Source organism: Poecilia mexicana, unplaced genomic scaffold, assembly GCF_051168715.1.
Source record: "Poecilia mexicana isolate PSO_F unplaced genomic scaffold, ASM5116871v1 scaffold_4, whole genome shotgun sequence".
NCBI classification, from domain to species: Eukaryota; Metazoa; Chordata; class Actinopteri; order Cyprinodontiformes; family Poeciliidae; genus Poecilia; species Poecilia mexicana.
The window spans coordinates 2,986,503-3,126,769 of record NW_028263373.1 but is presented as its reverse complement, the minus strand read 5'-3'; the positions used below and the strand labels follow the sequence as shown (position 1 = coordinate 3,126,769).

General features: G+C 43.3%; 13 protein-coding genes and 1 long non-coding RNA gene across 19 annotated transcripts in view; 7 read left to right on the top strand and 7 right to left on the bottom strand.

Annotated features, from left to right (window-relative positions):
- Window positions 1–507, top strand: part of LOC106927776 (uncharacterized) — a 5,296-nt gene extending 4,789 nt beyond the window's left edge. Inside the window, exon 2 of the mRNA XM_015003558.2 lies at window positions 1–507. This exon is cut by the window's left edge and continues 2,405 nt beyond it. The gene's annotated coding sequence lies outside the window, so the exon portion shown is untranslated.
- Window positions 508–700: 193 nt separating this feature from the next.
- Window positions 701–8,329, top strand: LOC148159891 (uncharacterized). Its single transcript, XM_088004794.1, has 2 exons — window positions 701–991; window positions 6,721–8,329. The coding sequence occupies exons 1-2, from the start codon at window positions 820–822 to the stop codon at window positions 7,680–7,682; spliced, it is 1,134 nt and encodes a 377-aa protein (XP_087860920.1). The 5' UTR covers window positions 701–819; the 3' UTR covers window positions 7,683–8,329.
- Window positions 8,330–10,092: 1,763 nt separating this feature from the next.
- Window positions 10,093–12,093, top strand: LOC106927777 (uncharacterized). Of its 2 annotated transcripts, none has more exons than XM_015003560.2 (4): window positions 10,093–10,326; window positions 10,455–10,544; window positions 11,198–11,478; window positions 11,553–12,093. In XM_015003560.2, exons 1-4 carry the CDS (start codon window positions 10,317–10,319, stop codon window positions 11,883–11,885), a joined length of 714 nt encoding a protein of 237 aa, XP_014859046.1. In that variant the 5' UTR covers window positions 10,093–10,316; the 3' UTR covers window positions 11,886–12,093. The 2 variants fall into 2 exon arrangements, with proteins under 2 accessions (XP_014859046.1, XP_014859045.1); XM_015003559.2 differs by having other exon boundaries at window positions 10,101–10,326; window positions 11,195–11,478.
- A 2,226-nt stretch (window positions 12,094–14,319) lies between these two features.
- LOC106927789 (uncharacterized) lies at window positions 14,320–21,667 on the bottom strand. The gene is made up of 2 exons (XM_015003594.2): window positions 21,039–21,667; window positions 14,320–18,335 (listed from the first exon to the last, which is right to left on the bottom strand). Exons 1-2 carry the CDS (start codon window positions 21,208–21,210, stop codon window positions 16,951–16,953), a joined length of 1,557 nt encoding a protein of 518 aa, XP_014859080.2. The 5' UTR covers window positions 21,211–21,667; the 3' UTR covers window positions 14,320–16,950.
- A 4,018-nt stretch (window positions 21,668–25,685) lies between these two features.
- LOC106911474 (uncharacterized) lies at window positions 25,686–40,084 on the top strand. The gene is made up of 2 exons (XM_088004780.1): window positions 25,686–25,795; window positions 36,571–40,084. Exon 2 carries the CDS (start codon window positions 36,774–36,776, stop codon window positions 39,057–39,059), a length of 2,286 nt encoding a protein of 761 aa, XP_087860906.1. The 5' UTR covers window positions 25,686–25,795; window positions 36,571–36,773; the 3' UTR covers window positions 39,060–40,084.
- On the top strand, window positions 25,706–43,257 carry LOC106911475 (uncharacterized). The gene is made up of 2 exons (XM_014978284.2): window positions 25,706–25,795; window positions 40,680–43,257. The coding sequence occupies exon 2, from the start codon at window positions 40,692–40,694 to the stop codon at window positions 42,168–42,170; it is 1,479 nt and encodes a 492-aa protein (XP_014833770.2). The 5' UTR covers window positions 25,706–25,795; window positions 40,680–40,691; the 3' UTR covers window positions 42,171–43,257.
- Window positions 43,258–51,048: 7,791 nt separating this feature from the next.
- LOC106906492 (uncharacterized) lies at window positions 51,049–63,573 on the bottom strand. Its single transcript, XM_014971782.2, has 3 exons — window positions 63,305–63,573; window positions 61,446–61,532; window positions 51,049–61,082 (listed from the first exon to the last, which is right to left on the bottom strand). Exon 3 carries the CDS (start codon window positions 61,015–61,017, stop codon window positions 59,317–59,319), a length of 1,701 nt encoding a protein of 566 aa, XP_014827268.1. The 5' UTR covers window positions 61,018–61,082; window positions 61,446–61,532; window positions 63,305–63,573; the 3' UTR covers window positions 51,049–59,316.
- Window positions 63,574–64,334: 761 nt separating this feature from the next.
- On the bottom strand, window positions 64,335–64,943 carry LOC148159890 (uncharacterized). The gene is made up of 2 exons (XR_015762636.1): window positions 64,583–64,943; window positions 64,335–64,450 (listed from the first exon to the last, which is right to left on the bottom strand). It is a non-coding gene; the product is annotated as an uncharacterized LOC148159890 (long non-coding RNA).
- A 1,747-nt stretch (window positions 64,944–66,690) lies between these two features.
- LOC106906495 (tetraspanin-33) lies at window positions 66,691–74,060 on the top strand. 2 transcript variants are annotated; one of them, XM_088004801.1, is made up of 8 exons: window positions 66,694–66,977; window positions 67,479–67,536; window positions 67,855–67,979; window positions 70,002–70,076; window positions 70,143–70,238; window positions 70,305–70,433; window positions 73,226–73,387; window positions 73,457–74,060. In XM_088004801.1, the coding sequence occupies exons 1-8, from the start codon at window positions 66,903–66,905 to the stop codon at window positions 73,598–73,600; spliced, it is 864 nt and encodes a 287-aa protein (XP_087860927.1). In that variant the 5' UTR covers window positions 66,694–66,902; the 3' UTR covers window positions 73,601–74,060. The 2 variants fall into 2 exon arrangements, with proteins under 2 accessions (XP_087860928.1, XP_087860927.1); XM_088004802.1 differs by lacking the exon at window positions 70,002–70,076 and having other exon boundaries at window positions 66,691–66,977.
- Window positions 74,061–75,365: 1,305 nt separating this feature from the next.
- Window positions 75,366–87,942, bottom strand: LOC106906491 (excitatory amino acid transporter 5-like). The gene is made up of 11 exons (XM_014971779.2): window positions 87,323–87,942; window positions 82,110–82,189; window positions 80,719–80,934; window positions 79,187–79,229; window positions 78,908–79,115; window positions 77,172–77,271; window positions 76,623–76,856; window positions 76,355–76,549; window positions 76,079–76,213; window positions 75,886–75,988; window positions 75,366–75,574 (listed from the first exon to the last, which is right to left on the bottom strand). The coding sequence occupies exons 1-11, from the start codon at window positions 87,734–87,736 to the stop codon at window positions 75,422–75,424; spliced, it is 1,881 nt and encodes a 626-aa protein (XP_014827265.1). The 5' UTR covers window positions 87,737–87,942; the 3' UTR covers window positions 75,366–75,421.
- Window positions 87,943–89,121: 1,179 nt separating this feature from the next.
- LOC106906488 (zinc transporter ZIP3-like) lies at window positions 89,122–94,705 on the bottom strand. 4 transcript variants are annotated; one of them, XR_015762635.1, is made up of 4 exons: window positions 93,520–94,705; window positions 92,073–92,366; window positions 90,463–91,518; window positions 89,122–90,424 (listed from the first exon to the last, which is right to left on the bottom strand). XR_015762635.1 is itself a non-coding variant. In XM_088004797.1 (3 exons), exons 2-3 carry the CDS (start codon window positions 92,277–92,279, stop codon window positions 90,811–90,813), a joined length of 915 nt encoding a protein of 304 aa, XP_087860923.1. In that variant the 5' UTR covers window positions 92,280–92,366; window positions 93,520–94,705; the 3' UTR covers window positions 89,122–90,810. The 4 variants fall into 4 exon arrangements, 3 of the variants coding, with proteins under 3 accessions (XP_087860923.1, XP_087860924.1, XP_087860926.1); XM_088004797.1 differs by having other exon boundaries at window positions 89,122–91,518; XM_088004798.1 differs by having other exon boundaries at window positions 89,122–91,518; window positions 92,073–92,357.
- A 151-nt stretch (window positions 94,706–94,856) lies between these two features.
- sgta (small glutamine rich tetratricopeptide repeat co-chaperone alpha) lies at window positions 94,857–101,727 on the bottom strand. Its single transcript, XM_014971785.2, has 12 exons — window positions 101,593–101,727; window positions 99,278–99,402; window positions 99,091–99,194; window positions 98,934–99,024; window positions 98,751–98,850; window positions 98,576–98,680; window positions 97,594–97,729; window positions 97,457–97,519; window positions 96,039–96,076; window positions 95,741–95,968; window positions 95,543–95,666; window positions 94,857–95,236 (listed from the first exon to the last, which is right to left on the bottom strand). The coding sequence occupies exons 2-11, from the start codon at window positions 99,375–99,377 to the stop codon at window positions 95,555–95,557; spliced, it is 1,077 nt and encodes a 358-aa protein (XP_014827271.2). The 5' UTR covers window positions 99,378–99,402; window positions 101,593–101,727; the 3' UTR covers window positions 94,857–95,236; window positions 95,543–95,554.
- Window positions 101,728–102,792: 1,065 nt separating this feature from the next.
- Window positions 102,793–107,381, top strand: LOC148159889 (uncharacterized). The gene is made up of 3 exons (XM_088004803.1): window positions 102,793–102,829; window positions 103,785–103,845; window positions 104,762–107,381. The coding sequence occupies exon 3, from the start codon at window positions 104,897–104,899 to the stop codon at window positions 105,428–105,430; it is 534 nt and encodes a 177-aa protein (XP_087860929.1). The 5' UTR covers window positions 102,793–102,829; window positions 103,785–103,845; window positions 104,762–104,896; the 3' UTR covers window positions 105,431–107,381.
- A 1,831-nt stretch (window positions 107,382–109,212) lies between these two features.
- LOC106906493 (uncharacterized) lies at window positions 109,213–115,349 on the bottom strand. Its single transcript, XM_088004785.1, has 2 exons — window positions 115,115–115,349; window positions 109,213–112,486 (listed from the first exon to the last, which is right to left on the bottom strand). The coding sequence occupies exons 1-2, from the start codon at window positions 115,284–115,286 to the stop codon at window positions 111,072–111,074; spliced, it is 1,587 nt and encodes a 528-aa protein (XP_087860911.1). The 5' UTR covers window positions 115,287–115,349; the 3' UTR covers window positions 109,213–111,071.
- Between the last annotated feature and the right edge of the window lie 24,918 nt (window positions 115,350–140,267).

Here is a 140,267-nt window from a genome sequence, read left to right as displayed (position 1 = left end):
CTACAACTGGTAAAAAAAAAAAAGTCATTTTGTGTTAATTCCAAAGAATTGATCAAAAAATATTAGAATTTTACATATAAGTTTGTCAGTTAAATTGGCAGCAGACTTGGTCAACTAAAGTTTTACAAATAGTTGACTGAAATTAGACTAAGACTAAAACAATTCAGACTAATTAAAAACTCAAACAAAATGACATTTTTGTCAAAAGACTAAAACTAGAGAGAAATTTTCTGTCAATATTGACCTTGATCTAAAGATTGGATAACCTATAGAAAAAGCAACTTTTCAGACAGATGGATTCAGCTTTCACTTAGAATTTAGTCTAAATGCTTTTAGTATGATAGGAAAATGTTTTATTCACGAAGTCGTTTCCTAAAAATTTTAATTGCATTAAAACTGAATGTATACCAAAGCTTGTATTACCGAATTATGTGAATGGGTTTTTCATTTCTTATTATATATGTACATTTGTATCCATCTATAAATATTATTTGAAAAAGGTGGAAATGTGAGTTTGATTTTGTTGTTTCTGATCATTTTCTGCTTTGGAGTTTTCAATGAAGAAAAAAACAATTTAAAAACTAGCTTATTATAAAGATAAATGGTAATATTACCCCTTCTACTAACAATAACAATTTTTAATTTGCTATTAAAGTGTAATTTCTTTGTTTGTAGCATAAAGTGGAACTCTAATTCGGTGTTTCTCTCGGAACCTGAAACTGTAACATCCGGTGGAAGTAAACAAAGCAGCCAGCTCGGTTAGCATCCTGCTAGCAGCTGTCGCCGTGTCCAGGTGTGTTGTGAGTCTGCGCAGCAACAATGTGTTCCGTTGAGCCTCTGAGAGAGTTTATCAGAGAGAGACTAACTGCTGCTGCTGAAGAAATCTTCACCCAGCTGGAAAAAACCATCGTCCAGTACGAGGAGGAGATCGACCGGCAGCGGAGACTGCTGGACCTCACCTGGAGACCCCGAACCGAGCCGAACCCCGCAGGTAGGTCCGGCTGGCCTCCCAGGGTCTGAGGAACCGAGTCGGGATCACGGGGAGGATCTGGTGTCGGGTCTGGTTAATCCCGCGGAGGAACCAGGGCTGCTACGCCTTGATGCGCAATTTCGTACCACTGTTCCGTCCAAAACCTACTTCGGTTTCGTACCTGTTTTATCTAACATGGAGAATCTAACATGCAGAAACAAACCCCGGAAAGTTTCAGGGATTAAAGGTTTAATTTGTGGCTCTGGTGGATTTTTCGCGTTAAACGAGTGACGTACAGCCATGTCATCGTGTCGTATGTTGCTTTACAGTTCAATTTCCTAGAATGCAGATTACCACTAAGTGCTAGCATGCTAGCTGTTAGCGTGCTCACGGGGTTCGCTCCATTTGTGTCCCAGCGAGGAGTTCTGGCCACCGGAAGGAAGGCGGGGACGTTTGGACGCCATTTGCATCAGGCAGAGCACGCCAAGTACACCTCGCTGCAGCAAACAGGAAGGGGCGGGTCAGTCTCATACCTTATTTGGAAATGGGACCATTGCAATCCGGAAGTGAAGGGGGTGCTGTTTCCTGTATTATCTGCGGTCTCCCGTTTTTATTTTCTTTTTAAATCTGTGATATATCTTCAGCTTTAGGAAGGAGTTTCACTCTCAGCATGTTTTTGAACTTCAATCTTTTATTTACTTCAGCGCAGCTCACAGTTTTTAACAAATTCTGTAGTTTTCGGTGTACTTCTACATCTGCTCCTTAGTCGCATCTTTTCAGGCCTGCTACTGCCTCTAGTGGCGTGGAGGTGGTAACACAACCAATCTAATTACATTACTAAATCAGAATACCACAACGTCTTTATTACTTATTAATTCTGGCATTACTGGAACAGTAAAAGATAAATTCCCTCACAAATGAACATACCTTTCCATTTTCTTAAGGAAGTAGAGCTAATTAAACGACATAAACAAAACCTGAAAGTGATTCCAGTTTCTCTTGATGGCCAACCTGCTGAAACTGGCAAATTTTAAATTCCTTGTGTCATTCCTGGACAGTCAGCTCCACTTTGCTGAAAACACTGACTATGTATTTAAGAACTGTTCTCAGAGACTCTATCTTTTAAGAAGACCCAGTGATCTTGGGGTTACCCAACTTGAGGTTGTGTACAACCTCTAGTTGTACACGACTAGAAAAAGTTAAAACTCAAGTTTTAACTTTTCATCTTCTCGGCTGGTTTGGTCACATGAGCTGCAGACTAACAGACAAACTTTAAGAATACTTTGAATGGCAGGTATAACAGCAGGTAAATGGTGGTGACACCAAAAACATCTCTGTCTCAACTGTTTGCTGAAAGAACATGGAAGATGGCAGGAATATCTTAGCAGAGAGCATCCATCCTCTTTATTCATCAGTTTGACCCTCTGAGCTCATGTAGATGTTACTGTGTTCCTCTGGCAATAAGAACATTTATTGATGGTGCAATAATTATTCTTAACCAAACTAAATAACATTTACCTATAGCGTGCTAAGTGTTTTGCTCTATTCACACATTGTTGATCATGTGATTCTATGAATATAATGTATCGTTTTAGAGCCGAAGGAAAATTTCCACCTTGATAGATTAAATAGTTTTATCTTATTTTTTCCTATATATAAGAATCTACCAATAAAAAGTCTCTAAAAATAATAGACATGGCACCATAAAAACAAAAATGTGAATTTTTGCTTATATCTGTTTAACAACCCTGGTTGTAACAACCTGGGTTGTTATTCCTAATTTGTTTATTATTGACTTTTGCTGAATTAAATTTCTTATGTATATAATGCACATGGTAGTTTTATTATAGTTGATCATGTTGTTTTTCATGTCTCTTTATTTCTTTGCTTCCTCCTATAATTGATGGAGATATACAGATATTATTTATAATGTATAAAAGTATTGTTTGTCATTTAATTAACTCTATGTCCTTAAGAAAATAAAAAAATATGGTGTTTTATGAGATAATTTATCTTTTACGGTGCCAGTAATGCCGAAATTAATAGTAAATAAAGACGTTGTGGTATTCTGATTTAGTAATGTAATTAGATTAGTTGTGTTACCACCTCCACGCCACTAGAGGCAGCAATGGACCCCGAAAAGATGCGACTAAGGAGCAGATGTAGAAGTACACCGAAAACTACAGAATTTGTTAAAAACTGTGAGCTGCGCTGAAGTAAATAAAAGAGACAATGCATTTATATCAAAATGCATTGATATAAATTGACTTGCAATTGAACAGGTTCTACTTATTTCTAAAACCAAAGTAGAAAACAGCTCATAAAATAAGACACAACAGTTTTAAACTCAATACAGCAGTTTGACCAACAAAGATAAAATCTAAAAAAACAAGTTTTGTTCTTCTTGAACATCTCTCTACATCAGTGCAACAGTTTGATCTACAAAATAAACAAAAATTATACTTTTCACGTCTAACAGACACCTTAGCTCCTCACTGTTAACTCAGTCTCACTTTCCAGCCCTGCATTCAGTAACTTACCAAAGATCCATGAAAAACACTGAGGCAAAAAGACTAAATGTTTTTTTTCTCCTGTCATTTTCAGCCGCAAACATTTAACTAAAATATCTACAGATATGTGTTTCTGTCTCTGCCTCCCTTTGACTCTCTGCAGCCTGATGTTCCTGCCTGGATTCATGGATTTACAACAGACACTACAGTGATGTACAGCGTCAGAATGTGAACTAAATATATAAAAAATGTTTTTATCATACAGAATGAGAATTTAAACTTAATTTTCAGATGTATACATTATTATACATCTCAACTCTATTTACTGTGTAGCAAAAATTTTCACTATTTTTTTTTAAACCTCTCCTCAAGCACTTTTCTTATTGTCTTCTAACCATTAACCTTATGGTGTGGAAATAATGAAAACATATTGAAACGTTGAAAGAAATCAACCTGACATCAGTCTCCTCCTGTTCTCCTTTCTGGTTCTATCATAATTAATATAATTTTTATATCTTCACACCCTGAAACGCCAACTGGCTCTCCTATGTCTTCCCTGACCTGCTCCTCTCATAATAAAATAGTTTAGTTTATTTAAAAATTAAAAACAGTTAATACATATTTCAATAAACTAAATGAAGACCTCACCAGAGCTTCTTCACCTTTCTTCAACATCATTCTAGCACTGCTGTTCTCCTAAATATATAATATAATATAATATAATATAATATAATATAATCACATGTTAAGTGGTCGAGTATGATCAGGTGTTGCTCAGTTTGCTGCTGTTTCAGTCTAAATCATTGTGACTAACTAGACTAGCTAACTGTTAAAGTTAGTGGTAACATTTTGGACATGTGACTATTCCAGAATTTAAACAGCTAAACCAAAAAGATTTAGTTCTATATATGAAAGTAAACTGACAACAAGATGTTATAAACAAGCGATATTCATGGCAACATTCCTGACAGATCGTTTACCTCCTTCTAACGGAGTTTCTGACTCCGCCTGCTGCTGCCTTTACTCTGAGCCGTTCAGAGGGGGGAGGGGCAGGAAGCGCTCTGCTGAATGCGCTGTTATGCGCCTTCAAAATAAAAGCACGCGAGTGGAAGATTTTAAAATTCTTCGCAACTGCAGTGAAATTATTGTGGGGGACGAATGTGGCTCTCTCCAATATTGGGGGGGACATGTCCCCCACGTCCCCCCCCCCCGCTTCCTACGCCCATGGCTGTAGCTATATAAATATTTAGGGGCTGCACAGTGGAGCAGTTGGTAGCACTGTTGCCTTGCAGCGAGAAGGTCCTGGGTTCGATTCCCGGCCCGGGGAGTTTGCATGGTGGTTCTCTTGGGGACTCCAGCTTCCTCAATAACTGTTGAGTTATTTCTGGATCCTAAACCAACCAGTCCTACAGCCATCACAGCTGCTGCATCAAACACATCTTGTAAATATTTAGGTGTGTTCATAGACAGTGATCCCACTTGGCGAACACACGACAAAGGTTCAGCAGTGTCTCTTCTTTCTTAGGCGACTTCGACTCTAAAATGATGATGCTGATCTTCTGTATGGTTCTGAGAGATGGCATCACTGTTATACAAACCCAAGTTGAAAGTCTGAAGACGGTCACATCCCGTCAGAACACGTCCTCATGGGTTCAGGCTCAGGGTTCTGGTGCCAATAGGACCGTCTGAAACATTCGTTTGGACCCTCACCCAGTTCTACCTCACCACATATCCCCAACCCTGTCCATCAGCCTGAACGGGTCCAGACAGTACCAGGAGGTCCAGACGGTACCAGGAGCAGCATGTAGAGGATGTTACTGGAAACGGTGATGGGATGAACTGCAGATCTGACTTCTGAACTTTTATTGTTTGGCACTTTTGACCGTTTCCAGTAACATCGGAAACGGTGTATAAGATAATAAAATGTATCTTATAAATTAGCTAAAAAAATCTTATTTTATCTGATCCTCCAAAAACATGAATGTCAGGTTAGTGTGTGTGTGTGTGTGTGTGTGTGTGTGTGCGTGCGCGTTTGTTTGTAATACCTCGTGGGGACCGGAGCCTGGTCCCCATGAGGGGAAACCCTGTTTTTGGGTCAGGGGTCAGAGTTAGGGCTAAGGTATGAATTGAGTTTTGGTTGGTTAGGGTTAGGAAAAGGGTAAAGGTCAGGTTTAGGCTGTAGAAATGAATGGAAGTCAATGGAAAGTCCCCACAAAGATAGCAACACAAACATATGTGTGTGTGTGTGTGTGTGTGTGTGTGTGTGTGTGTGTCCTCTCTCCCAGTCGTTCTGAGCTGCAGGATATTTGGATCTTAGTTTTTTTCAATCCAATCAAATTTAGAAAGATAAATGAAACATATTATTGAAAGCTTTAAATCTATAAAGTCTAAATATTGGATATGAGTCGGAAATCAAATCAAACTAATTTTTCTTAAACCCTTGACAGTGTATGTTACGTTTGTGTCTAAACAGAATTGATCACAGAAAGTTATTCTGCCTGAACGGTGAATCAACTCATGAAAATCTTGAGTCGAATGAAAATTGTCAGTAAATCTGAACCCAGTCAGCTCGTCTCCATGGAAACGGCGCAGGTTCATTGGAAGTTCACTTTATCTCTGTCTTCAAAATAATTTTGATGAGTTGTGTAAAATTGCTTCTTTTTATCCTCTGATGAATTTAAAACATTTCTTGACGCCGTGTGATGATGTCATCATTATTTAATAAGTCACAGTCAGATGTGTTTATGTTCCACATCTAAAATCATGAAATGAGAGAAAATCAAATGAAGTCTGGGAGAGGAAACAGAGGACGAGAAAGTTGAGTTACTGAAGTCGGAACCGGTTCTGATCAAGAGAAGCTGGTAAAGACTTCAAAATAAGAGCATGAATACAAACGTCTAACTACTTCAAGAATTTTTCAGTCAACAACCAAAACTTCAACACAACGTTGAACTGATTCATCTGAAAGTTAGTAACACTTTGACGGGTTGTGAATAAAACTGTCATAACTGAAAGTTTACAAACCAAGTAAGTTAGCATTTTAGAATTTATCCAGAAAAATAAATTTACGGGAAGCTAACTGCACTAAACATTTGCAAAGTCAGCCAAAGTGCTAAAGCACTAAGCTAATATTAAGTTATGTTGTTAGAAATTTAGCACGTTACAATAAATTCATCCTGTTTGATGTTTTAACTGAAATATTTTCTGTTTGCTGATTTTCTTCCTGTTTGGTTCATCCAGGTTTCCCACCTGGTCGTTTCTGTGAGGAGGACGTCCGTAAAGACCAGCGGCTCCTTCACCAGGAGGAAGTCGGACCTCCCCAACAACAACTACAACTCCCCGAGATTAAAAGGAAGACGAAACCACTGCAGCTTCCAGAGGTCAAAGACGAACATGACGAACTGTGTGTCAGTCAGGAAGCTGAGCAGCTCATTCTGAAGCAGGAGACGGAAACACTGATGGTGACAGTCGAGTATGATGAACCCGAACCAAGCAACGACCCACTCCTCCCTCAGAGATCTCCCAAAGCCGAGACTCTGGAGTCGGGGACGAGCAGGTCTGAGGAGCTGGAAGTAAACTGTCTGTCTGAACCAAGCACAAGTAGAACACCTGTCAAATGTGACTTCTGTGAGAAAGAGTTCAGGTTTCAGTACGCCATGAGGCGGCATCGCAAAATCCACACCGGAGAGAAACCGTTCTCCTGCAAGACCTGTGGGAAGAGTTTCATCAGAAAGTTTGCTCTGCTGACCCACATGAGGGTCCACACTGGGGAGAAGCCATACTCCTGCTCTGTCTGTGGGAAATGTTTCCGCTGCAGCAGCGACCTGTCAAAGCACACCAGCATCCACTCCAGTGAGAAACCGTACTCCTGTGAAACCTGCCGGAAGAGCTTCACCACCAAGCGCAGTCTGATCCTCCACAGCCGGTGTCACTCAGAGGAGAAACCTTACTTCTGTCCCATTTGTCACAAAGGCTTCAGGAGGAGTGACAACCTTTCAGTTCACATGAGAACCCATATGGATGAGAAACTGTTCACATGTGAGTTCTGTGGTAAAAGTTTCAACCAGAACGTCCATCTGGTGATCCACAGGAGGACCCATACGGGGGAGAGCCCGTTCCCATGCAGCATGTGTGAGAAACGTTTTAAGAACCGCTCTGCTCTGAACAGTCATCTCCGGCTGCACGCTCCAGACCCGCTGTAGGAAACCAGAACAGAACCAGAACCAGGAGCTCTGCTGACACGCCCAGTTTTCAGATTGTTTTATTCCTTCTGGTTCCTTTGAGGCGTTTCCATGGTTTCCATTGTTTTCGGGTTTCCATTGTTTTCGGGTCAGAACCGGGTGTCTGGGTCCGGCTATCTTCAGAACTGCAGAACTTCTCCATGAGGACTTAAGGTCCAGAAACGTCTGGTGACCTTGTGACCTTTAGATCCCATCCAGGTTTATCTTGACTTTGTCCGTTTTCCATCTGAATGCATGAATTACATCTGTAGATTTTTTTTTCAACTTAAATGTTAAATAAATCTAAATAATCCGATTATGTAGATATTTTCAGATATGAGAAAATCAGCTTCAGTTCAGCAGAAACATTTTAATAACTTTGATATGTATTTAGTAACAGCTTGAGGATTTCTGCTCTGAAGTACATTTAGATTTTCATACCATGGACCATCAAATGGGATAAATTGGAGGAAATTATATTTTAAATCAGAAATGAAATTATTTTCTTTTTGTTTAGAAACAACCTTTAAAGTCACTAAATGTTTTTTTTTAATTATTTCTGAGCTGCAGATGTTCAATAATTTGATTATTAAAAACTGAATTAAAATGATGTAAATATTTTTAGGAAATGACCTCAGTGGTGTTTCAACCCTCGGAGGGTTAGGGTTAGGAAAAGAGGGTTAGGGTTAGGCTACGTCTGTTCACAAAGTCAGATTTATTTATATAAACTTTACAACAGGTATAAACTGAACCAAAGGGCTGTGCAAAAACAACACAAATAACAAAACAGAACACAAAACAATACGTCAATTAAATGCCAAAGAGCAAAAATGAGTTTTAAGAAGTGATTCACACACTGATGATGGGAATCAAACTGGCAACCCACGGACTGCAGGGCTCCACCTCAGACTTTGACTGGACCCGTTCAGAACCAGAATTGGGACAAAGTGGGACCCGTTCCTGAGGTTTCTGCTGGTTCTGGTTTCCTGGTTTTCAGTTTTAACTGTTTCAGAATCATAACTTTTATTCAAATTCAAACATTCTGACTGAATCACATCCTGATTCTCATCGTCACCACTTCCTGTTTCTGCGTTTCTTTCTCTTTCTGAGTCAAACTCCACCCAAAGCTTCCACTATTATGAAATTAATAAAAACCCAACATCTTGCTTTGAACATCACAGATTTACATCAGACCCATAAACAGAAGTTTGGACGGGTTCCTAACTGAACGGTACTGCTGGGTTCTGTTCAGTATTACGGCCCGTTTCTAAAGTTACACTGTAAAAAAAATTCAAAGCAATATTTGGGTTTATTCAGCCTGTGGTAGAAAAAAAAACTTCATTTTTTAGTCACAGTTTCACCGTGTTTATAAATGTCAGTTTCAAACTAAATATCAGACTTTAAACATTTAGCTGAGAACTAAATGTTTAGTTTGGAACATTTAGAAACGAATAACGGCAAAAATATGAATGTTAAAAATATTTTTTTTCTCTGACGGGCTAAATGAAGAAAAATAAGTAAAAGTTTATTTTGTTGTAAAAGTGGAAAATTATGAACCTGGGATGTTTAGTGAACAATTTCTACACATTTCATGCATGTTTACAGTTATTGTGTTGAAACCATTTTATTTGTGTAAAATCTGGGATCCTCCTGGAGTTCTGATCAATATCTGCATCAGCAGATGACCAGTCCAGCTTATCCACCCAGTCAGACGTCCCAGTTCCTCCCAGTTCCTCCCAGTTTTCACTCAGAGCTTTAAGTTTAATTTTCTAAGTTAATTAAAAATGTTTGTGTCTGAAGAAGCCCGCAGCATCACTCCTCCTGGACCAGCATGAAAGTTGGTTTTTTATTCTGTTAAACTCAACAGAACGTTACGACATGAAGCTGCTTCCTGCCAGGTCAAAGGTCAGATGGAGTGGTTCAATGAAAAATGTTAAGATGTTATCAGTAAAGGTCAAATAAAACCTCAGAGGTTAAAGAGTCTCCAGCACAAATATTATTATTCAGAACCGACAAGAAGGTTGCAGCAGGTTCTGGTTCTGGTCCAGGTTCTGGTCAAGGCCTGGTTTTACCTGATGGTTTCTGTTTCTGATTCATTCTGATATTTTTTTTCCTGAACTTCCTGTTTTGTCATCGCTTGTGTTTTCACAGGAAAATTCCTCAGAGCGTCTGACCTTTGACCTCTGCTGAGGCCATCTGAGGTTCTGCTTCTGGCCTTTACAGTGACAGCAAACTGAGCCGAGTTCTGCAGGTCCGCTTGGTTCCTCCGACCCGGTCCGTTTCACCAGAACCTCGGCCCTGAAGCGGGTCGGCTCTCAGTGGATCTGAAGAAATGATTCAAAATGAAACAAAAATATTTCAATAAAGCGGTCAGCCCGCAGCATGACTACTTTCTAAATTGCGTCTTTGTCTGATGGGAGAAGTGATGTCATATCCTGTTACTAATGTCAGGAAAGCTGCTGGACAGGAAGTTGGCCAATGTTTGGTCTCCTGGAGCGACCTTTGTTGACAGAAATGTTGCTGGCTCCGCCCCGACGCCGGCCCTTTAAAAGGAAGATGTCCGCTCTGCAGCAACACTGAAACGTCCCGCAGCAACTGAAGGCACCGCGCTGGAAGATGCATTCAGGTAACTTTGAAATATTCCACATTAGTAACAGAACTTTATTTATTCTGAGGTGAACTGGACTCTACCAGAACCCGGCCGCTTCCTTCTTTCAGTGTCGTTACCATGGTTACCATTTGTGTCGTTTCCAGGAAGGATGTTCTGGTTCAAAGCGGTCCTGCTGGTTCTGCCCGTCTGCTCCAGTTTCCCAACAGAACCAAAGGTTTCTGCTGCACTGAAAGGTTCCGACCCAAACCCGCAAAAATAATAATAATTACTTCTGGTTAAAATGTCAGATTCTGTCCAAATATTCCAGGTTCTGAAGAAAAACATTTTTATTCTTCAGAGGATCTGAAATAATCTGACTTTTTTTCCCCATTTGGAAGAAAGTTATAAAACTATGATTTATGGATGGGTTCTGCGGTGAAACCAGGTTCTGATCCAGGTTCTGGTTCTGGAAACAGATTTGAATTTAGAAGAAACGATTTCGGCTCCAAAGCTTCTGGTTTCATTTATTTGACTGAAAGTTTCTTTTCAGATATTTTTAGGTTTTTTGTGGGACAAAAATTTGAAGAAAATCTAAAGATCAGTTTGAGGTGAAAGTGAGGCGGATCCAGGTGAGGCGGATCCAGGTGAGGCGGATCCAGGTGACCAGGTTCAGTAACAGTCGACATGCAGGAAGTAGGCCAGCAGATTTAAATCAATAAACCAAAGAGGATTTTTCATGTTTTCTTCACAGAAACTTTAGTTTTAATCAGCAGGAAGTTCCGATTCAAACATTGGAGTTTCCAAATTAATGACTCAAAACTTTTTCTCTAAGTAAAACTTATGAAACTTTAATGTTTTCTCCATAACTGGCAGAGTGTAAAATGAGTTTCTGACCCGACTGCAGGAGGAGTCCGGGACGTTTATGAAGAGCTGTGGCAGAATAACACGGACGTGGCCCAGCAGACGCTGACGGTTCCCTTCCTGCAGCACATGCAGCGCGGCGACCTGCAGGCCGACGACTACGTGGCCTTCATGATGCAGGACGTCCTGTACCTGCTGACGGTGACGGACCTGCTGGGGAACATGAGCCGCAGGCCGCTGCCCAACGACCTGAAGACGTTCATGCAGGATCGCTACCAGAGCTACCAGAGCTTCTCCAACTACATTCTGGACCGGTTCAAGCTCAAAGTAAGGAGGTTTTCCTCAGGTTGGTGAAACACAGAGAGGTTTTGGTCCTGAACTTCTGCTTGCTGCTCTGCCAGGCGCCGCTGGACATCAGACCCATCCCGGCCTTGGAGCGGTACCTGCTGGACTACAGAACCATCATGGACAAGGAGAAGCCCATCTTCTTTGCCGTGAGTCTGCTGCCCTGCTCCAGGCTCTGGATCTGGATCGCCAACAGCCTGGAGGAAAGCTACTGCAACGCCTACTTCGTCTGGAAGAAGGGCAACATGCACGGCAACCCGGAGAAGCACTACAAGGTTCTGCTCAACAACAACCTGAAGACGCCCAACCAGATCAAACGGGCCAACCAGATCTTCAGGCAGCAGATGCAGAACGAGCAAAACTTCTTCGCCGCTTCGCTGGTGGAGTAGAGCGACGTCTGGTCCCCGAACCGGTTCCAGAAGCAGAGTGAACTCTCAACTCTGGTACCGGAACCGGTTTACCACAGTGGAGGTCCAGAAGATCCAGTCGGATCACGACAAACAGCAGCTTAACATAGAAAGAATATTAAGTAGTTCCAGCTGTTGTGAAATGATAATTATCAATCTGAATAAATAAAGTCTGATTTCATTTCTCCGATTCCTGAAGTTTCACATCAGCTTCAAGCATGAACACATCAGTCTCTACGGTGGCCTGCAGGGCTCAGAGAACCACCATAAATACAAATACCAGACATGTTTAGCATTACACCATGTTCCAAATTATTATGCAACTGATATTTTCTCAGATTTTCCTTCATGGTCGATGCAAATGATGGTCAGTATAATGTTCAAGTCATGAACTATTAAAGTATAAATCTAATTTTACTGAACAAACCTCCAAAGAGAACAGTATTTCTTTCACAAATAAAAAACTGAAACTGTTCCCAATTATTATGCACAGCAGATTTTCTAACCATTTTATGGATTATAAAGTGCAAACGGTCATTCTCTGAAAGTTCAGCATTAAGTGGTCACAGGTAGTGAAATCAAAGCCATTTCAAAGTAAAACACCCTAACAGACAGTTGCACGTTAACGTAGGACCTTCTTTACATCAGCTGATCGATTCCTGCTTCCACTGAACTTGTGAGTTTGTGGATCGTTTCTGCTTTAATTTCTCTGCAGGATGTCAGAAAACCTTCCAGAGCCGCTGATTGATCTGAACTGCATCTTGGTCTGAACCCTCAGATCTTCTGCTGGAGGAAACTCCAGAGGCTCTCAATAGGTCAGAGGTCAGAGGAGGATGGTGTCCGCACCATGAGTTTTATGCCCATAGCAGCCAATGGCACAGAGGTATTCCTTGCAGCTTTCTTTGTCATGCATGAAGATGATTTTGCTACTGAAGGTCCGGCTCTTCTTTTTGAACCATGAAAGAAAGTGATCAGTCAGAAAGTCCAGGTGCTTTGCTCAGGTCATTTTCACACCTTCAGGGGCCCTAAAGGGGCCGACCAGCTCTCTCCCCATGATTCCGGCCCACAGCATGACTCCACCACCTCCTTGCTGACGTCACAGCCGTGTTGGGACGTGGAGGCCGTCCACCACCATCCACTACTGCGTCCATCTGGACCATCCAGGGTTGCACAGCAGCCATCAGTGAACAAGTCTGTCTGAAAATGAATCTTCATGATCGGCTGGGCCCACTGCCACCGTTTCTGCCTGTGAGCCTGGTTAGAGGAGGCCGAACAGTGAGTTCATGCACCGCAAACCTCTGGAGGACCCGACGCCTTGAGGTTCCACCAGCAGCTTCAAATTACTGTTTGCTGCTTTGTAAGGACATTTTAACAGCTGCTCTGTTAATCCGATGAATTTGTCCAACAGAAACTTCCTCATGCCTTTATCTGCAGTGGACAAAGCATTTAATACGGTTTGATGCTTCGTGTAACCGGAAAAATAATACTAAAAGTAATAAAATAACATAAAACCAGCGTTAAGCGTGACTATGAGGCTAAAGCTCCTCACCGGGCTGAACCTGCATGATGAGGTTAGCGCTGGTTCGTTAGCCACTAGCGCTCCGACCAACCGGGACACAGACATGAACTTTACTGGGCAGACAGCGCCACACGCTGGGCAGCATGTTGAGGTGGAAACGCCGCATAATTGTTTGTTCACAAAGATAAATCATCCCCAACTCTCCTCTGAAGGCGACTACAAGTTATTCCTGTGGTTCACATAGAGCTGCTCAACCAGAGCCGACACGGTTCGTTTTAAACTCCCACCTTGATGTGGAGTTCTCCAAGGAATCGTAATTCCTCACAGGGGGTTGATGTAAACATCCATCAGGTCAGCCTGAGTCCAGTTTGAGTGAGAGGAGAAGCTCGACCAGCGCTGAGGGAAACTTCATCCAGCTGCCACAGAGCAGAGGCTCCAGCGCTGTGATTGGTCGGCGCGCTGCCAGCTTTAAATGCATAAACTATAAACCTATCTATTATAAACTTATCTTTTAGGAATAAATCTGCTCTGCTAGTGAAACACTCAGAGCAACAGAGCTCCGGATTATTTTTTAGCTTGCAATCCAGCTAAAAAAAAAAATAAAAAATTAAGCACTCTTTTTTTTTTTTTACTTTCCTAAAAACACAAACAAGCAACGCTTAGCCTGGCGGGGCGCTAGTACAGCATGGTGGGCTGCCAGGCTTACAATACACTGGGGGAAACCCTGCATCTGAATAGAAATAATCTATACAACAGATTATTTGTTGTATAGATTAACAGTGACAGACAGTAACCGTTACAGAAGTTGATTTTGTATTTGACTTACGATGATTATTGCATAGCACAACTATGGGGTGTCATTTATAAATTGCTTTCAAAATAATCACAATTATAAAGTCCAGAATTTGTAGATTTTTATTCAAAGCTACACATTTAGTGTTCTGATGTCAAAAACATTCAAATATTGTAAATGACAGTTACTGCTATGTAAATGTATCCTTTACAAAAAGCAGGTCATGTAACTGAAGCCTTTTGTGCTCATGTAAGACACAGAGGTGAACAATATGGAGTTTTATCACAGTAAATGATAAACAGCACACTAAATGCCCACTCCTATTCTCACAGTCAAATATTTACAGTAATTTGGGTTATTTAGTCTACATAAAAGAAAGAAATTGGTGTTAATTTTTCAAAGTAAAAACTTTACTATGTTAAGTCATTTTTAAATGTCACCTAAAACTAAACTTCTTAATGAACAAATGTGCCTGCAATATCAGCTCCTATACACACACACATATATATAAAATTCCCCTCTCACCCTCCGTGGGTGGTCTCTTTCATCCTCTGAGCTCGGGTCCTCTACCAGAGGCCTGGGAGCTTGAGGGTTCTGCGCAGTATCTTGGCTGTGCCTAGAACTGCACATTTCTGGACTGAGATGTCTGATGTTGTTCCTGGGATCTGTTTGAGCCACTGCTCCAGTTTGGGGGTGACTGCCCCGAGGGCCCCGATGACCACAGGCACCACTGTGGTCTTCACCTTCCAGGCCTTCTCCAGTTCCTCTCTGAGGCCCTGGTATTTCTCCAGTTTCTCCTTTTTCCTGATGGACTGTCTCAGAGGCCTCCTTGCACAACCTACACCTTGGGTCTTGTCTGGTGTGGTCCGGGGCTTGTTCAGGGGGGTTGCTGTGGTCCTCTCGTGGAGAACCACCCAACCAGCATCTCTTTAGTTTCGAGTGCTTCAGGTATGGGCATCTGGCTGTACTTCCTTTGGAGCTCTGACAGTTGGCTCACTTCCCTCCTTGTTATCTTGATCTTAGCCTGTAATCGTCTTTTCGATTGTTGGATATTGGGTCTCATGGTTGCTCTTATAGCCAAGCATCTCAAGGATCACTGATGCTGAGTTGCATCATTGGTTTCAGTTATGGTGTTGGTAGGGATTGTTCTCAATGCTGCATTCACATCTTCAATGAGACTTTCTGATGGTACTTCACTCAGCCGTTGTAATTGGCGTCGGGGTTGCCTGGTGTTCATTCGGGCCATGATTCTCTCTCTAAGGTCAGTTGCTGCCTCGTTCAGCTCAGATGGTTCATTCATTACTGGGGCTGCATACCCAGTCTTTGGGGTAGTTGTAGTTAACTACCCCCTGTCCTGACATCCAGGCTCCTCCCCCTTGCCGTAGCATTTGTGTTGTACCTCGTCAATCCCAAGTTGTGACAGCAGTTGCTGTTTGTGGATGTTGGAACACTGGATGTCGAACTAACCATTTTTCCCACAGTCTTTGCATGTAACCCCTCTGACTAGGGTTACTTGAGTAGTAGCATTCCAACAGATCCATGTTTTCGTCTCTCGCCCATTTCCATCTTGTTCCAGTAGCCCATTTTTCATCAAGGTGCTCTGGTTCCCCAGCACCTGACGCAGACCTTGTTTGGCCGGGCGACGTCTGAGCCGGCATGTCATGCTTATCAATGTCTCATGGTATGAGGTAGGCTATATAGCTCCACACTGCATAGCTCAATTTCACTGTTGTAACTGTTTGCCCCAGCCTGGATTCGAACCTGGCTCTCTCCCAGGTGGAAGACTGGTGACTTACCCACTGAGATATATATATATATATGCATTTAAATATGAAATGTATAGCCTAATATATATTTGTATTAATTTGTATATTTATATAAATATGCATTGGCATTACTACATAGATCATAAATATATTTATAAAATCTATTTGTGTCTTATGTGTTTTGTAAAATAACCATCATAGATTAAATCAGGATATTTTATTCCCATTTTATTCTCCCCAGTAAGGATATTTAAATATGCTGAACCACATATCAAATTCAAAAATACTTTAAAAAGTAATGTCCTTGTACATGTAGCTATAATAGTTTGAATAAGGTTTCAAACTGTTATAGTTTCAACAAAAGTGTGAAAATCTGTTTAGTATTTAGCAAGTTGTTAAGTGTGCTGATACTTCATAGCACCTGCCAAACATAACGCTGCTCCAAGATGGCCGCCCTGTTAGCAACAATAGGCAAGAGCGGTGCATGACGGTGCGTGTGTGGTTGTTTGTTCCCACAGGCACAAACGACCACACAGAAAAAAGTGGATTTTATCAAAAAATAAATAAAAAATAAAATAATTTAAATTTAAAATCTTAATTACACATCAAGACTGACTGTGTGAACGTAGCCTTAGACATTGGGAGAAGTCAAGCGGACAGACATTACTTTGTCCAGTTTTCAGCAGCCTGCAGTAGTAATTCACTTTGTTGATTCTGATTTCCTGCAGGTAACCAGGAAAACCCAAATTGGAGCTTTAGCTGCACGTCTCCTATGAATCAAGTGGAATTAATTTTCTTGCGAGATGTCTCAATCACAGTGATTATTGTAACACCGATGCATTCACCCATTCATACATTTACACACCGATGATTGTGAGCTACATCGTAGCCACATCTGCCCTGGAGCAGTCTGACAGAAGTGAGGCTGCCATGCACAGGCACCACATGTTGGGCCCTCTGACCTCTCTGTTAAACTGCCTCGCCTGTGTGAGTTTTCATGTGGGTAATTAAATAAAGGTTCTTGGTAAAACCCTTTCCACAGGTCTGACAGGAGAAGGGTTTCTCACCTGTGTGAGTTCTCATGTGACGAGTTAATTGACATTTTACTGCAAAGCTTTTTCCACATGTAAGACATGAATATGGTTTCTCCCCTGTATGAATCCTCATGTGGAACTTCAGATTGCCCTTTAAACTGCAACGTTTCCCACAGATCTGACAAGAGTAAGGCTTCTCCCCGGTGTGGGTTCTTATATGCTGAGTCAAACTGCTCTTCATGATGAAACGTAGTCCACAGGTCAAACAGGAAAAAGGCTTTTCACCGGTGTGAGTTCTTATGTGTGTGAGCAAGGCACTTTTCTGATTGAAACTCTTTCCACAGGTTTGACACATAAACGGTTTCTCTCCTGTGTGTTTTCGTGAGTGAACTTTGAGACCTGGTTTCTGAGTGAAACTCTGTCCACAGATCTGACACGAGAAAGGCTTCTCCCCTGTGTGACTTCTCATATGACTAATCAAAGTACCTCTGGTACTAAAACTTTTCCCACAGGTTTTACAAGCATAAGGCTTCTCTCCTGTGTGAGTTCTCACATGAGTAGTTAACTGACTCCTGCTAGCAAAGGTTTTGTTACAAATTTCACATGGAAAGGGCTTCTCGCCGGTGTGTGTTCTCATGTGAAGAGTTAAATTCATCCTTTGAATGAAACTTTTCCCACAGGTCTGACAGGAGAAAGGCTTCTCACCGCTATGAATCTTCATGTGGTTTTTTAGATGACTTTTGAGAATGAACTTTTTGGCACAGGTGGAACAGTTAAAAGGTTTCTCACCTGTGTGGGTTCTTATGTGTGCTATCAGATACTTCTGAGTGAAAGTTTTTCCACAAATTTTGCAAGATGACAGATTATAATTGGTGTCACTTTTTCGGTGCCTTTTTAGTTTTGTTTTGCGACTTTCCTTGTCTTGCTCAGACTCTTCAGTGCTGGATCCAAAGTCGTCTTCATTGCTTTCTTCCTGATTCTGGTACTCGGCCTCAGCAGAGTTCTGGTCCGTGTTTGGTTCTGGTTCTTTCAGGTCATCGTCATCAGAAACAGGACCCATAAAAGCCGCCGGTTTGAGGTCGCTGTTTGGTTCTGGCTCTCTGGGACGGTCCTGTTCAGGAACAGGACTCACCTTGAAGGTATCCATCTCTTCTTTCAGAACCAGTTCTGCATTCTGACTGACACAAAGCTCATCGTGTTCCTCTTTGATCTGCACAGATTCTACTTCCTCCTGATCCAAATGCACCTCCGCCGCTGGGCTGCAGGGCTGCTGGTCCGTCTGAACCTCCTCCTCCTTGCAGATGTAATGCTGCGGGACGTCTGCAAGCAAAACAAAGGAAACTGATCAATGGGGCTCAGAACAACGCCACACTTTATCCAAGCCACACCGGAATGTGACACCATGTTATCAGAAGCTATCTGCACTGGAGAGGACTCCTGTGTTGCGGGTCTAGAACTAACCAAGCCGACGCGACTCCAGCTGATAACCAAGCAGCTAGTCAAGCGGCTAACCATTCCCTGTGTGTTGCCACAAGTTTATTTTCTCAGATTTCACTCGAGTGTTTGAGGAGAAAAATAAACTTTCACAGCGCTCCGATGTAAAGATGCAAAACAAATATTTATTCCACAGTTTTGCGTAATTGTTTTACAAGAGCACCTGGTTCTTAGCTAACCTCCACAGAAAACAAACTACGGTTGAAAAACCGTGTGGCTCCGTCGATCTATTTGCAGCACCTTCCCTTGTCTGTTCTCTCCTTCGTCATCACTCCAGCGCGGTACACCTCATTTGCATAAATTGCACAGTGGCCAATTAAGCTATGAAACATGCAAACATCTAATAAAACACTTATTCACAATAAAACATTATGAAATTACCTGCATGTAATATAATAGTTCTACCTAAACCTCAACTACAAATGCACTTATTGAATTACTAACAACAGTAACTGAATATTTTCTACATTAACTTGGCCTCCACACCCTGGTTTCGCCCCCCCCCTGCTCCCCTCTGCCCACCTGAGCGCTCCCGCTCCAAAACAACAGTTCAAGCAGACGTGTAAATTAAAACAACTAAGGTATTGATTTTATTGTGTTTTTCACTGTTAGAATCCCAACATGTTCCAAGAAAATGCCCACAGCATGACACCACCTCCACCAGCAGCCAGGACAATTCGTAAGAGGAGGAATGGATCCAAACGCTGATGGTGTTGGTCATGTGACACTGATGCAGTGAAGGATTGTGGGTTTCTTAACTGAAACAGAGAAATAATGTTAGAGATTCAGGAAACCACCGACGTCTGTGATGGCGAACAAAGGCTACAAATATGAACAATGATTTTCACTGATGAGCAGCAGTAACACACAAATAAATTATTTAAAAGTCATACATTGTGATTTATGGATTTTTTTTAGATCATAGGTGGACACGCACCCAAGATGAACATTTCAGACCCTCCATGATTTCTAAGTGGGGTGTTCAAATACTTATTTTCCTCAGTGTATGTATTATAGATGATCATCAATTTTATTGGATATCAATATCGGTCCAAATGTTCTAATTAGTGCATCCCTACTCTACAAGATTTGACCTTAAATAAAGTTAATTTACATTCAGAAAAACAAACTGAGCCATGAAACACTTTGCAGGGGAAAGTAAAAAAAGAAAAGTGATTGCTGCTGCAAGGTCAAAGGTTAACAGCAACATTATCTATTTATTTTTTAAGCTTAAAAGATTCAAAACCAATCAATCTGAAAAAATAAAAACGTATGTAAATGTAGATGTATTTAAAAAAAACAACAAAGAACATTCATAAGAACGCCTGCAAAAAGTATTCACCCCCTTCGACTTCTTTACCCTTTTACTGAAACAAATCAGTCATGACCAACAAAAACTGTACCCACCCATTAATGTTGAAGCAAAAACAGATTTCTACAAAATAATTATAAATGAAACCTGTGACATGAAATTAAAGAGTTCATAAACATTCAGGCTCCTTTAAGAAGCTAAAATAGCTACATGGGTCTGGTTGGAAGACAAGACGAAGGTTCTGGAGAGGCCTAGTCAAAGTGCAGACCTGTTCATAGCTTATCCCCACCAACCTGATGGAGCTGGAAGAGGAAATCAGATGAGTTACCATGACAACCCAGGTGATACATTAGATGTCACCAGGTGACCCTGAACCATCCAATCACTGAACAGATGCTGAAAGCAGGTAGATGAGCCAAAACGCTCCCCGTCTGAACAGAAACTGAAGTTATTCAAGAGGAACGACGGAGCCACGCAGCTTCAGCTGGGGCACCACAGAACCGTCCTGACCCACTGCATCAGACTAACGATGACCTCAGACAGGCAGAAACAAAAAGCCAAGAGAAAATTCTGGGATTTTCAAGACTAAAATAAAAAAACAATTAAGGAAATTATGGCAGTTGAAAAACCTTCACCCTTCTTTAACAAAAACAACCTCATGCAGCTAATACTTCCAGTATGTTATTTATTTATTTACATTTATTTATTTATGTGTTAGAATAAAGTGCTTTCATTGAAAATATCTAGTGTTTGTTTTTTTGGTCTCCAAATCTCAGAAGACAGAAAATAATATTAGAACAAAGCTGGTGTAGAAACAAGAGGTCTCACTTTGACATAAACTCTCGGTCTGTGTATTATTGTTGCGATTTTGTTTTTCATCACTTCCGGTGGGTAGAGTATCCGGATATTTGACTGAAGTCCAAAGTATGGTGAAGGCAAAACTCCTAAATGTCCAGCTCTGGATGCATTTGCTGCCAGTTTGTCCTACAGTCTGAACTCTGCGCATTTTAACTGACCTGCAGCCGTTTATCGTGGCAGTAATCAGTATTTTAACTCTGACAGGTTTAGGTCTACTATTGTTTCAGATGAAGCCCCCTGTCTGTCTTACAGCCTCTGGCCAGCAGGGGGCTGCTGTACGTATCAAGCCTTGATAAATTCACCCCCAGGTCTCGTTTATCTGCCAGTAAAACCGACAGCAAACTCGCTCGGCTCCGAACCTGCTCGCTGTAAGCTGACCCGGGGTCTCCAGGTGAGGTCCAGCAGTCTCCGCTGCCGGTCGATCTCCTCCTCGTACTGGACGATGGTTTTTTCCAGCTGGGTGAAGATTTCTTCAGCAGCAGCAGTTAGTCTCTCTCTGATAAACTCTCTCAGAGGCTCAACGGAACACATTGTTGCTGCGCAGACTCACAACACACCTGGACACGGCGACAGCTGCTAGCAGGATGCTAACCGAGCTATAGGAAGCTAACGTTGCTAGCACCTTTGTTTTCGTCCACCGGAAGCTTTGCCACCAGTTTCCGGTGTGACGCCTGACTTTAGTCGGAGCTGTTTTACCAAACTGAGTGAAAAAAAGTCTCAGAAAAAGCAGTAAAATAAGTTTTTCAGTATTATTTGTGTTTAAAACCCGATTTACCGGATAGACTTTCTTACAACTAATCCGAAAGATACCGTGGCTCTTCTGTGAACACAGTATTTAAGTCAAATAAATTAATTACAGGCCATTTAATACCTTACATCCCTCCAGTATGGAGTGATACTCCTTTGCATTGGGTTTTATGTCCTCTCTGCCTTTGCAGAATCACAGAAACTCCATCCATTATTTTCTTTTTTTAGTTCTGCAGCTGACGAGCTTCGCTTTGTTCTCTTCTCAGTTCAGCAATAAACAACCATATATCAGATTTTTATTTCTCTAAGAAGCTGTGCATTATGCTGCTGATTGTCTCAGCAGCAGTCTAATAAAAAGACCCAATCAATCCCGGATTTATTTATTCTGTGAAATAAAAGCAGCAGAAAGCAGCTATGCAGTAGATCTTTGCCTTTTTTACTCCAAGCTACCAAAATACCAGTGTTGTGGTACTCGAGATCGGTCTTGGTCTCGAGTCCGGTCTTAAGACCGTTTTCTGATGGTCTCGGTCTCGTCTCGGACTCGACCGCATTTGGTCTCGGTCTTGTCTCGGTCTCGGGCTCTGAGGACTCGGCATTTTATTTCAAGACCAGTCGAGACCGCAACTGTGAAAATATCACTAAACGTGCAGCATACTGTCCAGTTTATTTGTTAACATCTTTGTTTTCAGTGGATGCAAAACTCACCGATTAAAATCCAAGCAACTACGCGTTTCTCCCCCTCCCGCTCCCCTCCCCACCTTTCACTCGCGCACGGCGCTGCTCCCTCCTCCCTCCTCCCCCTCCCTTCCCCACCTTTCACTCGCACGCGGCGCTCCAGGACATGCGCAGTGGTTTTGTCTCAGCGGCAGAAAATGTTTGTCTAATCGTCAGTAATATAATAGCGCTGCATAAATAGTAAGAAATCCGATGGCCAGAGCTAACTCAGCAGCGCTTCGTTTTCAGAGACGATGGGGACAACATCTAACTATTTTCGTCACTTAGAAAAGTAGCTCAAAGAAGGTAAGCTCCGTTAACGTGATGTTAGCAAAGCTAGCTGTACAGAGACACATAAGAATTTGTGATGAAAAAAAGTCACTCTGCCTGAATTATTGTGCGGAGATGTTGACTGACTTGTCGCATATATAGGACAACGCTATGTCCAAAAGTCTGCAATATAGTGATGTGACATTCAGAAACAGTCGATTCTTCTCCACGGCTCTTTATTTATTAGATAGGACTGGAGTGTCACTGAGAGCCGTTGTTCTATCAGATTACCATACGCTGTCAGAATAGCATACGTGCAGTGAGTACCATGCCTGTGCATGCGCATTAAGAAGTCCGACCGTCAGAGGAGTTGTCAGTTCACCATATGCAGCAAGTTATGACGAAAATAAGTCATTAAATTGTTTTCAATTATAACTATATAGATATACATGTGTTGTCATGGTTGCAAAGTGTATTTAAAGCAGGTCTGGCTGCAGCTGGAGTCAGCTACAACACACGCCCGTGTAAAACTCACTTAACCGCTAAGTCAGGATGCCATACAACTGTTAATAACAGATCTACGTCATGATTCTATGTTCCTAGCATACATGCAGTGAGTACCATGCCAGCGCATGCGCCTTAAGAAGTCCGACCGTCAGTGGAGTTGTCAGTTCAGCATATGCAACAAGTTATGACAAAAATAAGTCATTAAATTGTTTATAATATGACATAATATGATAACTAGATAGATATACATGCATTGTCGTGGTTTCAAAGTGTATTTAAAGTAGGTCTGGCTGCAGCTGGATGCCATACAACTGTTAATAACCAAGTGTATGATGATCTACGTCATCATTCTATGTTGCTGATTAAATAAAATCATATGGTAATGACAGCGTATGCATGTCTGAGCTAAGCGTACGACTATCTGACAACGTATGCTGATCTGACAGAACACCGTGAGTTCGTGTTAAGAGTATGACGATCTGACCTGACAGAACACCTGTTCTTTGTTCTAGTAATGCTCTGTGTACACTGCATCATTGTGTACCATGCCATGTACATACATTTAATTATGTATGTATGTAATTAAATGTACATACATTTAATTATGTACGTTGATATTTAAATGAACAAATAACTAAAACATAAGAACGAAAGAGCACGCAGAGCATGCACATTGCTCTTTGTTTTTGTTCAAAGTGGCAGCTGTAATGTCTGCCATGGTGTCAGACTACCTGGCTTCATGTACTGGGATAGAGAGTGAAAACAGTCCCGATGAGCGCCTTCTGTTTGGTTACTTCTTGTTTGTTGCTCCTTGGTCAGTGTTCATAGTTGAGTGTTATTTACCATCAGGGCATTGCCTCAATTGCTATGTTTAATGGTGCAACAGTGGTGGATTCTTATATGAGCAATATGGGCAAATTCCCAGGGTGCTATGTTTTTAGGGATGGCACGAGACCATCACACATTGTAACACAGAAATGGAATATTTAATATTGGTAAAATGTATTAAGTATTTAATATCTAGGTGTTTTTATGGGAATATGGATCTTTCAGATTATTCTGAGAAGCAATTTCGATCATATTTTACATTTTATTGTGTCATGTAGCACGGCCGCTGGTCTTGGTCTTGACTCGGTCTCGACTTTCCTCGGTCTTGGTCTTGACTTGGTCTCGGACCCTAAAAGTCTTGGTCTTGTCTCGGTCTTGATACACTCTGGTCTTGGTCTTGTCTTGGTCTCGGGTTAGGTGGTCTTGAACACAACACTGCAAAATACCTACTCTGCTGGTTGGGTGAGGTTGGTGCTACGTCATCTGAAACGCAGCAATATCTGACAAGACTTATTATATTCTGTGATTGTCTATATAATGTTATTTAGTTTGGTTAAGAATAATTATTGCACCATCAATAAATGTTCTTATTGCCAGAGGAACACAGTAACATCTTCATGAGCTCAGAGGGTCAAACTGATGAATAAAGAGGATGGATGCTCTCTGCTAAGATATTCCTGCCATCTTCCATGTTCTTTCAGCAAACAGTTGAGACAGAGATGTTTTTGGTGTCACCACCATTTACCTGCTGTTATACCTGCCATTCAAAGTATTCTTAAAGTTTGTCTGTTAGTCTGCAGCTCATGTGACCAAACCAGCCGAGAAGATGAAAAGTTAAAACTTGAGTTTTAACTTTTTCTAGTCGTGTACAACTAGAGGTTGTACACAACCTCAAGTTGGGTAACCCCAAGATCACTGGGTCTTCTTAAAAGATAGAGTCTCTGAGAACAGTTCTTAAATACATAGTCAGTGTTTTCAGCAAAGTGGAGCTGACTGTCCAGGAATGACACAAGGAATTTAAAATTTGCCAGTTTCAGCAGGTTGGCCATCAAGAGAAACTGGAATCACTTTCAGGTTTTGTTTATGTCGTTTAATTAGCTCTACTTCCTTAAGAAAATGGAAAGGTATGTTCATTTGTGAGGGAATTTATCTTTTACTGTTCCAGTAATGCCAGAATTAATAATAAATAATAAAGACGTTGTGGTATTCTGATTTAGTAATGTAATTAGATTGGTTGTGTTACCACCTCCACGCCACTAGAGGCAGTAGCAGGCCTGAAAAGATGTGACTAAGGAGCAGATTTAGAAGTACACCGAAAACTACAGAATTTGCTAAAAACTGTGAGCTGCGCTTAAGAAAATAAAATAAATAAATTCAGATACATTCTGAGAGTGAAACTCCTTCCTAAAGGTGAAAATAATCACAGATTTCAAAAGAAAATAAAAACGGAAGTATAGGAAATAGCGCCCCCTTCGCTTCCAGATAGCAATGGTCCCATTTCCAAATAAGGTCTGAGACTGACAGCGGTCCGTCCCGCCCCTTCCTGTTTGCTGCAGAGGTCCTTCTTAAAGGACTGTCAATTCGCTACAAACAGCCGAATCACGATGTTATTAATGCCAATATGAAGATCAGTAATTACTGAAAATGTATTTTGAGTTTCTCTATAAATTGTGTAACCCAAATGTTCATAAAACTCTTATATTTGACATGGGGCTTTACATGTTTGTTCAGTGTAGCATCTGGACAGAATTTGATATTTGTAGTTGCAGGGGGAACTTAAAAGCACGTTGCCTGTTTCTGGGTGACATCTCCGTGTGAGACTTCCGCCGGAAGTTACCAGCAAGGCGTTAGCAGCGTTAGCTTCCAGGCTTCATTGTGGCTTTTGTCGGCTAGAAGGCGGTTTCGCCGTGTGAGCTGAATATTTCAGAGTCTACAGTGACAATATCTTCGGCTAATCTTCATCTTCAGAGAGAATCAATCAGAGAGACTAACTGCTGAAATATTCAACATCGGAGGAGGAAGAGCTCGATCTTCAGCTCGGAGCCTGCAGGTAATGTTTGCTGATCCAACCTGGCTTCTGCTTCACCTCGATATAAACGGGTTTCTGTTGCATTAATGAACCTGAATGTTTAAAAAGGAGATTCATTCTTTTATTAAATAAAACACAGAAAGTGGTTCTTGAATCCAAATTAAATGTATAAATTACATTTAAATAACATAAAATAAATGCGTAAAATCAAACTATGAAAATGAAAAAAAAAACATAAATGGGACCAAATGCTATTGAGAAATAAGTTTTTTAAAAAGAGAGAAATAAGTTTTTTAAAAAAAGAGAGAGACTTAATGACACGAAGCAAAGACGTCTGGCTGATATTCCAACGTTTAGGAGGAACCGGAGCAGCTCGACCTGCTCCGGTTCTGTTTAGTTTGATCTGAACTCATCCGGTCAGCTGATGGGAATCAGTCAGTTACGGGTTGAGGAGAAACACCAGAGCTGCTCATGTCTGCTGCTGGAAACATTATCCAACATTTAACCAAAACTCACTTACTTGTTTGCACCCTGCTGTAAAAAAACATTGAGTTCATATTTAAAATAAAATCGTTTTTGTAACTCAGGGACTTTTTGTTGTTGATGTTTGAGTTGAAAAAGTTGCTGACTCCTTGGTTATTTTATTTTTACTTTTATGAAGCATAAGTCTGTTATGCTTTTATAAGTTAAATAAAATACATTTTTATGGGCTTACCTGGTTTTGCAATTGGAGGTAAAATTGGCCGGACAGAGTGGGAGAGCTTGTAGCGACGGTCAGTGGAGTTACAGTGGTTTACAGCTTTATTTACTTTCTTTGTTTTTTTATTGCTAATTGTTTTTATTGTTGTGTTGTAAAGGAAATGTATTATTATTATTATTATACCTCCAGCAGCACCATGACTTTCACCTTCATCTTTCTGCTCTGACTCTCCATGACTACAGCCAGCAGCACATGTAATGTTTTTTTTTTACACAGGGCCGTCTGCACCACTTTGGCTCCTTTAACCACTAATTTTTTGCACAAGTACTTTTGTACTTGAACTATTTTCAGATCAGGCCTTCTGTTTCCTTCCTCACTGCAACTTTAGGTGGTGAAAATCTTTCCTTTCTGTCTGACATAGACTTGGTAAAGTTGGCTAGATGGTCTCTGTTACTTTACTTGTTTGAGTTTTTTCCTCAGAGCCCAACTGACAAGCTCTGGCAGCCTCCAGGGGGCGCTCCACACTTTGAAAAGCCCTGGTTTATTAAAACTCTGAACATGCTTCTGCTCTCTGTCCTCTGATGTTTGCTGGTTACTCAGTTTTTACCACATCTTGGATGTTAGCTGCCTGCTGCTGTTAGCCGCCTAGCCGCCTGCTGCTGTTAGCCGCCTAGCCGCCTGCTGCTGTTAGCCGCCTGCTGCTGTTAGCCGCCTGCTGCTGCTAGCCGCCTGCTGCTGCTAGCCGCCTGCTGCTGCTAGCCGCCTGCTGCTGTTAGCTGTTAGCTTTTCAGTTGGGCTCCGAGGAAAAAACTCAAACAAGTCTGGCCAATTTTACCTCCAATTGCAAACCCAGGTAAGCCCATAATAATTTTTTGTTTTTAATATTTATTTTATTGAGTTTTTTCCAAATTGACATACATATATCAACGTAACAGATCAAATTCCCACCCATCCCCCACACGCACCACATCGGCACATCAGAGAACACACAGTCAAGACATGATCAATACACCACCAATTGATCCAAATCATTCCACAAGCATACAAAAAACAAAAACATGACAGTTACACAAGCTGCTAAACAATGGTGGGTCTGTCATCAACAGTCTTTCATTGAAGGAATTTTAGTACAAGGTCCCATATTTCTCAAACACACTGACCATCTTCATTGCAATATCTCAGTCTTTCCAGATGCAGAGTATTTGCTAGTTCCCCCAACCACAGATCAAATGTGGGCACAGAGTCCTTCTTCCAAAATCTCAAAATCAACCTTTTAGCAATCGCCGTACCAAACAAAACGGCCATTTTCCCATCTTTAGTGGCTGGTCGCAATAAGTGGTTCTGGGTCCCATTGTTTTCCAGAAGCTGTTGGGGGGGGGGAGTGAAAAATTTTCTTCCAAAATGAGTGAAGCTGAACACATGAGCAGAAGGAGTGTGTCAAGTAATAACAGCAGCTTGACAACGATTACAAATTGGAGACACGCTTGTAAAGAAAGTGCTCAGCTTCTCCCTGGAGTAATGGAGTCTATGTATTGTTTTGAACTGTATTTGTGTCTGGCATTGACTGAACAGTCCTCAGATACCTGCTGCTCTAACTCACCCTCCCATGCTTTCTTTATCCTAGTTGTGTCTACAGGTATGCTATTAAAGACCTTATAAAAGTATGACACTGCCCCTTGGTTGATAGGATCAAATTTATTTATTTCCTCCAGGGGTTCATGTTTCTTTAAAGCTCCAAAATCCGCTACATTTTTCCTATCCTAGTCCCGAACCTGCAGATAACGGAAAAAACTTGACGGGGGAAGATTATAGTCAGAACATAACAGTGCAAAAGATGCAGAAGTTCCTCCAATATATAGGTCACCTATCACACCAATGCCCTTCACTCCCCACATCCGAAAGACAGCGTCGCTGAGACCTGGCGCAAAGGAGCGACTTTCACAGATAGGAGTATCAAAATAAACCTCTGGAGCTTTTAGAAATGTTTGTATCTGCTTCTTGATTCTGATAGTATTGCCAATGACAAAATTATTAGCATAGAGTGATTTACTGACTTTAACAGGACTGTTAAGGAGAGCTGTCAGGGACGACTTGCAACAATGCAGACGCTCTAAAGATGACCAGGTAGGACAGGACCCATCAGATGAGACTGGGCCCTTCCTCCACCAGGCCAGGATGGATCAATGGAAAGCCCAGTAATATTGCTTGAAGTCTGGTACCAGAACCCAGCCTCCATTCCTGGTTTACATAAGTGTTTTTTTGGAGATTCTGACATTTTTATAGCCCCAAATAAAGGGAATAATGATAGAATCTAATTGTCTGAAGTAGGAAACACCTATAAAACATGGGACAGATTGAAGTAAATGAAGAAATGGTGGTAACACCACATTTGAATGGCGTCGATCCTGCCAGCCATGGATAGAGACTGTCCTCCAGAAATCAATATTCTGCTATTAGTATAAAGTGAAGACTTTTGCTCTGCCAGTTCAGATGTAGGAAATGTTCTGTTTTTCTTTTGTTACCATCACAAATATGTGAAGGAATCATAAGCTACCTTAAATGGAGTGGACCTCAAATATACCGGATCAGCCTCTGTAGTAAGCGGCATTAGTTCACTTTTGTCCCAATTAATAGAAAATCCCGAGAAGCTGCCGAAATTGTTGATCATCATCAAAAGAGAAGACAACAATTTCTGTGGGTTGGAGACATATACAAGTATATCGTCAGCATACAGTGAAATATGATGCTTACGATTAAACATCTCGATAGGTGATATTAGGGGGTTTTGCCTAATGCTGGCAGCCAGAGGTTCAATAATGACTGAGAAGAGAAATGGGGAGGGGGAGCAGCCCTGACGTGTACCACGACGGATAGCAAAAGGACAGGAAATATTCTGATTAGTAATCACAGAAGCAGTTGGGTGCAAATAAATTATTTCGATCTTTTTTTTTTTGAGAACATGCATAATAAAAGGCCATTCTACTTGATCAAATGCACGTTGTGCATCTAGGGAAATAACAATGGACTCATCTGAATGGTTTGAATATATTGAAAAGATGATGCAGATTAAAAAACATATGCCTACCTGGCATAAAGCCAGTCTGACCCGGGTGGATGATTAAACCTATATATTTTTTTGAGTCTATTGGCTACAGTTTTCCCAAGGATTTTTGTTTCTAGAGGTAACAATGAAATTGGGTGATAGGATGAAACAACCTCTGGATCTCGGCCAGGTTGGGGAACGAGCCAAATATTGGCTCTGTTTAAAGTGGGAGGCAGTCTTGACGCTTGCTTAGAGTGGTTTAACATACGTAAAGTAGAGGTGATCATTTGGGGCTGAATATTTTGAAGAACTCGACACTAAAGCCGTCAGGACCAGGCGCTTTGTTGTTGGGAAGGGTCAAGATGACAGATTAAATTTCCTGTAAAGTTATACTGGCTTCCAGTGCTTCAGTCGAATCCGACGGTAGTTTTGGCAAATTCAAATTTTCAAAAAAGCTTTCCATATTTCCAAAGTCTAGTTTTGCCTGTGACTGATAAACACTAGCATAGAAGTCTGCAGAGCGGTCGTTGATTTTATCCGGATCTGTGAGTAAGGTCTCATCTTCAAGCTTAATACGATTTTTGGCTCTAGAGGTCTGTGATTGTAGCTGATGGCTAATAGCTTATGGGGTTTATCACCTAACTCAAAGTATCTTTACTTGACTTGTACCAGTAATTTAGAAACGTTTCTGGACATAATAGAATTGTATTCATATCGTAGAGCTGTTATTTTAATCAATTTATCCAGACACTGCTTTAATTTATACAAATTATCTAAGCTGGTCAACAGGCTATTTCATCCAACCTCATCTTGGACTCTTTACTTTTTGCTGCCTCAAATGAAATCATACATCCACTTATAACCGCCTTCATTGCTTCCCAGAGCCTTGAATCATCCACATCCCCCTTGTCACTAGAACTCAGGTATGTCTTCATTTCATCTGAAATATAGGAGCAAAATTTCTTATCTTTCAACAGAGTGTTATTTAAGCACCAGTTCCACTTTCCCTTTTTAAAATCTAATTTAAGGTTCAGCAACACAGGAGCATGATCCGATAAGTGAATATTGTGGTATTTGCAGCTTGATACTGATCCTAGCAACCTAGAGTCCAACAAGAAGTAATCAATCCTAGAGTAGGACTTATGTACTCCTGAAAAATATGAATAATCCCTCCCGGTAGGATATAGTAGTTTCCAAATGCCAACCAAATTGCGGGATTGTAATAGATTTTTAAGGGACTCGCCACTCTTGATTGAACTGGACTGAGGGCGTTGTCTATCTAAATCTGGGTCCAGGATTAGGTTTAAGTCCCCACCAATAATTAAATTAGAGCCCACCCAATCCGGCACTACATTAAAAAGGTCTTGAAAAAGATGGGATCATCAAAATTAGGCCCGTATATATTTATTAGTGTCACTAATGCAGTATTTAGCAGCCCACTTACAATCGCGTATCTTCCCCTTTGATCTGAAATTGTCTGCTTATGAATGAACAATGTGTGTTTTTTAATCAAAATTGCAACCCCTCTAGTTTTTGTGCTGAAATTTGACTGGTATAGGGCTAACAACTTTAGCAGCTGTTTTCTTAATATGGGTTTCCTGGAGAAAACGCAGGTGTGCATAAACTTTACTCTTTTTAGAGGACTATTTATCCCGCGGACATTCCAGCTAATCAAATTAACCCCGCCCTTACTATGTTTATCTGGATCAGTTGTCATTAATTTGTGTGCATTTTAGTAACTGTTGCATGACTATGAAGATAATTATAAGATATTCAGAACATGCCGATGTGCAAGAAACAGCCCCCCCAGTAACACGACTAACTCTCCCTGCTACCAAACATAACTGAACGGAACCCGGAGCGGTGTCTCCATACCCCAACTTAAAGCTAGAATTAGCCGTCCACCAGGGGGCGGACAAGCAACACAGCTCCCCATCTTTCCAACTAGAGTAGCCGCTCAACCCTACATAATGAACGTATCAAAATAGATAAATGACATTTCTCACCCAATGACAGAATCCTTAATTGCTCGCTTTCTCTAAATTTTAAGCATAACAACAGAAGGGTAGTCTGACCACCTGCTTCATTTAGTCCCAGACTGCCAGTCCTCGATCTCCCGGCTCAGGAATTTATCGGCTTCCACTGGAGTGTCGAACGTAGCAGTGTTATTATTCACAGTAACCAGGAACTGCGCAGGGTATCCGAATCCATAACGAATCCCCTTGGCCCTGCATTGCTCCCTGATGGCTTGGAACGCCTGGCGTTTCTTCATTACAGCTGAGGTGAGGTCAGGAAAGATGAACACCAAGCGACTGTCGTACTGCAGAGGACCCTTCTCCCTCGCCATCTGTAGCATCCGCTCCTTCTCTTGAAAAAAATGCAGCCTGACAATGATGGCTCTCGCCTTCCCGTCTTTAGCCTGCGACAGGCTCCGGTGTGCCCGATCCACCTCAATAGGCCGATCAAAGTTGTCTTCTCCCAGCAGTTTAGGCAGCAGTTTGCAGACAAAGTCCGTCGGTCTACCATTCTCCGATTTCTCTTGTATGCCCACAATACGGATATTCTGCCTCCAAATCCTCCAGCTTAGCTTGCTGCTGAGAGCATTGCGCAGCTAGGCTATCATGTTGCTTCTCCAGCTCCGAAATCCATCTATCCGTGACACGACTGCGGCCTCGGTTGATGTCACACGGTCACTTATATCGGAATGCGCTGCTTTGAGACTGGAAATTGATCCATTGAGCTCCACAAACCTCATGTCGACCGTGCTGCTAAGCTTGCTTATGGCTGCTAGGACATCCTCATTGGTGGCGGATGGACCCGGACAGCACGTGGGGCTTGTGTTAGCATTAGCCACCTCGACGCCTGCTAGTTTGGTCTGGTCGTCTAGGGTCTCATCCCCTGAGCCTTTGCCTTTCTTATTACCTTTGGGCTTCGTCATCTTGTTCATAATACAATGGCACACTACAAATATGCTAAGCAGAAGTTTAAGTATTATTTAGGGTGAAATAATGGTGAAGTTGAGTCGGAGCTTCCTCAAAACACTTCTACTCCATATTGAGACCTAGGCCACGCAGCCCATAATAATTTAATATAACATAAATACCAGCAGAAGAACTCGTCACATTACAAGGAATGGCCTCAGACATTTATTTTCAATTTAGTCTGAGAATTTACTAACAAAGTAGTCCAACTTTACAGCTGAACTTTCCCATAAATAACCTCTTAACTACCGACATGCAGCCAAGCTGCTCAAATTAATGAGCCAACTATGATTAAATGAAATACTGAGAAAAACTTTAAAACTACTTAAAACAAGACAAAAACAAAAAATGAAGATAAGCATGAACCACAAATGCAGCGAGACACAAATCAGTGCACAAATATGAAATATGCACACTGTTTTATACTCTGACAAATAATAATAATCACCAAAACTCTTCAGCAAGAAGCATTAAAAACATGAAAGGACGACTCAATCGTTTTATTTAACTACTTTATTCTGATCTGATCAAACTCAAATCCTAGGTGAAGCTCAGAAAAGGATCAACAGAAAGTTTCCACGTCTTCCTACATCCAGGAACTCTATCGCCATTTTGGTAGTGTGGAACCATCGAAGCATAAAAGTTTATGCATATTCTCAGTCATATGATCCTGTAATATTTATGGCAGCACAATCAAACGCCAAGGCCTTCAGATGAGTTTGTGTTGGTGATCCCATTTTAACCATCATTGGATTTCTTTAACTTTTAAATGAAAACATGGCAAAAATCACAATTAATTCAAATAACCATCTTTTTATCTAATCATTACTCATTGAATTGTCTGATTCAATAAAAGATCAGACATCTTTAATAATAGTAATGTATTTTATTTGTAGGCACCTTTCTTGACACTCAAGGTCACCTTACATTTGGGAATGTTTGCAAGTACAGAAAATAAGGCTTTGGGGTTACCCTCATTAGAACTGATTTAAAGTGGAATACTATTGATTCAGCTGCAGAAATGGGATCTTTGTAGTGAAGAATATGATTTGAATGTCTTTGTGCACAGAGAGTCGACATCCTTTTACTTTTAACTAAGAGTGGAAGTAAGCCAAGGTGCAGTACAGGTAAATGAGACAGATCTGGTTTTAAGTGGAGCAAGATTGTTTAGGAGGCCATGAAGGCTTTTGTTGTGTGCAAGCAATTCATCTGGGGAAGAAAAATGGTCAACGTTGGGTAGACTATTAATACAATAAGATGAATTGTCTAGATCAATGTCCTTAATATTACAGAAGGTTACATTGTGTGGGAGGTTAGATTTAGAAAGAGAGATATTAACTCCAAATGATGGAAACGTAATCTGAAAAGGGCAGGAATCTGCCTTGCAGTCGGTAGGTAATAACTCCTGAGCAACAAATTAAATCCAAGATACGTCCTTTAATATGCGTAGGAAAATTGGTGTATTGCTGGAGTCCAAAACTGTCCAAGCAGGATATGGAGTCTTAAGAAGAGTCCGTTCATTATCCACATGAATGTTAAAATCCCCAAGAAGTGTTATATTTGGTGAGATTATAGAAAGGGCGGTACAAGGTGGCAGTTCTAGTGGGAGTTGGTCCAGAGAGCTGACATACAGTTGCTTCAAACGAATGACGGACAGGAACAGTTACAGGCCTTACCCTCCACTTCTCGTGGTAGATTATTGCGAAACCTCCCTCTCTGCCAGAAACACGAGGTTGAGCGATGTAAACAAACCCTGGAGGAGTAGCATCGTTGAGTGGAGCAAAGTCGTAAAATATCCTGGTTATGGAGCTGAGCTGATGGTGGTGATCCATGCAGATGTAAGCGGATCTTAAAAAGCTCGGTGGCAGAGAACTGGAGGAGTGCTGTCGTTATTCAGGGTTTTAAGAAAAGTCTCGGTAAAAGAAAACAAGAATCTTATTGTCAGAGATTTCTGCATTCCTCTTTACTTTTGCTCTACGTTTGTAAGCCGCCTGAACCAAATCCCATTTCTTTAAGTTCCAGGATAATTTCTGGTTTGAATGCTGCTGCCTCACTGTGGCTGCATCTGTTCACTAAGTCAACCTGACACAAATACACTTTCATTGACTTCTGCATTAAATTCAATACCCAATGGTTATTATGGTCATAAATAAATGCTAGTTGTACTATAGCATATTTCTCAGTCAACTCATGACTCCATTCTGGTCATAGTTCTGATCAATGCAAAGTACAAGCTAGTTACTAAACTAGATGGTGCGTAGTGGATAGTGCACACCCAAGGCAGCGTTATGTGACGAGCGAGCCAGGAGTCATGGTTTGTGAATGAAAAACAGGGCTGTTAAAAAATGGGGTGTAATAATGGATGTTTTCACTCAGTCAGGGATAAATGTGCTGATAAATTGATTGGTTAAAGAGTTAAGGGACAGTGAAACACTTTGTATGTTAATGATCCGAATAGTTCATTCTACAAACCCTAGCAGTCAAGTTTGAATAAATAAGTGAATGATTCATTCAGGGGGGAAATCCACATTTCAGTACAGCCCATCCAAAGAACAAAAAAACAAAGAAACATACAAGACATTGGTAGACTGGTGCAGCCCTTGGAGTGACACCTTTTCATTAGATGAGAATAACCACATTAAGGAAAAATCATATCTCACACTATTTTCTATTGGACACAAAGTAGGGTTGCAAAAAACCTTTGCACATGACATCAATATATAGACAACATAAGGAGAGGAGGCAGTGAAGGTGGTGCAATGAGGTGTGTTTATAGCCAGAGGGTGTGTGTGGATTTGTAAATAAGTCTGTGAACACTGTTTCCCTCCCACCATAGTCTTTGATAATTGATGGAGCATCATCAGCAGCCTCAGTCGATCTCTGATTCAAGTCCATGGATGTGAAGTATTGACGACTTTCTCAATGGTGAAATCCAAACAGCCAAATAAGTGGTCAGTCCAACCAAACTAGCAAGTCAAGGTTGATTCCATCTCACCAGCAGGTTCCAGGGGCCGCAGCTGTCCTGCAGCTCTCAGCAATAATTCAGTCGGAGCGTTCACCGCTCGGCACAGTCCTCTCAATGGTCAGAACAGCTGCCCATGTTTTCTGGATTTCACAATATGCCAGGTAACCACCAACTCCAAAAAGCAGAAATCCTGTTATTAAAAATTTCAGTTGTGTTCACGTCTTCAACATCCTCGACCAACAGTAAGGACAGACACACTCCCTTCCTCTTGCCCAGAAATCCAAAGTGTATTGAACTGCATACGTCCTGCCAGGGCATCCTGTGACTGATGGGAGCGGAGCAGGGTGGAGCTGTATGCGCTTTTGTTATGCAGTGCTCCGTACACTCTAATTAGCATCTGCCTCTTACATTTCCTTTCTCAAAATGATATGCTACCTACTCCTCTACTTACATGATGATATATCAACACAACTTCATTGCTCATTCTGTTTTGGCTTTCTCTGTTTATGTATATTAAATATTAAATGCAGACGAAGCAAATAACTTTGACCTGGTCTGAGTTTCGGGTGGGACTCTGGCTATAGATCTAAACCCTAGCTAAAGACACGTCCTTTAGTGAGTAATTTTATAAAGCATTTAAAAACTAAACAATGTATGTTATGCACTATTTATGATTTAAGACATTCAGAGGGACTGTAGGCTTAAAAAGAAGAATGGCCAACCTGTTCTAAATAAAATGCATTTGTTTTCAAAACTTATTGTGTGATCTACAAGTACCACCTTCTTAACTACTGTATTTCAGAACTCATATCGGCAAGTACCTAAACCAAAGTATTTGTTCTGGAAAAAAGTGGTATTGAGAAAATCCGAGTATCAGTAGTTGCCTTTATGTTGTGTCCTGCCTAAAGACTGTAGAGAAACCTCGGACTGCCTTCATTTTTGCACAAAAAAACTCAGTTGAACAGTGAACTCCACCTGTTGGTTACATGCGCAACATGTTGATGATCTGCAGCTGTCAAGCTTCTGGTGTAGCAACTGGTCAATGGAAGATGAACACAGAAAATAAGCTAAAATTAATATTACATTTTCTGTTCTTTTTTTTTCCAGATTTTCCACATCATTATTTTTGTTATTAAGCTAGATCTTGCTCATTGTTTTATCTTCTACCAACAAGAGATCTCTGTTCTGGAAAAGAAGGAAACAGAATCTTTAAAAACCAAAGGGAGAGCCAGTGAACCAGAACTTGGACACGTAAAATCAGAGTATGGATCAGAACCTTTGCTGAATGAAGACCACATTGTACTAAAGAGATGGATATCGTAATGGGGACATATTCTGGATCTCTTGAAATAAAAGAAGAACCAGAAGAACTAGAACCGCAACAAGTTGAAGAAGATCATGATCCATCAGGATTTCAGCACATGGTAAAAATTGAGGTCGAAGACATCAGTCAGGATGAAAACCAGGATGTACTGAAGCAGGAGAGGGATTCCTTAATGGGAGGAGATTCTGCATCTGTTGAACTCAAAGAGGAACCAGTAGAACTCAAACCTAAACAAGTGAAGGAAGAGGAGCATGGATCAGGACCTCAGCAGATGGCAGAAAAAGAGGCTAAAACCATCAGTCAGGATGAATACCAGGATATACCAAAGCAGGAGACTGATAATTTAGTCCTAGAGGCTTTTGATAATGATACAGACCAACAACAACCACCAGATGTAAATGGAAATCAAATTCTCTTACAGAACTTCTCTAAAGTAGAGCTTCAGGAAATACAGACTCGTGAAGCCTCAGGATCCAGTAAAGATGATTGGCAACAGAAAATGGCTCAGAAAACCAGAGGACAAAGTGATGATGCAGAGAAAGGGATGAAGGGCAGGAAAATTCAGAATGGTAAACAATGTAAAGTGTGTGGGAAATATTTTAAATGTAATAGTGATTTAAGAGTTCACATGAGAATTCACACGGGTGAGAAGCCTTTCTTATGTTTAATCTGTGGGAAATGTTTCAATCACAAACATAATTTAAATAGCCACGTAAGAATTCACACTAGTGAAAAGGCTTTCTCATGTAAAACATGTGGAAAAGGTTTTAATCAAAAAATTAGTTGGAAATGCCACATGAGAACTCACACAGGTGAGAAACCTTTCTCATGTCCAACCTGTGGAAAAGGTTTCAATCACAAACATAATTTGAATAGCCACATGAGTAGTCACACAGGCGAGAAGCCGTTCTCCTGTCTAACCTGTGGAAAAGGTTTCATCCAGAAGTTTAGTTTGACTATTCACACGAGAACTCACACAGGTGAGAAGCCTTTTTCATGTGTAACTTGTGGAAAATGTTTCCGTCATAAACATGATTTGAATCGCCACATGATGACTCACACAGGTGAGAAGAAGCCTTTTTGTTGTTCAATCTGTGGGAAAGGTTTGGTTCAGAAACGTAATTTGAGTGTTCATATGAGAACTCACACAGGTGAGAAGCCTTTCTCATGTATAACCTGTGGAAAAAGTTTCATCCAAAAACGTAGTTTAAATAGTCACATGATAAGTCACAGAAGTGAGAAGCTCTTCTCATGTATAATCTGTGGAAAGGGTTTCAATAAAAAATCTAATTTTACCTGCCACATGAGGATTCATACAGGTGAGAAGCCTTTTTCATGTCTAACCTGTGGTAAAGGATTTAATCAAAAAAGATTTTTGAGTACCCACATAACAATTCACACAGGTGAGAAGCCTTTCTCATGTCTAACTTGTGGAAAAGGTTTTATGCAAAAACATAGTTTGAATAGCCACATGAGAAGTCACACAGGTGAAAAGCCTTTCTCATGTTTAACTTGTGGAAAAAGTTTCATTCAAAAACGTAGTTTGACAAGCCACATGAGATATCACACAGGTGAGAAATCTTTCACGTGTGAAACTTGTGGAAAGAGTTTCAATAAAAAATCTACTTATACTAGCCACGTGATAACCCACACAGGTGAGAAACCTTTCTCATGTTTAACTTGTGGAAAAAGTTTCATTCAAAAACGTAGCTTGACTAGACACATAAGAACTCACACAGGGGAGAAGCCTTTCTCATGTATAATCTGTGGAAAGGGTTTCTATAAAAAATATAGTTTCACTTACCACATGAGGATTCATACAGGTGAGAAACCTTTCTCATGTAAGACCTGTGGAAAAGGTTTTAATCAAAAAAGATTTCTGAATACCCACATGCTAGCTCACACAGGTGAGAAGCCCTTCTCATGTGTAACCTGTGGGAAAAGTTTCATTCAAAAACGTAGTTTGACTAGCCACACGAGAACTCACACAGGTGAGAAGCCCTTCTCATGTCTAACCTGTGGGAAAAATTTCCTTCAAAAACGTGGTATGACTAGCCACATGAGAATTCACACAGGTGAGAAGCCGTTCTCATGTATGACCTGTGGGAAAAGTTTCCTTCAAAAATGTAGTTTGACATGCCACATGAGATCTCACACAGGTGAGAAACCTTTCATATGCGGAACTTGTGGAAAAGGTTACAGTCGCAAACATAGTTTGATTAAGCATCTTACAACTCACAAAATAGAATCCTTTCCTATTTCATACTTGTAATAAAGTTCTCTGTGGTTGTATTTTACCTACTGAAACTTGTAAAAATGTAATTAGAAACCGTTTAAAATTACCCATACAAGTCAGAAGGCTTAATTGTTATTAATGTTGCTGCTGAATTCAAAGACATTTAAATTCTCTTACATTTGTGCAAATCTTTGAATAATTAAACCTACTTTTGCAGATAAATATAACTTTTGAGATCTGTGCTCAGATTTTCAGACTTTCTGGCGCTCTCACATTGTTCTGTTCTTGTTCTGGCTCATTTAACTGGGGAATTTAGCTTGAGACTCCTGGCATAGATACGAGTTAATAATTATGCATGATAGTAATGACACTTTGACCTCACAATACGAACTGTGAAGTAAGAGAGTGGGTCTGTTGAGAGTGAAAAACCAATTGAAGATGTAACATAAATGCACTAAGGAGGTGACTGGCTACAAAAGCGGCATCAGAAGATGTTCCTTTAAACGAGTCTGAGATGGGAATGAGGAAACATTTGGTTTTAGTTTTGGTCTAAATCTACAAATAGAATAAGACATAGCAGTGCTACCCCTGAAGTAGGTGGGATCTGAACTCAACAGTTGGATGTTTATCTACAAGGCAGATCAAAGTTGAAACTCTTACTGTCAAATGATTTTCTTTGTATTTCACATTTTGTGAAAGGCTTTTAAATATAGATATTGAACTCTGTTGTCTTCTTATCTTTATTCTCAGGTGGGTTTTTATTTCTGTGGGAGTGGGAAGCTTAAGTGAGTAATGAGAGAATGGGAATATCAAAGTTTGTTGCTTTTGGTATTATTTTTAGTAGTCTATTGTTCCTTGTAGTAGTTTGTCAGTTTCTATCAAAAGGGATGTTCAGGAAAAATAACTCCATAAAGATTAATGGCTTTTTATGGGATGGTTTATAATAAATTGCCATAATAGTTTTGCTTTGTCTGTTTTTTCACAGATTGTACTGAAATGATGCATGATGTAAAATCAATGATGTGAAATAAAAAGAATAAAAAGGGCCATTTCTCTGTATTTAATCAGTGACAACTATTCAAATGAATGAACATGCCTCTGTCATGTGACCCATGTAAGGATGCCTAAGTCCTCAATCTAGAGCCAAAAAAACTCTTAAAAAATGAATGAAGTCTGTTGTGTGGATTAATGCTGGACTAAACTATATTAATGTTCATCAAAAGATCAGCCTGACTATATCAGCTCAATACTAAACTCAGTCAAACTTAGACCAGGGCTCCATCAAAGTCGACAGAATGCATATCTGCATTTGCATGACCTTCAACCTTCTCGATTATTTGCTGGGAAAATTTAAATCAAACTACCAAAAAAATCACTATGAATAACGAATACAATTATTTATCTGAAAAATAACAGCTTTCATCAGCTTTCCAAGTAACCTTGTTCATCTGTTCCAGGTTGCTGCCTTAATGCTGAGTTCACTTTGACTCTAAAGACAGCACCTGTAGAAAATTTGAAGCTGATGAAGCTTCATTATCAGTGAGCTCCTCCAAGCTGTGATGCTCCTTTTTTTGGTCAATAAAAGATGAACAGAGAACCAACTGCTGGTAATAAGTTAAAATTTTAATATTCCATTTTCTGTTTTCATTTTTTCAGATTTGACACATTATGTCTGTTAACAAGCAAGATGTTCTTGCTCATCATTTTATCCTCAACCAACAAGACATCTCTTTTCTGAACCAGAGGGAATCTCTGAAAACCAAAGGGAGAGCAGAGGAACCAGAACTTGTACAAGAAGAAGAGCATGAGTCAGAACCAGACCTTACTGCACCAAAGCAAGAGATGGATAACACAATAGGAAAAGATTCTGCATCTCTTGAAATCAAAGAAGAGCCAGAGGAACTAGAACTGCAACAAATGAAGAAAGATGATTATCAATCAGGATCTCTGCAGATTGTAAAGATTGAGGTTGAAGACATCAGTCAGGATGAAAACCAGGATGCACTGGACCACGAGATTGATACCTTAATAGGAACCAATTCTGTATCTCACCAAATCAAAGAGGAACCAGTAGAACTAGAACTTAAAGAAATAAAGGAACAGGAGGATGGATCAGGACTTGAGCAGATGGGAAGTCGGGATGAAAACCAGGAAGTACCGAAGGATGAGATTGATATCTTAATCCTAAAGCTTTCTGATGATGAAACAGACCACCAACGACTGGAGCTCAATGGAACCCAAATCATCTTTCAGAACATCCCAGAAGCAGATCATCATCAGGGAATAGAGACTAACGAAGCCTCGGGATCCCACAGAGATAAACGGCAACAGAAAACCAGATGTGGGAATGAAGAGCAAAGAATGAAGGGCAAGAAAATTCAGAAGGATAAAAAATTGAAACAGTGTAAAGTGTGTCATAAAAGTTTCAAATTCAACTGTGGATTAACAGTTCACATGAGAACTCACACAGGTGAGAAGCCATTCTCATGTATAATCTGTGGAAAGTCTTTTAATCAAAAAGGTAATTTGATTAGCCACATGAGAACTCATACAGGTGAGAAGCCTTTCTCTTGTCTGACCTGTGGAAAATGTTTCAATCAAAAACATATTTTGAATTGCCATATGAGAACTCACACAGGTGAGAAGCCTTTCTCATGTAAAACTTGTGGGAAATGTTTCAGGCACAAAAATGATTTGAATAGCCACATGAGAATTCACACAAGTGAGAAGCCTTTTTCATGTTTAACTTGTGGAAAGGGTTTCAATACAAAGCGTAATTTGACTAACCACATGACAAATCATACAGGTGAGAAGCCTTTTTCTTGTATAACTTGTGGAAAAAGTTTCAATCAAAAAGGTCATTTGAATAGGCACATGAGAACTCACACAGGTGAGAAGCCGTTCCCATGTATGACGTGTGGAAAATGTTTCAATCAAAGAGGAAGTTTGACAAGCCACATGAGAACTCACACAGGTGAGAAGCCTTTTTCATGTATAATTTGTGGAAAGGGTTTCAATGCGAAACGTAATTTGACTAACCACGTAAGGAATCATACAGGTGAAAAGCCTTTCTCATGTGGTACCTGTGGCAAAGGCTTCAGTCATAAAAAAAGTTTGACTAACCATGTTATAATTCACACAAAATAGAAGCCTTTCAAGTCACGCAAAGTCATGTGACCGAGGTGAGGAATGTAGCTTGTTAACCATAGCTCCACACTTTTCCCTGATGTACCTTTGTTTTTCCACATGTGATATTTTGGTTGACATGTTTACCAAGTAGAAAGTGATGGTGACATTGTCACCGAACCAATCTGTCAAACAGGCTCAAAAACAAATGAATGTCCGCTCTGTTGACAATGAAGAAACTGCTAACCTAGTTAAGCTAGCAGTAGCAGAAGCCAGAACTACGCCAGTGGAAGAAGTGGTTGCCCAACTTTCAGCCAAATCACAAGCCACGGTGATGGAGTACATCGCTGAAAATCTGAGATGTTAACCATCCGAGCAGACACCTCAGAGTATTTAGAAACCACCAAAAGCCGCCTAACAGATGTAGATAGCCGCCTCTCTACATTGGTGGGCAAGCTAGCAACACTGTGCAACACACTGGAGGAAAAAGCTGACGGGTCGGCCAGAGACTACATAAAGATAGAGGGGATTCCCCAAACCCCTGAAACACCTAACCTTCCCACCTATTTACTCAATGCTGTCCTGAAGTGGTTCCTGGAGATGCCTTCAGTTGAAATCGTGTGAATTGGTCCAACAGGGAAAAATTCCAACCGTAAGCTAATTCTGCGTTTCCTTCTGCTGACATTTACTGACAGAGCTGGGTCCAATGTGTGGGGATAAACCAGACTCATTAAGTGCAGTTTATGTTATTGTTTCTTGAAGCCCTCTAGTTCCACACTGACAGGAATGTCTCCGGGAAATATATCGGAAAGGGAACGCTCCTCTACGTAGAGGTCCAAATTTACTGGGACAGAGAATCTACATAGCACTTTAAAAACCGTGACCACCAGCTTATACGTTTTAAATTCATACCTTGAATGTGTTTCACCCCCAAGAATGGATTCGCTATGAAAATGATCACATTTCCTAATTATGACTTATGCACACTTAATAATCATCATACACTTGTATTTGGGTTGTGCCAATGTTTTTGTAAACCTTTTTTATGACAATGAGATCAAAAATGACACGATGCGTTTTTTTCATTTGAAATGAAAAAACAAAAATATTCTCGTTTTTCGTTTATTAAACCATAATCAGAAATCAGATAATGGCTCAGCTCGGCTCGTTATCCGATTTCCCATTTCATTCACCAAGCAAAAATGGAAAACACGGATAACGAGCGCTCAATTTCAATTTTCATGATTTCAAGTGGTCTGACCTGAAGTCCTCTCTGTCCCGCAGTTTGTTTTTGTAAACTCGTCCAAATTGGCATGTAATTAAATTGATCATGAACCTTCACACTGAAAGCTTTATACACTTTGTTTACTATATGAAGCTAATGGCTAAATGCAGCTTCCGATTCAGTGAATGGCTAAAGGGCTAGTCCGCCCAATTTTTACCAACCTTTAATCTGCTCTGGTTTAAAAAGACGCTCAAACCGCGACTAGAACATTCTGCCCGTCATTTAAACCCTTTAGTTTTTCCTTTCTGAATAGCATACCAATTATAATCCGGTACGTCATGAACAAGCATGCAGAAAAGGTTATCCAAAATATAAAAATGTATCTATTTCTACCAGGTAGGAAATGTTTGAAAAAAGAGGATTTGGGAAAGAAAACAGGTCAACATTCTGACTTTAATCTAAAAAAATGTCTTGCACATCAGTTGGTGTTAGAATAATGTTACAGGCCTTTTATCTTCATATCCTCTTCTGTGGTTTAACACCACACAATATTTTTTCATATTTGTATAAGTATGACTGTCCAATTAGAAATGAAAACTTTTGTCCCCTTCATGAGACCATTTACTTATAACTTATTAAACTCAACTGACTAAACATAATGAACAACTTTTGAGTTGATTATTTCCATTATTTCTTATCTCTGGATACATAAGCAAGAAACATTAAAAGAATTATTTCATATTTAATTTGTTTCAATCTTTATGTAGTCAGAGCTTTGAACTCAAATCTTACAAAATAAACAGACAAAATGTTTTCATAAAAATGTATTTATTACAATAACATACAAGCAGTTATTCAGCCTGTGTTTGGGGAATCATGAAAAAATATTCCTATAATTTATGTATATAAAAGATGAGGAGCCGGTGAGGAAGACGATGTCAGGAGGAGGAAGAGGATCACTGGGAAGCTGCATCCAAACCTGGAGCTGAGGCCTCTCCTCCTAAGAGCCGCCTGCATGAAACAATAAAAAATATTTTAAAAAGTTCACACTGCACGTAAGAAGCCAATCGAAGGGAAGAATATATTTCACTCACACAAATAATATAAATTTACGAACTAGAAAAAAATCAGAGGAAGAGAATAACTGGTATTGGAAGCGAACACTGTCAATGTTTAGATCCCAACATCTTCAGAAGTATCGAACTCTCCAGAGAGGAATATTATATTTTGACACACGTATCAAACACGTACTGTACCAAGCAGTACGTGTTTGATACGTGTGTACATATGCAAACACATTAAACTCTTCATGTCACTTTGAGACGCTACGATCAGATATCAAGCAGCAGAATACGACAAGGTGACTCGCCGAGATCAGGTTGCAGTTAGTGGGGTAAACACACTCCGGCCGGCCGCTGAGCCTGGAGCTGCCTGGAGCCACTTGGAGCCGCCTGGAGCCACCTGGAGTTGCCTGGAGCCACCTGGAGTTGCCTGGAGCCGCCTGGAGCCACCTCGAGCCGCCTGGAGCCACCTGGAGCCACCTCGAGCTGCCTGGAGCCACTTGGAGCTGCCTGGAGCCGCCTGGAGCCACCTGGAGCCACTTGGAGCCGCCTGGAGCCACCTGGAGCCACTTGGAGCCACCTGGAGCCACTTGGAGCCGCCTGGAGCCACCTCGAGCCGCTAGCAGAGCTACGCTGCTCCGAAAACTCCGGAGTATATTTCATAGAAACTGCATGAACTAAGTGCGTAAATGAAGCTATGAGGGCTACTTTCTAGCCTAAAAACATCTTAAAACAACTTTATGTGACAAATTAATAGTGTACTGACCTGTTTGTCGCTGCTGGAGGCGCAGTGCAATGGAAGCCATCTTGCTGGTCCAGAGACGAGACGGTATGGCTGCAGTGGAAAGCCACTCCCCGGTGCTCTGGCCTTTCAAAATAAAAAACTTAACTAAAAACTCAGGCTAACCATTTTTCTCGGTGAGCAGATGTTCGGTATTTGTTTCTCACAGGAGCATTACTTAAACTGACTTGCAGCTGGCAGAAAATACTATATAGTATATAAAACCTGAAACCTGAAAGGAACAAGCTTGTCGGCCTGCAGCCTGCATGGTGTGTGTGATCCGGTCGCTGTGTAAGCCGGTCAGAGAAGAACCTCCGGGTCAGACCGCTTGTCAACAATGAAATAATGAGCCAAAAATCCGATTTCCGTTTTCTAAACGAAAAGCGAAAAAACGAGTCTATTTCTTTTTTTCATTTTCCATTTCAAACGAAAAAATGAACTTCCTGAAGATACACGGACCCTCTTGGATGACTAAGACATGACGAGATGTGTGAGTTTTAATTGACACAAAACTAGAGGAGAATGATTGTGGGTCTGTTGCATCCAACATGTTTGATTTTCTGCGTGTTGTGTTCGTGATCTGCCAGTGATCCTGTTTGGTGACGCCCACCACCTGAATGACTTGAATCATCGATGGATCACGGCGTTAAGTTACACGAAGGGACTCTGTGAACAGAAACCCTGGAAGGATTTATGGACCTTTCTTGAAAAGGCCATCGCCCTTTAGAAAGAAGAACTCGACTGTCTGGGGAGACGGTGGTAAATGTGGATTTAAACTTGGTGAACAAAATACTAGGAATCTTAAATCATACCAAAAGCTCACCATGCAGATATTTTTTCAAAGGTAAGTTGCACTAATTTCTGTTGTATGATGGACATACAATGTTACTCAATTATCAGCTTGTGTTAAATTTAGTAGCTATGAAATTCCACATAACTCGTGGCGCACATGGGTGCTACCTTCAATTTAAAGTTTGCTTGGTTGCGCTGTAAAGCCAGTTGGTTCACTTATATGTGTGCTACTATTATCTGTGGAATATGTGAGATTTATGGATGGGCTGAAGCTTCCACCATCTTGTAAAATACACAATCATCCTTAAATGTTAATGAAACAGGAAATATCGAGGACAGCAAACCGAGGTCCGCTGTGGACCCTTGTTGCCTGCAGGAGCTGATGTGACGACAACAAATGTGCTGCTCTCAACATCCTTTTAAAATGGCCAGCCTTCCTCAGAAGTAAAAACTCCCCCAAAAGACGGATGAGTCAGAAGATGCACGTCTCTTGCTCGGCGTCAGTGAGGTTGAACGTAGGACGGATCTGAAACGTGTCTGTGATTCTCTTAGGGGGGGCAGACGTGCCGAGTTCAGAGTCACAGTTCATTGTCAGAAATCTCCTGGGAATGACATGGAGCATTACGCTATGACTGGTTCACTTTTCTCTTTTAGTAAAATATTGTGCTTTGATTCTCTTGCATGTTGAGTTTAAATTTTCATTAATTCAGTAATATTAGCCAATTTTATTTTGAATAGGTTTGGTCTTTGGATTTATGGTAACATATTTCATGAAGAATGTTTCTGCAAGAATGCAATATGAAATTTGTTATGGACAGTGTAGATTTTCATCCTACTGGCTGAAATATGTTTTTGTTGAAGGCAAGATCAGAAAAATAGACGTTTGTAAAAAGTTACAAACGTGGCATAAAGTTATTGTATTTTCACAATAACTTTATGCCACAACTGGGTAAAAACAACTCATTTTGTGTTATTTCAAGTGAAATGAGAAAGTATTTACATTTAACATAATTATGTTGACTAGATTGTAGATTTAATTGACTAAATGTTATTACTTTTGGTTGACTACAACAATTTTTTTGGCTAAATCTGAATAAAAACTTTGCTGTAGAAACTAACTGCATTGTGTCACTTTTTGGTGAATGTCTGATCTACATGTGGCTCCTGGAGGTTCAGAGCGGTGAGTGTGCAGAAGGGCGGACAGCTGAGGCAGATGGAGGAGGAGGAAGAGCAGCCGTGTGAAGAGAAACTCTGGATCTTCACAGAGAGGGAAACCAGGAAGCTGCACAGAGGGTGGGATCCAGACTGGTAACCTTTAAAGCAGCCATTCTTAACCCCAGGGCCACAGCCCACATTTGGGCCTCCAGCGCCACCTAGAGGTCCGCAAGAAACTCCCAGGTTTTTACCAGTGGGCTGCAGGGAGTGAAGTTTACAAAAACCAGAGGCGTCATCAGAATTCAGGCGCTGAGTTACAATACAAGTTTTCACCACCTGGTGGCAGTGATGTGCCGTCAGGTGTTTAATAAGCTCTAATAAGCAGAAGAAGAAACCAGGCGGTACTGGAGACATTTTTAATGTGAAAATCCTTCCATCTCCAGCGCTGAGGGCTGAAGCTCCTCTTCCCATTAACAACCAGAGAACCCAGTGGATCAGGATCCTCCTTTATGGCTGCAACCAAAACCCGAAACACTCCGAGCTGCTGGAGGCTCAGGCAGCGAGCCGCCAGCCACCAGACCCAGACTGGAGTTTTCACATTTTCCCCAGTTCTGAGTCTTATCTTGATGCCACAAAGCATATCGCAGCCACTGTAGATATAAAAAGGACATTTCCACCAAAAAAATTAGACATTTTTTAGAAAAAACATTTATGAACTCAGTCAAAGATTTTCTAGAAAAAAAGTCTGTTTTAAATGTTAAATATTTTCAACTTTTCAAATACAAATGTTTTTTCTAGAACTTTTCATGTCAGAATTTCTGAGTTTTTTGGTAGAAATATACTCTTCCTTTACTTCTGTCTACAGCGGCTCGTCTGGTTTGATGGTTAAAGGCCGAACATGAACCTCTATTGTAGTTTGACCTGTTCCATGAATTTCTGGCCTGTTCAGGTGTTTTATGTGCAGGTTTGACACAAATGATACATAAAACACTTTGTGATCACCACATTACTGCAAGTTATTGGGTTCACATAGAGCTGGGTGACCAGAGCTAATGCAGCGGATTTAAACTCTTACCTTGACATGCAGTTGATTCCACATGTGGTTGATGTAAATGTCCACACAGTGTCCAGTCTGAGAGAAAGAGGCTCCAGCGCTGTGATTGGTCCGCTGTCCCAGCTTCCAATGCTTACACTATAAACTTATCTTTTAAAATTTGCTCCGCCAGTGAAACGCTCAGAGCAACAGAGACGCTTTCAATCCAGATTAATTACAAACAAAAACAAGAACCGCTTGGCCTGGTGGGGGGGCTAGTAAAGCATGGCGGGCTGCCAGGCTTACGATGCACTGGGGGAAACCCTGCATCAGGGGAGGCAGGCAGAATTATAAGATCATTTATGCTGCTATTTTCACCCTATGCTTTGCACAATAAAGTATTTATTTTTTATTTAGCTTAGCCAATTGTGATTAATTTTTCTTCCAAATCACTAAATATTTAGCAATTTGCCATTCAAATGCTCAGAAGTGCAGCAGGTGAGGCAGCAGCGAGCCTCACCTGGACTGATCAACCTCTGGTGCCACTCGATGTTCCCTCATGTCTGTACGCCGCCAATAAAATGGTTAAAAACATTTAATATATTGTTGCGGAAAATGCAATATAATATATATCCTATTATATATATTAGGACAGCGGTGGGCAGTCCTGGTCCTGGAGGTCCGAGTCCTGCAGCTCTTAATGTCTCCCTGGTCCAACACACCTGGATCCTCCTCAGTGCATCAGGTTCTGCTAACGACCTCAGTGTTTGACTCAGGTGTGTTGAAGTAGAGACACATCTAAAGGTTGCAGGAGGTCCTCCAGGTCCTCCAGGTCCTCCAGGCCCTCCAGGTCCTCCAGGCCTGGAGCTGCCCTCCCCTGTATTAGGATAAGGAGCTGAGTAAGCAGTGTGTATGTTGTGTGTGGGGGTGAGGAAGATGTGTGACAGCAGTCCTCCGGTCAGAAGGGGGCGCTGCGTGCTGTAACCCGCATGCTATTGGAGCAACTGAGAGACGGTGTGTGGCAGCGTGGAGACGGCGACCGGAGCAGTTAGGACAAAGTCTGAACGCCTGTAATTGTTAAGCTGAAGCTATTAGATTGACCCGTTACCACCTCAGTGCCACCGCCTGGTTCATGTTCACACAGGCAGGTGAGGGAGTTCACTCTGAAGTCCAGTCTTGCTTTGGCCCTGGAACATATTCATTTAGCTTCCAGCATTTGCAGATTCATTTATTTCAATGTGGCGTCGTCTTTCTCTGCATTACGTTGTAATACGTTTGTAAAATACTCAGCAGAATGAAGTTTATTTATATAGTGGCGTTTTCTGCCAAAGAAAGAGAACCAGGACCACAGCATCCATTTCTCTTGTGTGAAACCTCTTATAGAGTCTAGATGTTTGTAAAAATTAAATGTAAAAAAAAGTTATTGAGGCATAATGCAATTTCTATTATTTGTTGATTTCTGTGAATGAGTGGTTGGCCTGAATGTTCTGAGATTAAGAATGAATCCATTTGATCCTCTGGCCGTTGTGCCAGGCCTGTTTTAGCAAGAAGCACAAGGCTGTGAGAATGTGCTCTCCTCTGGAGACTGGGGAGAAAGTTATGCATCTGACCGAATGCATTTACCGTTGTATAGTGGATTCATTTTAATACATATTACTGATATTCTCAGTGTTGCAGGGGCCAAGTGGAATATCTCGTACGACGGTTGGTTTTTCTGTCTTCCATTGTAAATGGATGTGTATTATATAAGATATATGTTAACAGCATATTTATGGTAATTAGGGACCATATGTGAACAGCACAATTGCATATATAATACTGTTATGTGTGTACTGGATGTTATCAATGACTGTTTGTGACTAGTCTGAATTTTAATGAAGCCAACAGTAAGGGAACTGTTCCCTTAGGGTTTTCAGAAGGCACTTTAACACAAATCATACCGTTATGGAAAAATATATTGAATAAAGTCTGTTAAACGGGGAACACATAGTTTATTTTCTATCTTTTCATTCACATCTAAATAAAATTACACTAAATATTTTTGCCCTTCTGAAGACGTTGGTCTTCAGAAGGGCAAGCTGGTTAGACTGTTACTGGGTTATTTTGAGTTTTATCGCAATATTTCTTGGTTCTACTGCGTTAACCACAAAAATGATAATAAAAAAACTTTTTTAGGTAGTTTATGGCTGAGACTTGATGACAGAGCCTTCATCACTAATGAAAAACGTTTCTATTTGACACAGGTTTCTTCAGGACGCCATTAACTCAACAGAAATAATGTCATTTATATCACTGAGCTGCACACAGCAACTGCATTTAACCATATTTTCAATGTTGCTGATATTTATTGGTGATCTCATGGAAAATACAGTGGTGAAAATAGGAGAGTAATTTACAAAATACTAAATGTAGCAGACCGCCTCAAATGAAGGATTCTGGCTTTCCTGGTGAACAGTGAGGTTTATTGGAAGTAAACCCAGAGTTTCATCGTAAGAGCTGCTCAAACACTAAAGGACAGTGGAAGCTACAGAACACGCTCTGACAACCGTGATGTACCAACTAAAAATAACCTTCACCACTAAAATATCGACTCTTATTCAAAACCCAAATCAGTATTCCTATACAATAAAGCAAATTTATTCCAATCAATCAATAAAAGAATATCCTTGTTTACAAAACAAACAAATAAGATCAGTTTTACTAACTCTGTGCAACATGACTTCCGTTCTGTTGTTAAGCTGCTGTTCTATATTATACACAAAGGCAGCTGTCTTATCAAAATAAAAGCATCAAGTTAAAAGCCGAAAGTCAATCATGTATTATACAAAATAAAATGACGGAAATGCAATAAGTGCAAAAAGGTAAAGTAATTTTATTTATATTGCATATTTTGAGGAACAAGGCAATTCAAAGTGCTTTACATGAGTTAAAAGGACGGGATTAAATACACAGGATAATCAGGGGAACGAGACACAGCTGGGAGCAATCATAGAGGTAGACAGGACAACACAGAGACTCAACAGGCACAGAAACGTAAAGAAAAGTCAAAAATAAAAAATATATCTGCATGTGACAGCTACTGTCACACAGACCTGAATGGAAACTGTTTGTTTTGTTCATCCTTAATATTAATTTAGACATTAATTAGTGAATAGTTTAGATTTTTATTTTTGAAAATGATTTTAATTAGCTTGACTTTTGAGCTAACTGTTTGCAGTGCACACATTTAGTTAACTTTACTTGTCAGTTCTTTATATTTTTGTTAAAAGCAACAAATTAATGTATTTGCTTGAGTTACCAGTTTCCTTTGGAGCTGCTGGAGGGTCCAGAAGAGCTCCGGCTGATCGACGTCCAGCTGGCAAACCTCCTCCGCGGGCCGTTCCATCCGTTTGCCAGGGGACGAGGAAATTTGGTTTTCTTCAGTTTAATTTGACTATTTCTTTAATGTTTCATTCTAATGTTTGTTTAATTTAAAGATTTGGTATTGTATTGACCAGTATTTGTTTAAGTTTTTGTATGTTTAATTAGCCCTTGTGTGTCAGCCGTGGTCTGATCAGCCACTATTTAAGTTCCCCTCATGTCTTGTTAGGTCAGTTTTGAGCTTGAGTTCTTTGTGTTACCACCTGAGTTGTAGTTTGTTATGTTGACCTCAGTTTTTGGGCCCAGTTCCTTATTGTTGAATTATTTTTGAACTTTTTTGTAATAAATTAAGATTATTTGTCAGTTCCATTCAGCGTCTCTCTGCCTGGTTTGTGTAAGAACCCTCACACTGCATAATACGTCACTGATTCAAATTCAATTAAAAAGAATCATTCCTTGATTAGACAAGGAAAATAATAAAGCTAATAATTACTTAATTGTGATATTTGTGTATACAACATTCCTAAATCCTACAGCTAGAGTTGTAACTGTCTTTTAGGTTTTACTGCAGCTGGCTTTGATGTTGCCTAGCAACATAGCAGCATCAAATTATCCCAATGATGGAATCTGATGATGTCACAGTGTTATGATGTCACAAAAGACATAACACTTGAATGTACTGCATCTGAATTAAAGTCACACGAAGTACGTTTTTTCCGTCTTGGATTTAATATTGCTTTTGTTTCGTAGATTTTTCGATACGACGCTCGGACCATCAACATGTTGTCAACTGACAGCGATTTGTTAACAAAGTCACAAATTAGACAAATGACTAGAGACGAGCTGGTTGTCTTGGTTCTGGACTGGCTAAACAGGTTTAGGGAAAGAGCTGGAACATTAATCAAGGAGAGCACAAGACAGCAGGATTTGGAAAATGCTCATAAGCAAATCGGGCTTTTACAGGAGAAAATCGATTCAATCACCAAAGACCTAAATTGGTCTCTGAAACAGAACAAATACCTGGAAACTGAGCAAATCCCAAAGTTAAAACAAGAGATAGAGCAACGCGGCTCACAGAGGAATCAGTTGTTGTCAGACATAAAGCAATATAAAAACAAAGTGAAAGAGCTTCAAACCACTTTTAAAAAAGTCATCAGAGACTCAAAACAGCAGATTGACAAGTTGTTGGCAGAAAAAAAGCATGTGATGTCTCTAATCCCAGCATGCAAAATGAAGATTGAAAAGTATCAGAATGAAGTGAAAAAACTTGAGATTGAGGTGTCCCGGAAAAATAACAAAATCGGCATGAAGAACACTGACATTTTCAATGAAAAGGAGAAGTCCAGACTTCTTGAGAGCAAGATAAGAACTCTGGAAATGCAGCTGAAAGACGGAGAGAAGGAAAGAAAAGCTATTGAGAAGAAACTTAAAAAAACTCCAATGGAGGAAGCCATAGATAGAACCAAGCTAGAGTTTAAAGCAAGGATCGATCTAACTTCCGGCGTATTAGCTGAGGAGAAAGAGCGAAACAAGGAATTAGTAAACCGGCTGTTGAAAAAAGATCGCCAGGTGAGCAAGCTCCTGGAGATACAGGCTAAACAGGAGAGAGAGGCAGTGGTTGTGAAAAAAGGTTTTGACCACGCAGTGTCTGATTTTATAATTAGAGACCTGAGGAAAGAAAATCGATCCTTAAATGGTCAAATAAAGGTTCTAACCAAAAGCAGGGAGAAGGATCAACAACACATCAGAGAAGTTACCAGGCAAGGATCGAAATTGAGAGAGCTGTACCTCAGTGAGAGGATGAAACACGAGAATTTTAAGGAATCCATGAAGAACAAAGTGGCTAAGGTAGGAGGTTATATTGTTTTGGAAGGGCCTAAAGTTCAAAGCAAATTTGAGACACAAACCACCAATAAAACACTCGAACTTCTACCGTCCACCACTGACAAAATAACCCTGCAGACACCCAAAACACAGTCAATTAGCAATCAAAGAATTTTGATTCTTGGTGAAGGCAAGATACAGCCAGACTTTAAAGACGACTTCACAACACCCGGACAGTTGGAGTATAAGCCAGAGCCAAAACCGAAGCCTAAAATGCCACCTTTTAAACCAGCGGGCAGGCAGTATTTCTCCCAGAAACCGAGCGGGAAAACGGGCAACGGGCAACCTGGCAGGAAAGCCACTACAGATGGGAACAGTAACGTTCCCGAATTATCGATTAAAGGCAACAGAATATTATGAGGTGTGAGTATAAGATCCAAGAGGCATTTACACCTGGTGGCCAGGCTTTAACCCTCGGAGCCCAGCGGGGCTTTTTATTCAGCATATCACAAAATTTAACATCTTACATTCATGGAGAGACAATCTGGCCTCTCCATACCAGAGAAAACTGGAGTTTTCTCCATACCAGAGAAAACTGGAGTTTTCTCCATACCAGAGAAAACTGGAGTTTTCTCCATACAAGAAAATGACCACCTGCCAAGTCAACTGTTCAGATCAACCAAATTTAGATTCACTCATTAATTAACCCTGTACTGAACATTGTTTTTTTCTTTAACACACTGTAAATGGGAAGGAACATTTTTCTCCGGGTGCACCGGTTTTTCAGACTATTCAAGAAAAGTAGTGTAGTATGAGGAGCCAATTAGGACAAAAACCATGTTTTGTCTCTCACACACTACTAAAGACCTGTACACACACACACACACACACACACACACACACACACACAATATTAAAATTACACATATACACTATTCACATATCACACACATACAATTTCTCTGACATAAATAAGAGACTAATATTGCACATATAAACTAATAAAATATTGCACACAAAGCATACAGACACACTATTCTGAATGATAGGTCGAAAATGTGTGCGTGTGTGAACTAACACTAGGCTGAATGAATGAATGAATGAATGAATGAGACTTGAATTTCTCTGTGTGAGGAACTCATTTCTTGTATGTGTGAGATCTCCCAATTATGAGGGGCAGAATTTGGATCTGATCTTCTGTGACACTCTCACACATACAAAGTTAGTCTCTCACACAGAAAAATCCAAGTTTCATCCCCATTAATTCATTAATTCATTCATTCAGCCTAGTGTTGGTTTACACACATTTTCGACCCATCATTCAGAATAGTATGTCTGTATGCTCTGTGTGTGAGAGAGAAAAATGCATGTGCGTGCAATATTTTATTAGTTTATATGTGCAATCTTAGTCCTTTATGTAGGCAGGTGAGAAAAAAAAATGTGTGACATTTTAGTAGTATAAAATGTGCAATTTTAGTATTTAGTGTGTATGAGTTTTTAGTAGTCATGGGCAGTGGTGGAGAAAGTACTCAAAAAATGTACTCAAGTAAAAGTAAAAGTACCACATTAACATTTGTACTTAAGTACAAGTAAAAAAGTACTGGCTTTTAAAAATACTTAAGTATTAAAAGTAAAAGTACTTGCTGAATTGCTAATACAATATCATTAAGTGAACCGATCTTATTTAATTTGAATAAATCAGTAATGCACCATTTTAATGAACAATGCCACAGATAAAGCAGCTTTTTATTATGTTTACTCTGTAACATAGTTTAGACTTAGACATGTGATTCTGCGCATCATAATTTCAGGGATGGAAACATCTGGTCTCCTGTCCTAACTTAGCATGAACTTCACTTTTTTTGCAGCTAGTGGCTTTTATTTTGAAAGAAATCCAACAGAAAGGGGATGAAAAGAAGGTGGGTGGGGGACATGCAACCAGGAGCCAGTAGCAGAGTTGTAGTCTAGACCACCGAACCCCAGACCAAGTCAAGACCAGCACCCCGCGCTACATGACGCAATAAAATAAAGTTTTACCTTCAAAATTGCTTCTCAAATTGATCTGAAAGATCCACATTTCCATAAAACACCTAGATATTAAATACTTAGAGCTGAAATACATTTAACCAGTATCAATTCAAACTCTTCTTCATTCTGTTTTGCTTTCATCTCTGTGCCACAATCCACAGAGCTCTCCTGCCATCCCTAAAAAAATTAACGCCCTGGGCGGTTGCCCATATTACCCATGTCAGAAACCACAACTGTCTGCACCATTAAACACAGTAATTAACTGTAAACAACACTCAACTATGAACACTGTCCGAGGCGCAACAAGCAAGAAGTAACCAAGCAGAAGGAGGTGACTGTTCTCATCCTCCCTCCTGCTGTAATGTCTGCTGCCATGACAGGAGACGAAAACAAAGAGCAGTGAGCATGCTGTTCTTACGTCCTTGTTTTATTTATTCGCCAATTAAATAAATCTCTCTCTCTATATGTGTATATATATATATACACATTTTTTTAAAGGAAATAAAATAATAGCTACTGCAGTGTACACACGCAGAGCATTACAAGAACACAGAACGTCTCTCAGTGAGGCTTCAGTCCCATCAACCTTAGTAAAGAAGAATCTGATCGTTCCTGAATGTCATATCAATGCAGACTTTGGTCACAGCGTTGTCCCATATATGCAACACCTCAGTCAACACCTCCACACAATAATTCAGCGCATGAGTGACAACTGTTTTCATCGCAGATGCAACATGTCTCAGTACAGCTAGCTTTGCTAGCATCACGTCCACAGATCTTACCTTTCTTTAAGCTTTCCTTCCCAGTGACGCTAAAAGTTGGACTCAGTCCCACCGTGAAAGCGAAGCGCTGCTGGTTTTACATGTCGCCATATCTTATGATTTATGCAGTTATTATCGATTAGTTAGACATCTTCTCCCGCTCAGAGGAAACCACTGCGCATGTCTGGAGCTCCGCGTGCGAGTTAAGGTGGAGGCGATGGGTGACAACAGACACTAAGTCACGTTATTGCTCGGATTTTACGGCGCCACCTTAAAACCCTGAACGTCACATTTTAACGGACAAAAAGCGCAACGCGACTTGGATGTAACGAGTAACGGGACGGTTTAGTAGAAATGTAGTGAAGTAGAAAGTACAGATACTTACTGTAAAATGTAGTGGAGTAAAAGTAGAAAGTATCCATTATTAAATCTACTTAAGTAAAGTACAGATAAATGAAAATTGTACTTAAGTACAGTAACGAAGTACTTCGTTACTTCCCACCACTGGTGTTTTCGGACTACAGTCAGAAGACAGAAGCAAGAACAGTTAACAATATGAACTGATTTTCCATAATTTAGCTTATAAATAATGAACAGCGAGTGTTTTTGTCACCAACTGGGTGTGTAACGTGATTCGTGTGCTGAAGAGCGATCAGAAACGGCAGAGAACAGAATCGAGGTGAGGCAGGCAGTTCTCTGGCCTCATGGCAGGGGGCGCTCATGATCCCACACATTTACTGTATGGCTACAGTGAGCTAGCCAGTAAATGAGTGAAATGCAGCGATATATTTAAAGTTTCCCCCTCTCTTCCCACGTCAACATGTATGACTACATTTCTACACTTAAACAGTTTTCTAAGGTGGATTTTCAATTGAAGTAGGAAATAATAACTAAAGACCATCAACGCAGCTGAAAAGTTTGCTTCGAGACAGAAGAGTACCGCTCCTCTCAAACGGAAAGACCAGCTGTGGATGTCCTGCTAGAAACCATGAGAGTCTGTAAGTTTTGTCCCAAGGAACGTCTCATCATAAGAAACTGCCTTTTCTGCTTTCCTTCCTTATTTTCTCAACTTGTGGCACTGTGTGGACTCATGGGATTTTGTGGTTTTGCCACTCAAACCACAAAGCCAGATCCAGTTCGCAGTTCTAAAAGCGTTTGGGATGTCGAGGATAGACTTGGCTTTGGAAGAACGGATATTTTTGTGCAGAATGAACCTCATTTACTATGAGTAAAGGTAAGACAGGAATAACATTTTTGTTTAGGTTTTTAATTAAATGTGCGTTTTGTGGGCTAGTTTGTATGTGTAAAGAATTCAGAAATGAAACATAACCTGCAAACTGCTGTTAGCTTAGCTAATAGCAGTGGTAGCTAATCTACCACATCCTGCTGCAACAGACTGGATGTTTTGTTCTTTTTTGTTCTTTATGTGGGAAATGTTTGAGTGTTTTGTTTTTTGGTGATGAATCCTAACATAAAGTGGCGTTGTTTCAGTTGCTATGGCAGCGAGTTTGCGTGTAGCTTGACCGATACACAGAGCGAAAAAGAAGTGGTTTGGAGTTGTGCTTCGGTTTTTCCCTTTGCTTTGGATCATAGCACTAAATTAATAATACCTACATTTCCAAGTTTCATTGAATTACCGTAATTATTGCAGCGAAGCAGCGCAGCTGTAAATGGCATGTAAAAGTCTTTTTGCCCTCCAGGGTTGTTTGAATAATTTCCATACGTAAATGATAACATGCAAGGTGTCTGTATTTATATATATATATATGGACTGGAAGCCCCGAGATTGAAGTGGGGAACACCCCCAAAGGTGGTGGAGAATGACCGAGCTAAGATCCTGTGGGACTTCCAGATCCAGACAGACAAGATGGTAATGGAGAACCAACCGGACATTGTGGTGGTGGATAAAGAACAGAGGAAAGCCGTTGTGGTGGATGTAGCAATACCAAGTGACCACAACATCAGGAAAAAGGAGAAACTGGAGAAATACCAGGGCCTCAGAGAGGAACTGGAGAAGGCCTGGAAGGTGAAGACCACAGTGGTGCCTGTGGTCATCGGGGCCCTCGGGGCAGTCACCCCCAAACTGGAGCAGTGGCTCAAACAGATCCCAGGAACAACATCAGACATCTCAGTCCAGAAATGTGCAGTTCTAGGCACAGCCAAGATACTGGAGGAGAACCTGAAGCTCCCAGGCCTCTGGTAGAGAGAGAGAGAGAGAGAGAGAGAGAGAGAGAGAGAGGAACTCTCTCTCTCTCTCTCTCCACCCGCAGAGGGCGAGAAGGGAATTTTTTTTTTTTTATAAAATCCATCTTTAATGTTTGACAGCTGTTCCTGACTCAGGGAAATTGCAAACTTCATGAAAGGATGAGGTATTTATGAACATATGTAAAATCTAAAAACCTCAAAATCAACAAATTAAATGATTACATTAGATGATTATCTGTTAATAATCACTTATTTAATTTATAGATGAGTGAAGTGAAGACACAAGAAAAAACATCAAATGTGACAGTTTGAATCTCAGAAGGTGCCGTTCAGACTCACGGAGCCCCGCCCAGTAAAGTCGCCCTCTGACCAGACCGGCTGCTGGTCACACTGGTTTTGTGACCTTCACCAGTTAGAAAAATTATCATTCTGAGACATTAAAGTGGATCAGACTCATCTCTGAACTCCTGGACCACAGCTTCTTGATGTTGAAGGACTTTTATAAAAGATTTTAAGGATTTTATCCTACATCCCAGATGTAAACTAAGCCATCTTCCTTCGGTATCTGGCAGGAGAAAGATTAGAGTCTCAATATTCATCATAACAGCTTAATAATTATAAATGTTGCACTTAGACAATCTCATGACAGTTGTGGAAACAGAAAGTTCATAAATTCAATTCTTTTTTGACTCTGGTTTGGTTCCCTCAACCGTTGATGGACAGGAAACAGGGAGGAGAGAGGAGACAGAGACCGGGAACTGAACCTAGGACAGCTACGCTAACGACTGCAGCTGCTGCGCTCTACTAACTGAACAACGCAGCACCATGTTTCTGAGTATTTTCTAAATTCAACTGACTTTCAGCTGTTAATAATAATAAATAGTCTTTATCTTGAAACTTCCAGATCATCTCTAGATTCAGTTCTTCACACATCAGTCCACCTTAATCTGACTGATCAACCACACAGCTTAGATCCTCACCTGTGTGAGTCTTCATGTGACGAGCCAAATCATTACTCTGTCTGAAAGGCTTGTCACATAATGCACAGCTATACGGTTTCTCTCCTGTGTGGGTTCTAAGGTGACGGGTCAGATCGTTTCTCTGTCTGAAGGATTTGCTGCATAGCTGACAGGGGTAAGGCTTCTCTCCAGTGTGGGTCATCATGTGATACCTCAAGGTTGTTTTCTGGACAAAACCTTTACCGCAAGCCAGACACTGGAAAGGTTTCTCTCCTGTGTGAGTTCTATGATGACGGGTCAAATCGTTCCTCTGCCTAAAAGACTTATCACACACTTCACAAGCATACGACTTCTCCCCAGTGTGAGTCCTCATGTGTCTGGACATGCTGCTGCAGTCACTGAATGATTTACCACACACTTTACAGCAACATGGCTTCTCACCTGTGTGGGTTCTCAAGTGAACGGTCAAATGCCCGCCGAAGCGGAAAAGCTTCCCACACACCTTGCAGATGTACGGTTTCTCCCCAGTGTGAGTCCTCATATGTCTGAGCATGCTGCTGTACTCACTGAAGCTTTTACCACACACTGAACACGAAGATGGCTTCTCACCTGTGTGAGTTCTCATGTGACGTGTCAGGTCGCCATTTTGTCTGAAAGATTTGTCACACAATTCACAATTAAACGGTTTCTCTCCTGTGTGAGTCCTCAGGTGACGCACAAAGTCACAACTCCGCCTGAAAGATTTATCACACGACTCACAGGAATACATCTTACTGCCTGCGTGAACTCTCAGGTGACGACTCAGCTTAGACTGCTTGTTAAAGGCTCTCCCACAGGTCACACATGAGAAAGGTTTCTCAGCCATGTGTGTCCTCCTGTGGCGAGTGAAGTCACTGCTGTGTCCAAAAGATTTCTGACACACCTCACACTGATACGGTTTCTCACCTGTGTGAGTCCTAAGGTGGCAAGTCAAATCACTCCTCTGTATGAAGGATTTACCACAGAATTCACAGCTGTGTGGCCTCTCTCCTGTGTGCGTTCTCATGTGGTAACTTAAGGTGGTTTTCTGGATGAAACCTTTACCGCACACCGGACATTGGAAGGACTTCTCACCAGTGTGGGTTTTCATGTGCAGAGTCAGGTCTGGCTGCCTGAGGAAACTTTTCCCACAAGACTGACATGAAAAAGGTTTCTCACCTGTGTGAGTCCTCAGGTGAGCAGTCAAGTACCTGTGCTGCCTGAAACTTTTACCACACACATCACAGGACACATCTGTCTTACGTCTCTTGGACTTTGAGTTGTCCTCATGGCTCCTGGACATCCAACATCTCTCACGTGAGTTCTGGTCCGTCTGGGATCTGAATGCGTTTTGGGCTTCGGGGGAGAACTGGTTCTGGTTTGGTTCTGGGTCCATGGGGTCATGGACTGGTATCATGAAGGTTTCGGTCTCCTCCTTCACTACAACCTGCTGGTAGCAGCAGATGTCCTCCTGCTCCTCCTTCATTTCCATCATCTGCTCCGGTTCCGGATCTGTATGGACTATTCCCAGGTCAGCAGGGCTCACCACAGAGCTGCTGCTCTCCTGCTTCACTACAAGCAACCCTTCATCCTCTTCTTCCTCTCCGAGTTGAGCTTCTGGTTCCTTCATCTGTTGTGGTTCTGGTTCCTCCTGTTCCTCATTCATCTCAGGTCGTCTGGGATCTTTGGGTCAACAGTAGAGTCTCTCTTCCTCCACAGTAAGAGGCAGAGCTGAATCACAGCAAGACATGAGAAAATAAAACTGCAACCTTAATAACATTTTATTGTTGCAGATCACAGAAACAATAAATGTATCACCAATAATCTGCTGTTATATACACACAAGAGCATTGGGGCCACTTAAAAAGAATTTTAACTTTTGTTCTGAATTTCAACTTCTATCTCAGAATATTTCAATTTAAGTTCTTTTGGCCAATTAACGTCAGAACTCTGAAAAAATCTGAATTATAAGACAAAAGTCAGAATTTTGGGGGGAAATAATTTTATTTTTCATTATTTTTTTCAGTTGTCTTAATTCCTCAAAGTTGCATCTAATTCTGAACATTTATTGAGTGAATTAGTGAACATAAAGACCTGAGACGTGATGTTTCCTTCTTAGATAATTTTAACACACAGGAAGTTGATGTCCAGACACAGGAAGTTCTTCTTGTTAACAGGATCCTGTGGAAAGCACAAAATGTCAAAAAGGTCAACAAACAAGCCAGGTTGAAATATTTATAAGGAATGTTTCACAGTGATGAAGTTTTTATCACTACAATAGTCTCAAAATGCGGGAATGTCAGGAGGATCCAGTCCGTTATTTTCCCTCAAACAGTCAATATGGAAATTACAAACCAAATATTCCTGAAGTAATTTTTATACTCATTAATCTGAATATGTTGCTTTCATATTTGAAAACATGCTCTTATTTTGAAGGCGCTGCAGGCAGTGGCAGTGTCTCATTTTTGGATCATGTAGGACAATGTAGTCATGCTGCAGATTTATATTTATTTAGTTGAGGGTACTGTAGTGTCTAATAACATTTGCTCTTTAAACATGGCAGGAAGAATTTCGCTGCTCCAGCTTCTGAACAGGACAGAAGCCTGTCTCACCCTCAGTTTATTGTGAGACAGGAAATCAGGCTCGTCTGCCGTCTCCCAGTGCTAACTGCAGAAATACTAAGCAAAACCAGGAGGGCTTTAGCGCTGTTAATCACTCACATGGACATGCTGCTCACGCCCTCCCTCCCTCTCTCTGCTATGCTACAGCTGGTTCACTACAGCAGTGCCTGTCATGAATGCTACGGCTTGTTAGCATAGCCACTGATGACAGAGGATAAACTGTTTTCCTGGACGGGTAAATTGTTTCTCCTCCTAGCACATTAAGCACCACATACATGAGTTTGATTGACAGAGCCAAGACCCTCCTCTTGGCTCCGATTGGTTGTTTCTGACCGGGGGCGGTGCATTTCTGTAGATGCTAATAGTAGCATTGCTCAATTTTTTTTTCCACAGATGAACTGTCTCATATTAAACTGTCAAAGTGATGACATTTTAAATATTTGTAAAAACACTTTTTAAATAAAAACCTAACCTAACCCTAAACCTAACTTTAGAAAAGGAAGCAAACAGACTAAAAGATGAGTCTGAATTATTTGTGTTTTATGTATGTTTATATCCATGTTTGACCTTCCTGTTGTGAATCATTCACTTTTATAAAACTAATTACAGTCCTGCTTCCCATCTGGGTTTTTATTTAGCCCTCTTCAAAAACATCATGGAGACACTTAGGAGTCCCAACCCTTTTGCTCATTATAGCTAAAACAAGAGACGTTTGATCTGATTTCACTTCAGACAGGGAGGGAAAAAGGTGCATGCGTTTTTTGGGGCGTATGTAAACTTGTGGCCTCTGCTGTAGATATTTATATTATCTCCTTTTTAAAGCCTCTGCCGCCAATTGTGACTTAGTATGATGGGAACCTACGTACGGCAGCCGTTTCCCAGATGGAGCGTAAAGCCATCTTCTAAACCTGATTCTCTCTTGCTACAATCTGCTAAATGAACAGAAACTTGTAGATTACAAAAAACAGCAAGAACTGAAAAAATATTCACAGTATTGCAAATACACAACTGAATTATCAATAAAATGCAATATTTTCCCTGTAAATAACACAATCCCACATCTTGTATAATAAATTCAGTTATCGTGCTTGTGTTTTAATCAGGCATCTTCGTAGCTTCTATAAACATCGGCCTCAGGCGCAGAGGCTAGTGAGTAGATCTGAAACACCTCCTCCTGGGGACGAAGCTAAAATATTCCTGTTTCTGGGTTAATTTCCTGGTTTCTGCTTTAACATCTGCTGGGTCATTATTTATTCTGATTATTTATCTGCAGTTTTCTTTCTGTCGGAGTAAAAAAAAAGAAAAGACCGAAATGGCAATAACAACGGATACCTTCTGTTTCCTCCGCAGCGCCATCTAGACACTTGATCCTCCTCTTGGTTTCGTTAGCTCATCGGAACCGCGCCCAATTAAACCACCTTGTTCTTCCGGACCGGGTTCGGTTCTCCACCTGTTTCCCAAGAATCCAGTACACTGATAGATTCAGCTCAAGCAGCAAAAAAACACGATAGACAGAGGATAGCGCTGATAGCGCAATGTTATTTATTTCCGCCGGATGTACGTTCAACGGCGTTCAACCAGGAACAGTGACCGCCCCTTGAGTTCCGCTTCCAGCTGGAAACTTTCCAGAGGGTGTTTACTTTTTGCTTCTGTTTCAAACATAATGTGTAAAATAAATAGTTTTATCTAAAACTAAGAGTGAAACTTTATTGCTACAGTAAGACAATTGTTTTAAAAGTCTAAAAACCAGAGAACATGTCCAGAGATGGGCAGTAACTGGTTGCATTGGAGAAAAATTTTGTTGAGTAACATGATATGTTTTTCTTGTACTTGAATAACATCATTGTAAGATAATGCTACTTTTACTTGAGTACCATTTCTGGACCCTCAACCCGGTACAAGTAACAACACAATACAAGCAACATGTTCTGCTCAAATGTATTGTTTCGTTGTGGTGTGATTTATTTTTCGTCATTATTTTGAGAACCGAAATCTGCTTTTTCTTTTCTTTTCTTTTCTCTTCTTTTTCTTTTTTTTTTTTTACATTATTTAAATAATATTTCTATATTTTAATTGTCATTTAGATCTATCTTTAAATAATTTGTTATTGTCGCTTTTGTTCTACTCTGGCTCAAAATGGGAGAAAATGTCATCCATCCATCCAAGGGCGTAGGTTTGGTCTAAGTTTTGGTGGGGACCTTGACACCCCCCCCCCCCCCCCGCAGCACAGTGAAATGCCCAAGAGCACCGAACATTTTTGAGAAGGGGGGGGAAACCACATTGGCTTAATAACCCCCTCCCCCCAACCATAACCATATCATACATCTTGTGTATACAACCAGATACAGTCATACTCAGCAGATCAGTTCAAGAACACTTTACTTTTTCCTTTACAAAATTCAGCAAACGTTACAAGTAAGATCAAAAGAAATATCCTCTGGATACTCCCTGGTCACTGGCACTCACACTGACAGCCTCCTATAGAGCAAACAAAGCGTAACCTGGTTTGTATTCACACTAGCTTAACTTAATTTAAGACTAACACTTCAAATGCCATATTTACTGAGATAATTTCACAGTATATTTCATATCTGAGAACTAACACCTCACCTGGAGCCCTGAAGCTCCAGCCACCTCTCCATCGTTCTGCTCTGCCCCTTGCTCTGCTGTCTGAGCATCCTATGTGAAAAAATATTACATAATTAACAGACCTATTCTACCTCACATTCAGTGCTGACCTTACTAAACACCGGAATTTACAACAAATGCGTTGCGTGATAGATATCTAACTTATGGGTCCACTCACTGTACTTACAGCCGACGTAGCGAAATAACTTCTAATGTCTGTCCTTTTCTTTTTTGGTGGCGACATGGTCTCGGAGACTCAGAAGGAGACGCGTGTGCCCAGCTAGCCGCCGCCTTTTGCAGCTAATCAAAGAACGTCCGACGATTCAACTGACTCCCCCCCCCCCCCCCCGACAGCACCGTTCCGACTCGGTCTCGGAGGCTCATAATAAATGTCAAACTAAGAAGCTTCCGTTCCGCGCACCGCCTGTTGCTGCTAATCAAAGATCGTAGATCCACGTTCTTTGAGCCAATATGGCAAAAATTGGTCGGGACTTTTTCATATCCCGTGAATATTGGTCGGGACATGTCCCTACCGTCCCTACCCAAACCTACGCCCATGCATCCATCCATTTTCTGCACAGATTGCCCCTACAGGGGTCAGGAGGTGCTGGTGCCTCTCCAGCTAACGGCGGGGTCACCCTGGAGACGTCAGTTCATGTAGAACCTGTCCTAGCCAGCAGAGGGAGCCCTCCTCTGTTCAGAGAACTCACAGCGGCCAGGAGCATCAGAGGTCTCACTACGGTCATCACTAAACATTATTTATAATCCAAACTATGTCACAGTGAAGCTGTGATTTAGTGTTTAATCTTCTTGTGGTATGTTGGTGCGGATTCACCTTTAAGGTGAGTGGTGGGCGGCACCAACGTACCCCTTTAAAGCAGGTGTGGGGCGCGCGCTCACATTTGTTTTGAGCTGTTGAGATGCGTTGTGTGAGCTTCTGTGATCCTGTCTTTCCTCAAGCACCAAATAATGGTCTTCAGGATTGTGGTTGTGTTGGTGCTCCCGTTTTGCTCTCTTGGAGTGCGTGTGGAGCTCTTAACCGAGATCCTGAGGTGTTCTGGACTTGGCGGTGGATTGTTGTGGTTTCCTCCCTCCTCCTGCCGCACCTGGTCCGTGGCGCAAGGGGAGCGCAGCCACCGCAACGCCGTTGTTTTGTCCCTGCTTTTGCTTTGTCTTTTCAGCTGGGTGTCATTTACCCAACTGATGATTTATTCTTTATTTTGGCCAGGGTTCAACCGTTTATGGTGAGTCGCTCTATTATTTTTCAGTACGTTTATTTACAATTTGTATTTCTTTCTATTTTTTGTTTGCATGTAGGTTTAATTTGTCAATCGCTTGCTTGATTTGTTTTGTTGTTTAGTTTGTTCGTTGCTTTGCATGTTTTTCTTTGTTGGGTTGCAGTGTTTTTCTTCTGTATTAATTTTTTTGTTTAGTTATTAATTGGGTTTGAAAACAACTTGCCGCTGAAGAGCTGATGTGCAAGTTGTAAACTGTCTCCTTTAAAGTATATATTCTATTGTAAGCCTATTTTAAACTTTTGGAAAAAATAAACTATTAATTTTTTAAACATTATGATCCACCTCTCTTTGTTGTCCCGACCTGGCGTGGCCTTTTTGGAGATATTAGACGCTGGCTAGTTCAAGATCTCAGGTGGGGTTGTTGGTTGCAATATTTAAAAGTTTAATAGTCACCGCTATTGCCACATTCTGCCACGCAGCTTCTGCAGAAAACAGCAGGGGGCGAAGTGGTTCCATGGAGGAAATCATTGCCTGAGATGTTCCTGGTCATTTAGAGAAATGATTGGTGGAACAGAAAGTCAGAGGTTCTGCGGTACGTCATGTGTGACGTCAGACCAGACTGGATCCGGTTGGTTCTGACAGAACTGTTTGTTATCCAGTTTCTGGCCGCCATGTTGCCTGGTTCATTGCTGCTCCTGACTGTTATATTGAAGCTGAGCTTTTTCATCCTAGCCAACACAAACCTGGACAGGTTCTGAGGGTAGCCGCTCATTACTTTTACTCAACTACATTTAGTTTAGTAACTTTTTTGAAAAACTGTAAATGTTACTACACTTTTTTACTTTAGTATAATTTTTGGGTTCTCTGCTCTCCGCAGGTTTTAAAAAACTGAACATTTTAAAAACACACTAACGTGCTGCTCCACACGCAGCCTGCCGGGGGCGCTGTGCTGGCCGGCTGAGCAGGTGTGAGGTGTGAAGGAGGAGGAGGCGCAGCTGGAATGCCGCAGCTGGAATGCCGCAGCAGGTCGACACACGCCTGGCTGCAGATCAGGAACCAGCAGCATGTTCCTGACAGACACCATGAGAGGATACCGCGGCGTCAAGTACACCTTGTTCTTCTTCTGCTATTGTTTCTGGGTGAGTCCGGGCCGGTCCGGTCCGAGCCTCCATCTGGGCCGCACGCCTCACCCTGCAGGGGGCTGATGGTCCAGATGTCAGCTGGAAGGAGGAAGTAGTTTTGTTTTCCTGTATGTCGGTGAGGTGACAGGAAGTCAGGATGGAGGGAGATGTGCAGTAAAGGTCACTGGGTCGGGACCGGAACCGTGACGGCCAGACAGAGGACTGAAAGTTCTGGGTCACAAACTGATGGATTAATGGGAGAGCAGCTGCTGGAGGTTTGATTTGTTCTGGTCCAGTAAAACAGAACCTCTGGAACCTTCAGAACCTTCAGAACCAGGTTGAATGTTTTCCCACTGACCGCTGTGGCTTTGGGCAGGGCAGCGGTTCTGCTTCCTGTCCGGTCCTGTTTGGTAGTTAAAGCTGAACTTTGACCTGTTAAGTTTTCATCTGCCAACCAGAACCAGTCGGTCCAGTCCAGAATCCAGTTAGTGACCAGAACCTCTCTGTGTGACTCTGCAGGTCGTCAGCGCCATCCTGATCGCAGTCGGGATCTACGCCAAGGTCGCCAAGGAGAAAGGTCAGTGGAGGTCGTTCCAGCAGCAGCTGGTTTCCTGGTTCCGTTCTGAGCCCAGTTAGAACCGGGCTCAGACTTCTGGGTTTCAGGAAGGGATGCAGCAGCAGCCCAGAGTTAAGCCCATTACAGGGTTCGTGTCCTGTTTCCATAGCAACGGTTTCTGGTTTGAAAAGCGTCTCTGAAACATCCGGGTCCGTTTCCAGGAAATTCTGCTGATCCCATTCCTGAAGACGAAACCAGGAAACGATCCTGATCCAGACAAGTTTCAACTTTTCCTCCTGATGTGTGTGTGTGTGTGCGTGTGTGTGTGTGTGTGTGCAGATGTAGTCGACACTCTGACCGTGGACCCAGCGCTGCTGCTGATTGTCGTCGGATTGTTGATGTTCCTCATCACCTTCCTGGGATGTTTCGGAGCGCTGCGTAACGCCACCTGCCTGCTGAAGATGGTATTTAATCATCTTGATTGTAATTATTTATCGTTTTATCCAGAGCGACTGGGAGTCAGCAGAGAAAACCTTCAGAATCCAGCTGAAGGATTGTGTGTTGACGACAGAACAGGTCTGAGTCTGACTGAAGGAATTTTTATCCAAAATTATTCTGGAGACAGAAATGAAAACCTTGGGCTGACCTGAATGTCTGAGAATCACCAAAATCATTCTTCCTTCTATAAATGGAAAACCGTGGTGGGCACCGCTAGCTAAAACGCTAGCTGCACTAATCCAAAGCTTTAGTCATAAACATTAGTTTCACTAATGCTAACACAAAATGCAACACATTATTTAGAGGAAGCTAATGTTAAAGACTATACTGATCCAGCTTCAGGCTAAAGCTAATGCTAAAGCAATATACCTGAATGGTATTTATAGGAAGCTAATGCTAAAGCTCCAACTTCAGTTCAAATTATATCTGACTCACACTCTTAAGCACCAATTTAATATTTGACATTATAAATTACATATTCTATACGCCCCTTAAATATGGCTAAAAATGTCTGCCTGAACAATTCAGTTGATAACCAAAACTTCAACACAGATGTTGAAAACAGATCAAATGAAAGTTTTAAAAACATCCGCTTTAGAACTTAAATGAAAAAATGTATTTACTTTGTTAGACACAGTTAGCAAAAGGACTAAAATTTTAAGTTTTGCTAATAGAGCATTAGCAAAACTGCAAACTAGGAGTTAGTGAGAGCAGCATGAGAGCGTCGCCTAGCGGAACGTTGCTGGTAGTTGGTTTCCTGTTTCTTTCCCGTTGGTTTCTGGTTTGTTTCCTGTTTGTTTCCTATTGTTTTCCTGTTATCTGGTTTGTTTCCTGTTGTTTTCTGGTTTGTTTCCTGTTTGTTTCCTGTTGTTTTCTGGTTTGTTTCCTGTTTGTTTCCTATTGTTTTCCTGTTATCTGGTTTGTTTCCTGTTGTTTTCTGGTTTGTTTCCTGTTGGTTTCCTGTTGGTTTCCTGTTGGTTTCCTGTTGTTTTCTGGTTTGTTTCTTGTTGGTTTCCTGTTGGTTTCCTGTTGGTTTCCTGTTTCTTTCCTGTTGGTTTCCTGTTTCTTTCCTGTTGGTTTCCTATTTCTTTCCTGTTGGTTTCCTGTTGGTTTCCTGTTTTCTGGTTGGTTTCCTGTTTGTTTCCTGTTGGTTTCTTGTTATTTGGTTTGTTTCCTGTTTGTTTCCTGTTTGTTTCCTGTTGTTTTCTGGTTTGTTTCCTGTTGGTTTCCTGTTGTTTTCTGGTTTGTTTCTTGTTGGTTTCCTGTTTCTTTCCTGTTGATTTCCTGTTTCTTTCCTGTTGGTTTCCTGTTTCTTTCCTGTTGGTTTCCTGTTTCTTTCCTGTTGGTTTCCTGTTTCTTTCCTGTTGGTTTCCTGTTTCTTTCCTGTTGGTTTCCTGTTGGTTTCCTGTTTTCTGGTTGGTTTCCTGTTTGTTTCCTGCTGTTTTCTGGTTTGTTTCCTGCTGTTTTCTGGTTTGTTTCCTGTTGTCTTCTGGTTTGTTTCCTGTTGGTTTCCTGTTTCTTTCCTGTTGGTTTCCTGTTTGTTTCCTGATGTTTTCTGGTTTCTTTCCTGTTGTTTTCTGGTTTGTTTCTTGTTGGTTTCCTGTTTCTTTCCTGCTGTTTTCTGGTTTGTTTCCTGTTGTTTTCTGGTTTGTTTCTTGTTGGTTTCCTGTTTCTTTCCTGTTGGTTTCCTGTTTGTTTCCTGATGTTTTCTGGTTTCTTTCCTGTTGGTTTCCTGTTGTCTTCTGGTTTGTTTCCTGTTGGTTTCCTGTTTGTTTCCTGATGTTTTCTGGTTTCTTTCCTGTTGTTTTCTGGTTTGTTTCTTGTTGGTTTCCTGTTTCTTTCCTGCTGTTTTCTGGTTTGTTTCCTGTTGTTTTCTGGTTTGTTTCTTGTTGGTTTCCTGTTTCTTTCCTGTTAGTTTCCTGTTTCTTTCCTGTTGGTTTCTGGTTTGTTTCCTGTTGATGTATCTTCCTCTCTTCTTCCTCCTGCAGTTCCTGACCATCCTGGCTGTGGTTCTAGTCCTGCAGGTCGCTGCTGGAGCCGTGACTTACGTTTTTACCGACTTGGTAACAGAACACCATGAGCTGAATGCAGAACATCAGAGATCCGGTGTGAACTCTGATGCTGTTCAGGTGATGGAGAGGACGGAGATGCTGATGATGAAGGCCGTCGTCCGCTACAGGGAGGATCGGGACCTAGAGAACGCCATCGACTTTGTCCAGAAGAAGGTGAGCTGGATGACCAAAGCAGCTGTAAGTGCGGTGTGGGTTTAATGGAGAGCTGCTGTGTTCCAGTTCCGGTGCTGCGGCGTGGAAAACTACAAGGACTGGTCCCGTAACGTCTACTTCGAGTGTTCTGAGAGCAACCCCAGCCTGGAAGTCTGCGGCGTTCCCTTCTCCTGCTGCGTCCACCTGCAGAACCAGGTCAGACCGGCTGGACCCAGTCTTGCGTGAAATTCTGCCCCCCCTGTGTCGGGAGCGCGCACTGCAGCCAGAGAGGATCCGACCATTTCCACGGCGCTTCTGATCGATTTATCGGTAAAACAACTCATATAATCATGTCAAGATCGTAACTTTCAGTTTAATTGGCAACTAACAAAATGGTAAAATAAATAAATAAACGAGATCTTCTTACACCGTTTTGTGTTGCTTTTTAATCGCCAAGAGAGAATCGGTCTGTTTCCAACTTTTGTCACTTAAGCCTGACAATTAAAAGTCAGTCACCAAACACAGGTTTCCAACACGTTGTGTGTATTTATGATCTTTCATTGCTGATATAAGAGGATGGAAGCTGCTGATAGCAGGGCACAGACAATTAAGACTTACTGAAAGGATGATAGTGTAGGCTTTGTGGAAAATCCCATTATAATGTAAAATATGACAGATTGTCGGTGGTTCAGTCATACTATCACACATAACCGTCATTGAGAATTTGAAATTTCCTGACCTGCTCCCTGTTCAACGCTCTTTGGAGGGGAACAGGGAGCTAAAATAATTGGTTCCCCCTCAGAACTTTGGCAAATAGAGAGCAATGAAAGATCATAAATACACACAACGTGTTGGAAACCTGTGTTTGGTGACTGACTTTTAATTGTCAGGCTTAAGTGACAAAAGTTGGAAACAGACCGATTCTCTCTTGGCGATTAAAAAGCAACACAAAACGGTGTAAGAAGATCTCGTTTATTTATTTATTTTACCATTTTGTTAGTTGCCAATTAAACTGAAAGTTACAATCTTGACATGATTATATGAGTTGTTTTACCGATAAATCGATCAGAAGCGCCGTGGAAATGGTCGGATCCTCTCTGGATGCAGTGCGCGCTCCCGACACAGGGGGGCAGAATTTCACAGAGAACAGGTGTTCTGTCCTCAGCAAAGGTTGTACACAACCTCAAGTTGGGTAACCCCAAGATCACTGGGTCTTCTTAAAAGATAGAGTCTCTGAGAACAGTTCTTAAATACATAGTCAGTGTTTTCAGCAAAGTGGAGCTGACTGTCCAGGAATGACACAAGGAATTTAAAATTTGCCAGTTTCAGCAGGTTGGCCATCAAGAGAAACTGGAATCACTTTCAGGTTTTGTTTATGTCGTTTAATTAGCTCTACTTCCTTAAGAAAATGGAAAGGTATGTTCATTTGTGAGGGAATTTATCTTTTACTGTCCCAGTAATGCCAGAATTAATAAGTAATAAAGACTTTGTGGTATTCTGATTTAGTAATGTAATTAGATTGGTTGTGTTACCACCTCCACGCCACTAGAGGCAGCAATGGACCCCGAAAAGATGCGACTAAGGAGCAGATGTAGAAGTACACCGAAAACTACAGAATTTGTTAAAAACTGTGAGCTGCGCTGAAGTAAATAAAAGATTGAAGTTCAAAAACATGCTGAGAGTGAAACTCCTTCCTAAAGCTGAAGATATATCACAGATTTAAAAAGAAAATAAAAACGGGAGACCGCAGATAATACAGGAAACAGCACCCCCTTCACTTCCGGAGTGCAATGGTCCCATTTCCAAATAAGGTATGAGACTGACCCGCCCCTTCCTGTTTGCTGCAGCGAGGTGTACTTGTTCTGTCTGTCATATCCGTAAATCCAGCAAATCTTATGGCACATCGATGCTACGTCACATACTGCTTACTCAGCAGATTTCTTATCAATCCGTCATACCTGTGTGTTATGTTTCTCAGAAGTTTACGGTAAATTTTATTTAATTAAGCTGCTATGTTAATCAAACATATTAACATAAATGACTTTTACCGTTTCCAATATTGTTACCAAACTGTAAACAAGACATTCGTCCCGTTTAGCGTCACTATTACTACAAATACTGTTTGACTACACATTTGGTCGGGATATTTTGTCCCTATAGCTAATCTGCCTTTTTAATATTTCAATATTTCTTTAGAAAACTGCAGGAATATGTCCTAAAAAAGCTCATGAACAGCTGGATGCTGACCGAAGCTGTTGGGCAACAAGCAGAACATCACCTCTTTCTGGACGCTGCGTGGAGATAACTGGATTTTTCTTATTTTAATTTTTTTATTTACCGTAAACGTCTGAGAACTAAAACACACAAAATGAAACTTCTACAGGTGTGACGGATTTACGAGGTCTGGTTCCACCAGAAACGCCGGGCTGGTTCTGGTTGTAAGGCTCAGAGTCCAAACCAAAATAAACGGTAACATGTAGGAAGTAAAACACCATGGAAGCCCATTGCTGTCACGGAGGGGAAAACATTTCGAGCGTTATTACGTTATAACGTGATAAATTGTATAAAAATGATAATTATCTTGTTTAAATGTGATAACTTCGTGTCCAGGAGGTGGCGGTAGTGTGCAGGCATAAAGAAGGCTCACAGCAGTTGGTCTGGTTTTCCTCCATGCTCGGTCTAAACATGGAGACACTGATGCTGCTCCGCACTGAAGGCCCAGGCAGGACATTTATGTTGTTCTGTTAAAAACCGGGGATGTAACCGATGAGCTGATGTCGTTCAGCCGCCAAATCGCAGAGTATATTACTTGACTCAGTATGGAACAAAGCTAAACAAACTTCTATGCCCTGTAACTAGCAGGAGCTGCGCCCCCTGCTGGACGTTGTGAATCATCCGAGCTGTTGATGACCCGCCATGATTTCCTGCTGAAACAGCAGTGGATTCAGACACTGTCCACAGCATCTTTGTGCTGCATCTTTGTGCTGCATCTGCTCCTGTCCCTGCAGACGGTGCTGAACACCATGTGCGGTTACGGCATGCAGCAGCAGCAGGAAGCGGCGGCCCGGCAGCACATCTTCACGGCCGGCTGCCTGCAGCGGATCGTCCTGTGGGCCCAGAAGAACCTGCTGCTGGTGGCCGGGCTGACGGCCGGTCTGCTGCTGCTGGAGGTACTGACACCACCGCCGAGCGACCTCCAACCTCCGGCTGACCTCCCACTGACCTGCTCTCTCCTGCAGGTGTGCATGATGGGTCTGGCCGCAGCGCAGGCGGCCTGGATCCACCGGGTCCGACGGAGGCAGAAGGTCAGCGAAGGTCGCAGGGCAGAGGAGAGGAAGGAGAGGCTCTGGTTTCCCGCCTTCGCTGACTTCACTGAGGAATGATGAAGACGACGACAATGATGATGAGCTTCGTCTCTACAGAACCAAATAGAACCAGGAGGTTTCTGAGGTTCCTTCTCATCTCAGAGCTTCAGGACTTTAAAGTGTGACCTTTGACCTGTTGGGGTTCTGGTCTCCTTCAGGCTGCTTCCTCTCTAATCCCGCCTGTTCTGCTGTAATCTGAGGCAGATTAGCAGCAGGATCACCTGCGGCGGCAGCATGTTGCTGCGGGAGGAGGCGTGCGGCCGTCACGCTCGCCTTATTGGATTTATGACCTCAGGGTCAACCGGCGTGTGTGTGTGTGTACACAGGATGCATGATGGGAAACCTCGTGTCTCATTGATCCTGTATTTTATACGAGCCCATCGCCATGGAAACAGTTTATGCATGAATACTTGAGGCCTTCTGCTGGAGTTTATCAGAGAAACAAACCAAAAAATAACACATGCTTCAAATCTGAAAAGTGTGGCGTGTCCCCATAAATACTCAGGTCTGTTCTGGTTCTGAAAATGTATTAAATTGTTACATTTGTGTAATAAAATGTTTTGGTCTGATGTAGAAAATCACAAAATGAACAGAAAAAACTTTTTATTTCAGGTTTTATTTGGCTGATCAGAGAAATGAGGAGAAAATATGGAGAAGTTGAAACCTGAGCCGTCTGAACGTCAAACATTCTGACACGGTTCATCGTGTCTTTAACACCAAAACGTCCTAGACAAAACCCGCCTCCAGGTGTATTTCTGTCTGAGCGAGCGCGAGTGGAAAACGAGATTTATACATAAATATTAACTTTATGGTCAGGAATAAGAAAACAGAAACTGAAGTTTAGTGCTGAAACAATTAAACTGTTAAGGCTTTAAACAATATTTCATCCTCATAACCATCCAATAAAAACCAGCACAGATATAAAAACATAGATGTGACTGGCTGACTGCTGAGAGTTGGCAGAGGAACGTAGAGGTCAGAGGTCACGTTAAGGCGGGTCACAGTCCGGTTTGTTCTGCCGTTGGAAACGAATCGCTCTTCAAACGCGATGAGATTAAAATCTCTGAGCTGAATCATCTGAGAACCGAAGAACCGCCTCTGGTTCTGATCCGAGTCCCGATGAACAGAATCGGAACCTCTGAGCCGGAAACATGTCGGTTAGATTCCCAGAATCCTCAACAAGAGGAGCAGTTAAAGCACGGCGGCTTCACGCGGCCGAGGAAGAGGAGCGCCGCGACGAAGAGCACTTGGACTTATTCATTACCTTTGACCCCTGACCGGGGCCAGCACCACCAGCCAATCAGATCGCTCCGTTCTGCTGCCACACGCATCCGGATCAGAACTCTGGATCCAGTCTCCTTGCATGTCAAAGGTCAAGGTTTGAATCCCAAACCGGGATCCCTGCAGGTTCTGGATCCCTGCAGGTTCTGGATCCCTGCTGGTTCTGGATCCGGTCGGTTCTGGATCCCTGCTGGTTCTGGATCCGGTCGGTTCTGGATCCCTGCTGGTTCTGGATCCGGTTGGTTCTGGAGAACCAGGCTGTGTGGGAATCCTCTCGGCTTCGGAGTTGATCGTTTTTTTCAGCCACAAAAACAAAGACGATCCGTCTGCATGAAGGGATTCTGTCAGGTTCTGACCCGGTTCCAGTGGTGAGACAACCTGCCCCCAACCAGCAGGATGAGGTGGATCATTTCGGTCTGAGCGACCTTTGACCCCATCTGGAGCTCACCTCCAGAAGGACCGGCTGGTCGAAGAGCGGAACGGAGAGTCCGGCTCCGGTTCTTCTCCGGTCCCAGACCAGGTGGTCTGAGGAGCGCTGCCTGACCCGGTTCTGGTCCATCACACCTGGCAGATGTTGTAGTAGACGGTGTGCGCCCGGTGGGGGCCCGGCGGGTCGCCCGGCGGGAGCCGGTGGGAGTGGATCTCCGTCATGGGAACGCTGATGCTGTAGGAGTTGCTCTGGCGGTTCTGGGTTCCGTACGACGGAACCGCCTGCAGGGAAACAGAACCGGTTAGAACTCAGAAGAACGACATTCCTGCTGATTCCTCGGTTTTCCATAAATTCAGCTGAGAAAACTAAACCTGTTGCCCCCGACGATACGTGAAGGAACATCTGACTGGGAATTTTTATGACTAAAACTTTGTTGAACCTCGAAACAAACTGAACAGAGCTGGTGATCCGGATCCATGTCAGAAAAACCCGACCCGGATGACCCGGATGGACCCGACCCGGTCAGTAAAAGTTCTGGCCCCTGCTTTACGTCTCCTGGCTGATGCTAATAAATCCATCGCCTGTTTTTTACCTTTCCTGTTTCGCTCAGAGGAAAATCTTTTCGGCACAGGTGTGCGATGATGCCTGCGGCCAGGGCGTCGCCAAGGACGTTGATCATGGTGCGAAACCTGTCGCTGTGGGGCCAGAAGGGGGCGCCATCAGACTCCAAACACAAGGAACCGTCTCTGCTTACACAAGGACAGTTACCGATATTCAGTACTTACAGGATCCAATCAATGGCCACAATCAGAGTGATGTCATCAGGTGGCAGGCCCACAGAGGTGAGGACGATCACCATGGTAACCAGTCCGGCCTGAGGGATGCCGGCGGCTCCGATGCTGGCGGCTGTGGCCGTGATGCTGGAAGACGAGGGAGACGGTCAGAGTCCAGTTGCTCTTTTTGGAGGAACAAATGAGAGAATCGTCTGCATACGGGCGAATCCCCTCGTCTGCACGGAGACGCCCAAACTGTTTCTGCTCAGGCCAGGTGAGACTCCTCACCTGATGGTGACCAGCTGGCCGAGGTCCAGCTCATAATCGTTGACTTGAGCGATAAAGATGGCCGCCACCGCCTCGTACAGTGCCGTGCCGTCCATGTTTATGGTGGCTCCAACAGGCAGGACGAAGCGGGCGATCTGCCGGTCGACGTGGCAGTTCTCCAGCAGGCACTTCATGGTGATGGGCAGCGTGGCAGAGCTGAGGAACATGGAGGTTTCACTCCGTTTCTATCAGAGCTCAGGATGATGCCGGAGGCTGCAGCGGCACTGACCTGGAGGAGGTGGCCAGCGCGATGACCATGGCCTGCAGAAGTCCCCGGATGTAGCTGAACGGGTTCTTCCTGGTGAGGAGGAAGTAGAAGAGAGGGAGGAGGACGAGGCCGTGGACGAAGAGGCCGGTGAGGACGGTGATGCCGTACCAGCCCAGCTTCTTCCCCAGCGTGCTCGGGTCCTGCATGTCCAGGATCTTCCCCGCAACCAAGAAGATGATCCCAAACGGGAAGTACCTGAGGAGACAGCAATGTCCTGAAGGCGGAGCCAAAAAAAGGGCGGAGTCCTGCAGAGGGACGGGTCTATGACATCACAGGTTGCATCTTTCCAGATCAACTCAACCTCAGAAGACTGAGAATCGTTTTGTTGGAGCTGAAATTCTTGGGAATTTTTCAGATTCAGACAAAGAAAAGGGAACAAATTGTGTTGACAACAGATCCAAAGACCCAGACGCAGGTTCAGCTCCTGAGTTTAGTTCTGGTTACATCTAGACGGAATCCAAGGAGAAGCTCAGAAAGCCTGGACCTGCTGATCCGACCGCTTTGACTCACCACACAGCAGCGTTGATGATCTTCATCACGCACTCGTTGATGCACTGACAGACGTTGACCAGCGGAGCGCCGCGCTCTCCCATCCTGCCCAGCAGCAGCCCTGCACAGCAGCCAAGCAGCATTTACTCTCTGAGCAACAGGAAGTTCCTCTCCAACACGAATCCTGCTGATTTCCAGGATGATTCCCTGGGAATCCTGGAAATGTTTGGTCATTTCTGCTGCTTCTGATCTGGACATGATGAACGACTTGCCTTTGCAGGTCAGAGAGGCCCCTTCACTGTCCACCATTATAGCTCGTCTTAAAACCATTTATTTTACTTGCCTTTCAGGATCCAGTTTTAAATTGTGTTTGTTTTTTAAACTGTAAGAGTTTTTATGTTTTTTATTTATTTTTTATTGTTGTGTTTTGATGTGCAGCACTTTGTATCAGCTGTGGTTGTTTTAAAGTGCTTTATAAATAAAGTTGGTTTGGTATGAAGGTCAATCATCAGAGCAACTTCAGCTTCAAAACTTCTACATTTCTCAGAAAACAGATGAAAAGTTGGAAAACTTTCCATCTGAGGGAGGAAACTTCAGGGTGTTTCTGTCAGACAAGCAGAAAACCTGCAGCCCAGAGAAAAGATCCAGGCTGCTGCACACCCAGAGTGGAAACTTCACGTAGCAGATTATATTCTGAATCCAGCTGGTAATCTGATTACTGAGAGCCGAATTCAGTTACAGTCCATCGAACACAAGTTACAGATTTTATACACCAAGCAAGTTTATTGAAAACAAAAATCTTCATATCTAATAAAGTGAGTGACCAGCCTAGGCATGCTAGTTGCTAACCTCTCCAGTGTATACACCAGCCTATGCAAGGCTAACGCTAGCTTATTAAATGCTAACGCTAGCTAGCACTCTCCTCCTCATTTGCCAGAGTTGGTTGCCGAGTTACCAGTGGTGATCTATGATTAATCAGATCAGTAGGTTCAGAATGGATGTAGACCAGGGGAGGACCTGGAGAACCTGGAGGACCTGGAGGGCCTGGAGGACCTAGAGGACCTAGAGAGCCTGGAGGACCTGGAGGACCTGGAGGGCCTGGAGGACCTGGAGGACCTGGAGAACCTGGAGGACCTGGAGGCCCTGGAGGGCCTGGAGGACCTGGAGGACCTAGAGAGCCTGGAGGACCTGGAGGGCCTGGAGGACCTAGAGGACCTAGAGAGCCTGGAGGACCTGGAGGGCCTGGAGGACCTGGAGGACCTGGAGGGCCTGGAGGACCTGGAGGACCTAGAGAGCCTGGAGGACCTGGAGGGCCTGGAGGACCTAGAGGACCTAGAGAGCCTGGAGGACCTGGAGGACCTGGAGGGCCTGGAGGACCTGGAGGACCTGGAGAACCTGGAGGACCTGGAGGGCCTGGAGGACCTGGAGGACCTGGAGGGCCTGGAGAACCTGGAGGGCCTGGAGGACTTGGAGGACCTGGAGGACTTGGAGGACCTGGAGGACTTGGAGGGCCTCCTGCAACCTTTAGATGTGTCTCTACTTCAACACACCTGAGTCAAACACTGAGGTCGTTAGCAGAACCTGATGCACTGAGGAGGATCCAGGTGTGTTGGACCAGGGAGACATTAAGAGCTGCAGGACTCGGACCTCCAGGACCAGGACTGCCCACCGCTGATGTAGCCTCTTGCCATAAGGAAGTATCCACTGCTGCTTGTGTAACAGTCTTAATTTTGGCCCTAATGCCCTGCCATACTCACCCATGGTGGCGGAGAAGATAACGATGCCGAGGACGTTCATCTGCTGGCTGCTGCCAGGACTCGTCTTGTAGATGACATCTGGGGGTGGAGTCAGCTCCAGGTAGACTGTCCGTCCTTTAGGGTCGTTGTCGTCGGGGACAACGTAGACAAAGTTGGGCTGGATGGTTTTGGTTGGGACTCTGAGGATGGGGATCAGGTCCGTTTTGTACTGCAGCAGCAGAGTCAGGTGGTTAGAGGAAGCAGAACTGACAGGAGCTTCAAACCTGTGAGGAGGTTTACCTGCTGGAACGTGGCTTCGATCAGGTTGGAGGGAACCATGTTTCTGTGGGTGAAGGAGAGAAGAGCCAGCAAATAAACAGGAAGCCTTCATCACAGACACAGTTGGAGCTGCACTGGGCCGTGTGCTCGGTCCACTGCTCTTTACTGTTCTTGCTCAGTTCTGCACAGCCAAGAACAGAACCAAACATCCTGAAGTTAAACCTGAAGTACGGCAGCCCAGAGAGGGACAATAATCTGTCTGTGTCCACTCCCACCTCATCTCCTCAGCCCAGCAGAGACTGAGGCCTCCATCAATTACTGGACCCAGACTGGTGCTGCTGGTCAGAGTCCTGTCCAAATCAATGTTGGACCCAGAGGTTCCCATCAGAACACGCCTTGTTCCACTGTTCTACGGTTCAGTTCTGACCCTTGTGTGTCCAAAGTAGGAGCTCTGGGTGGCTCTGTCCCCGGGTTCTCTGGCGGTCCTCTCTTGGATCTCTTCAGTGTGTGCTGCCCCCTGCAGGCCAGCGATGTCTCAGAGTCCTGACCAACTGCAGGAGCTTCCTCTGCTCTCTGGAACCGCAGGAAGTTCTTACAGCACAACAAAAACAGACGGCAGGCTGCTGCACGCTCAGAGGTCAGAGGTCACCAGGATGACGGTGAAGTGTTGAAGCGGCGCGTGCAGCTCCTGTCAGACCTGGGTCTGCAAACGTGCAGCAGCAGAGATCAGTGACTCGGTTAATCTGCCTCTCATCCCGCAGGATTACTAAAAATACCGCCATGAGCCGGAGCTCTGAGGGGATGAAGAGCTGCAGCGCTGCTACGGTTTGTTGACCCTCGTTGGACTCATCATTTCTGGATAAAACTGATCAGCTCAGCTTCATTCATGCAGCTGCAGCCTTCGTCTCATGCTGCAGGTTGCTAGGTTACATCTTTAGCACTGGTGACTGACTGGTTGGACATTAGAAAGGAGACGAATGTCTCTTTACATCCCAGACGAGACAAAGTTAATACCAGCCACTATGTCATCTGTTTGCTGATGAGATCATTTCAAAATGGGTTTTTATTTCAGGGCATCAGAGTAAAGGTGGCTGAAGACCAAAACATTCCTGTTGTGACTTTTTTACACTTCTATGTTGTTCAGTATATTTTGCATGATAAGTGACTGATTTTATATGTGAAGCATAATTTACATGATGATGATTAATTGAATTGAACATGATTGTATATAATTACAAAGGTGCCGTAATTTATTTGACTAGAGGAAGTCTTTTATTTTGAGGAATGCTGAACAGGATCTGGTTGTGTTTTGTCGCTGTCTTGCTTTTGTTGATGTTGGTTGCTAGGTTACGAGCAGCTGTCGTCGTTTTTCTCAATAAAAACTGAACAGAAATGTTGAGTAAAAGACAAACGTAACATTTCCACCATTTCTAAGACTGTTTTCCTTCGATGGCAGGTTGGCCTCCAGGGCTTGTAAAGCAAAATAACTTAAAGCAAATCACTCAGTATGCCACCTCCTCCACACAATGAAAATGACCTTTGACCTCCCTCACCTGATCAGGTCGAGCAGGGCATCGGCCGAGGTCATGACCGGCCCGCCGCCCAGACGGTTGCTCTCCATCTCCGTCCCCGTGCCGGGCTTGATGATGAGGACGAGGACGATGCCAACCACCACGGCGATGAAGGTGGTCCACAGGTAGTAGGTGACGGTGAGGACGCCCATCCTGCAGCACGCTTTGGACTCCATGGAGGACAGGCCGGACATCAAGCTGCAGGACAAACAGGAGGACACAAACGTCAGGCAGCCTGTGGAGCCCCAGGAATGCCTCCGCACCAAATCAGCCCTTAAATTATAGAACGATATTAGTGCCGAAATGCAGACTACAGCCCACCTAGCAGTGGCTACTTCCTTGTCACAATGTGAAGCTACCTATTGATCTGATTAAGGACAGACTGGCACCAGTAGCTGAGACAGGCTAGCATTAGCCTTAGACAGGTTAGCATTAGCCTTAGATAGGCTAACAACTAGCATGCCTATGCTGGTCACCTGACCAACCTTTGAGCTTTCACTAATCAAAAATGATTTATGGTGACTTCAGGCATTGTATCCAAACATTTGTCTTTATAAAGTTTCCTTTAAAGGAGAAAGCACAAGTCACCAAATGTAGCCTAGGCATGCTAGCTGTTAGCCTTTTCAATGCCAGTACTAGCCTATCAAAAGCTAACACTATGTGCTAATGGAGAGCACAGGAAGAACATAAATAATACATGAGCAGTCTCAGCATGGTAGTCATCAGCCCCTCTAATGCTAACGTTGGTTAGCACTCGTCTCATTGGCTGCTCAGTTACCGGTGGGGCTGGCTTTGGATTGGACACGGCCTCATGCAACAATAAAGTAGCCACCGCTAGGTGCGCGATAGTCTCAATTTTGGTGCTGATTCTACCAAATGTTTTAACTTCATCCATCTTATCGTGTTTATCGGGTCGCGGGTCCAGACTTTCACCTGAAAAAATAAAAAGGTGCAAGAGTTCAGCCTCAGCTGGAAACATCACCGGGTGTCAGTCAGTCTGCTGCTCTGGAGCCTCCAGGCGTCAAGATGGAAACACAGCAATGACCTGCTGCTACCCATCAACCTGGGAAGGGTCAAAGGTCATCCCCAGAGCATCTGAAGTCCACTGTTCTCATGACAGACAGAACCAAACGGCAGAAACTCCTCCAAGCATGTGTGAAGCACGGAGGTGGACGGATGGTGATGAGGGTTATCGGGTCAAAGGTCAGGACAGATTCATCATCACAGCCCGGATCGTCTGCCAGCTGTTTGGGCTCCCGGTTCTACCGGTCCTAAAGGTTCTGGTTCTTCATGCATCAGCGCCTGCAGTTGGATCAGAACCAGAACTGGACCGTTCTTAAACAGACCGCTGAGCCGGTTCTGCCCGCTCCTACCTGGACGTGATGAGAGGAAGGATGAGCATCTTCAGCATCCTCATCAGCAGCTCTCCAGGGAAGGAGAAGTAGATCTTGGCCTGAGGACAAAACAGAGACGGAGTCCAACTCCATCATGGGTCTAATCAAAGTAAAACCTTCTCATCAGCTCTGAATTAAACAAACCAGAATCATGTTTCACTCTTCTTCTGCACATAAAAACACATTTTCAGATAACAAATATCTAATTATCACAGTGGAAAATGTTTTAGTCTGGTCTGATCCAGAAGGCCAGGCTTTCAGACGGTGCATGAATGCATCACGGTGGGAGTCTTTCCTACAGCGATGCAGCCTCTGAATGCTAACCAGCCAAAACGACAGGCTGCTTCCACAATTAGAAAGGAGGCAGAAACCATGTGCGGCTCCTCAGATCTATTTATTTACATCTATGTGATCCCAGTGGCTCAGATTATGGGTCATAAACCATCTACAATACGGCCTGATCGGACTCTCTGGTCCAGAACTGGACTGGTTCCAGTCCCACCTCAGCAACAGGAACTTCTTTGTGTCAATAGGTAATTTCTCATCAAAGAGGTCAGAGGTCACATGTGGGGTTCCCCAAGGTCCAATCCTAGGACCCCTCTTATTTACAATCTGTATGCTCCCACTGACTCAGGTTAACAGGAAATAAGATCAGTTACCATGACAACACAGATGATACACAGCGCTACATTATGATGTCATCAGGTGACCTTTGACCCCATCCAATCACTGAACAGACGCTGAGAACAGATAAATGTGAGGATGAGATTAAACTTTCTAAATCTGAACAGAAGCTGAAGTTATTATGTTTGGACCTAAAGAGGAACAATCTAGAGTTGTAGATCTAGAGTCATGATCTAGAGCTATAGCTCTAGAGTCATATAGAGTCATAGATCTAGAGTTATAGATCTAGAGTTATAGAGAATCATAGATCTAGAGTTGTAGATCTAGAGTCATGATCTAGAGCTATAGCTCTAGAGTCACAGAATCAGATCTAGTCATAGATCTAGAGTCAATGCACAACTTCAGTTATTACAGCTGGAAACCAGAGGTCAGGCTGACCTCTGACCTGAACCTTCAGGCGGTTGGAAAGCGGGCCGTCTACCAGCCGGATGATTTCCAGGAGGAAATGTTCCCTGAATCGCTGACAAAACAGATTATCTTTGATTTACTGAGTGAATTATTGTATTAAAATGCAACAACCTGGTGTAAAGTGTTAAGCTGGACCTGCTGCAGTATGATCCAGTTCTTATCCATTTCTTCTTCTTTCATATTAATTCCTGCATTAGCTACATCAGGCTAGCGTAGCGCTGACGTTAGCCTTGTGTGCTAAACATGCTCCACAAATAAAACGCAGTTGCCTCTTACAGGGACGGATTACTGATGCTGGATTTGGACTGAGTGTTGTTAAAGCTCCCAGGCAGCGGTTGGCAGGAGCAGCCTGTCCTGGCAGAGGTCGAAGGTCACTCGCCTTTACAGGGACAGGAAGAACCTCACAGGAAGTTAAAGCAGTGCAGAGACATGAATAGTTGATTGAGCTACCTGACAGTGTTCTTCAAGCTAACAGTAACTAGCTGACCCTGCAGGAAACAGTTAACCTTCCTGTCAGGAATAGACTTCCTGCTCTGATCTATGTGACCTAGATCTATCTGTCCTAGTGACACTGTCTCTTTCAGAGGCACAAACTAAAATCAAACTTAAGGCTCATTTTGATGAGTGGTCAAAATAATGACGGGCAACTGAACGCACCTTAAAACTGGATTCTAGAACAATCACAGCGATGCAGATGAAACTGGGTCAGACTTTCAGAGTCTGTGCACCAAAAATGCCAAACAGAACATCCAGAACCTCCGGGTCAAACCGAGTCGGCTTGTTTGGGACTTTGAAACCGGATCAAAACCAGATCCACAGAGCTTCAGTTTATTTCTGCAGCTCATTTCCAACAGCCTCAGCCACTAAAACACTTCACAACAAACAGCAGCACAGCGAGGTAAAAGAAAACAGAAATCAAATTAAGTTTGGTAAAATAATAAGACAAATATTAAACTGGCAGATTCCAAAAGCTAATAGTGACTAAAAACCAAACAGTATTGAGTTTTAGCTGCAGCGATGTCCTTCCTCCTTTTCTCTTCAGCCGGAGTTGAAGGAGGAAAGACGAGTTTCAGTCTGGAGTTCAGCAGCCAGAGGGAGACGATCCACAGAGAGGCTCCGTCTGCTTTGGGACGGACGGGAAAAGCTGCAGCCGACCTCAGGGCTCCGGGTGGCTGTAGGGCTGCTAGAGCTCACTTCAGCACGAACGACCCAAAAACTCTTAAAAACCATCAATGAAGCCTTAAATGTGATCCGAAGGCAGCAGGGAGCCAGTGAAGGGGAGCCGGGGTCACAGATTCACGCCTCCTAGTTTTGCTCAGCAGACGAGCTGCAGCATTTCGTTTGCTCTGCTAAAAGCCTCAGAACAAACAGTTACAATCATCTAAACGGCAAAATCAGACTTTATCTTAGCAAAGGTCCTCAGCTGAAAGAAACCGGCTTTGATGGCAGCGCTAACATGCTAATCAAATTTAACACAGGATCAACAATCACACCCAGATTTTTCACAAATGGACGACAGAAGGAGGACGGGGGACCAACCAGGGGGCCACGTCCAAGAGAGGACGGCAGCGACCAAACACAGTCTCAGCTTTTCCTCATTCAGGGTCAGAAAATGTCTGAACGTCCTGAAGACGATGATCCTGTAACATCGGCACAGCAGACCGGCCGCCATGCTACAGGCAGACGGATCTGAACGAGTCTGCAGAGACTTGGTGCTTTTTAAAGCTACAACCCAGAGGCAGAACAGGCCCCACATGGGCCCTGAGGGACCTGCAGAGGACCAGCGCTGCCCGGATCTACTGTTTGCTTCTTTTAATGATATAATTCATTTATCCCCCTTTAATCCTCCTGCTGTCATTTTATCTGCAGAATATCCAACCACAACCGGGTCGGGCCTGACAGAACCAACAGGTAACCAGCATCCCACCAGAACCGTCAGAACCTGCTCCAAATGAGGAATGGACCCAGGTTTCTGGACCCAGCATCGTCGCTAGCTGTTTCCTGTTAGCCGCCACCGCTAACAGTTCTGATGGTCCAATGAGAACAGGGGTGTCCAAAGTGGGTCCTGGAGGCCCGGCATCCTGGTGTTTTAGTTCTCCCTGGTTTAACACACCTGGATCCAGTAGAGAGGAACACTGACCTGCTGAGAAGGCCGGATGCCGGGCCTCCAGGACCCACTTTGGGCACCGCTGGCTTAGAAGAACGAAAACAAGAAGTGAGGCGATCCGGGTCTCTGAGGTCCGACTGTCCCCTGGACCCGGACAGACTGGGACGGGTCCGGATCCAACCAGGAGACTCTGGACGGATCCAGTTCCCTCATTCCAGTTAAATCCAACAGAATGACCTTTGACCTTCTGGTCCACAGTCCAGTACAGGTTCTGGTTCTGCTGATCAGAGAGTTTCAGGAGAACGTCCAGAGGGCAGAAACCATGGAAACGATGGACAACCAGGTGACCTTTGACCCCTTAGAAGGTTCTGACCAGATCAGACCTGTGGAGTCCCAAAACCCGGAGTTCTACTGGTGAAGGTCCAACAGAACCAACCAGGAACCAGAGCAACATCAGAACAGCCCCAGAGTTCTGGTCCTCCTAACAGAACTTTAGGTCCAGTAAGAACCGAGTCATACGGGGTTCCTGTTCTGGACTCCATCAGAACTTTTGGGTCAGTGTCAGAAGGAAAAGTTCTGATTGGAGCAACTCCAGAACTTCTTTCCAACCAGAACCGTCCAGAACTCCAGCTGACCCGGTTCTGCAGGTTCCTGCTGATGACCCGTTCATTTGGACTGTTGGTCCTGGAGCAGAAACATCAGGAACCTGCTTGGTTCTGAACCGGGTCAGCTTGCTGTCTGAGGCTGAAGCTGTGCTGTAAGTGGGCCGGTACGCAGGTCAGAGGTCAGAGGTCAGCCTGGGGAAAGTCTTTGGAAGATAAAGTTTATTTATACGAAGTGGAACATTCAAATCACCGTCCTGGATTTCCGTGTCTGATCTGTGGAACCTGCAGCAAACAGCTGCGAACAGCGACTGAAGCCAAACACAAACATTTCATCCCTCCGTCGTCTTCGGTTTCCTGCCTCCATCTTTAGCTTCCTGCCATCAGATGAAACGATTCCAACGAAAACAACCTGACCGGTTGATCAATGCCCTGCTTCAGTTATTGATCATCATGTACAGATGCACAAACAGCTGCATCATTTTTCAGCCAACGTTTTGGCGCCCGCTGCAGCGCGGCACCCAGATGCGTCGCATGTGATGCGTACGAATGTTTGGCTCCACTGTGTCAAATATCCATATTTATCAATAGATGTGTCCAACTGATCCAGTTTGGTCAACAGAACAGGTGAAGACGTTTAATTACAGAAAAATTATTACTGAGAAATTAAATTTGTCTGCAGTAGAAAATATTAAATACAACAGAAAGAATTTATTTTAAAAACCAGCTTTTTACTTTCTCTTTAATTTCAAAGTTAATAACATTTATCTGACTTCTAAACAGACTTTAGAGCCAAATCTGATTTATTTATTAAACCTTTAATACAGGAAGCATTTTAATAAGAGAATCATGTTCTGACTGCTGAATATTCTTCTTAATTTAAACTGGATGTTTTTTTTTCAGTAACATGAGAAAGTTACAAATCTACAATAATTTCCTAAAAAAACTGTTAGAATTATTATATGCTTAGTTATTAATTAAGAAGTGAAAAAAATACTTCTGACTTGACTATGTAGGCTCAGAAGACATAAAAGTTTTAAAGTATTTAGTCCTTCATTACTTCTCCCTGGTTGCCATGGAAACAACATGACTTTAGAGGTCAGCATGTTGCTGCTGAAGGAATGAAATCAAGCTGAATTAGATCCAAATCATTTTTAGATTTTAGAGACAAAATGTTCTGAACTGTAAACATTTAGAAAGTAACGAGTTACAAAGTTACGTCAGTCTGTGAATCACTCACAACGTTCTGTGAAGAATTTTGACAGATATGTACCAATCGTCTGGTTCTGATCGGTGAAGCAGAACCAGAACCGTTTGGGCCAAGCGGAGCTGCAGTCAGAAACACTGAGTCCAGAGAGGTTCTGGTTGCGGCCCGGTTGGAGGTTCCGTACCTGTGTGGACAGCTCGGTTCCTCTCAGCATGAAGCCCAGCGTGCAGCCGGTAACCACGGCGATGACCGACAGCGTCAGCAGCCCGTTCCTCTGGCAGAAGCCCCTCATGTTCCTCCAGCAGTCCCCGCCCACGCCGGCCCTCAGCCAGGCCCTGACCCGGCCCGCCGGGTCGGACCGGGCCTCCTCCTCGCCGCCGCCGGGCAGCAGAAGCTCGTCCATGGCCTCCGAGGTGGTGGGGTCGTCCTGGCAACGAGGCGCGGGGCAGCCGGCCTCTTCCATGAGGGAGAAACAATCAGCAACAGCAGGCTGCAGGAGGCTTACCGCCTTAAGAGGCTTAAGGTGGAGCGGAGGGGGGCGGCGTTTCCTCTTCACTCCTTCAGGAAGGTCATCAGAGGTCAATGAAACCGACTCCATCAGCAGCAGCGCAACTCACCAACAGGAAGTGATGTCACGTCCTGTGACCCAGACTCTGGTCTCCAAGTTCGTGCAAGAAAACCTTAAAACAAACCAGGGGCCCAGAGTGGGGCCAGTGTGGGATCAGAGTGGGGCCAGTGTGGTACCAGTGTGGGGCCAGTGTGGGCCTAGAGTGGGGCCTGTGTGTGTCAGGTGTGCTCAGAGTGGGGCCAGTGTGGGATCAGAGTGGGGCCAGTGTGGTACCAGTGTGGGGCCAGTGTGGGCCTAGAGTGGGGCCTGTGTGTGTCAGGTGTGCTCAGAGTGGGGCCAGTGTGGGGTCAGAGTGGGGCCAGTGTGGGGTCAGAGTGGGGCCAGTGTGGGCCTAGAGTGGGGCCTGTGTGTGTCAGGTGTGCTCAGAGTGGGGCCAGTGTGGGCCCAGAGTGGGCCTAGAGTGGGGCCTGTGTGTGTCAGGTGTGCTCAGAGTGGGGCCAGTGTGGGGCCAGTGTGGGCCCAGTGTGGGGCCAGTGTGGGCCTAGAGTGGGGCCTGTGTGTGTCAGGTGTGCTCAGAGTGGGGCCAGTGTGGGATCAGAGTGGGGCCAGTGTGGGCCCAGAGTGGGGCCAGAGTGGGATCAGAGTGGTGCGAGTGTGGGGCCAGTGTGGGCCCAGTGTGGGCCTAGAGTGGGGCCTGTGTGTCAGGTGTGCTCAGAGTGGGGCCAGTGTGGGGCCAGTGTGTGTCAGGTGTGCTCAGAGTGGGGCCAGTGTGGGGCCAGTGTGGGCCTAGAGTGGGGCCTGTGTGTGTCAGGTGTGCTCAGAGTGGGGCCAGTGTGGGCCCAGAGTGGGCCTAGAGTGGGGCCTGTGTGTGTCAGGTGTGCTCAGAGTGGGGCCAGTGTGGGGTCAGAGTGGGGCCAGTGTGGGGTCAGAGTGGGGCCAGTGTGGGCCTAGAGTGGGGCCTGTGTGTGTCAGGTGTGCTCAGAGTGGGGCCAGTGTGGGCCCAGTGTGGGGCCAGTGTGGGCCTAGAGTGGGGCCTGTGTGTGTCAGGTGTGCTCAGAGTGGGGCCAGTGTGGGATCAGAGTGGGGCCAGTGTGGGCCCAGTGTGGGCCCAGAGTGGGGCCAGAGTGGGATCAGAGTGGTGCCAGTGTGGGGCCAGTGTGGGCCTAGAGTGGGGCCTGTGTGTGTCAGGTGTGCTCAGAGTGGGGCCAGTGTGGGGTCAGAGTGGGGCCAGTGTGGGCCTAGAGTGGGGCCTGTGTGTGTCAGGTGTGCTCAGAGTGGGGCCAGTGTGGGCCCAGAGTGGGGCCCACTCCACCTGAGTTTGTGCGGTCCTGGATGAGCGTTGGAGAACGGCAGGATATGGATGAAGGAGCTTGATGTAGAAACATAAAAAACAAAAACATGACAACATACTCATCTGTTGTTAACGTTATAGTTTTATTTTATAGTGAATAGAGAAACAGGTTCTGCTGTTCAGCTTCAGCACTGATGCTAGCAGACGATGCTCTGCATGATGACCAGAGGAACTGGACCTGCTCACCCAGCTTAAAGGGCCAGCGTCATGTGTTTCCAGAGACAGTCTGTAGCTTAATAAAGTAACTGTTACCTTCAATTGTTATGTTTGTTGTAAATATGACTTTTACTCTCTGATTTAATATCTTGAAGTTGGGCCTCTGTCTCTTTCTGAAGCTCCGCCTCCAGGAAGTCGTCCCAACATGGCTCCTCTATTAACCCTTTAACGTTTCTACCAGCGCTGCTCTGAGCAGCAGCTCCTATAGTGAGCTCAGCAACTAATTGCTGCTGGCTAGTCTGAAGCAGCTGAGAGGGGGAGGAGCTTCACCTTGAAGGCGGGGCTAGGTCTACCAGGTGTTTCTAACAGCTGGATGGTTGCCATGGAGATTAAAGGATTCCTCAAACATGAAAGAATCAAGGCAACAGTGCAGGGAGTAATAATATAACATGATAAAAACAGTTGATTTACAAGATACTGGACCTTTAAATAAATCAGTTCAGTTCTGGACTCCAAGCTTCTGTTAAAACACATAAAAGAAAACTGCTAACTTCAATCTGAAAACCTTCAACAGATTATTCTGCTAATCTCAACATGACCAGAGATCATCTCTGGATTAAACAGAATCTGACCGGACCTCCAGGTTCCGACAGATCACACATCACAGTCTGGTTCCTGGTTCTGATCCATTTACTTCACACAACACCGACCAGAACCCGGACAGATCTACAGGAGGGATAACAGGAAGTGATGTCACAGAGGGTGGAGGTCCTGGTTCTGATGGTGAGGGACCCTCTGTTCAGGTTCTGGTTCAGGTATAGAACCGGTTCTGATTCATTCTGGTCAGACTGTCTGGTAGAACGGTTCTGAGCCTGCCAGACGAGGTTCAGGGACAAACATTCAATTTAAAATGTTTGGGGTTAGGTGGAACAGGTGGAAGCTGGAATCGAACCTACAACCTTCCGATCACAGGTCGACCGCTCTACCCACACAGCCACAGTCGGCTTGAACATCTGTGGGCTCACCGCCCAGCGCCCCCTGCAGGAGGAAGCAAGCGCCACACCATTAATACAGCAATAAGAGCAGCAAACACCTGCAGGTCGTATGGGCAGGGGTCAAAGGTCAGGGATAGGGGTTCCCTCTTTAAGTCTCTTATTCAAGTCATAGTTCCTGCTCTCTGCAGCGGTTGGAGAGAGCAGAGTGACCCGCCCCTTCCTGGGGGCCCCGCCCCTTCCTGGGGGCCCCGCACCTTCCTGGGATCCCCGCCCTACTCCGCGGGCCCCGCCCCTTCCTGGGGGCCCCGCCCCTTCCTGGGGGCCCCGCCCCTTCCTGGGGGCCCCGCACCTTCCTGGGATCCCCGCCCTACTCCGCGGGCCCCGCCCCTTCCTGGGGGCCCCGCACCTTCCTGGGATCCCCGCCCTACTCCGCGGGCCCCGCCCCTTCCTGGGGGCCCCGCACCTTCCTGGGATCCCCGCCCTACTCCGCGGGCCCCGCCCCTTCCTGGGGGCCCCGCCCCTTCCTGGGGGCCCCGCACCTTCCTGGGATCCCTGCCCTACTCCGCGGGCCCCGCCCCTTCCTGGGGGCCCCGCCCCTGCCATCACCACCTGATGAGCAGCAGCGCGGCGAGCGCCGCGTAGCCCAGGACGAGGCAGAGCACCTTGAGCAGGCGGTCGTTCCTCTGCTCCAGCTCCGGACTCAGGACCTCCATGAAGGTGACGAAGAGGAAGGTCCCGCCGGCGAGGCCCTGCAGCAGCAGCGACGCCACGCCGGCTGCCAGCGTCCGCACCGCCTCCACGCCCATCCCCGCTGCCGCGCCCAGGGGGATCGTCATGGCGACGGCGGTAGCCAGCTTGGCGGCGTCCTTCATGCCGAGCGCCGCCTTGGCCACGTTGACGCCTAGCGCTGCGGCGGCCAGCGTCTCGTGGACGGCCACGCCCAGCAGCAGGCCGCCCAGCTTGGCGCCGTCCTCCTGCAGGCCCAGCGCCACGCCTTCGAACAGCGAGTGGGCCGACAGCGCCAGAACCAGGCCGGCCAGCCGCAGAGGCCCCGCCCCAGCCAGGTGTCCCGGTCCAAAGTGTCCGTGGCGATGGCCGCCACCCAGGAAGGGGGCGTCGTACTCCGAGTCGCTGCCGGGTTCCGAGCCGCCGGTGTTGAACGTCTCCAAGGCGATGAAGGACGGCTTCTCCTTCCTGAAGGTCAGGACTGCCTGCTCCACAAACAGCATGATGAAGAAGCCCACCATCATCATGGTCTCAGCCAGCGGGTAGTCGCTGCTGACCTGCAGCTGCTGCAGGACGCCGGCCGCCTGCAGGGGGAGCAGCCAAGCTTAGACAAGTTTGATTTTTACCACTAAAGTAACTACAATTAATCATAATTTCAAATTTACCAATATTTGTGGGACACACACTGGAGAAAATAGTAAAGAAGCGTGAAAGAGTCGAGGCCAAAGTAAAGGGGCCATGAGGAACTGTTCGTTTACTCTATCTTTTATCATTTATTCTGAAAATCTCTTATCATGACTAGAATTTTGACTTATTGTCTTGAAAAAATTGCATTAATGTTGTTAAAAAACAAAACTGGCTTTATTAGAAATGTTGCTGTGACGACTTGCTGAAGGCGGAGCTTCAGGAAGAGCAAGAGTTCTTAAAGGGACAGATGCCCAATTTCAAGGCGTTAAATACTGAAGTCATATTTGATACACATAGTATTTCTATAACAGCTGAAGGTAAAATAGCTACATGATAGTGCCTTAAAATGGCCCAACATGCCTGGAAAACACCGTCCCTTTAAAGATGTTACTGAAATCAGCTGCTTATGAAACCGTTTCCTCCTGGCTGCTCTGTGTGTGTGTGTGTGTACCTTGTCTCTGACGGCCGGCAGCAGAGCGTTGAAGCACGTTGCCAGGAACACGCCTCCTCCGAAGCAGTTTCCGAGCGCCAGGCCCCGGTGGTAGCGCCCCGCCTTCTCGCTGTCGGCCAGCAGGAGGCGCACCGGCAGCAGGATGCCGGCCAGCATCAGCGAGGACAGGCCCAGCAGGCCCAGCAGCTTCACCACCAGGAGCTGCATCCTGAGCTGCAGATGCTACCAGCAGCACAGTGACATCACTTCCTGTGTGGTGGGCGTGGAGGAGCTGCAGCGTCTCTACTGGTTCCACTGGTGGAGAAACAAACACAGCAGCTGTTACTGGGAGTCTCCTGGGGTTCTGGTTCTTCAGCAGCAGCTGATTACTGGGTTATTCTGGGTTACAACCAGAACCAATGGGTCTAAACTGAAGCACAACCTGAAAGTTTCCATTAAATAATAAACCATTAAATTAATTTATTCTTTGGTTCTCAGAACCAGAACCAAACGAGGAGAAGCAGCATTCAGCTTCTATGCACCACAAATTTGGAACAAACTTCCAGAAAACTGTAAAACAGCTGAAACACTGAGTGCCTTTAAATCTTGACTAAAAACCCACCAGTTTAGAGCTGGATTTGAAACGTAATCAATTACGAATTTAATAGCTCTTGGCTTAATGTAATGTTTTGATTGTTGATTCTATGTTGCATGACTCTGTGTTTTTGTGTTTTTATTACATAAAGCACTTTGAAACGCCCTGCTGCTGAAATGTGCTATACAAACAAAATTTGATTGATTGATTGATGACCTAGAAGCTAATATAAAAATACCTAAATTATAAAAAGGACTCAACTCGAATATAAATGAGTGTGCCTCATTTATACAGACTGGTAGAACAATTTCACACTGGTTCTGGGTCAATGGGTCACAAGACCTGGAAGCTATTGAAGAAAAACCCTCAATTTTGACAAAAGAATTCCTGAAAAATAAAAATTCAAAGTGAATCAAAATTCAAAAGGGAAAACAAATGTCTGTGCCTCATCTATAGAGTGATTTCCGAGTTAATCCCAGCAGGAACGTTCAGTAGCTTTGTTCTGTTGCTTTCTGCTCCGGGTCCAGGTCTAACGGTTCCGAATAGAACCAGCCGGTTTAGTTTCTGTTTTTTGGTTCCTATCAGCAGCAGGTTCTGGTCCAAATGAGCGGATTCACCAGAACCTGAGCAGAGACCCTGCTGGATCAGCGCTCTTCAGTTTGGAAACAAAAAGTCCAGTTTAATTAAAAACGCCACAGCAACCTACTTCCGGTAAGCTGTCCTGCTAACAGTAGCTAGCTAAAGCAGCCAACTGGGCCGGAACCGGTCCGCTGGGTTAGAACAACGGTTCTGGACCAAGTTACTGAAGGTACCAGAGCATCTTTAGAACCACAGGAACCAGCTCCACCCCAAACAGAACCACACCATGGTTACCTGCTCGAACATCCGTCCTCCGCTCCGGCAGGTGCATCAAAACACTTCCGTTTCAGCGTCAGACTCAACGTGCACACTGATTGGTGGGTTCCTAGTGACGTAGAACCACTTTCTAAAGCGCGTTTTTCTGTATTTACACCTAAAAGCGGATCATTTTGTTCCAACTTTTGTTGTTAAAGCATAACTGGAAGTTTTTACTTCAACATTTTTATTTATTTTTTTATCAAAACCTTTTTTCATTCTTTTTTTTTTTTTTATTAACAAACATTTAGAATCAAATGCTTGCCTTCTTCTTGCTGGATCCAGAATTTGGTTCTTTCAGTTTGAACATTTTCTGCAACAGGCTCCTGCGGTTTGGATGCAAAGTGATGAAACCAAGACAAAGACTTCAGAACATCTGCTCCTCTTTTAATAGTAACCTGTCTGCTGATTAGGCAGATTTAACTAAACTGGAAAATATGTTTGAAATACTTTGAAGGAATTGCTGTAACTGAAAACTGATGAACTGCCAACACTCTGGCAAGTCAAACTGCAGAGAAAGAATCTTGCCTCGTTTCCACTGAGCAGTATGGTTCGGTTCGGTTCCATTTATAAAGTGGTCCATTGAACCGACCCAACCTACTCCATTCCTGGGCTCTGTAGGTTCACAGGTCAAAGGTCAGGTTCAGACAAAGCCACTGGCGTCACAGTCCACTGTTACGACAGGAAAATGTCACCGATAGCGACAAGATGGTGAAACACTTTCTTGAACACGCTGGACCGCAAAACGACTTACAGAACCAAACCAAACAGAACCGCTGAGCGGAAACACAGCATTCAGAATCCTCCAGACAGAAACCAAGAGGAACAATCACCATCTGCTGTTCAGATCCCTGCTAATCCACCTCCTTGGCTTTTGCAGCTCCTCTTTAATAACCCATCTGTTGAAACGTTCAGGAACCAGGCAGAATCAGAGACCTGCGTTCTGAACGTCCTCGCTCTCCACAGATCTGCTTTAGATTTACTTTAGATTTTATTTGAGCTGTTGAAATGTCAATCGCCTGCTTCCGGTTAAATAGGTCCATTGTTGCCATGGTTACGCATTATAGCAACTGCCCAAAAGAAAAGAGCAACAGCATAGTTCTAAGTTTTGAGGCGATAAAACAAACAGAAATCTATATTTTATGAAGTCCTTCTTCGGTACGGTTTGATCTGTCTGAATCAACCTGCAGGTTGGCTCCAGATCTCTGAACTCCTCCATCGTGGCTTCCAGCCGTCATCACCAAACCAGGAGGGAGATGCCGAAACCTCCGGCCTGATCAGTTACCATGGAAACAACAACCAGAGGAGGAGTAAAATGGTGAGATGCTCTTTTTAATACAGGTGTCAAACAGCCTGGCTCCTGCAGCTCCAGGTGGAGGAGCCAGAGCTCAAACTGCCTCAGCCAGCCAGAGACCCAGAAACAGGCAGAGATGCTTCTTCGGTTAGTCTGCTGCTTTCAGAGGAAATGAAACACATTTGAAGCTGTGGAAGGTGTGATGGTGGAAAAAGCTTCCCTGCAGAGACACACAGAGCTGCAGGAGCAGAGGGGGTTGGTGTTCCTGAACAAAGCCGACACTCGCTCATGCTGCCATTACAGTTATTGAAAAACAAAACATTTCCTTAAAGTCCTTTGAGTTTTACAGTCCAATCAGAAAGGAAATCAAACCAGATGCTGCCTCCACCAAACCTGTCCAACCTGGAAGAGACAGAGAGAATCAGACCATCACATCGGTACCAACAGCAGGAATTTGGGTTATTTAGAGACTTAGAAGACAAACAACAGAATTAATGACATATTTTCTCCGTCTTATGAATTCATCACATGTCAGTTTCAAACTAACTCAGTAAATCTGTAGCTTCAAAATAAACAGCAAGTTAAATATTTAGCTTGTAAAACTGAAGCTTGGTGGTGGCACCATCATGATGTGGGGCTGACTAATTCAAAGTAATTAAATCTTAAGGATCAGCAATAATAATCTGATCAGTAATAATCAATGCGTACAGTTCAGAAGCGTCACTGCTGCTCCTCGTTCCCGGCGCTGGGCGTCCGGTTGCGGATCTGACTCCTTAGCTGTTCGATGAGTTCGGGGTTCTGCTGCTGCATCTGCTGGGCGAACTGCTGCCCCCTGCAGGCCGAGCCACAGACTGCAGTCAACAACAGTGCCGCGCTTCAGGCCTGACTGAAGGAGCGGGAACTCACGCCTGGATGAGGCCGGACAGATCCGCGGGTCCCTGAGCTGCTGAGGCTCCGCCCACTCCTCCTCCCGCTCCAGCACCGCCGCCGACCCCCCCGCTGCCGCCGACCCCCCCGCTGCCGCCGACCCCCCCGCTGCCGCCGATCCCCCCGCTGCCGCCGATCCCCCCGCCTCCTCCAGCTCCGCCTCCAGTCGCTCCCATGCCATATGCGCCTGACATCATCCCGGACATCCTGAGAGAAACCATGGAAACGGATCAGGGGTGGAGAGGAGGAGGAGGAGGGATGAAGGTGAGAAACTTACAGCTGCTGAACCTGAGGGTTGTTCATGAGGGTCGATGCCTGCAGAGAGAGCAGCATCAGTCACACATCACAATGTTCAAGGTCAGTTCAATGACACTACCGACAGAAATTCATAAACTGATGTCATGTGAGCCAACATGGAGCTGGCTCTGTTTTCATCCTGATGAAGGCTGAAGCACTCCCATTTAGACATCTCATCCTCGTCTTCCTCACTTTAAAAAGAAACATGACAAATATCTGAGTATTTGTGAATCAGGAAACAGCTCTAAAGACAGTCTCAGTGGCTCTTCCTGCAGCGTGTTCAGACTGATCTGGTCCAGGATCAGGATCAGGATCAGGATCAGGATCATTCCCCATGGTGGATCATCCTGTTACTGGATGATAAACCTCAACGCAGCCAATCAGACCAAGCAGCTGCCATGATGGAGCAGGAAGTCCAGTGGATGTTGGAGAACAGCCAGAGAAAAATGTGGATAATTTTTCTGTTAAAAAAGTTCCCAAACTGTCGCCATGGTTTCTTGGCAGTCGGCCATGTTTGTTTACTCTGAACTCACGTGTGATCTTGAGAGGTTTTGTGATATTTCTGACATCTGAATGTCGGTGTAGTGCGACTCTACGACCAATCCTGTCCTGAGTCAGATTTATTATCGCTGGAGGAGAAGAGTTCTCTGGTTTAGGTTCTCCAGACTGCGAACCAGACAGCAGCTGTTTTCTCCTCCTTCCCTCAGATTATGAACGCCGAGCATCGCCATGGTCCCAAGCTTCATTTATAAAACCACGATGAAATCTTTCATCCTCGTCATCATCAACAGGCTGCAGCCCTGAACTCCTTGTTTTCCACTCTTCAGCTGGAATTTATTTTTACTGCTTTTCTCAGCGTGTTTTTACATTTTCCTCCATCCCTGCAGGTCAGCACCAACCCACTAGCACAGCGGTGGGCAGTCCTGGTCCTGGAGGTCCGAGTCCTGCAGCTCTTAACGTCTCCCTGGTCCAACACACCTGGATCCAACAGCTGAAGCTCCTCCTCAGTGCATCAGGTTCTGCTAACGACCTCAGTGTTTGACTCAGGTGTGTTGAAGTAGAGACACATCTAAAGGTTGCAGGAGGCCGGCCTGGAGGGCCTGGAGTTCCTGGAGGGCCTGGAAGGTCTCCATAGCGTGGGCCGGACCACACTACGGTCTCCTGCACGTGTGTGTTACATTATTCTAACACACAGAGCTGTTTCCAAGAATAATTCAAACATTTCCCAATGAGTGAGTCAGAATGGCTGAACTCATCTTGTTTTTCAGATCTAAAGCTTCATAACGCTCCAGAACCCGGCCAGAACCAGCTGACCCTGTGTGGTCATCCTGTTCTCATGCATGCAGACGATCAGGTGATCATTTCTTTACTTCTGTGCGTCGGTCCGTCAGAGCTCACCATGTTCATGAAGCCGGGGTTGCTAAGCAACCCAGCCAGGTCGATTCCTCCCAGACCCGCCGACTGAAACAGAAGAAGAAGAAGAATGAAGCAGAGACAGAACCGGCCCAGGTCGGACTCGGTCCGGTTCCTCTTACCGGGCTGGACGTCTCCATCTTCTCCTCGGCGATCTTCATGTTGGTTTTGTAGGTGTCGTTATCCGGGTCGAGCTCCAGAGCCTTCCTGTAGTAACCCACTGCCTCCGTGTGCTTATTGAGGCTGGCCAGCGCCAAACTGACACCAGAACCAGAACCAGAGATAGAGAGGGGCAAGTCAGGAGGAAGAAACATGGCAGAGGAGGCGGAGCTCCAAACTGAGCAGAAATTATCTGAACCATCTGAATGTTTGGACGGATCAAAGTGGTTCTGAGTTCTCCTGGCTTCGACCGACCAGAGTTTCCTCCAGTGGATCATCAGCCTGATGGGCTGCCAGGCTTTACTTGCCCCCTGCCAGGCTTTACTGGCAGGGGGCAGTAAAGCCTGCCCCCTGTCTGTGCTGCAACTTGATCAAGTTTATATAAATGAGCCACAAACCCAGCCAATCACAGACAGTTGTTATTCCTCAATAATACTGAATTCAACTGAATAAATAACCAGAAAATCTAAATATGGCCCCAAGCTGCTGACATTATTGAACAAATAAAACTAATACAAGAAATAATTTTGTACCCAACAAATATTGAGTTAAGCATACAAACACTTATTGTCAATTTTAGGTCATTTTTCGTTAAATTTATTTTACTTTTAAATGTGACTACGGCCATCCTCCGGTGTCATGGGGCCTGAAGTGGAACATAACTCACACAGCGCTCTTCCTGCTAAAGCATCAGCACCACTAAGAGTCTCAACAGAGATTCGGTGGAACCTGGGAAAAGGGGCGGGGCTTAATTATTCAAACTTAAAACCAATCAGGGATAATTGGTCATTATGTGCCGGGTGTATCCGTAAACAAACCGAGCTCAAACAGAACGATTCACCTCATAGCATCAGATTGTTGTCATGAGATTTAGTTTTTGCACTTTTACAAAGTAAACTGTCCTTTAAATCTTAATATTAATTAAGACGTTTCTGTTGGTCTCACCCCATCCGGCCGTACGCCTTGCTGTAGTTTGGGTCGATCCTGATGGCCCGTTCACAGTCCTGCACGGCGCCGGCGTAGTTCCCCAGCTTGCTGTACGCCGCAGCCCTGAAACCACAGCAGGACATGGGTCAGAACCGGGCGGCTGGAGTTCCAGCTGGACCGGGTTCTGGCCCACCTGTTGCAGTAGTAGACGGCGTTCTGAGGGTTCAGGGCGATGGCCTTGGAGTAGAACTCCACGGCTGCTGCAAAGTTTTCCACCTTCATCTGGTCGTTCCCTGCAGAGCAGAAAACACAAGAAAACAGATCCACATGAGACAGATCCTCCAGAACCAGAACCACAATCTGAACCTGAACCCACCGTCAGTTTTCAGCCGCTCCGCCTCGGCTTTCTGCTCTTCTGTTGGAGAACTCGGCGTCGTGTTGTTGTTGGCATGGGACTCGGCTGGGAACTGGAAGACACAGAACCATCAGAACCATCAGGTTCCTCTGGACTTCCTCCGGCAGCAGGGACTGACCTTGGCCGTGGCCGAGGCGAAGATCTCTGGTAGCGTCATGGGAACAGCCAGACTCTGGTCGTCCGTGGAAACGTCAAAAGCCGTCTCCAGACATTGGACAGCAACTAGAAGACAACAAGGAGATGTCAGGCAGCAGAGCCCAAGCAGAACCGGTCTGGACCCGGTTCCGGCTGTGCTCAGGACTCACCCTCCAGGCTCTCCTGTGCATCGGAGGTCAGGTCTCCGGCCTGCAGCTGGTCATGGAGGAACTGGATGATGGAGAAGGCGAGGCGCTTGCTGTCCGTCATGGTGGACGCTCTGTGGGGGACACACCTGGACAGGGGACAGAGGACGGCCTTCATCACATGACTAACGGGTTAGTTCACTGGTGTGGATTGAGCTGATCCAAACGGGAACATATCTCCATGGAAACAGCAGGGGGGTTTTGTAAATGCTGCCTTGCTAGCCCAACCTCTAACCTGACCTATGACCCCAAACAGAAAAGCAATCACAGACTCCATGTTGGAGCTGCAGCTGAAGAAAATTCTAGAAAGGATCTGACCTGCGCTTTCTGCCCGACTTCCTGATCAGAGGATAGCAGGCGGATTAGAAGCGGCAGAAATTCATCTCTGTTTTCACAAGACTAACGGGTTAGTTCACTGGTCCAAACGGGAACATGTCACAGTCAGATTCCTCTACAGATTTGTTGCAAAACTGACTGCTACAGGAGATCACCTTCAACGACTCTGAAGAAACTTTGATAATATTTAATTTCCTGGTTATGTTTAGCACCACCTACAGGAGAGGGGGCGTAACTACAGCAATGTTTCTGTGTGGGCGGGGTCTCAGGTAGATGAGTATCCCTGAAGCTAAGCCTGATGGGAAATCAAGTGACCATTTCTCAAGATCATAAAAAACAGAATCATCTGTTTCAAGGACTCACTACCGTGTTCTGTCTTTAAACGCATCAGTATTCAACCTAAAACCTCCATCACCAGTGATGTCATTTTATTATTGCAGGGTTTCAGTTACGTGACCCGGATGATGTGCGAAATTCAGATGGAGTTCCGGAAGTGGATTTCTCCGGCTCAAAACCCAAAGCAAAATGGATCTCAACGAGTAGCTAATGCCCTAAATAGGCTGGAACAGATGCGGCATCTCGAAAAAATACGCGTATATTTAGGATATGATCTGTATTATCTCTGTAAAAAAAGAATTCTTTAAAAATCTTGAGGATTTACTCGCATCGAGGCGATCCACATAACTAACTACCAGGAGCTGCAGACTTCATATTATAAGACGAGCCAGAAGAACCAATCATTTAGTGACTCGGCACTAAGCTAGCTGCTAACAACATTAGCACTCAGAGGACAACCATGCTAGGGCATAAAAATAATATATCTTACCTTACATATGAACGCTTGTCTTTCTAAGTAACTGTCCAATAAAATATCTGAAAATACAATTTAAATGATGCGATGGTTACGTTAGAAAGTCGGCACTGCAAACTCTGGCATTGTTAGTTTCGTTCCTCCTGTTTTTAGCTGCAGATTGTTGATCCACTTTCTCCTCTTTTTTCGGTAAGTTTTTTAAAATTAGCTCCCTTGTGACCAACTACCTTTGAAACACGAAAATAACGTTTATCTTTCTCTCTATTAGAACAGTTGGAACAACCGTACAGGACACAGATTTTAGGCATTTTGATGTTGGATCAACAGAAATAAATGGGCTGGATTTACTTCCGGCCCTCCATCTGCATTGGGTGACGTCAGTGCTACGTCATGTGAAACCCAGCAATTTAATAATGCCAAAACAGATTTCATCTAAAGGAGAAATCAGTGGGGAGAGAAATCATATTCTAACTGAAAGGTTGTGGGTTTGATTCCAGCTTTACGTTGATGTGCCTCAGAGCAAGGCGCTCAGTCTGATGGGTTTTAAAAGCGGCTGTTTCATTAAGTTTCTTACTCTCGGTGGATTTATTTGATATTTTTTTCTGTTTCCGTGGGTTCTTCTGAGTGGGCTCCACGCCACGCACATCGAACCGGGATTAGCCGTAAGAATGTTCTGGTACCACCGGACCCGGGATCAGCATCTGGTCCCAACTAATGATCCAGAACCCAGCTGCTGGCTCTGAGCTGAACCAGAATCGACACCCACAGGTGTTTCGGTTCTGAAGGAGTTCGGTTCGGAGCCAGACCCAGTTTCCATGTTGGCTAACTTTCTTCTATAAGCTGGAGCCTCTAGATGTGAACATCTGAAAGCTTCCAGAGCCATCTAATACGCGCCGAACCGAGCAGCAGGTCCAGATGTCTGAACCGGAGAAGAAAATGGGTTCCTAATTCGGCGCGGTTTTCTGTCCCGCGGAGTTTTTATTGTTTTTAGGTGGAGTTCGGCGCGAACGCCAGCTCACGGTGCTATCGCCCCCAAAGCTAACGGTCCCATCAAAGTTCTGGTTCTGCCGTCAAATTAAAACGGTTCTGCTTCCGGTTCAGAGCCAGAAACACAGCGGCGGGTGGTTCCTACCTGGTGTCTCCGGGAATCAGGTGAAAAACCGCCAGGTAATCCCGACGTCAGCCGCGCTGGGTAACCTCGCTGTGCTAGCTAGTCCTGGACCTGCCGCGGAGAGATGACGTCAGCCGGAAGTGCCGTGACGTAGCGGTTTAAAAATTACCCAGAGATGTAAATATTTTAATTCAAAATAATATGACAAATTTTCATTCAAAATTTTTCTTTACTTTTTTATTTAATTTTAATTTACAATTTAAATTATAAGCTTTAAACAAACACAAGTTAAACCTTTTTATACCAAAGACTGTAAAAATCTTCTGTTCTCCAGAACCACAAGGTTCTGCAGTTACTAATCCACAAGAAGCACAAGCCTTTAAGAAACTGGCTGCTCATCCAAGGTGATTCATAGAAAGTTTAGTGGAAGGAAGGAAAAAGTATGGAGGGAAAAGGTGCACAAAAAACTATCCTTGTTTTAAAGCATCCTGTTCCTCTTCAAGTTCTCTAATGAGGACTGAACCCGAGACATTAAGGACATTCAACCTGAGTCTCATCATCCAGAACCTCCAGCAGAACCCTCAGGTCCGAGAGCTACAGGCTTCCAAGGTTGTTCCGGTTCTGATCCAGAGAAACAATATCCTTCACTTTACACATAACTATCTCAGATCTTTCACCTTATCGGCAGAACATTATGACCACTGATGTCTGGATCATTAAGCTCCAATATTACAGCAACATTGAAAAGTATTTCACAACCAAGAGATAACAAAAAACAGCAAATGATAAAAACCTGAAAAAAGAAAAATAAATCTAAATACATTTAAATTGTACATATGACAAATATTTATTCGTCTTTATTGGCATCTATAATGAATAGGTCAAAAATTGATTTCCTTTACATCATTTTACTTTTATAAAGATGAAACTTATCAAACAAATTCATATTGATAAGAAATATGGAAGAGGAATTTTTCATTTTCAAATCTGTAATAAACATTTTCAGAATAAAGAGGGGAAATCAAATTATTGTAAATACTTTGGAGCCTTTTTATTTAGTTTAAAATAAAAATCAGCACTGTTCCTTTAATATAAGTCACATTTATATACAATTCAACAAATTCTGATCGAATCAATAACTAAAAGTTCCTTTTTGTATAGTTCGGGATGTTTATAACAACTTGTTATGAGTAGGAGATTCCCTCCTCTTGTGCCTCCTGAGCTCCCGTAGTTCCCTTCACATTCCTGCTACTAAGAGGTGGGTTCAATATGGAGCCTCCGCTGCTCCTCTTCTGTTTTCTTCCTAAATGTCTCCATTTATCTTCTAACAATCACTCTGAAATGTTCAGGGTTTGCTTTATTATCTAATCGGGGCGGTTCATTTCTCATTTTAACGGTAAATATCAGTTTTATGAGCGGTTTTTGTGGAGCCAGTTTAAACGACATTTGACGCAAAGCCCCCTGGTGGTGCGTCGCGATACTGCATGTAAAATGTAGCGATTAGTAAGAAAAATGTAACAAAAATGTAAATATTATATTTTAAAATTATTGATCTACATTTTTGTAATATAAGTTTTATACAAATTAATGGAGTCGTTGTTAATTATATTGTATTTTAGAAAACAGCAGTATTATATTGATCAGGTGTAGAAATGGAGACATGTCCTGTGACCTGTGGTGTTTGACCTTAATGACCGTTTTTAAGAGTCTGAGGACACCAACCTGTGAAGCCTTGGAGTGGCTGCATCATGCTGTGGGGCTGCTTCACAGCAGGAACGACAGCATAGATGCTATCGGTGAATGACTGATGCCACATCTAAAGCCAGGAAGCTGAAGGTTGGACACAGATGTGTCTTCTAAAGGGGACAGTGTCCCTCAGCGGCTCACCAGATTAGCTACAGTGTTGCTGAAGCTGTGGTTGTGGTCCCTCAAAAGGACAGTCCTCAGAGTTTAGAGGTCAGCTGGACTAATTCTCTGCTTTCTGGAGGCCCCAGAAGTCCAGCTGTCTTCTGGATGTTAGATGTTTCTGCTAAATGTCCTCCTTATGAACACAAGGTCCGGTACCAGGAGTTTAATAATCCAGACATCAGTGGTCATAATGTTCTGCCAATCAGGTGAAACGTGCGAGGTAGTTACCTGGAAAGGCCACTAGAGGGAGGCGTTGCTCTGTCCATGTTGATGTAAAGTGCGCTTCTGTCTGTTTGTCCCTGCAGGGATGCCGTAGTTCCTGCAGGACGCTATTTTTCTCTTAGGTTTGTCCTCATGGTGAAGAAGGTGAGCAGAGATCAAGAAGTTTACATAAACCCAGTAAAAGACACAAAAAGTTAAATCAGAACAAAATGTTCTTGTTTTAGATCAGAACAAACTTAATTTTTATTTTTGTAAATGCCAGAAAACGCAGTGAGAACATTTATTTGTACGTTTGCATACATCTGCTCAGTATTTGTCTGATGTGGGTCAAATATTTTGGGTTGTCTTCCACAAACCTCTGATAGATTAACTGACACGGAGTTAGTTTGCCGTTTACCTGTGGATGTATTTTAATGATTTCTGGTTCGACTCCATGGGAAAGTCAGCAGAAACCAGCCCAGACATTACATGGTTACATTTTTACAAAATAAAAATGTTTTACTTGTATCATCTTAACTGTGAAGTATCGGGGTGGAACAAGCTGTGGGAGGAACTGGGGAACTTCATCCACTAGGTGGCATCGTGAGGAAGGAACCTAATGTGAAAATATTAAGGCAACATCTAAAGACGTCAGCAGGAAGTTAAAACTCTGGATGGACAACAACCGTTATCATGCAGGATGGTTGGAAAATGGCTTAAGAAGAGGAAAGTCAGCGTTCTGCTGTGGCTGTCACAAAGTCCTGATCTCAGTCCTATGGAGAAGTTGTGGACAGATCTTAGATGGCCTACAAACCTGACCCAGTTCTACCGGTTCTGTTAGAAGCAATGGACCAGGACTCCAGTACACTATGAAGAGAAGCTTGAGGAAGGAAACCCAAAAGGTTTGACACAAGACATGCAGTTTAAAGACGATGCTGCTAAACATTGAGGAGATGTATGCTAACTTCTGTATTTGAAGGGAGATACAAAAAAATCTCTAGAAAATGTTCTCGCTGCTTTCCTGACATTTAGCAGATATCCAATGTTCCTGGTTCCATCTCTGGTTCCTGTTTCTCTGCAGAACGTCCAGCTGGAGCCGTCCAGAACATCAGGAAGTCTTCCTGCTGCAGCAGACACAGGGAGAGGGTCTGCCATGGCGCCTGGTTCTGGACGGGGTGGATAAGGAGCGGTCCGGTCCGTCTACCCGCAGCCTCACATGGGGAAGGGGAAGGATCTGAGCGACTTTGAGAAGGGTCAGATCGTGATGGCGCGCCGTCTGGGTCAGAGTATCTCCAAGACAGCGTCCATCGTCGGATGTTCCCGGGCCGCAGTGGTCAGCACCTTCCAGAAGTGGTCCAAAGAGGGGAAGCTGGTGAACCAGAGACTGGGTCACGGACGGAGGAGACTCATCGATGAAAGCGGAGAGCGACGGCTGGCCCAGTTGGTCCAGTCCAACCGGAAGGCCACCGTGGCTCAGATTGCCGAGGAGGTCAACGCCGGTTCTGAGAAGAAGATGTCTGAATGGACGGTCCACCGCAGCCTGCTGCGTCTGGGCCTGAGGAGACGGAGAGGAACCAGGGGCAGGAAGGACGGAGGCGGACGTGCGAACGAGGCTTCCCATCCGTCCGTCCCTGATGGTGCAACACAGGACCTCCGCTCTGGAAGCTCCGCAGCTCCAGTGAATCAGGAGGACGAATCTTCAGGAGGAACCTCAGAGCAGAAGGAGGAAGATCCGCCAGGAGGAAACTGATGATGATGATCTGGACAATATAAGTCTTTGGGTTCTGGTCGGGTTCTAGATCGGCTGCAGGAACTGAGGAACGTATCAGTGGTGAAGGCTTCCTGACCTTCATCCACCGACTGACCATCGGATTCTCTGGTTCCTTTCTGAGGGCCTCATTTATGTCCCCTGGGGCCAGAAAAGACATGTCTGCTTCCTCTTCATTAATTCATAATAAAAATCCATTTTATTTGTGCTGCACTGAGATGATCAAAAGTGTGAAAAAACAACAAACAGTTAAACTATAAACTGTATGTGAAAGATTCAGGTGATGTTTTTTCTGGTTCCTCAAAGTATCGGAGAGACTTTGAGGACATGAGGAGCAGAGACGGCTCCGTCCTCCATGGTGTCTGGCTGCTTTAGAGCCAGACACCATGGGTGGGTCAAAACTAGCCTGGTCACTTTCTTCGTACTCAATCAAACTGTCTCTTCGGTGCTCCGTCCGATTGACCTGGATTCTTCTAGTAGAATTTCAACCGGGCCAATCAGCAATGATGATGTTGATTTTCTGCTGTTTTATAACTGTAGGCTGCCTGTAGTTTTATCAGTGGCCGCAGAGGAAGAGAAGTAAGCCGTTCAGTCCGTGTTGTTTGTTTCCAAACATTGAATTAACATTAAAAGCCGCTTCGTTTGGATCGGCTCGTTTCGGAGTGGAGGCAATTTCTGGTAACCTTCACAATGTCGAACTGGCACATTACATCCATCATGGACAAATGTTAGCAATTGGGTAAATTTAAAACTTCAACAGAGTACACGCCTCCAGGAAGCAATCGCTTCTCAATAGCTATGAGCCTCTGGACGAAGGTTTTACGTCGCTAGATCAGTAGTTCTGAGGTGAGGAGCAGCATGTAGGCAGGTTTAGGGGCCGGGGTGGCGACCATCATGGCTGCTGTCTTGGAGGTCTTTCTGTTGTATAAAGTTGTGGCAGATCCACATCTTCTCCTGCAGATACAGATATACAACTGTGTCATTAGTGTGGCAAGAGATGAGAAGTGACCCCTGAGGGACTCCACTGGTCTCTGTGCTCAGGTGCAGCATAAACCAACCAAAGGAAAAGAGTCTGTCTGATGGTGAAGCAGATGAAGGGGGGTGTTGTGGTCCACAGCTCCCAGCAGAGCTGCTTCAGGGCAGCGGACAGACTGGAAACCAGAGTCTCTTTGTCAGAGATGGTCCTTAAGACAAGAATGGAAGATCAGACTTTAATTTGATAATTGGGATCATGAGTGGGCTGGGTGGTCTGATCCTGACCTTTTTAAGGCAGGAGGGCTGGGTCAGTTTGAGGGTCTGGGTCAGAACCAAGGCGAGGAGTGGTGTGTGTTTTCAGCAGGTGGACGATTCACTCAGCTGAAAACAGAGTGGCGGTCATCTCTGTCTCTGGCCTGGAAGTTGGTTAAACCAGACCAGCTGGTCATTCTCATTCATTTTAGGCTTGGACTTTGACTAGTCCATTCTTACATAGAATATATATAGATTTTTGATAGAAAAGAACATCTGACCATGACTTGAGGTTCATCAGAGTTGGAATAGTTCAGAGATGCTCAAAACGCCGGTCGTCTGACGCGCTTGGAAAAACTTTCACTGAGATCCAAAACGTCTGTAACTTTTTTAAAGATTAAAGAAATATACCAACAAAATGTGTTCAAATTAATGACCCAACAAAAATAATGATCTCAGTGATTATTGTTTCAACAAGGCGTTGAGCAATTCTGCGCCTTTCGGTTCCATTAACAACAGAAAAAGAAACTCAAAGACTGACTGACCATCAGAGCAGGAGTTTAAATCTGCCCACAGCCTCCGCTGTGCAGGGAGGCGGATTAATAATCGCAGATTAATAATCGTGAAATAAACATCAAGCCTGAAAACCTTGTAACAACCACTATGTTTTTTCTGAATAAATACATTAAAGAGTAAATGTATCAAACTGTTTTGTAGAATAGTTTCTGTTATTTATGTTAAAATTATGTTCACTTTTTCAAACTGATTTTGTGCAGGTCATGCTGGTTTTAGGTCTGGTTGAAATTGACGTGTGCAGCGGGAAACTTGACTTGATTTAATGTTTAAAATACGTAGCAAATCAAAGAAAAGAGATTAAACGGCAATCAAAGTTCGCCCCAGTGCCGCAGATCATGTTTTAGAAAGTGGATTGGAGTTTGGACCCAGGAAACGCCGCCGGCACCGAGGAGAGGAAAGACTGAGATCTGGACTTTAGTTTTCTTTTTGGGGATTTTTGATGGTACCAGCTTTTTCTCATCTTTTTTGTTTTGTTTTTTGAGGATACGGAACTCTTTTATGGACATTATTCTCATTACAAAAGAACGGGAATTTTTGGACATTTAATTATTTGAGATTTTTACTGACATAAACTGAGTGATTTAAATCTAACAGAATATTATTTTTGAGGGATTTTTGGTTACTGATCTATTTATCAGAATAACTATTATTATTTCATAGTATTGTTGTTTTTGTAATAAATTATTGTTGCTAAAAGTCAACAAATTTCATATTCAGTGGTTAGATATTTATTTTCTTATCAAATTAAATGGTGTAACATATTTTACCTGATTCCCGTGACAGATCCCCCTTGAGTATATTAAGAGTTCTGCTTTAAATCAAGTTGAATTTTACAACCTCATATCGTAACGGACTGAATGTCTTGTTTCTAACGTAATCTCTGCTCGGCTTGCGGGACGCAGGCCGTTGCCACGGCAACGGGTGTGCTTAAACGACAAAGAGTGAAAAGGTCTTCATGGTTTCGAGCTGATCACCTGTTCAGGTTGTTTTGTTTACCTGTGACTCATCACAGCCGCTGTAGTTTCTGAACGTTCAATAAACGACAGACTTGGACTAATGACCTCGTTCGTCTGAGTTTACGTCACAAACATCAAAAAAGACAAATATATTTCATTTATTCTTTAACTGACAAATGGCTACTACCGTGATAATTATATGAAATTTTATTAATTGTCTAATATTTTCTAAAAATAGTTTGGTGTTCTCTGGCATCTTGGTTTGAGCTCAGAGCCTAAGAGGAGCTTTATTGGCTTTTCCTCCATCAAACATGATATTTATTCTCGTTTCTTATTTAGTGGAAATATTGACGTTGATGAGACTTTCTCCAAAATGATAAACTTTATCAACCTTTATAGCTCTGCTGTTGAAAATGAGGAGCAACATTCACAGATGACATAGAAATAAAATCCAGTCCAACATCTGAGGTGATTCCTCTGGATCCTGTTGGAGGGAAAACATCCCAACTTCACAAGATGAGCTTTAACCTAACAGAGCTCTGTGGTTCCTCCTGTCAGGCTCAAGTTTCTCATATTGAGGTCAAAGTTCAGATCCACCATGACTGACTGACACCTGCTGCCTCAGTTTGTAACCAGCTTCTGACTGAGAAACCAGTAAGCTGCTCCCAGAATCTCACTGAGGAAGAAACTGCATCAGGTTTTCTATCACTTTAATGTTTCTGCTGTAACTGATGGATATTTGCATATAAAATAAGACAATACAGTTTCAATTATAATCCAGGATGTATAATTTTTCATGTCCTGCTATCAGCTATCTTCTATCCTTTTATATCAGCAATAAAAAATTAAAAATACACACAATGTGTTAGAAAACTGTATTTGGTGACTGATATCTGTCAGGCTAAAGTGAACATCACAAATGCAGGAAAGACAGATTATCTTGGCGATTTAAAAAAAACTGCAACAAATCAAAACAGTGTAAGAAGAGCCCAACACAAGACCAGGTTTATTTATTTATCTACTTTAGAGTTTTATTGTTAACAGCAGATGTTGATGGAACTGAAACTTACAACCTTGACATGACTGAGTCATTTACCGAGCAATCAATCACAAGCTTTGTGAAAATAATCAGATCTGGTTGCAGTCTGCACTCCCGACACGGGGGGCAGAATTTGTCATGAGGCTGCTGCAACTTGGAAAACCTTCCTCTGGTTGTTTTTACCTCCACCTACTAGACTGGAGTGTCAGACACTCAGCAGGAAATCTATATTCCAGTTACAGAAGTTGTCAGATGACCTTGAGCCTCTGTCCGGGGTCGGCCTCCAGCGGTACCAAGGGTCCAGTTAGAAACCAGACTCCTCTGGGACATTTAGCACCAGTTCTCTGTAGAACCAGGAGGAAACATCTGGAAAATGATCCCAGAAGATCCAGGTGGAGACAGGTCAGAGGTCACCATTAGTCTGCTGCAGAGATTACAGTGGGACTGATGATAAAATCCCTCAAATTAAATACTGGTGTCAGTTTCAGGTCATCCATACGTCTGTTTCTGATGTGTTGTTAATGCATGGGAGGAAAACTAATCAGCTAAAGTCAACAGAAGTTGAAACCAATCAATCAATGAATCAATATGTTGATACTAAGATTCAGTTTTAACGTGAGAGGAGAGACATACCCAGTCAGGGTTGAACTAATCATCCCTTCATCACTAAAGGCAGTCAGGATCAGTTAGAGATGCAGCAGCCTCGTAGCGCCCTCTGCAGGCCGTCCGAAGCATTTTACCAGAGGATGTTCAACATTTTCAAACATCCCAATGAAAGACAGGCTTCAGGCTGCTGCTGCAGAACTAATGAAGAAATGGATACAGAAGCAGGTGAACAATTCACATCCATGTTCATAGGAATGATTGTTCAATCAGTGATGAAACCTAATGTGGTGAGACCTGATGGTTTATTGATTTTGAATTGGAACTTTAATCACCAGATGCAAATGATCAGCGCGCGCGCAGACACACACACACACACACACACACACACACACACACAGCTGACTGTTCAGCTAAGAACACTTTGTTTATTCCATAGAATCATTAAGGTTAGCTTGATAACACCAACCGTAACATGCTGAACCTCTATGTCAGAAAACAACCCAGGAGGTCGTTACCAGAGGAACTTCAGGAGAGTTAGTTGAACACTTTCAGTTACTGAACTGATCATCGCTTCAAAAGTAATTCCAGTTTTGTTATTTGGGACTCGAGACAGGACATTTAGGACAAGGAGATGAAATGACTGGAAGCAGGATACAGATTCCAACGACGCAAGAACTGAATAAAAGTTTATATTTCAACTGTTTGTCTCTGTTAAGAAGACTACTTTAATTACTTTAATTCAGATAGGAAGCCAACAGCTAGTTTAAGCTAACAAAAAGCCAACAACAAGCTGAAGCTAACAGGACGCTATCAGTTAGCTGATTCTAACAGGAAGCTAACAAGCTGGAGCTAAAAGGAAGCTAACAGCTAGATAAAGCTAACAGCTAGCTGAAGCAACCTTGAAATTACTCCAAATACAGTTATACAAAAAACCTTTTTATACTAAAGACGCTGAAAACAGAAACAGGAGAAATAAATTCTTCATATATCACCATATCTTATTTATGGATTATAGGCACCCAGAGAGCTACAAGAAAAAAACTTTTCAGACCCCCGAACCTGACAATTAGTCCATCTCTGAACTACAGACATGGGAACATGCTGAGGTCCTGGAGACCCACCTATAGACCAGTCCAGTCCATCATGGCACCTCCAGGTGTTGCTGAAGAAGACGCCTCCAGGCGGAGCAGAGTGTTCAAGGGGATGCTAGAGTCCCCAGCTAGCTGTGTGTTGTCATGTGAGCCATTAAGTTACCTTTCCTCTGGAAGCGCTTTCCACAGGAGAGACATAGGAACGGCTTCTCGCCTGTGTGTGTCCTCATGTGAACGTTCAGATTCCCTCTCTGACAGAAGCTCTTCCCGCAGGTCCCACACTGAAAGGGTCTCTCACCAGTGTGCGTCCTCATGTGGGCGATCAGGTTGAACTTATTGTTGAAGCTCTTTTCACAGGTGAGGCACTGGAAGGGTTTCTCACCTGTGTGGGTCCTCATGTGAGTGGACAGGTCGCAGCGTTCGCTGAAGCCCTTCCCACAGACATGACAAGCGTAGGGTCTGGTGCTGCTGTGGGTGCTCAGGTGGGCCGTCAGGTTGCCTTTCTGGCAGAAACTCTTTCCACAGGTCAGACATTCAAAGGGCTTCTCGCCTGTGTGGGTCCTCATGTGAATGGTTAGATTCCCTCTCTGACTGAACCGTTTTCCACAGGTGAGACACGGGAACGGCTTCTCACCTGTATGGGTCCTCATGTGAGTGGACAGATCGTGGCTATCGCAGAAGCCCCTCCCACAGACAGGGCAGGGGAACCGCCGGTCGCTGCTGTGAGTCCTCAGGTGGGCCGTCAGCTGACCTTTCTGGTAGAAGTTCTTCTCACAGGTGGGACAGCGGAACGGCTTCTCTCCACGGTGGATCTTCACATGTCTCTTGAGGTTGTCCCTCTGGCTGAAGCACTTCCCACAGGTGAGACACTGGAAGGGTTTCTCACCTGTGTGCGTCCTCAGGTGACACGTCAGGTTGCTGCTGCTCAGGAAGCTCCTTCCACACACCTGGCACCTGTATGGCCTCTCACCTGAGTGGACCCTCTGGTGGAGACTCAGGCTGAGCTGGTGGGCGAAGCGCCTCCCACAGGCAGCACAGGGAAACGGTTTCTCACCTGAGTGGCTCCTCAGGTGGACTGTCAGGCTCAGCTGGTTCTTCAGGCTCTTGCTGCAGGTGGGGCAGGTGAGGGGCGTCTCTACGGCGTGGACCCTCAGGTGTTTGGTCAGATAGCGCTTCTGGCTGAAACCCTTAGAGCAGGTTTTACAGAAGTGCTGGTTCTGATCCGTTTTGGGAGTTCTAGCCTCTCTACCTGGATGCCGCTCTTTGTTCCTGCTGGTTCCTTCCTGTTCTTCAGCCTCCAGAGTGACTCCAGGGAAGTTCTGGGCTCTGGTTGGGTCCAAATCAACAAGGTCTGGTTCTTCACTGGCATCAGCCTCCTCCTTCAGGACAACCTGCACTTCATCCGGGCTGCTGCACTCATCATCTGGCTCCTCCTTGATCCGGAGAAGTTCTGGTTCCTCATTCAGAGGTTCCGGTCCAGAGATCCTCTCCTGGTTCTGGGTGAAAACGTCCTTCTGACTGCAGAGACGACGCTGCTGGACGCCTGAAGGACAGAAGAAAAACATCTGGCTCTCATCAGAACCGGTTTGACCCGTTAATCAGATTACTTGCATTTACTTCTAGAGCAACTTTTATTTCCTTAAGTCATTAATTAATATTAATAAACAGATGATGTGAGGGCAAGTCTGTATTTCTTTCATCTAAATACGCTCAATGACTTGATGCTGAGGTGTGTAGAGAATATTATTAAATGATCCTTGTTGAATGTTGATGCATAATCAGTATAACATCAGATGGAGAACACAAGTGGGGCCTTGCTCTGTTCTGCGTTCCATCATTTGGTTGAATTTGGCCATGATAGGCTTTAAGATGCATTAAAGCCTATCAGGAAATAAAACTGGAGGAGAGGGGAGACGAACCAAATGGTAGTTAACTTTATAACTTCATCCCAGGACAGGACCTGTGGGTACAAAGCAAAGATGTTTTCCCAAAGCAAACATCTTTGCTCTATAGCCCCCAATAACTATTTTTTATTGCCACAGTTCTCGGACAATAGGGTTGGATGAGCCTGGTCTCAAAACGGGGCTGGGTGCAGCAGAGAGCAGAGCAAGACCAACGGGGCTTGTTATACAAGAGGAGACGTACAAAGGACTTCAACGGATCCATGATTATTTGTAACTATCAACTTTATTTGGGAAATATTTAAGTTAGAGGTAAAAGAATACAGTAACAATATAGTAGGTTATTTAGTTTTTATAAATTTTAATAAAAGATTTTCACAGGAATGTCACCAGGTTGTCCACGCTGCAATGCATTCTGGGTAAATGACGTAATGGTAACACAGTTCTGCACCTCGCTGAACTGTGTGCAGTTAGTCAGAATGTTCTGCTTCGTGTGATGAGCTGCAGCTCAGCCCATCTGTCTGGAACTTGATAAACGGTTGAAGCGTGGCTCAGTGCCTGATGTTCTAATTGTTTTTGTGTTAACTGAAATGTGACTGAGACTGCACTTCCCCCCACCCCTTTAGGGAGTCCCAATCTGTGTAACCAGGGCACAGCTGATCTCTAATAAAAGAGGTAGCGCGAAGGAAGAGACTCAGAGCACTAGAAAATTGATTGTAACTGAGATCTCTTTTCTGTTGCTCTCGTCACGAGTTCAAATCTAAATGAACCTTTCTCCTCTCTTTTTGTGACTGTGTTGCAATAAGTGTTCTAGGCTTTCAGACCTAACACTGGCTCTTCTGGAATCTCCTGCATCAATGACCCTCAGCTGGAGACATGAAAGTCTCCAACACAATAAAATATTTCCTTTTTTTTAAACACAAGTATAAACATATAAGATGCTAAACATTGTTCGTTTTAATTTGTAATTCTTCTTTTAAGTTCTCATGAAATTGTTGTTTTATTCTCGTATGATCATGACTTTGTCGAACTATTTTTGTATTTTACAACTTTATTCACTTATTACAATTTTTTTCTTGTATTATTCCAAGTTTTGAGAATAAATTATTACTTTATTCTCATATTATTATGACTTTAACATTATTATGACTTTATTTTTGTATTATGACTTTGTTAAAAACGTTATTTTCAGACAACTTTATTCTCTTTCTAGTGTAAATAATGTCAAACACACATCTAATACTTATTAGACTTTATTCTGTTCAGTAAAAATTTATAATCTTAGTCGGACCCTAATAGTTCGTTGAGTAACTTGTTGCAGTTGTCTCCATATACTGTATGGGTGTGTTCACACTGCAGCCTGAAGTGACTCAATTCCGATTTTTTTGCCGGGCCGTTCACACTGCCAGTAAATGCGACCTGTATGCGTTCTGCAATCTGAACGGGCAAATGACCTGAAAGTGTCCCGCATGCGCAGTAGAGGGCGCCATAGCGTCAGCGTTCTCAGTGTTCTGCCAACCGCCATGAAAAGAAGAAGTGCTCAGTGTTTGTGGAAGTAAACATGGAGGCTAACGGTGGAGCTTAGCTTACATATTGTTGTTGTTGTCCAACTGGAGCAGCACATTAACAACTTGATCCTCATATAATCCGTCATGGTTGTTGTTTTTCTTCCCACTTGCGCTTATCAGGACACAGAATAGTGAGATTTGTTGAGAATCAGTGACGTTCAGTTCGGATGAATGAGACCTGGACGTTATGGTCGCATTTGAATCGGATACGTATCGGATATGGGTCGCATTCGAAAAGAATCCGACCTGTGCTGTTCACACTGCCATGAAAAGATCGGATACAGGTCGCATTACGTACCTCATCACCTATGCTTTCTTCTACAACAAAATGGAAGGCTCGTTCTTCTTCTGTACAATAGTACAACAACAAAGGGAGTAGGCGCCCCCTTGTGGTGATACCTACTCATCTCTAGGAACCAAACAGAATAATGACTGTTACAAGTTTACAACTTGAATTATTACCTACTTTGGTATCAATATTTCTCTCTGAATGCATATGAACATCAATAAACCAGTCACAATGTGAAATGATGAGTCCGTTATTTTTGATCTTCTTTCTGGTGTTTGGATCGAACATCTCGTGGTTCTGCTGAAACTTTCTAACATTCAGAGTAAAATCTGAAATAAATCTTCCTCCCACGAACCTTTCAGGCCGGTTCTAACTTGAGTCCAGAAGCAGCCCGCTGCCCCCGCCGGACCTACCTGCGGGGTTCGGCTCGGTTCGGGGTCTCCAGGTGAGGTCCAGCAGTCTCCGCTGCCGGTCGATCTCCTCCTCGTACTGGACGATGGTTTTTTCCAGCTGGGTGAAGATTTCTTCAGCAGCAGCAGTTAGTCTCTCTCTGATAAACTCTCTCAGAGGCTCAACGGAACACATTGTTGCTGCGCAGACTCACAACACACCTGGACAAGCTCTGGGAAACGGCTAACCGTGCTAATCGGAAGTTAGTGACACTGCTACTTCCTGCTCCGGTTAGAAACAGCGCCCCCACCGCCCAGTGCTGGAGAAAAGCCCAGAAATCTGACGCAGAACCAGTTTCGTCTTCGTCTTCTTCATCCATATTTTTAGCTTATAACCAACTATGATGTATTTATAATTTGTGCTGCTAAGCTTTATATTCATTTTGGGTTTTGTGTTCTTTGTAACTCTGTAGCATGAACAGAGAATGTACACTGACTTTTACTGGGCCTATTTTCGTAATAAAAGCAAAAAATAACGTCTTCTTCAGGTTTGCTGAATATTGCTACTCCATGTTTGGTTCTGGTTCTGGATTCAGAGCATACCAGAACCAGAAGACCCATGTGGTCTGGAAGTTATAGCAATTCTTTAACGTATTGTCTTATTTTATATGCAAATATCCATCAGTTACAGCAGAAACATTAAAGTGATAGAAAACCTGATGCAGTTTCTTCCTCAGTGAGATTCTGGGAGCAGCTTACTGGTTTCTCAGTCAGAAGCTGGTTACAAACTGAGGCAGCAGGTGTCAGTCAGTCATGGTGGATCTGAACTTTGACCTCAATATGAGAAACTTGAGCCTGACAGGAGGAACCACAGAGCTCTGTTAGGTTAAAGCTCATCTTGTGAAGTTGGGATGTTTTCCCTCCAACAGGATCCAGAGGAATCACCTCAGATGTTGGACTGGATTTTATTTCTATGTCATCTGTGAATGTTGCTCCTCATTTTCAACAGCAGAGCTATAAAGGTTGATAAAGTTTATCATTTTGGAGAAAGTCTCATCAACGTCAATATTTCCACTAAATAAGAAACGAGAATAAATATCATGTTTGATGGAGGAAAAGCCAATAAAGCTCCTCTTAGGCTCTGAGCTCAAACCAAGATGCCAGAGAACACCAAACTATTTTTAGAAAATATTAGACAATTAATAAAATTTCATATAATTATCACGGTAGTAGCCATTTGTCAGTTAAAGAATAAATGAAATATATTTGTCTTTTTTGATGTTTGTGACGTAAACTCAGACGAACGAGGTCATTAGTCCAAGTCTGTCGTTTATTGAACGTTCAGAAACTACAGCGGCTGTGATGAGTCACAGGTAAACAAAACAACCTGAACAGGTGATCAGCTCGAAACCATGAAGACCTTTTCACTCTTTGTCGTTTAAGCACACCCGTTGCCGTGGCAACGGCCTGCGTCCCGCAAGCCGAGCAGAGATTACGTTAGAAACAAGACATTCAGTCCGTTACGATATGAGGTTGTCAGGCTTGATGTTTATTTCACGATTATTAATCAGCTATTATTAATTTGTTGGTATATTTCTTTAATCTTTAAAAAAGTTACAGACGTTTTGGATCTCAGTGAATGTTTTTCCAAGCGCGTCAGGAGGACTGGCTGGTTTCCGCACTGAGCAAATCCAGAGAAAACATGCAAAGCAGTCAGAACTGTTTTCTGTTGCTCGGCTTCTCACACAAGGACCAAATACTCAAGTTGTGTGTGATGGTAGGACTGAGCGACCTAAATCTCAAGATGATTGGTTAATTTTTGTCCCATGGAGTAACAAAACATTATCAAGTGTGAGCTTCAGGCTGAAGAAAGTTCATTTTCTCATTTGAAAAGAAAAGAATTATGTTCTCTTACATCTCAGAATCATAAATATTTTTGAAGTATTTAATACAAATGCTATGACTTATTTTAGACCAATAAATGATATCAAGCATTTAAAAATTAGCAACTGTAAATACTTTTCATCCAGTAATGTGTCATATTACATACCTTAATATTTTATATTAAGGTATGTAATTGTAGCTATATAGCACATTTTCAGCAACAAGACATTAGAACGGGATTTGTCAAAAAGCCTACAGTCTCGTCTTTTCAGGAAGTCAAATTCTGCTATCAGCTAGCTTCCATATATCAGCAATAAAAATAAATTATAGATACGATGTTCACTGATATTTATCAGGCTAAGGTGAACATGACACAAGTAAGAAAACGACTAATTGTGTAAGAAGAACGCCACAGAAAACCAAGTTTATCATTGTTTTATCAGCAGCTGTTGATTATACTGAAAGTTACAACATGGGTCCTTGTATTTTCAGGCAGTTCGTTTTTTCGTTTGAAATGAAAAATGAAAAAACGAAAATAGACTCGTTTTTCCGTTTTTCACTTATTAAACCAAAATCGGAAATGGGATTTGTGGCTCGTTATCTGATTTCCCATTGATCATATGGGTCGTTCACCGAGAAATTGATCAGACACGCTGAGTCGGTTGGATCCGCCTCTCTGGCTGTAGTGCGCACTCCCGACACAGGGGGGCAGAATTTCTCACGAGACCGGAAGTGGACTTGAGCTTCCTGCGTTAGCTCTGTGAGCAGCAGCGTGTGGCGGGGGTCTGCTGAGGAAAGCCTTTTAGGTTCGTGTTGCTGAAGGCAGCTTTCTGGCTCTGAATTTTTACTTTTGGAGCTTTGAATCGGAACCTAGCCGACCCGAAGTCAGTTTCCAGTCTGATTTTTGTTCTGATGTGAGCTAACAGTCCGCTAGCCTTCAGCTAACCGCCAGGTTTTTTTTTCTTCTCCTCAGAACCGAAGTTTTCCTGACCCGATTCTGGTGACACAACTTCTCCCTTCCAGCACCGAGCAGTGACTGCTACCAAGGCGCATCGAGGACGAATCAACCGAACCGAACGGAACCAGCAACTGCACAAAGAGCTCCTTTGTTCGGTTGACCGTTGGGAGTTTTGAGCGGTAAGCTGAGAAGCTTCGGCTGTATTTCTCTGCTTTAACATGATTTATGTGTCATAAAACAGTAAATATGAATATTTAATGAACATCTCAGAGCGAAATCTCTGATCTGCAGATGTTTTTCAATCTGAGGAAACTAATTTTCTGAAACTATAATCTTCATATTTAAGTTATTTTAAGCTGAACTCGATCTGTAAAGGAGTTTTGTATTGAAACCAAAGCAGAAACATAAGAATCTGATGTGTTTTATCTTAAGTAGAAAGTCAGGGCCGTTCCTAGCTTTCTGGGCCCTGATACGAGGCCCAGGTAAGGTTCAACCTTGATGTTCAGCAGTCTGATGATCTGCTGCAAAATAAAATGAAATAATTTAGCTCCGGTGCTACAAAATGCAAGATTATTTAAACTGTGTGTTGGTATGCTAGTTTTCATATTTTTTAAACAGTTTAAAATGACTGAATAAATATTCAGATAGTTATTAATGAAGGTTTGTCTTCAGCAGCAACAGGAAGTGCAGTTTGGATCCAAGATGGAAGATCTGGTGGAACCGACTCTGCTGCAGGTGAAGGAGGAAGAGGAGCTGGAACTGATGCAGATAAAGGAGGAAGAGGAAGAAATGGTGCAGATAAAGGAGGAAGAGGAAGAAATGGTGCAGATACAGGAGGAAGAGGAAGAAATGGTGCAGATAAAGGAGGAAGAGGAAGAAATGGTGCAGATAAAGGAGGAAGAGGAAGAAATTGTGCAGATAAAGGAGGAAGAGGAAGAAATGGTGCAGATAAAGGAGGAAGAGGAAGAAATTGTGCAGATAAAGGAGGAAGAGGAGGCTCGGGAGATAAAGGAGGAAGAGGAGGAACTTGGCATTAAGCAGGAAGAAAGTGATGATGAAGGCTCAGGATCCAGCAGAGGTAACGGTTTTTCTCAGAGTTCTTTGCTCTCATCTAATCACCTCTGAGGAATCTAGACTGACTGCTAGTGAGTTAGCATTAGCCAACTCTAGCTAGCTAGCTAGAGTTGGCTAGCTGGGGGTTCCACCATGAGTTCTAGTTGTGCTAACAGAACCTGGTAGACAGACTGGGTTCATACTGGGTCCAGACCATCAAGAGTTTCAAAACTCGTTCGGGAGCCGACCGCTAGCCGATCCAGATTTACCAGTGTCCGCTCCGCTGCGGCTCCGCTGTAAAAATAAGCCTGTTAGTCAGAGCATTGACATCAGTGCTGCAGGGCGGCCTACCCGGGGGGCGGTCGCGCCGCTGCCATCCACTGCAGTTCGACTTGGAACAAATTCAGTCGATCAACAAAGGTCACCAACAGGAAATCGACATGACGCCGGCTCCGCCCCCATGCTGACGTAGAGCGATCCTCCCCCAATCATTTCTCAGCGCTCCGACAGTATTGACAGTATCTGTCATAGAAAACCTGCTGCAGTCAGAGAGATTTTGAGGAAAATAATAGATAATCACGGTCTAAGTTGTCAGTGGGGAACATGCAGTCCCCACAGCCCTCATTTTTCCTCTTGGGCTTTATTGTTGATTTCTCTGTTATCTCCTGCTAATGACCTCACGGACCTGACCCAGGTCTAGTTGGAGAATTTTCTTGCCTGCCATCTTTGCCTCAGTTTTGGTTTATAAGACAAAAATGACTGAAATAATGTCTCAGGTAACTCACTGCGGTCCGTTAGTCTGCCTTAATAACAGTTGGCCTGTTGGAGGACGGCTCTACTTCTGCAGGGGGCCGGAGTCATGTCAACTGAATGAGCACAGCATCCATGCTTTCAAAATAATTCACCACATACAAACATTTTCTCTAAACCAGTGGGGCCCAAAGTGGGTCCTGGAGGCCCGGCATCCTGCACGTTTAGTTTTCTCCCTGGTGGCAGCAAGAACCTTTTCAGCTTGTCAATGTTCCTCATAGGTCTCTAACGATCCATCATTTGATCCAGGTGTTAAACCAGGGAGAGAATAAAACATGCAGGATGCCGGGCCTGCAGGACCCACTCTGGGCCCCCCTGCTCTAAACCTTTATCTGCATTAACCTTTTCGCCCGTTTGATTCCTGTTTGCACACCTGTTTTCAAATGCTGGTAGATTTACAACCACATAAGAGAGCAATCATTGTTTTGCATATGAAACCATAAGAGTTACACTTTTCTAACAGTCGACGTGTCCAGAGCATCGTTTCCTTTCCCTGACGGCTCTACGGCACAAGGAGAACCCAGACTGGGTCCATCCCCATGCTTTATAGATCGGGTCGATAGTCTACAACACCTCCTGGGTTGGATCCCACATCTTCACGTTGACAGCATAAAATATCACGAGATTTAGTTTATTCTGTGCTACTGCATACAGCAAGCAGTAACTTCATTTCCCACAGATTGTATTTTTTTCTGCTCAGTTTTAGAAAACTTATTTTTTTCTCTAAATTATTTAGATACTTGCAGCCAACACACACACACACTTATACAGAGGCGTTTATGGATCCACAAAGACTCAGAGTCAAGAAGTTTTATTCCTTGTGCGAAGCTTTGGAGCTTTTCACCAAACTGTCTGATGAGAACGACGTTTCTGTGGATTCTTCTGCTCCGGATACGGCCGACAGTGGAGACGAAGCCGACTTTACTGAAGGCATCGATCCACTCCGAGACATGTAAGTACATGGATATAAAATAATATTTATTTATTTTTTTTGAGAGACACATGCATATATATAGATAAACCGTATTTTCCGGATTATAAGCCGCTACTTTTTTCCTACACTTTGAACGTGCGGCTTATATGTGGATTTTTCTTCAGCCACCAGGGGGCTCTTTAGCAGGAAGAGAATCATTGGAAGTCAAAATTGGAAATAAAAGAAGAAAGCGCCCATTAAAACGGAATTAGGTTTTAATTGGGAATTGAAATTTGAGAATGTTGTTGATCAGTTAAATAGCATATTTTAACAAGATTTTTTGTTTTTTAAATAATACTGGGATCATTATGAGAATTTGAGGTATAGATATTAGGATCCAATAGATGGCAGTAGTGCAACAATAATGGATGCAAGCTGCCGTTGAAATCTAAAGAAGCAGAAGAAGAAGGCGCCCATTTTCATTTAGCACATGCTAGTAGCAACACGAAGGAGATTTTTCTCTTCAGACTCATACGCCGTCATCATGGAAATGACTAGAAGATCTTCGTATGATGCCGCTTTTAAGTTGAAGGCTATCGACCTTGTGCAACAGGAGGGAAAGAGCCGCTGCACGTAAGCTCAGCCTGAACGAATCAATGGTTCGGCGTTGGTGGCAGCAGGAAGAACTCATTCAATGCCAAAAGACGAGAAAAGCTTTCAGAGGACATAACAGCAGGTGGCCTGTACTTGAAGATGTTCTTGAGGATTGGGTAAATACTCAGAGAGCAGGCGGCCGAGGTGTATCCACCATGCAAATCCGCCTGAAACCAAATGAATGGCTCTCCAAATGAATATTGACCATTTTAATGGAGGGCCGTCATGGTGTTTCAGATTGATGAGAAGAAAGAGCGACTCTGTCAGCAGCTCCCCCCGGACTAAAAACTCACAAATTTCAGACAATTTGTTGAAACATCGGACCAGACAACGTAATAAATATGGATGAAGTGCCATTGACATTTGATATGCCTATGACCAAGACTGTAAACAAGACAGGTGCATCATCCATTGTGGTGAAAACCACCGGACACGAGAGGACACATTTCACCTGTGTGCTGGGCTGCACTGCTTCTGGAAAAAGATCCCCCCAATGGTGATATTTAACTGCTAAACTGTCCCAAAAGACCAACTCCCAAAGGACATTGTAGTTAAAGTCAACCAGAAAGGGTGGATGGTAGAAAATCTGATGAAGGGCTGGTTAACGGAGTGCTACGGAAAGCGCCCAGGAGGATTTTTTTTCACCCGAAAAAAACACTGCTTGTTTTGGACAGTATGAGGGCCCACATCACCGATTCGGTGAAAGCAGCCATCAAGAGAACCAACTTGATTCCCTCTGTGATTCCCTGGAGGTACAACAAAGTATTTGCAACCCCTTGACATCAGTGGGAATCGAGCATTTAAAGCAGCACTCAGGGGTGAATGGGAGGCTTGGAAGACTAGCGGGGATAAATCCTTCACAAAAACTGGCCAAATGCGAAGAGCGTCATTTTCTGACGTCTGCCGGTGGATCCTAACGGCGTGGAGCAGAGTGGATGAATCCTCCGAAAGCTGGACTGCTACGTGAAGAGGGCACCTCAGCTTCAGAGCCAGCAATACCCCAGGATGACAGCGACACAGAAAGCAACAGAGACAGAAAAGGTATGTGACGAAGCTGATCTGAGGTTGGTCGACTCCGACGCTGAAGAAGAAGAAGACTGCAGTGGTTTCAGGAGGAAGATGAATGAACCAATCGATAACGTTTCTGTTTGGTTTGATCAGCACTTTTACTGTTACCGTTTGGAAACTACTGTAATCAGTTCGGTTAAATCTAAAATTGGCAAGTTTTTCTTTTTCAACCCTAATAAATGTGATATTCAATTGACCTGTTATGACTCAGATGTTGGCTCCGCCCACCTCTGCTGCTGCTGCATCGCTGTGGAAAACCTGGAGCGGCAGAGAAATCTGCAGCTTATATGAGGATGTTTACTGGTTTTTATTTTTACTTATTTTTGTTTTTAAAACTTTGGGGATGCCGCTTATAGTCCGGAAAATATGATATATATGTGTGTGTATATATATGTATATATATGTATATATATATATATATATTAGAGGTGTGCCGATCGATCGGCCACCAATCATAATCGGCCGATTTCCGTGAAAAAGTGTATGATTACCGATCACACAAACCGATCATCGCCTGCATCTCATTTCCCAGCCTGGCTGTGCAGCTGGTCTCCTCTTTCCTTCACGCTGCGCAAACGCGCAGCAACAAATCCTAATCGATGTGTAACTATAACGCACTGAGTGAATGGGGAAGTTTGCATTATTTAGCCTCTTCAGAGCCTTCATGTGTTTTCAGTCTGTTAAAGATGGTATTACTATAGCAGTACAATTCGCACAATGCCTGTTTTGTTTTGTTCTTGGAAAAAGTTATTAAAATCAAGTTTTTGTCTAAATTAAGGTGAATTCATGGTTCCTTTTTCCACATAATGTAACCGGTAGTGCTTATGATTAAAACAATTATTATTATGTGATCGGAATCGGCAGGAAAAAACCTGATTGGCACGTCTCTAATATGTATATGTGTGAATATAACGTGATTGTTTTATGTCATTCCTTTCAGACTGAAAGCCGAACTGATCTGTAACTTCTGTGTGCAGTGCTGGTGACGATGTGGAGGAGACAGAGGATGAGGAGAAAAAGGATGAAGATGCTCTTGTACCTTCTGTTGAGGATGAAGGTCGAGGGAGAAACGGTCTGCAGAGTCTTTCACCAAGTAACGGAAAGCACTCCAGGTCAGACATCCACTCGGGTCAGGAAGTCGGCTGGAAAACGGAGCAGGAATCCGACCGTTTGCCACTTCCTGCGCTGCGTTTCCTCCCCAACAGGAGGCCCGGTGTGCAGCCTCCACTCTCACATGGTGACCGTTGTCCAAGTCCAGCAGAGCTTTTCAAACTGTATTTCAACCAGGCTGCCATCAAAACTCTCTGTGCAAACACCAACAAAAATGCAGCAAAACGTTTATCTGCCGGTAAAACCCGTAGCTGGACCAACGTCACAGAAAGGGAGATGTGTCAGTATATCGGGCTGGCGCTGTACATGCGGCTTCTGAAACGACCAAAAGTCAGAGATTTCTGGAGAACCGCCACAATATTTCAGCTTTCACATCCGTCCAGAGTAATGTCCAGAGATCGGTTCCTGAGCGTCACGGCCAACGTTCACATGAGTGACCCAGAGGATGATGCCGTCAACGACAGAAAGAAAGGCAGCCCTGAGTACGACTGCCTGCACAGGCTCCGCCCCCTCTACGACAGTTTGCGGGTTGCCTGCAAAGCGGTGTACCACCCCCAGCAAAACCTCTGTGTTGATGAGCGGATGGTAGCCACCAAAGCAAAACTTGGCCTGAAACAACATATAAAAGGCAAACCGGCAACGTGGGGAATCAAACTTTTTGTGCTGTGTGACTCCACCGGCTACACGGTCGATTTCCAGGTTTACACCGGCGGGTCCAGTCAGGCGTCTGGAAGTGGGCTGTCCTTCGATGCCGTCATATCTCTGTCCAATAAAGCCTTCCTGGGGTCTGGGTATCACATTTACTGTGACAGCTTTTACACCAGTCCGGCACTGTTCAGCCGCCTTCATGAGCTGGGCTTTGGAGCGTGTGGGACATTCAGAAACACCAGAGTCGGTGCCCCAAAGACAAAGGTCAACGCCCTGACGAAACAGTCGCCTCGAGGCTCTATCAGATGGATCAGAGAGGGACCTCTCCTTTTCATCAAGTGGATGGATGCGAGGGAGGTGAGCGTGTGCTCCACCCTGCATACGGCCTTTTCTGGAGACACCGTCAGACGAGTGAGCAGGGCTGGAGGAAGGCATGGAGTTCTGGAGGTTCCAGTGCCGGCAGCTGTCAAAGACTACAACCGCTTCACGGGGGCAGTGGGCCGGTCGGACCAGCTGATCGGCTCTGCCTCGTGGCAAAGGGGCAGAAAATGGTACATGGTGGTCCTGCAGCATCTCATTGATGTGGCCGTTACAAACAGCTACCTGCTTCACAGAGAGCTGTGTGGCCAGCGGGGGCAGCAGGCGCTGACTCTCCAGGCCTTTCAGGAGCAGCTGACCGCCCAGCTGTGTGGAGAAGGCTCACCATCAGCCCTGACCAGCAGCAACCTGCACCTGCCTGTTGCAATCGTTGAGGGGGCATCTGGTCAAAACAAGGCGACCAAGGGACGCAGGAGGTGCAGACTTTGTTCAAAATCTACTCCCTTCATGTGTGAGGCCTGCAGACTGCCTCTGTGTGTCATCTTGGACAGGAACTGCCACAAGGACTTCCACAGCTGCAGCAAATATCGTCTCTGATTCAAGAAAAACATTTATTTATTTTTGCATTTGTTACATTTTGTCACATTTCTGTAACTGAAAAGTTTTACAAACGCAAAATAAATGTTTTGTGGTTCAGAAGGCCTGTGTGTAACTTTTTTATATTTACAAAAATGTTTTTAAAAAATCAAAACAAATTTGTTTTTTGTTGCATTTTATTTAGTTGCTATTGATTATTAACATACAGATTTTGAAAAATAAGGATGAGGATTGTATTAAACATTGAACAAAAACGGCTCTGCAGCATCCAATCATGTCGAAATAAGACGAAAAAGTATAAATATTCCCTTTGATCAATCAGGTGACCTTTGACCTGTCAGTGAGGTGGCTTAACGTCTGGTAACCAGGGGGCCTCCTGCATAAAACACTGAGCAGTTTTCACTCAAACTTGGATCACGGAAAAATTTAGAAAAATGCACAAAAACGTGATGCATGAAGCTGCACGTTTCCTTTATTGATCCTGATTCACAGGAAACAGCAGCTGCTGCTCCCATGAATACATATTAATGTAAATTATTATAAATGCCTGGAAGTCTGTTGCCACGTGAAGCAGTAACCATGGCAACGTCCTTGTTTGAAGCAGTATGAGTATTATAATAATTATATATTTTATTTAAAATGTGCTTTAGGGCTCATAAGGTCACCTGACAAAAATAAAAATACATTTGAAAGAAAAAAGTAAAATCCAAATAAAATAAATCAACAGATGGTGAAAACGCCCAGCAGAGCGATTTAAAGAGACGGAGACTCAGAGAAACTGGACGTTTATTAATAGAATCATGTGAATAAGTTATTCGTTTACAGCAGGGGTCACCAACTCCAGTCCTCCAGGGCCACCATCCTGCAACTTTTAGATTCACCTCTGCTCCAAAATGTCTGAATTCCCTCAGCAGCATTCATTCCTCTGCAACAGGCTGGAAACGAGCAGCTTATTTGATCCAGGTGTGTTTGAGCAGAGACGCATCTAAAAGTTACAGGATGGTAGGACTGGAGTTGGTGACCCCTGGTTTACAGAATAAAGGTGCTTTATGCTCACCAAGCGGGCGGCTCGATGGCTGCAGCTGGACCGGGACCAGGACCAGTACTGGTACCGCTCAGCTCCTTTTTAAGTTCTGCTCAGAGAAAACACCAATACACATCAGATCAATATGATCTCTGATCAATCCTCCCTCTGTTCTCCATCAGAGCCGAAGCTCCACCTGGATGCAGCTTCAGAAGGAAACGACCTTTAGATGCATTTCATGCACTTCCAACTTTATGAGACAAAAACTGAAGAAAAGTGCTTTTTACATTCTAGTCAGGTTTTCACATCCTTTTATTTTTATTCTCTTTATTTTGTGTTCGTGTTACTTTATTGTCTGGGGATAAATGCGTTTCAGTTTCATCGTTTACTTTTAAGCAATAAAAAAATAAAACCATGAAAAAGCATCAGTTTGATGCTTTCTGGTCTAAATAGCTGGATGTCATCAGGTTTCAGTGGATTTATGAGTTTTGACGCTTTGTGGTTTCATATTGTTCACAGATAGTTTGTGTGGCTGCTGCACATTTTCACGCCAGCGAAAAAGTGCGTATATTTACGCAAACTTTGACGCATCGTACATTTTTATACATGCCGACTTGTGTGTAAAATGTGGGGCTGCACATTTTCTCTGTGCGCAGCTTGATGCACGAGGCCCCTGGTGTCTGGACACATTACCCAGAAATCTGCTTTGCTTCAGGGTTTAAATGAGATTTTCTTTTTATAAATAATCATAAAATATATACAATATTATAAATAAAATGCCTACATAATAATTCTACTCTTGGTACTTTAACTAGGTCACATTTAGGTCCAGCCTGGTGTTCCAGGTCCAGCCTGGTGTTCCAGGTCCAGCCTGGTATTCCTGGAGTGCGGCTCGGCACTGAGCTCCCTGCTGACAGGAAGTAGCTGATCAGCTGACCTTCACAGCTTCCTGTCTGGCTTTTAGCTTCCTGCTCTCTGGGTTTGAAGATCACAGTTACATTATGAAAAGACTGAAGTAAAACTCCATCAACAATAATAAGAAAATCAATAATATGTATTAGAGACTATAGGTACTCCCTTGCATCAATCAAATTTTGACAGGTAGTGTTCAACGTGGGTGGTCCGGAAGTGGGGGAGGGGCAACGAGGGTGGTCCGGAAAATGGGATCCAGATGTTTGAGGTTCTAATTCGTAACAGATGGTAGGCTTCAACGTCAGTGAATTTTTGCGATGCTTGTGCTAACTGCGGACTATGTTTCAAGATGTGCAAGATAAAATATGTGACCGCCGATCTGTTCTCCGCTCCAAACCAGGAATCATTAGCGCACTGCGTTAGTGAAGATTTACGAATGGGGAAGGGAATCGCAGTTTTATTCAAAAAGAATTTTGGTCGAGTCACCAAGTTAAAGGAGCAGTGTGAGTTTTTTTTTTTTTATTTTAAAGAGAGAAATTGCGCATCCTCGCCATGGCGGTGCTATCTGAATCTCAGTACAATGAACTATTAGGGGGTAAGTTACATCTCTCTCTCTCTCTCTTCATTTTTACGCTTCAATCTGACGCTGCATTTTTCTTCAGATCTCGTCTCGCAAGATACAGAGAGGACGGGCGTACCGCAGTTACAGTACGGTCGGTATTTTAACGCTCCTCGCTATCCCGAGCGTCGCGGCATAACAAAAAATTAATTACAACATTTTAACAGATTTACAGGCTGTGGCGACCCGCCCGAAAAAGAGGCTATCTCTGACGAAGCCCCGTCCTTTGTGGAGCGACCCGCCAAACACCTCCGTGCACGTCAAACCGGAGCAAAAGAACGTCCGCAGTAAGTTAAAAGAAATGCAGTTTCGTGTAAGGAGGGAAAAAATAATTTCTAACCTGTTAATTTTTATCGTTTAAGATATATTTGATCCAAAATCTGTAATCAATCTAATCGATTCGGAAGAAGAAGAAAAAGAAGAAAAAGGCCTTCTTTACCCGTCTCAACGTTATACCGATTCATCGCGGAAGGATAGAGTGCAGGAAGATTTTTCCGTGATACCTGGACAGTTTTCCGGCTCGACGGTGCCCCAGCAAGGCGGGGTTTCACCCGCGGTTTCTGCCGGAATAGAGTCCTGCGGCAGAACCATCACCGGTCTACAAACCGCCGGATCAAGAGATCAGTCTGCAGCTCCGTCGTGGGGTGCGTTGAAAGCGCCGGTGACTGTGCTGCGCCGGCCTCCAGCAGCTGCGAATACGGCGAAGGAGCAAAAGAGCGAGCCGCTGACCAGAGCTGCAAGAAGAGTGCAACGGAGACCGGATAATTCTGCACAAGACGAAAAACGGATCCATCATCTTACAGCCGTCAATCCTGTCGAGGGGTCAAGACGTAGAGGAATTAAAGGTCAGTTTTTGTTTAATTTTTTTCTCGCGTTTATTTAGATCGAACCCTATTCCATTATTTTAAAGAAAGTTTCTCTTTTTATTTTTTACAGCGCAGAACAAGCCTTTCATCGTTAACGAATTAATTTCAGGTATTTTAAAAATCTATTATGTTTTATGCGTTACCGTCTTTAAAACGTTAGTAATTTATTTCTCTGATGCCTTTTTTTTTGTAGAGGCTCTAATGCTCGTGCATGCGGTTCCTGGTTCTGCTTCTGGACGCATATTGAGCAGGAAAAGACGGATCAGACGTCGCCGTCTTATGGAACGAGCCAATAAAGCGGCTGTCACCGCATTACTGGATGTATGTCAAATCCTCTTACGTGTACGTTAAATAAACCTACAATTGTGAAGATGGAGATGAATGTTCAATTCTCAGGGGATCTGTCTGCTGTATTTGACAGAAATGTCTTAAATGATTTGTTTAGAACCATTTATTACTCTCATTTAAATGATTTGTTAGAAGTGTTTAGTACCATTTTTACTCTCTTTTCTGCATAAATTATGGATGAACTGCCAGATAGAGGTGATTTGAATCAATTAAGGGGGCAACTTGACAGTTTAATAACACGATTAAATAGTTCCCTGCAAAATACCGCACCGCAGCATTCCGTCAGTCAGGATCAAAATTCTAATGTAAATGAATACGCCTCACTTCTACAGAATTCAATACACGTTTTGACCCGACTCTCATCTGCTTTGGAAGTTTTACAAAATTCACACAATTCAGGGAATCCTCCAGCTGCAGCTGCAATTCCTCCTCCTCCTCCTCCCCCTCCTCCTTCGCCCCCTCCTCTCCCTGCTGCTGGCGCGGCTGCGCCGTCTGTGTCTGCCGCGTCTGCTTCTGTCAAAACTCCTCCGTTCTCACCATTGCTTGAACGGGAGCGTTTTAATAACGTTGAACTTAGGCGCCCCTTCAGAATTCCTCCTGCTTGTGAAGATTCCGTCCCAGATCTCGCTTCATATTATGTAGAAATTATGAATCTTCTCGTTGAACTAGCAGATGACGCAGGTTCTTTAGCCAGACGAAATGATGTCGTTCAGCTAGAGCTGGTTGGAGATAATTTTAGCAGGCATTTAAATATTCACGTCAGCAATGATGATGACATACAAACAGCTTTGATGGATTTTCTGGATGAATTGGTGCAATCGAATGCGGAGCTGCCGTCGCACGGCGAACTTGAATTTGTTCTACAAATAGTAAGAGATCCTTCCGGCGGGGTGAAGGGCAAAGCAGCAAAAACTTTAGCCTGCGAACTCATCAATAAAAAAAGACGTCACCTGTACATAGCACAGAATTCTGACAATAAACTTTGTTTCGCTATCAGTCTAGCCCATGTCTATAATAACAGCTTTACAGATTCAGAGGCTTTACAGCAAGTTAAGCAATGGCAATATGAGGCAGGGCTTACAGAGCAGACGCCCGTCACGTTCACTGACGTGGTCAAATTTGAAAACCTGCTACAAAGAAAAATCGTAGAGTTTTATAAGAACTCCAAAAATCCTGTTCTCTCTAAATTTGAGACCGATTTCCGAGATTGTACAAACGCTGGCCTTCTTCTGTTACACGACCAGCATTACTTCGGGATAAATAACCCAAAGGGTTTTTTCCGATCGAAACATTTTTGTCAGCATTGTTTTTCTGGCTACGATAACCCTAGTACACATTCGTGCGGGGGATATTGTCAGATATGTCGCAAAGCCCCTTGCATAGGCAAGGAGTACGAACCTGTATATTGCAACGATTGTAATCGATCCTGTCGCAATTCTTTATGTTACAACAAACACAAGGAACCCAATTTCAAGCCTCGCGCCGAAATCTTTGCGAGTGAATGCGAGACGACCAAGATGTGCGCGCTCTGTAAAAGAATTTATCATGTACCCATAACTAAGCAGGAAAAAGGACACGTCTGCGGAACAAAATGCGCCATTTGCGGTGAAAAAATAGTCCCTGGCTCTGCTATGGCAGTCAGCGACCACCTCTGCTATATTCAACCTCTCGCTAAATCCGATCAATTGGATGACAAGATAGTGTTCTATGATTTTGAATCATATTTTGATCAGAACGGCGTGCACGTACCGTTTCTAGTCTGCGCCAAAACTTTAAAAGGCGATACCTGGTTTTCATACGGTCTTGATTGCGCTCGGAAATTTATTCTTCATTACAGAAAACCGATGTTTAAAAATTATGTATTCATAGCGCACAATGCCCGAGCATATGATAATTACCTCCTGCTGAGCGCTATGACCGAATTGGGCATTTCTCCTCACATTATGATGACCGGCAGCAAAATTATTTGTTTTACGGAACCTGATTACAAATTGAAGTTCATAGATAGTCTTTCATTTCTTGCTATGAAGCTTAGTCAAATGCCAAAAGCGCTGGGTTTTAACGACCAATCAAAAGGATTTTTTCCTCATTTATTCTCCTCGAAGGAGAATTTGCGCTACGTCGGACGCTTCCCTTCAAAAGAATATTACTCTGTGGATCGGATGACTCCGTCCCAGCAGCATGAATTTAATGACTGGTACCAGGACGGGTCCAAAGAGAATTTTGACTTTGCAAAGCAAGCCGTTCATTACTGTCGGAATGACGTAGAGATTCTACACTGAGCCTGCGTTAAATTCAGAGACCAATTTTTTGAGGAGACGAATGTAGATCCTTTTAAATGCATAACCATCGCATCGGCGTCCATGAAGGTTTTTCTGACAAATTTCCTTCAACCTAAAATGTTAGCCATACCATCACCGATGGATTACAGAAATAGCTCAAAGACTTTCTCAAATGCATCCATCCAATGGCTGGAATGGGTCATGTTTGATAGAAACATATTTATCGAACATGCATTAAATGCGGGAGAAAGGAAAATCGGTCCATACTTTGCAGACGGGTTTTCTGTTGTTTCAGGTATGCCGACGGTCTTCAGTTTTCACGGCTGTTTCTGGCATGCCTGTTCTCAATGTTTTATTCTAAAGGAAAATGCCCTTTGAGAGACGTAACCTTTGAACAGATCCGCGCGGCCAGCGATGAAAAAGACAGAATCCTGCAGTCCAAGTTCGGCGTCCGACTCGAGATTGTGTGGGAGCACGAGTGGGCTGAAATGAAGCGATCTGATCAGAGGGTGATTAACTTTCTCAAAAAAATGAATCCGCCAGAGCCTCTGGTCCCGCGGGACGCTCTTTTTGGAGGGAGAACTTCCGCGTTCAAATTGAGACACACCGCAGCTGCTGATGAAACTGTTCAGTACGTGGATTTCACTTCGCTGTACCCCTGTGTGAACAGCAGATTTCCTTACCCTCTGGGACATCCCACAATAATATACCAAAACTTTGAACATCCCGACAATTATTTTGGGTTCATCAGAGCGGTTGTCTATCCTCCTAGAGGTCTCTATTTCCCAGTTCTACCGTACAGGATGGCTCGCGGTAAGCTAGTTTTCACGCTTTGCCGCACCTGCGCAGAAAAAAATGATCAGACAAGTTCCTGTTCCCACAGCGATCAGGAAAGGTCTCTGACCAGCGTCTGCGTGAGCGTTGAATTTCAGAAAGCATTGTGATCTGGTTATCGCGTGGAAAAAATCACAGAGGTATGGCATTTTGACAGACGCAGCAGCGCAATCTTTAAAGACTTCATACACACATTTTTGAAGGGCAAGCAGGAGGCGTCAGGCTACCCGGCCGAAGCAGTCGATGAGGAAAGTAAGGAGAAGTATGTGAGAGACTACAAACTGCATCAAGGCATCCAGTTAGATCCGGACAAAATTGCGTCCAATCCTGCGAAACGGTTTTTGTTTAAAAACCTGTTAAACGCATTCTGGGGGAAATATGCACAACACGACGGTCTCACGCAGACGGTTATTGTGAGCGATCCTGAAGAGTTTTTCAGATTCTTATTCTCAGGTAAATACACCGTCGAGTATTCCCACTTTCTGAACCCTGACGCGTGTCTGTTACAGTGGAACTACAACAAAAAATGCGTGATCCGTCCGGGCAAGGTTAACAACGTGTTTATAGGCGCCTTTACGACCGCTTATGCATGATTGAAGCTTTTAAGCTGTATGGAGCCTTTACAGGAAAGGGTTTTGTACGTAGATACAGACAGTCTGATCTATGTGCTGAAACAAGGGCAGGCCCCACTTAAGCTCGGAAATTACCTGGGTGACCTGACTGACGAATTGGGAGGAGACAGCATACAGGAATTTGTTTCTACAGGGCCCAAAAGTTCTGCTTATCAGACCAAGAATGAACGAAAAATAAAAATGTGTGAAAGGAATAACTCAGATGACCGAATGTAGCGAAACTGTCAATTTTGACAGCATCAAAGAGCTGGTGGAAGGCTACTTGACCGGCGGCTCCAGAGATGGGCTGATTCAGGTTCCGCAGCAAACAATCAGGCGTGATAAAAGAGGGTTCGTGTTAAAAAATGCCACATTTCAGAAAAAGTTTCGCGTGGTTTATGACAAACGGAGGCTTTATCCTGACGGAACAACCTTGCCGTTTGGATACTAAATTGTTCATCCTTAATTTACAGAGGGGAGTAAAATAATTTTAGCCTTTTCTTGTTATTCTTTTTTTTTCTACTATTAAAAAAAAATAAAAATGCTGCATTCAGGTCATGCACAAGAGACTTTATTTGATCCTCGATTTAAAACACCTTTTTCATGTCTTATCGCCGGTCCTAGCGGCTGCGGGAAAACTTATTTTGTGCAGAAAATGTTGATGGATTGTAGTCATGTCATGGATGATGAACCTGAAGCAATTGTGTGGATTTATAATTCTTTCCAACCTATATATGACGGATTGCAAAAAATGAATAAAAAGATCAAGTTCATCAAAGGTTTGCCTGACTCTTTTGAGGATGAAGACTTGTTTCCAGTGAATAAAAGCATTTTAATAATTCTGGACGACGTCATCTTTCAAGCCTCGGACCATCCTGAAGTGGTAAAATTATTCACAGAATTCAGACATCACAGAAATTGGAGCGTAATAATGTTGACGCAGAATGTATTTCATCAGGGGAAGTAGTCGTACTATAAGTCTGAACAGTAATTATATGGCGTTGTTTAAGAACCCGAGAGACAGATTACAAATAAATATATTAGCTCGCCAAATCTTCCTGACAGCAAAGGCTCTTTTCTTAGACAGTTTTGAAGATGCTACCAGAGAACCGCACGGTTATTTAATTCTTGACCTTACACCAAGGGCGTAGGTTCGGTCTAAGTTTTGGTGGGGACCTTGACCCCCCCCCCCCCCCAGCACAGTGAAATGCTCAAGAGCACCGAACATTTTTGAGAAGGGGGGGGAAACCACATTGGCTTAATAACCCCCTCCCCCCAACCATAACCATATCATACATCTTGTGTATACAACCAGATACAGTCATACTCAGCAGATCAGTTCAAGAACACTTTACTTTTTCCTTTCCTACTTCACATTCAGTGCTGACCTTACTAAACACCGGACTTTACAACAAATGCGTTGCGTGATAGATATCTAACTTATGGGTCCACTCACTGTACTTACAGCCGACGTAGCGAAATAACTTCTAATGTCTGTCCTTTTCTTTTTTGGTGGCGACATGGTCTGGAGACTCAGAAGGAGACGCGTGTGCCCAGCTAGCCGCCGCCTTTTGCAGCTAATCAAAGAACGTCCGACGATTCAACTGACTCCCCCTCCCCCCACCCCCCCGACAGCACCGTTCCGACACGGTCTTGGAGGCTCATAATAAATGTCAAACTAAGAAGCTTCCGTTCCGCGCACCGCCTGTTGCTGCTAATCAAAGATCGTAGATCCACGTTCTTTGAGCCAATATGGCAAAAATTGGTCGGGACTTTTTCATATCCCGTGAATATTGGTCGGGACATGTCCCTACCGTCCCTACCCAAACCTACACCCATGCCTTACACCAACCTGTCCAGAACATTTTCGAATGAGGTCGGGTATACTGCCTAAAGAGTGGCCTGTTGTTTATATACCTAAAACAAAGTAAAAGCCATGTCTGCGAGAATAAAACGAAACGCTCCCCTGCTTCAAGCTCTGTATCATTCCACGCCTCAGAAGCGTAAAGATATTCTCGATCACTGCTCGCCCGACTTTCTAAAAACGCTGTGTGAGTTATGTCTCAATATATTAAAGGGAAATTTAAAACTTTCACCTTCTCAACACCGGAAACTGAAAAAACAGAAGCTCATCAGATTGCTGGCTGACAAACGAGCAGGTTTGAAGCGTAAACAGGCTGCTCTTAAGAGCCAGCGAGGAGGTTTCATTCTCCCTATTTTAGCAGCTCTCGCTCCATTGATCGGAAACCTGGTGGGCGGAATTATCGCAAAATTAAAAAAATGTCTCAAAAGATGTATCTGATCTCGCCGCATCAGTTCAAACGTTTGAATCAGCCGGAGGCTTCTATCAGAGAAACGGCTGAAGAGGATTTGGATTCTAAAATGAGAGCGATATTGGATGAACGAGGACTAACTTCATACGAGAAAATTAAAAAATATGACGCTTTGCTGCAAAGATATCTGTCTTTAATCAAGCAAGGTCAATTAGAAGAGCCTCAATTATCTGCAACTGTGCAGCATGCTATGCAGCACGCTAAGGACTGTCCTGTGATCGCGTCTGAACCTGGAAACGGCGAAGATGATTCTGTTCATAATCCAAATGAATTGGATGAAACTGCATATGAAGTTGTGAACGCGTTTCCTGAAAGAGATCGGAAAAATGCTGAATACATTTTGAAAAAACTGTCAAAGAGTAATAATGGTTGGACGCGGAGAGGGGAATTTGTCTGCAAAGGAAATATCACCAGAGGATCCCATTTGACTGATTTACTCAAAAACCTTCTGGTTCCGTTTAAAAGAAAAGCTCAAAGCCTCCAGCCTGCAGGATGGACTGATTTCCTCAGTACTCTACTTGAACTAAATATTCCAGTATCTTCTGTGAATAACCCGCAAGCCCGCGAGCAGTATCTGCGCATAAAGACAGAGGGTGCGAATAACCCGCAATTCCTCGAGAGTATTAAAAAAACCCCGAGAAGAGAAAAAAAGATTATTCTTTCTCCAACGTTCGATGGATACGATGAAATCGCAAATTGGAAAAGGGAGCGTAAAAGACCTTCAAAATGGGTTAATTTTTCCCCATAAGACATTTTATTATTTTTTTGGACAGAAAATAAAAATTTTTTAAATAAAAACATTTATTGAATTGATTTCACGCGTACATTTGTTTTTTTCTCACAAAATAAAAAATTACAATATTTCACAAAATAATAAGAAATTACAATATTTCACAAAATAATAAGAAATTACAATATTTCACAAAATAATAAGAAATTACAATATTTCACAAAATAATAAGAAATTACAATAAAAGTAAAATTTCATGCAAACAATTTATAATCTTTAAACATCTGCATGGAGCATGCACCATGGTTAAAAGAACAATATTTTCGTTTTTTTATACAGCGCTGATATTTTTTTACAAAATTTGAAACCATGTCATTTTTTATCACATTGCCCGGGTATGAATAAACTGCTTCTTCCAGCGTTAAACCGGAGGCTCTTTTACACAAGTAATATGCGCAATGCTGACCGCACGTCACCGACAGTGTCCTGTAACTGTTTATTATGGTACATTATTTCTGAGGATCTCTTTTAAAAATGTTACAATGCTAGCAGGATAAAATTCAGATTGTGGAGGGATCCCTTAGCAATCAAAAAAGGAGGCTGTGTTTCCTTCCAGTCAGAGCCAGTCAATGCTGCCCCGGCAGATCTGAGGGGTGTGTATTTACGATGAAATAGGCGAGTCCTTCATATTTATGCGGGAGAAAAGACAGCTGATCGCACGCCCAGACTCCGTGGAACCGATTCCCTATAAGATGGTGCAGTAGACTCTCCAGCTAGTGATTATTCATAATTAATAATAATCCACCAAAACTTGTCTTCTTGAATTCACTTCCAATACCGAGTCGTAACAGGCGTACACAATCAACGTCGTCGTGTGCGGTAATGGTTCTCTGAACCGAATCTCCAACCTTAAGTTGCCGTTAGAAACGGGTGAGAGAGCATCGGCGTCTTCTGCAGGGGAAAGGTTAAATGCGAATAATGCGAACCCCTGATCGAACTGCTCTCGGTCGATGGAAAGAGGAAGGTCTTTTAAGTGCCGGCCTGTTGCAGAGTATATACTGTAAAATTCTCTGACCGAAATCCCGTGATTGAATTGGGGCTGGAAAGCTTTGGCTGGGATTTGTCTGCCTTCCTGGCACAGCGCTAGGTATTCTGCGTCCATGTGTTTAAAGTTGAAGGGCGACAGGTCTCTCCGCCCCGTGAAGGCCTCGTGATGCACCATCCCTATCACAATATACTTTGGCATCGCTCCCAAAAACAGGTTCTCTTGAGTATACATCCTCGAATTTTCAGGCATAGAATATGTTTTAACGTTAACTCTGGAAAGCGGATACAAGGTGTTTCCTCGCATTAAAGCAGAAGCATGGCCTAGCCGGACCGCGGGAGAAACTGAAACTTTTTTAATAAAAAGAGAAGCTCCTAAAATTCTCAATTGAAATGTAGAATCACGGGCTCCCATCAGGCAAAATGCATCGCTGGCTCTTGTTAATTTAATTCTCAAATTCACTGAATTAAGCAGCGCTCTCTCACAGAAAAATAAATCAGCATGAAGCGCCCCTAACAGGTGAAGTTCTCTGGATCCGGCGGTGAAAGCGGCTCTTTTATTTAATCCTGCGTTCGGACCGTTGTTTATGACGATAGAATCCATGGCCCCTGCTGTGTCTCTGTAAAAAAGACCTGCACTAAATTGACTCTTTAGGGTATCTTCAGAATAGTTGAGTAGAGTTTCAATCATCGCCCTGTAAGGATGGGTGGAGCTTGACTGAGATATCAAACGGTCTCCCAGCGTGATGTCACATTGTGAAAATATAGTATTAAGAGGATAATTAATTAGCCCCACTGCAGCGTCATCAGCCAGGTCGCTACCGTCTGCGTTGGTGATCTTGATGCGTAGATGAAGCAAGGTGTCATTTAAGTCCAGATATTTGTCACCGCCTGGAATCACAAACTCGATAGGACCGCCTCTGGTCAGAGCCGACACCGGTAAAATTTCTGTGTAAATCTTATCCTCTATCGATAACTGCGTCATAGGGGCTGAAAATAAATCCAACTCTGCTAGGGTGCATTCAGCTGATTTGTGATGCAAAAGAGCCATTTTTCTTTAAATGAATAATTAGCGTTAGTGAAATATATCCCTGCTAGGAGCAGACTTCCTTCCCTTAGCCTTGCTTCTCCCTTTTGATTTCTTTAGTTTAAGCGTTCTACGTTTTTGTGAATTCTGCACGCGCTCTCCAGGCGGGCGTTTCCTCCCCCTTCTTGACAGAACCATAATTCCTGATCCTTCTTGATTAGAACCGGATATTTTATTCATTGCTTTTCCTATTACATCTGTCGCGATGTTTCTTGCGGCTTTTTTTAAGTGAGGTTTTGCCAGGGCAAAACCTGATTTAAACAGTGGTGACACAAACTGGAATAATCTTGAAAATATTGACCCGATGCCTCGGCCGTACATGGTCGGGGATCCATAAAACCCCGGTAAAGCTCCGCCTACTTGGTTATGATAATAATGGACGAACCGGTGAGGGTCATCCCTTAGAGTTACCGGCGTCATGTTACCGCAGATTTATACGGTGCTGCTGACCAAAAGAAAAAAATAGTCTCTTCTGTGCCGTAGCGTCGAGCTCTATGAATGATAACCTTGTCATCAGCTGTTTTTTATATAAATGTTTTTGATCAGAGATAATTCTGTTATCTCAGACTTCGTTGCGACTTTGCGGGTCGAAAATGTAATTTCACGATTGTCTTTCCATAGGTAAATATTATCGGAACGTTCTGGTCTGAGTTCAGTTCGATTTGAATTGATTCAATATGTTTCCGAGCCACAGGAAGATAGGCCGGCGGATTAAAAGCCCTAGTAATTATATCTCCGAATTTACCTTCCACTTCAAGCGTGCGCAGCAGGGGAGCATATGCATCTCCTACTAATTGATGTTCGATCACGTCCCTGTAACAATAAAAGTGGTAGAATCCTGCTTTCCTGTCCATCGGGTAAGGAAAGCTTTCATGTCTAATGCAAGTAATCCATTCCCCTGGCTCCGCACCAAAAACATAAGCGACAGGTGCGTGAAAACGTAATTGATATCGATCGTCATCTGCTGCAAAGAATAATCTGTTTTCAACAATGCCCATGTAAAAAAAATATTGATCTTTCTAAGACGAGACTCGACCTCGTTTTTTAGCGACGTTATTGTCTCATAGTATCCAGACATGATATTCTCCCGAGAAATGTTTTCATCTCCCCTCTTCCTCCATTCAAAGAACGCGGATTCTTTTGGAACATTATGCCAAGTGTGCGGGTAAGAAATCTCCATTAAAGCTACTTGCCACGATCCTTCTAAATTTTTTTTTTTTAATTTATTCATTTCATTCAATATAAAGAGAAAAAAAACAAAAAAAAAAACCATCCTAACAGTTTTTAGTATACAGAAATTAAAAAAGAAAATACACCTCCATCCATACATACCTACATATCCATCTGTATACATTTCGCAAATATATACACTTACGAACATACTACATATGTATTTGAAAAAAAATTAAATGAAAGGTAGCAGAAAGAAGAAAAAATCTTATAGTATCTGCCCCTTTTTCCTCAACTCTGAATCAAAACAAAAAAAAGAATTTTGATTTGTCTTCTGTGATAAAAAACAAAAAACAAAAAGAAAAACAAAAGAAGCAAGGTCAATCATCAATCTCAACTAAACAACGATACTATACTCTAACTTTATACTATTTCATACTTCTTCAAAAAAACAATCTTTGACATTCTTTTAAACATGGGTAATGATTTAGCATTTTTAACATCATTTTGTAGGTCGTTCCACAGTTTGACTCCTTGTATCGAAGTACATTGTTCTTTCAAACAAGTTCAAACAAGGGGGTAGGAGTTTATAAGTTCTCACTTCTTCCTACCCCATTTTGAGCATGATATGTTAACTGAAACAAAAAAATCTGTATTTTCTCTTCTTTCTTATGCACTTCTTGTTACTGTGCACTATTTTATTTTTATATTTGTATCATGTTCGAATAAAATTTCATTTCATTTCATTTCATTTCAGTTCTGAATTTGGGTTTCTTAAAAATCTGTGTCCCCTTAAGGTTATAACTACTCTCTCTCTTTTCAATTTTTTTTTGGATGTTTAAGGGTAATGTTTTTAGGTGTGCCTTATACATAACCAACAAAATATTATAATCAACTAAATCATAGAATTTCAATAACCTCAAATTACAAAATAATGTATTTGTTGGATATTTGCCATGTTTTCGAGCAATAATTATTATTGCCCTTTTTTGCAAAACAAAAACCGATTTTATGCTAGTATAACATGCCTTTCCCCATACCTCAACACAATAAACCAAGTGTGGAACAATTAGTGCATTATACAACATAAACAGTGCATGATCATTCATAAAATCCCGTACTTTATAAAGCACTGCAATTGATTTAGCTAATTTAGTTCTTAAATAAAGGGGTTTCCATGATAATCTCTCGTCAATTATCACGCCCAAAAATTTCACCTCACTAACTCTACAAATCTCTACACCATCAACTTTAAATTGAGTGTTTACAGTTCTTTGTCTCCTTGTAAATAACATATAATTTGT

Coding starts and splice junctions, on each gene's coding strand:
- LOC106906488 (XM_088004797.1), bottom strand. CDS start 92,279: ATGCAGCTCCTGGTGGTGAAGCTGCTGGGCCTGCTGGGCCTGTCCTCG. Junction 91,519..92,072: donor TGCCGGCCGTCAGAGACAAG/GTACACACACAC, acceptor CTCCCCCTGCAG/GCGGCCGGCGTCCTGCAGCA.
- LOC106906493 (XM_088004785.1), bottom strand. CDS start 115,286: ATGTGTTCCGTTGAGCCTCTGAGAGAGTTTATCAGAGAGAGACTAACT. Junction 112,487..115,114: donor AACCGAGCCGAACCCCGCAG/GTAGGTCCGGCG, acceptor TCTGTCCTTCAG/GCGTCCAGCAGCGTCGTCTC.
- LOC106911474 (XM_088004780.1), top strand. CDS start 36,774: ATGGATATCGTAATGGGGACATATTCTGGATCTCTTGAAATAAAAGAA.
- LOC106911475 (XM_014978284.2), top strand. CDS start 40,692: ATGTCTGTTAACAAGCAAGATGTTCTTGCTCATCATTTTATCCTCAAC.
- LOC106927777 (XM_015003559.2), top strand. Junction 10,545..11,194: donor GGTTTCTGCTGCACTGAAAG/GTTCCGACCCAA, acceptor ACCCGACTGCAG/GAGGAGTCCGGGACGTTTAT. Junction 11,479..11,552: donor TGGACCGGTTCAAGCTCAAA/GTAAGGAGGTTT, acceptor CTGCTCTGCCAG/GCGCCGCTGGACATCAGACC.
- LOC148159889 (XM_088004803.1), top strand. CDS start 104,897: ATGGGGAAGGGGAAGGATCTGAGCGACTTTGAGAAGGGTCAGATCGTG.
- LOC106927789 (XM_015003594.2), bottom strand. CDS start 21,210: ATGTGTTCCGTTGAGCCTCTGAGAGAGTTTATCAGAGAGAGACTAACT. Junction 18,336..21,038: donor GGTCAGCTTACAGCGAGCAG/GTTCGGAGCCGA, acceptor TTTTGCTTGCAG/ACGTCCCGCAGCATTACATC.
- LOC148159891 (XM_088004794.1), top strand. CDS start 820: ATGTGTTCCGTTGAGCCTCTGAGAGAGTTTATCAGAGAGAGACTAACT. Junction 992..6,720: donor AACCGAGCCGAACCCCGCAG/GTAGGTCCGGCT, acceptor TGGTTCATCCAG/GTTTCCCACCTGGTCGTTTC.
- LOC106906491 (XM_014971779.2), bottom strand. CDS start 87,736: ATGGAGTCGGTTTCATTGACCTCTGATGACCTTCCTGAAGGAGTGAAG. Junction 79,116..79,186: donor TCGAAGCCACGTTCCAGCAG/GTAAACCTCCTC, acceptor CTGCTGCTGCAG/TACAAAACGGACCTGATCCC. Junction 76,214..76,354: donor GGCCAGCTGGTCACCATCAG/GTGAGGAGTCTC, acceptor CTCGTCTTCCAG/CATCACGGCCACAGCCGCCA.
- LOC106906495 (XM_088004801.1), top strand. CDS start 66,903: ATGTTCCTGACAGACACCATGAGAGGATACCGCGGCGTCAAGTACACC. Junction 66,978..67,478: donor TCTTCTGCTATTGTTTCTGG/GTGAGTCCGGGC, acceptor GTGACTCTGCAG/GTCGTCAGCGCCATCCTGAT. Junction 67,537..67,854: donor CAAGGTCGCCAAGGAGAAAG/GTCAGTGGAGGT, acceptor GTGTGTGTGCAG/ATGTAGTCGACACTCTGACC.
- LOC106906492 (XM_014971782.2), bottom strand. CDS start 61,017: ATGAATGAGGAACAGGAGGAACCAGAACCACAACAGATGAAGGAACCA.
- sgta (XM_014971785.2), bottom strand. CDS start 99,377: ATGACGGACAGCAAGCGCCTCGCCTTCTCCATCATCCAGTTCCTCCAT. Junction 97,730..98,575: donor AAGGCGTACGGCCGGATGGG/GTGAGACCAACA, acceptor TTCTGGTGTCAG/TTTGGCGCTGGCCAGCCTCA. Junction 97,520..97,593: donor AGATGGAGACGTCCAGCCCG/GTAAGAGGAACC, acceptor CTTCTGTTTCAG/TCGGCGGGTCTGGGAGGAAT.